The 144179-nt window shown below is 47.4% G+C and overlaps 1 protein-coding gene across 1 annotated transcript; it reads right to left on the reverse strand.

Annotated features, from left to right (window-relative positions):
• Nucleotides 1-14143: 14143 nt before the first annotated feature.
• AP3D1 (adaptor related protein complex 3 subunit delta 1) lies at nt 14144-98668 on the reverse strand. The gene is made up of 33 exons (XM_066604648.1): nt 98485-98668; nt 84466-84561; nt 68102-68182; nt 67931-68011; nt 65776-65883; nt 62199-62328; nt 61977-62116; nt 60054-60127; nt 55282-55331; nt 51180-51229; nt 48058-48106; nt 47831-47976; nt 47592-47740; nt 45153-45383; nt 43608-43839; nt 42573-42718; nt 39045-39186; nt 38790-38861; nt 35149-35224; nt 33296-33495; nt 32323-32396; nt 31472-31634; nt 30243-30362; nt 27016-27063; nt 22479-22571; nt 22176-22358; nt 22008-22055; nt 20817-21006; nt 18909-18997; nt 17973-18058; nt 15389-15510; nt 15224-15303; nt 14144-14895 (listed from the first exon to the last, which is right to left on the reverse strand). Exons 1-33 carry the CDS (start codon nt 98578-98580, stop codon nt 14800-14802), a joined length of 3741 nt encoding a protein of 1246 aa, XP_066460745.1. The 5' UTR covers nt 98581-98668; the 3' UTR covers nt 14144-14799.
• Between the last annotated feature and the right edge of the window lie 45511 nt (nt 98669-144179).

Here is a 144179-nt window from a genome sequence, read left to right on the forward strand (position 1 = left end):
GCCCAAGGCCTATTTTTTGAAGTGTGGCCTCTAAGAAGCCCCGATCTACCCGGTCAAATGCCTTTTCGGCATCGACCAGCCGAGAGAAGGCATGGGGCGTCCCTTTCTGCTGTGACAGGGTTCGTATGGTGTTATCCCTTGCCTCACGGCCCGGGACAAACCCCACTTGATCTCTGTGTATCAGCCCTGGCAAGAGAGGCTGCAGTCGTGTGGCTATTATTCTGGCGAAGATTTTCATGTCCACATTTTTTGAAATATGTTTTTATTAGTCAACTCGGGACATTCAATAGGTACAACAGAGATTGTATAGGTTTTTCCATCACAGTTACATGAATGTTCCCGACTTGCATTTTTCATAACTTTTTCTCAAAATTAAAGAAAATAAACAAACAACATAAGTGGGATTGGAGTAGCGAAAACGTGGGAGGGAAAGAGGGGGGTGTAGCAGATATAAGAAGGAAGGGAAAGAGAGAGAGAGAAAGAAAAAAAAAAAGAGGCATAGTGATTTTGGGGGGCGGGGGGGGGGGGCGACAAATACTTTAAACCTTACTCTTGACCTGTCTTAACAGCTGATGTATTGGTTCTTTGACCATGGAATTGGAGATCTTCAAATAACTTCTTGCTTTTGGGAGGCCCCGCACGTCCACGGCACGACCAGTGTCTCACCCTAAACCGGCGTCGTATCCACATTTAAGAGGGAGATAGGCATATAGTTCCCACACTGGAGTGGGTCTTTGCCGGGTTTTGGGATCACTGTTATGGTTGCCTGCAGTGCTTGAGATGGAAATGGGGAGGACCTGGAGACCGCGTTAAAGGACTGGCAAATTATGGGGGCGAGTAGGTCCCCGTAAGTCTTATAAAATCTAGGCATGAAGCCATCTGGCCCTGGGCTTTTGCCAATTTTGAGTTTCTGGATTCCCTCTAATATTTCCTGCTCCGTTATGTCACCCTCTAGTGTCCTCGACTCCTCGCTGGGGATGGGATCCGGAGCATATTCGTCCAAGTATGCTGTCATTCCCGCATCTCCAGATTCCCCCTGTGCCGCATCGGCGTCACCTATGTTGTAGAGGTCCTTATGGTATCTGTGGAAGCATTCAATTATTTCTGCGCTGGCATGTATTTTCTTTCCTTCCGGAGAAATGAGTGCAAAGATATATGAGGGTGATTCTTGTGGGTTAAGCGCTCTCGCTAGCCAGGAGCTGCATTTGTTTCCATATTCATAATATCCCCCTCTCAGTTTATCTCTGGCACAGAGGGAGGCCTGATCCATCAATGCCAGGATCTGATGGCGTAGCGAAGAGATTTCTGTACTTAGGGGTGTTGTTACTTTTGTTTTATTGGACTGCTCTGCGGTGTCTAGCTTTGTCAGCAGGTCTGTTAATTTACCCGCTCTCTCTCTCTTTTAAGTCTGGCGCCGTGCGAGATAAAGATCCCTCGAATGACACATTTCAGGGCCTCCCATTTAATGGGTGGCGCTGTTTCAACTTTTGTGGGTTTCTGTGAAATTTTTGATAGCCCAGCGTATCTCTTCCAGGCAACAGGAATCTCCCAGAAGGTTGTCGTTTAAGCGCCAGTGGCGTTGCCCGTTCCTTGTGTCTCCATTCACTAGGGCCCCTATATACCGGTGCGTGGTCCGACCATACTATCCTGCCAATCGAGCTTGTGGGTGCTAGGTCTAGTAGGGCGTGTGAAATAAATATAGTCCAGCCTGCTATAGCTGTTGTGTGCGGAGGAATAGTGGCTAAAGTCCTTGACCTCTGGGTGCAGAGTCCTCCAGAGATCAATGATTTTAAGGGCAATCATTTGCCTCCGTAGTCTACGTATAGCTGCCAGGGAAACGCCAGACTTACCTGATGACGAGTCAAGGCGCGGGTCCATGCACACGTTTATATCTCCTCCAAGGATAATCGCGTCTCCTGAGGCGAATCGAGCCAGCTCTCCCAGTACTCGGATCCCGAACAATTTTGGCCTAAGTTGGGGAAATAAACGTTAGCAATTGTAAGCACTTTAACTCCCAGTTCTACTTTTAGAAAGAGGTACCTGCCCTCCGGGTCTGCTTCGGACGCAAGGAGATTAAAGGGAAGGCTTTTGTGTATCGCTATGGAAACTCCACATTTTTTTGTCGGGGTCGATACTATGATACCACTGGGAATAAAACCTGTTGTTACATTTCGGGACATTACCACTTTTGAAGTGGGTTTCTTGAAGCATGGCTATGAGTATACGCTTTTTGTGCAAATGAGCAAGGATCTGTCCCCTCTTGGAGGGGCAATTTAGTCCTCTAGCGTTGTATGTGCAGAAAGATGTGTTCATCATATTGGCAAACTTTTAGTTTTGGCCGCCGCTGGGTGGAGCGGGGGGATTGAGAGGAAGAGTAGGAAAATAGGTATAGCAGAGGTAGTAGGGTGACAGAATCTGTCCGTCCAGGGGTAGAGTCCCAGACTCTTGGAAGTAGGTGCTCGCCTAGTGTGAACCAGAGATTAGACAGCACGTAGTGGCATCTAGCCTACTGAGGGAAGTGGGTAGAGACTCGTCCACGTCATCCACCATGTAACTGAACTTGATAGAAAAGCCCTCGTGGGGCAACTTTGTAGAACCTGCAACTCTTTACTAAAACAACAATTCAAACTGCAAACAGCCTTCTCATGACTTGGATAGTTTCAAGAGCTTTTCTCAACTCGTTTGGTATCGCTCTGATGTGGGTACTGGGCAGAGTGAAGGCTTTTAGGTGAGGAGGAATGGTGGGACAATGGAGATAGGGGGAGAAAGGAGGAACAAAAAAAATATATATTTTTTTTCCTCACCTCTCCCTCCCTCCTTCTTTGGGGGGGGGGGGGGAGGGAAAGGACGAGGGGGATGAGGGATACAGGAGTGGGGTGAGCGATTTGTTCGTCAACGCTTCCGTGCTAATGTCTCTGTGATAAGAGTCCACACTATCTTCAGGTGTGTGTGTGTGTGTGTGTGGGGGGGGGGGGGGGTAGCTCCAGGGTGTCCCCTACCCCTTCTCTTTTCAGGCTGGGCCTCGCGCCAAGTCTCCCTGGGTGCTGTAACTGGCAGTGATGGTAAAGTGGGCTAGTCCGGTATCGACACCATGGTGAGCTCCAGAGTCCCCAGGAATCTTGGTAGGTCCGCTGGGTTTTTAAATGTAGCTCAGATATATATTTAGACATTTCAAATTATAATAGAATGGTATGAAGTACTTCAATGAACTAAGGCACATTATACTCAGCTTGGTGTAATCAAGATAGTTCCCTCCTTTATTAGTGCAACAAATATTTCTACCATGTGCAGAAAGATTCTTTATTATATATATTTAAGAACATCTTCTTGGAAAACTGGAGCTGATGACATCAAGGTCGCCAGTCTGGATTTCTTGTCACGAGTTGCCTAATAACCTAGGCTGTTTTCCACCACTTCAGCAAAGCCTAGATAGTATGTCTGGAATGTTCTAGTTATAGAATATATAAAGTGTATGAAATGTCAAACTGCAGGATATAAGATGGATACAAAATGGATACATATTTGCGGCCCTAACAGCCTTTTGTTTGCAGTGATCCCTACACCACTCTGCAATATTTGGGCTATTTTGTGAAAAGCAGTGTTCCCCATATGTGTGGCTTTACTCTCATGCAATTTGCGGGTCTTTGGGTGCATTGGGACCTTCTAGTAGACAAATTAGAGAAACCGATTTTTACTCTCATTGACTTTAATGGGAGTCGAAATTGACAGTCCCAATTTTTGCTTAAAATCAGTCCTATTCTGACAAACCGATCATTCCACTTAATACTCATCATAAATTTACATCAATTCACATCCCTGGACACATCATCATATTTACAGCTGTCTCGGCATGGGTTTGTGTATACATGTCCCCCACAATGTGCCATTTACACTTTGCGGTATCTTACTATTAAAGAACCAAAACTCTAATTGGCTAAAAGAGAACAGATGAAATGTGCTAAAACGATGGAGGAGTTTATTCTATCTGGTCCTTAAATGCTATTTAGGTTACAGTGACATGATTGGGCACAACTGAGCATGTAATGACCATCACATCTGACAAACACATGCTTCAGCAATCAGCACCCATACACATTTAATATCTGCATAAAGCTGCACGACTGTTTAACCCCTTAATGACGCAGCCCTTCTTTTTGCATTTTCATTCTCCCCCTTAAATCGTAACTCCATTATTTATCCATCGGCGTCGCTGTATGAGGGCTTGGTTTTTGCGGGACGAGTTGTATTGTTCAGTGGTGCTATTTAATGTACCATATAATGTACTGAAAAACGTTTTAAAAATTCTAAGGCCTCATGTCCACGGGGAAAATCAGGCCCGCTACGGATTCTACATGTAGAATCCGTAGCGGGTCCCTCCTGACCCACGGACATGAGGGCTGAAAATAAGAATTTAAAAGAATTTACCTATCCGTAGCGGGCGGGGAAGGTCTGCTGTTCCTCACGGCCGGATCTTCTTTTTTGGCCGGCGGATGAATTCGTCACACCGGCGGCACGTCGCCGGCACGTCGTCGACGTGCCGCGCGCATGCGCCGGGCACATCCGCCGAGCCGAAGCAAGAAAGATCGGCCGTGAGGAAGAGAAGACCTTCCCGGTCCGCTCCGGATGGGTAAATACTTTTAAATTCCTATTTTAGGTCTCCCGCGGATCCGGACGGCTTCCATAGGCTTCAATAGAAGCCCGCGGGAGCCGTCCCCGCGGGAGACCCGCACGAAAATGGAGCATGGTCCAGATTTTTTCATGCTCCATTTTTTTTTTAAATCCCTTTTATTGACCATCCGCGGGTATTTATCTACCCGCGGGTGGTCAATGCATCCCTATGGGATGCGGATCCGCATGCGGGAGATCCGCTGCGGATCTTAAATCATATTTTGCCCGTGAACATGAGCCCTAAGTGTAGAGAAATGAAAAAAACTCACAACATTCCACCATCTTATTGTGCGTCTTGTTTCTGCGTTGCACAAACTGCAACAAAAGGACATAACTTCATTCTATGGGTTAGTAGTATGATTATGACAACACCAAGCTTATATAGTTTTTTTGCTGTACTACTTTTATTTTTTACAAAGTCATTACATTTTTTTAAATTATTTTCTGACGCCATCTTCTGCGTGCAATGACTTTATTTTTTCGTCGACATTGTTGTGCGATGTCTCATTTTTTGCTAGATGTCCTACACTTTGCGTTGGCGACATTTTTAAATACATATGACTTTTTGATCGCTTTTTATTGTTTTTTTTTCTGGGAGACAGGGTCACCAAAAACCTGTTCTAACATTCGTATTTTTAAGTATGGTTCCCTACAAGATAAAGCTCGTATCTCGCCAATTCTTCTAGTGGTTGTAATAGCCTTTTCAAAAAGTTACTTTCATAGACAGGTTTTTGAGTGATATTGGCAGTATAGGTTCGAATAGAGGTTCACAGAGACGATACAAGATCACATTAAGGTCCTAAGCAGGAATTGATTTCCTAACAAATGGTTTAAGCCCATCTGCTCCCTGTAAAAACCTGCGTATCCATCTGTTTTCGCTTAGTTGGACATCAAACCTGGAACTAAGAGCAGTCCAAGATAAAAAGCAGGTTGTTGCAGCACTTCCACAATAGGAGAAATAAGTATACTCACTAGAGCTGTGACCGGGCGTTAGATGCAAGGCTGCGTTCGGATGTAGACCTCACATCCAATATACTTGCCTCAAATACATAGTAAACCAGCAGCATCAGGGGTGTCAGTAAGATAAGTAGAAAATCTTCATCTTCATCTTTAATTCATCTTGCATAGTAAAATACAACGTTTCGACTGGTGAAACTCCAGTCTTTATCAAGCCAATCTATATTTGGAACTAAGAGCAGCTACCTGCATCCGCAGGCTTCTAGGGATAAGATCCTTGTCTAGACCTTCTTGTAGAAATTCTAAAATCTTCACTGGGTCATGATTATTTAGATCCAGAACATCTGAACCACACCAGTGGTTGAATTTTTTCCATACCAGAGTACATCATAGATGTAGACTCCTTATGACTCTTTCAGAGTGTGTTTATTACCTTGGATAATAGTTCTCGATCCCTCAGCCTACGCCGCTCAGAAGCCAAGCAGTCAGCTTTATCTGACGGATCTCCTGGCAGAAGACTGGACCCTGAAGCGGAAGGTCCTGCCTGAGGGGTAGCGCAATTGGCATGTGTATTGCCAAGGAGGTCAACAATGGAAACCAGGGTCTTTTGGGCCATGCTGGGGCAATGATAATAATCCTGGCCTTACAGTTCTGGATCTTCTGAAGAACCCGAGAAATTAATGGAAGGTAGGAAAAGGCATAAGCCAGATCCATATCCCATTCCTGAGATAGAACGGCTAACGCCAGAGAATTGTCGTGGGGTTCAGGGAAAAGAAACTGTGGCATTTTGCATTTGTTTTTCCCGCAAATAGATCTATTTGGGGGTATGCCCACTGAGACGTCAGGAAATGGAACATGTCCATGTTCAAAGACCATTCTCTTGGTTCCAGCTTCTCCCGACTCAGATAGTCCACCGCAATATTCTGGGAGCCTTTCAGATGTACCGCTGACTTTATGTTGTCTTCTGCCCAGGAGAATATTCTTTTTGATATCTGCTGTAGATGAGGGTGTCTGGTGCCGTCCTGAAGATGAATGAAAGATACTGCTGTCACATTGTCAGATATTTTCATGTGTTTTCCCCGTAGTGTATCTACAGCCTGAATCAATGTTTCCCACACTGATCTAAACTCTCAATAATTAGATGATTGAGAGCTAACATAGGACAGCCAGGAAACTTGCAGGTTCTCATCTGCTATCTGTGCCCCCCAACCTGAACCACGAATGTCAGTATTTACCACAATGGACAGGGATAGGGACCCCTGTACCCCTTTTTTAAGATTGCGAGGTTATAACCACCAATCTAAAGACTTTTTTACCGAAGCAGACAATTTAATTTTTTTATCCAGTGAGGATTGCCTCCTATCCCAGGAAGACAAAATTTCTTGCTGTAATGAAATTGAGACCAGAGGACCATTGGCAGAGGAGCCATCATTTGTCCAAAGACCTTCATACACTATCTTATAGAGACCCAGTTCTTCCCTTTAAACCTACTAATGGAGATGATTAGATCCTTTTTTCTCTTAGTAGGAGCTAAAAAAAAGGTAACCTTTAGAAGATTCCAAAAGAACTCAAAGAACATTTTTTTAGTATCTGGGTTTAGGTTAGATTTTTTGAAATTTATAAGCCACCCTAGCTCAGTGAAAAGTTTCAGTGCCTCCCCTAGGTGTTGCTCCATAGAGTGCAAATTATTTGAAAGTATTAAAGATTATCTACATAAGGGATTATATTAATTCCTCTACTTCTAAGTAACCCAATTGGCTCAATCAAGACTTTTGAAAAAACCCTCGGAGCGGTTCATATACCAAAAGGCAGACCAATAAATTTGAAATGAAAAATTTTGGAGCCTATCCTAACTGCAAACCCGGGATATTTTTGATACGACTTATGGATGGGAACGTGATAGTAGGCGCCCTTTAGATCTACTGCTCACATGACATATGACTGTTTAAATCAAGGGAATTTTGAATCTAATAGTTTCCATTTTAAACCGATTAGCAATATATGTATTAAGGGGTTTTAAATTAAGTATGGTCCTGAAGGAACCATAGGGTTTCGCCACGTAAAACAAAGACGAATAATAACCAAAACTACGCTCCGTTGTAGGAACTATCATATTAGCTCCCATCTGTAACAAATTTTTACTCCCCCTCCTCCTGCTTGAAGAAGAGGTAAGGTACTATCGAGATTGACCTTTGCCTTAGGTAGGCCGCTACCTCCGCCATGATCTTTGTAAAGATTTGGGGTGCTGATGAAATCCCAAAAGGAATTGACATCTGAACTGGAGGCGACTTGTTCTTCTGCCCATGTTTAGCTCGAATCTCCGGGACTTCTGAGAATCCCTGTAGATCGGTACATGGAAATACGCATCCCTTAGGTCTATGGACGCCACATATGCCCCCTTTGGTATCAGCTTTACTGTGGAGGAAATTGACTCCATCTTGAAATTCCGATACCTGATGTAAGTGTTCAGGGGTTTTAGATTGATGATCATGCTTGACTTGCTGCAGGGTTTTCTTATCAGGAAGAGTCTGGAGTAGTGACCCTGGGTTTCTTTGTTCAGAGGTACAGAAGATACTGCTTTTAAATGTAGTAAGTCCCGAACACCTTGTTGGAGTAGGTGCAATGGTTGTGCAGAGCCCCCTGTAGTTACAAATTTTCTTTTGGGGATGGACACCCGCTCTATTTGGTATCCCTGCTGCAGAACCTTAGGGATTCATGAGCCCTCGCAGATTGAGGCCCATTGATCCACAAAGTTCCCCAGCCTCGCCCCGACTGGGATAGCGTCAGGGTTTTTGCTTGGCCAGATCCGCCTGATGGGGGTTAAAGAGGAAGTTCCTCCCCTTACCCCCGATAGGGCAACTCCATCTGCCCGTCTTGCCCTTGCCCCTATAGGACTCGAAATGCTATGTTGGTGCCCAAAAAAAAGGTCTTCCCTTTGTTTTTCTTCCGGAAAACCCCTCTTCCTGTCGGCTGCCTTCAAGAATCTTGTCAAGGTCTGGGCCAAAAAGGGCAGTGTTGTTCTCTTCACCACCTTGGCCACTGGGACATCGACTCTGGGTATTTCTTCCCAACTTGTGCACACCTCCCCCTCAAACGGGTAGTGCCTCTTAACCCCCTTGGTGGAAAAGGATCCCACATCGGGTTTTTTTCCATTCTTTTTGGATAGGTTACTATAAACCAGAAAGGTATGCCTGCGCGCCCTTCTCCCAATCCACTGAAAATCTCATCTTGGGCACAGCTTCATGGGCTCCTCCATCTTGAGGGTGGCCCTCACGTATCTTATGAGCGCCACTAAATCTCCCTGGTGAAACAGGTATATCTTGTAGTCCTCCTCGTCCAAGGATTCCTCAGGAGCTGGCTCTTTCAGCTCTGACCAGACCAAACTTTTTTTTAGAGTCCTAATATCTTTCCGGGCTATATGGCCTCTTGTGGCGCCTGGACGTGGATGCCCCTGATGGCGGCACTGTCTGTGACGTCAGAGCTGACCGAACCTCCTCCTTAACCAACGTCCTGACGTCCTCTAGGAAACCCCCCGATTCCTCCTTAACTAACCTAGCTACGCATGCCTTGCATAGAGGCCTGTCATTCGTGGCCGGTTGCCTTCTTCCGCACATTTTTTAAACTTTGCCAGGGGAATTTAAAAAAAAATAAAGACACCCCTCCCAGAACAGACAGACAGAGGTATGCAGATAAGTATGCAATATTCCAGGTAAATCACACTGGACCTTTTGCATTATTTTTGCCACATGGGCTACTTACGACCCCCCGCTGTGGCTGACGACTCAGCGATGTCCAGTGGAGTACTCATTAGTAATATGCACTGCAGTCACCCTGGAGCAATTGAGCCAGCTTATAGCAATGGCTTACCTTGTCCTGAAGGTCTTCTCTCAGATTCCTTTTATTTTTTGAATTTTGGCACCCTCTGCACCAGGCCTCACCCCCTCTTCGCGACCTGAGACGCCAATACAATGACGTCCCCACGTCGGTCACGTGACATGGTGCCACAGGGAGCCAGAGAGCGCCGCGCCCGACCCTATGCCAGCAGCATCAACGGTGTAGAGATTGTAAAAAAAGGGTTTTATTGCTCCATAAAATGGCCAATTTTATGGAGCAATAAAACCCTTTTTTTACAATCTCTACACCGTTGATGCTGCCGCCTCCTTGGATACCATTGCATTTACTTGGGGTTGGGTTCATGACCCCACAGGTGGCTTGGCATATACAGACTGGAACCTCTGCACTGAAGTGCATGTGTTAGGTGTGCTGCGGGACTTTCCTAGTTCTACCGACCCTATGCCAGCAGCAGATCCAGGAGACTCGCACCCCCGGAGGGAGGAGAAGCGAGGCCCCCACTTTGAACCCCCCCCAAGGGTCGCCGTGGGAGGAATCTGGCCTGGGGGAACCACACCATGTGGCATCCCAGGAGACGATCCTCAGGAAGAGAGGACACGGTGGACACTACTGCCCTCCAATCCATTACCAGTAAGTTTTTTTTCTTCATGCTGGTGTCTCCACCAGCACCTCTCAGTGATCCTGCCTCCTGGCAGGACAGGAAGAACAGTGAGGAAGGTGGGAGAGAGGGGAGCTTTTAAACCTCTTGGTGTGTTCCTGTCCAACCAGGAGGAGGCCATCTCAGATGGTGCTGTCGTGGAGACGACTGGGGGGGGGGGGGGGAAACTGTCTAAACCAAATTGCAGGCATGCACCAGGATAATTTATTTAACTGCTACAAGATCTCTTCTACCCGCCAATACAACCTCACTCCTTATGGAGTGCTGGACATACAGTACTATACCACTCTCATACAGGGTGCTTCATTACTTATACAGTACATAGAACTGCCACCCCACCTCATCCTATAACTTCACCTTATATACACTACTCCATCTCACACATTTAGCTCATATGATATTCCCATATACCTTTCTGCCAACTCTATAGTACTGTGTATATAATGCTATATAAAGTCCATACAGTACATCCCACCTGCACCTACTAGTGTCAGCCTCTATTACTACCCATGCAAGCTTTTAAAAGCGCTGTATTTCAGTATCCAATAACTAATTGTAAATTAGAACATGTAGAATATTGTTCTACCTTACCAGCTCTACCACCAGTATTCTGTATACATTAGCCCAGCATTATATACACCATCCCTCCCAACGTCAGCCTTACACTATACCCCCATACTAGTAAGTATGATGTGACCCCTCTGTCACCAGCTGATTGTACTATACAGCATCTGGTCTAGTAGCGGCTATCATATTGTACAGTACCTGTTGGAAAGGGCAAGCCCTAACATACTCTAAAAAGAAAAAAAAAACAAAAAAAAAAAAACACACGTTCATCTGAATCTGGTTAACCCTTTCTCTGCTGATATGGTAAATGCAGAGTGACACTAGGAATAGTATATTATAAATGGCATCTTCTCTTTATATAATTAGTCAGAAACGTATAATTACGACAACCCAACATGGACCTTTGAATTGAGGAAATGGTGTAAAGTTCCTGTGATCTTTGCATGGTTGAGAAATCCCCAGTGGATCATATAGAACTTTAGTTTCCCAACTTCAGGAGTGAACGTGAGTCTCTCCCGAATTTATGACAGCCTTTTTCTGTTCACTTCTACTGCCATCTGTTGACCGTTGACGCTGCAGGTAATGTTTAATGTTTCATTTATTTTATAGCACAGTTGACCAAGCTTGATGAGATAGCATTTATTAATCAGTTTCTGGTAGAAACTCAACTCCCAGAAGTTACACATTATACAAGTTTTACTTAAATGGCCTCTGTCAGGACCTTGAGGCACCATAAACTATGGTGCTTAAAAGGTAAGGGAAGCAGTGGAGAAAAAGGGTTTTCTGGCGCACACAGCGTTGGTTTTCAAACGCCTGTGTGCGCACTTTCCAATTCATCTATGTGGAAGAGTGCAGACAACTGTCTGAAAAGAGCCCCCCCTGTAGGGTGATCACAAGACATGGGGGGGGGGGGGGATTTTTCTTCGTCGTATCTTCTAGGAGTTCCTCTAAAAAGTTGCCAATTGGTGTAAAAATTAGGTTGTCAAAGTTTCAGCTCGATCGGACACCATGAAGACCCTCCTCAACCACCTTAAAGGATTCTAACACAGCCATTTTTCTTTAAAAAGAAAAAAAAAAAAGTTGGGATTTTTCGGTTATAAAATTTGCAGTTTATCCTAGGAACGTGTTATTTTTTTCTGGTTTTGTGGAGAATGTTCCTGCCTTTAGTTTTCACTCCCACAACTTGTTTGATAAACGTAGAAAATCGGAAGCTATTTGGCTTTTTTATGGACCAGATCTGGAAAAAAAATCGATTAAAAAGAAAAAAAAAGTGTAAAAATTCGCCGTACACCTGATAGTTACTTTTGTTGTCTGTTGAATACTTTGCCTTTAAAAACACACTAATAATTGAATACAAGGTTTTTTAAAAAAATATTTATTTTTAAATATTATATTTGTTTCCAGAGCTGCAAGTAATGAGGATTTAGAATCTTCAATTTCGTCCTCTACATCTATAAGTGCTGTAAGTTTGAGGCAGAAAGACAAGATTTTTCTGATTGGATATACATCTCATCAAATTCCGGGCAGTAAGCCGCCATCCAATCGTCAAGCTTCACGGAGATTTTTTATTTTTTTTTAACACAATAAATGTCAAGTTAACTAGAAACCAGAGATGCTGCAAGGGTCACAATGCAGGAAGCCAAGATACTGAAACATTTGTGGTTATTAGTACATACTCGGATTGGGTCACCGTTACTAGTGGGGTACCACAGGGGGCGGGCGATATTGGAGGGATTACTAGTGGAGTGCCACAGGGGGCGGTATTGGAGGGACTACAAGTGGGGTCCTACAGGAAGCAGTATTGGGCCCTGTTCTAATATCTTTATTAATGACCTGGTAGAAGGATTTCAAATATTGATATTTTTACTGCACAGAGGACACAAAATGATGTAAAATAATTACACAAGAGGACGGAATGCGGATACAAATGGATCTGGATAAGTTGGAGCAGAAAAGTGGCAAATGAGGTGCAACGCTGATAACTGTAAGGTTCTGCACATGGGCAGGAAATACATGTCACCATTACGCACTAAATGGGGGACCACTGGCCAAAACTGGGTAATAGGCTGAACTGGATGGACGTGTCTTTTCGGCCTCAGATATTATGTTACCAATCTCCCAGATTCTAAAAAAACCCGTGTAACCGTGATTTACCAGTGCAGAGGACAAAAGGAAAAAAAGACAGAAGTCTACAGCACCGATTCTTAACCATTTTCATATTTTATTGTAGATCATCTTGACACAATTACAGCAGCTCTTGCGGTACCTTTTCTCTGCCCTCTTCAAGGGAATGTGAATAGCAAGTTTAACACATACAGATCGAAAACTTCAAGAAATCACCAAACATGAATCTGGATAGTATATAGTCTACATGCGGATATATTCAAGGTCAAGGTTGTGGTCAAAAAACAAGTTAGTTATAGTTGACAGAATTTCTTAAGATATATCTGATATCTGAGACCAGGAAATACGGTGGAGAAGACCTGGACATACAACACACCAAAAAGCAGTGCAAAGGGGAAGGACATGTAACAGAGAATGTCACAAATATATTATGTAGGTACATGAGAGGAGAACCTACAAACTGTAGGCAACAACTACTCTATTCTACAGCAGACGACTATTAATGTCTCTGCTGTATCCATTCAGGAAGCAGAAAAGTTCATTGCTCTTCCTTATGGACGGAGCAATATTTTACAACCGTTGTCCAAGGCTTTCTCCTTGTATGTTTGTGTAAACAATACCAAATGTGGCAGCAGAATATACCAAGAAAGTCTGTTGCAACGTTCCCACCCATCACACTTGGTACAGAGAGCATGTTAGTGTTTCTAATGGTATCACAAGGTTTTCCTCTTCAAATGCATCAAGACTTACATAATTTTGTATATTTATAAGGAAAACGTGTCGCCATTGTCTGAATTGTCACCACTGAAAGTCAGTGTCTTGCGGAATTGGCAACACCAAACTAAAGGTTCCGATCCGCATACAATAAGCAACGGGTCTTCATTTTCTGACCGTATCTAATACAATTCTGTACAGAATAGTGGTACTGTGTCTGCATGCTGCAGTCGTCTCCAGTGGCTGATCATCTTCCCTTCAGGTTATACATATTAAGGCACCACCAGTTATTTTCCAAGGTCTTCACATGATTTATGAGCATCTTCTACCTTCACAAACCTGCAGTATGATATATGGACTTCTAGGAAGGTAAAAGCGGTTCTTGATTTGTATGTGATCAGGTAGACTGTTTAGCGCAGATTTTTGACCATGTGTATAGGAGAACCCCTTAAGAGTCAAAACCAAAAATGAAACAAACCCAACAGGGCAAAAAGGAAACACAAAACACACATATAAGACACTCCAGATAAAGCATGGAATTTCCCGTTTCTAGTTCATAATTTATGCTTCGGAATGTCTTGCTGCCCCCCCCCCTCCCTCCCTCCCAAAGACGACCCAGAAAACAAAACTCCTAATTCCATATAAGATGGTGATGTTTAGCTAGGTCAAATAGGCAAGACTGCGATGTTAGGCTATTGTAACAGGCAGTTCATGCATAACTGCAAACAAGGCATCAGGTTCCCCTCGTGCTTTGCTGGACAGCCGTTCTAAGCAATACTGTTCCCCAGCCACTGCAAACAGTGATCTGCACTGTGCAAGCCACAGCAATGGTTGCAAATAGGTTACTTAGATTTTAACATGTGGATTCATATGTAGAAACCCGATGTTAGAAAATGTAAGTAAAAAGAAAGTGGCCAAAAAGAAGTTCGATTACTATCCACCACTTTGGCAGTATAAGTTAAATTGTGATGTGAATGCGGAATTATAACAGCTGCTCATCAGCTGCACAGGGATCTCAATAGGCAAGGTTTTCATAATGATCATCATAATGGGGGGCAGCATTTGATAAAATTAAGCTATAGGTTAAAAAAAAAAAAAAAGTTTACACTTCAAGATGACTGTAAAATTGGGCCTCCTGCAGAGATGAAGGGCTTGAACACGCAGCAACAGTTTTTCACGTTCGGTTCTGTCTGAGTGCGCCTTGCAGGAGGAGCAGAGAGGAGATGGGAGCAAAACGAGAGGAAAGGCTTCCCTCTTGTTCAAGATTCTGACAGCGTTGCTTTGATCTCACTGAGAAGGCTGCTGAGGAAAGTGGCTTCACTGCATTTTCCATCAATGGATATAGAATTGTCACCCTTTGGAAAGAAAGAAGAAAAAAGGGGATACAGTCAACTCATCTTCTATCTGCCTGGTTTAGTTTAAAGCTTTCTAAATCCAATACATCTGCCCCAAAAGGCAAATGCCTTGAAAAGTTGCAAGTATATGTGCAATTTCCTACTATTTGGGGCTCGGTTTACGACAAAAACGGGTGTTGACCGAGTAATAAACAGCATCTCTTGCAAACTGGGAAGAGCCGAGTCTCAATTGGCAGCACCTCCTTATACAAGTAAGCCCATACATAGACCTGAAGATAGATGTGTTGTGTATGACGAGGTTACCACCTTTAGTAGATTGTACACTTACCTTTTTCACCAGCAGACAAGTGTGGTGTCCCTGGATTGACCGGCTATACATGGATGCACAAGAATCAACTCGCTCAACCACTGGAATGGAAACCATGAGAATTCAAAATCTGCTTCAGACAACACTATTCCGTACATTATATACGGTACATCTGGCATCACTCACCTGTAAAGTGGTGATAAAAGCAAATTTTTGCTAAAAGATGGTGAAAAGACAGACTCGTATTTTCCACTTTCAAGGAACTCATTTTAAGGTCTTCAGATTCCAACAACTTGGCAAACGCATCACTGATGGTACAGAACATTGTATTAGTACAGCCAAAAACACAGCGCCATTAGTCAGAAACTGAAGTGTAGATCTACTGTCAACGAATTCGGGCCGTGGCAAATGTTTGTAACAGATCTGTCCGTACAGGTCAAAAGGTTAATGACAGTACAGTTACCCTTCTGTGACCAACATACTTTACTTATAATTGGCGGCTTTAGAGCTAGAGATTTTGAAGTGCTCTTCCGTGATACACTTGCTATAAGAATGTCAGTACTACAGCTCCGACTAGAATGTTATTCTAATTAAAACGCTCTATACAATTGTAACATTTCTATAAGTGATTACAATATCAGAGCAAAACAATAGTTTGCCAGAAAACTGACCCCTTGAAAGGAGACTAGTGCCCAGTTGTACCGTCTCTAGCTTGGAAACAAGATGTGATACATGCGGGCATGGCGGCCCTTGTACCCTGTTGTACCGACTCTAGCTTGGATACAGGATGTGATATGGGGGCATGGAGGCTCTAGTACCTTGTTGTACCACCTCTAGCTTGGATACAGGTGGTACAGGTGGGCATGGAGGCTCTAGTACCCTGTTGTACTGCCTCTAGCTTGGATACAAGGTGTGATATGAGGGCATGAAGGCTCTAGTACCCTGTTGTACCGACTCTAGCTTGGATACAAGATGTGATACAGCGGACTCTAGTACCCTGTTGTACCACCTCTAGCTTGTATTCAAGATAGGATATGGGTGGGCATGGAGGCTCCAGTACCCTGTTGTACCGCCTCTAGCTTGGATACAAGTTGTGATATGAGGGCATGGAGGCTCTAGTACCCTGTTGTACTACCTCTAGATTTGATACAAGATGTGATACAGGGGGCTCTAGTACCCAGTTGTACCACCTCTAGCTTGGATACAAGCTGTGATAAGGGCGGTCACAGAGGTATACAGGTTCCGTATGGCATAGTGCTGCATATCACTCCACAGTTGCTGTAACAGAGCCTCGAGATCGTGCAGACGCTTGGTGTGCCTTCACACATGGACTGCTCCCAAAACCACCAACAGTCTGGTCAGAACAACCCATTTCATGGGCAATTAGTCAATACAACCCCTCTCAAAATGTTTACTGGGTGAAATCTCTTCTGTGTCGTAGAGGCGTCTAGTGGTCAACAAGCTCCACACAAGCGGGAGAAGAGGTCACTACATACAAGGAGCCTCTGAGAGCCTTTTATAGGCCGAGGGGGAAACCACTTTCCAGGGACTTCGGTGAGAAGACTTTATCTAATCACCACAACTCTAAATCATATCTGTCTGAGATGGAACTGCATGCTGAGTTTTGTAGTAAAATTTCTTCTAGGAGTGGGATATTTTTTTCGACATTGAGTGTATATTGGCCAGCACTGGGGGTGGAGGCACAAACAATTAAGGATTCAAAAGGGTTGGTCACTTTACATTAGTTGCAAAGCAATTTTTAATAATTGTGCTTTTAGTTATTTCCTGCTCTATTCTCCAGCGTTTGTGAAGTTCCACCTCCACTATCACAGCCCCCTCATGCCACTCATGAGATGGCTGACATAGTAAAGGCACTCAGGCAAAGTGGAGCAGGCCAAGTGACATCTCTGGCCACAGGCCTCAATAGTCAGTCATCTTATGACCAGAGCAGCAAGCATGGGACAAGGGGGCAGGTGGGCTTCACAGACTCACAGAACGGAGCACAGGATGGGCCATACATTAGTAAGCCACCCAATCACATGTACAAAGCATTATTATTATTATTATTAAGTTAGCAGATCTTTTAAGCCCTGTAAATTGTGAGCTGGAATCCCCATGGATCCGTCATTGTTCCAAAGATGCTTAGATGGAGATTTAAGGACTTTGTAGGCCAGCTGTTGAACAGTCATCTGTTCCTCAAACCATTCCTGAACAATTTTTGCAGTGTGGCAGGGTCAACCATCCTGCTGAAAGCGGTCCCTGCCATTAGGGAATACGGTCGCCATGAAAAGAAACATTTGGTCTGCAATAACCTTTAGGTAGGTGGTACGTGGCAAAGTATTGTCTACATCAATGTCAGCACGGGCATTGCCTGGTCTGACTCCACAGCCCCATATGCAGCAAGTGGTGATGCCCTGTGTGCTCAGACACCTTCCCATCAGAGTCGCCATTATCGTTTATCAAGTCCCACAGAAGTTATAATGTAGCAGACAGGGTAGTCTTCAATACCCAGAGCTCATTGACGCATGTGGGAAGCGACGATTCGGTTGCATTTTCAATGTTTGACCTTCCTTAGAGAACATTTCCTTAGGTACCAACCACTTCATACTCGGAAAGGGAATATCCGAGAGATTTGGACCGACATCTAGTCATCAAAATGTAGCCCTTGTGAAAGCTGCTCAGTTTTGTACACTTACCTGTAACTAACTTTTTACTGGCTACCTAATCTATCCCACAACTTTAAGCGGGTTAGAAAATGATAAGATGGTACCTGTAGCACGGGGTCATAATTAGGTAAGAGGAGCAGCTGAAGTTGATTTTGAAATCTAATTTTTCATGGGACGATCCTTCATCATCCTGAAATAGAAGAAAAATGGAGAGTGTGAAGCCAATGCTGTGGAGATCATCACTTAGACAATAAAACATTCTGCTTTCTGGCAGTGGGACCGGACGCACCAAGAGTCACAAAAGCAGCACAAATGTCTATTCAATCACTGTCTTCAGCGCGGATACCGCCGAGGCCAGAACTGGAGCGTAGACAGCAATATGAGCATGCCACATAAGACAACGGAGGCCAGAGCTTCCGGGACATTAAGAGTGTTTTAATTCACCCCGAATTGTTATCCCTATTGTACAAGCCCCTTATAGGACCAGGTCAAGCACTTTATGATGCAGTCCCGATTCTAGAGGATAATGTCCAGTCGTTTTTGGAGACCTTCTAGCTTGTCCCTTGCAGAAGACTAGCACAGCTTATTCATGAAGTGCTGCTAGTCTGGCCTCTGGGACTGACAGCTCTCAGTACGCAGTGTAATAGCTAGAAAACGGCCAATCACAGGCCAATCTGCCCCTCATCAATATACGGGACTCTTCAGCGTCCCAATATAATTACTGTGCATTATATTGGGAAGCTGAATGGGCCTCTATGCATCGGCTCCCCCAGTGTTGCTTGGTTCTAGAGTGCTGGCTGAGGCTACAGCTGATGCTGAGCAGACTCACTAGCCACAGGATATATGGTGGAGAGTTTTTTTGCCCCATCTTCAAACTATACTTTGAAAGCCATCTACTTTTAATAGAATAAAAGAAACTCTACATTCTGGTATGAACTATATTAAACAGAGTAGAAAACATAAGGCTAACTCACCGGGGGGGCTTAGGTGGCCCCCTTTACAGTGCAGTAAATGTTATTGTCATATCACATGGGTGTTACCTTTACTATGAACGCCAACGTTCCTTTCAGCTTCTGCGGCATTACAATACTTTGGACTGTAAACTCAAACTGCGCTTCATTCGACACACCTGGATACAAAACACAACACAGTCTGGTCCATAACTTTCTCCATGACTCTCTTGCACACTAGTTTTTCATTGAGTTGTTTTGCATCCCATATTCAAAGTCCCATAACACTTATATTTTCCACCAACTGAGATGCAGGTCATGTATTTTTTGCAGGGCAAGCTGTAGTTTTTATTGGTGCCATTTTCATGTACCCAAAGTTTAGCTTTGTTCTTTCTTTCTGCAGCATTCGCCCCGCGTGGTCAATATCGGTTTTGTAGTTTGTGTCATTATGAATGCAACAAATTCCAAATGCGTATTCTTGTTTGCCATAGGGTACAGAGGGCATCCCCTAACTCTGAAACCACAGGATGCCACAGTCGCTATTGACCACATCTAAAACGTAAATTGCTAGGACGGGAGGTGTCTCCGATTCCAGGAGTTAGAGGAGTCTGCCAGCCTTAGACTAGTCTGATGCCTGTTTACAGCGATCTAAGGGCTCTTCCACACTGGCGACAGATTTTTCTGCAATGTGGAGCGAGTACGCATGATTCTCAATGCTTTCATTCTCATTTGCGATGTTTTCACTCACTCCACGTTGCAATAAAAAAATCTACAATAAACCGCTTATTATTTTCATCACAACGTGGACTGAAAACATTGATTGGAAATCAATCAGAAAAGAACGTGAAAAAGCTTCGGAATCCCCCATAGTGAGGAGAGAGGGGGCAGAGCTACAGGGGGTATAATGATAATCATCTTTATGTATATAAGGTCAACATATTCCGCAGCGCATACAATACAGGGAAAATAACACAAGGCAACAGTTACATAAAGTAATCAATTGAATAAAACAATAGGGGTGAGGGTCCTGCTCCAACGAGCTTACATACTACAAGTAATGGGGGGATACAGAAGGGAAAGAGGCTGGAGATGTGCACTGTATGGTGAGGTAGAGAATGAGGGATGCTAAACACAGACAATGGTCAGGCCGTATAGTGGCGGAATCGGGATGACTGCAGTTGCCGGTTGATTACGGCTAGCAGGGATTGCAGTCAGTAGGTCAGGGAGCATGTTATCAGGTGGAGTACCAAAGGGTTTGGTTTAGGGGATGTGGTATGCCTCCCTGAAGAGGTGTGTTTTTAGAGCACGCCTGAAGTTCAGTGTGCCAGTGTCCGGATATTTTTTGGTAGCACGTTCCAGAGGACAGGTGCTGCTCTGGAGAAGTCTTAGAGGCAGGAATGAGAGGTTGTGTATCTCCCCGTGGGTGGGGCTAAAGAGGGTTCTCAGTGATTTTTCTCAAACCAAGAGATGGAGCATGGCTAGAGGGATCCTCTAGCCCCACCCCCTCACTTTCAGTGAAGCCCTGGGAAAGTCCTCTAGCACCGCCCCTCATCTCTCCAAATATGGGGAGATATGCAAGATTCCCTGTAGCTCCGTCCCCTCTCTATGGGGGATTCCAAAGCTCTTTTGTGATCTTCGCCCATTGATTTCAATGGGGCTTGTACTGCTGCTGCCGGCACCACTGAAAACAATGGGCGATATGGCAAATTTTTTTTATTGCAACTTGGAGTGCAAACATTGCAAATGAGAACGAAACCATTGAAATTTGTTGGTTTAAAAAAAATCATGCATTTTCACTCACTCTTGCATCGCAGGAAACTATCGCCAGTGGGTAAGAGCCCAAAGGTCCCTTTAGTGACTGCAATAAAAATACATATGGGTCTTTGCAAAGGAGTTGAGAGAATACTGTGGCAGAACCCCACTTTAATTCAAACACACACAGAAGGCGTCTAGAGGGCCAGTTCTTTAAGCAAACATTGTCACAGGGTGCAAACTGACCTGGAGGCAACTGGAAAGGAATGGGTATTCCATCATGTACAGAGGATCCTTCGGGCCTTTGCATTTTGGTATTTAAGGAGTCTAGAACATTAAGCTCCATATTTTTAAGGAAGCTTTGACCCTGGTTTTCTAAGATGATGGAGACTGTGACCCGACTCTCCTTTTGCAAATCTCCTTGAATGTCATACATCTGTAAGACAAAAATAGAATCGCAAAACATTGCAAAGGAAACATGTGCGACCGTCTTCCCACATAGATGTATGGCAAGTGTTCTGCAGCAGTTCAGAGGAGTTTCCTGTTTTTTATTGGTCATTGTTTTTTTTTTTTTAAGTTTCACTATTAAACACGTTCTGTCACATTATTACCAGTTTTCTGTGAAATAGGGGCCTTATTGCTTACAAGTAAGGGCTCATGCACTCTTGCCCTTTTTTTCACGCGATTGTCAATGGGACTTTCTAATGTTAAAAACGCATCGCACAAAAAAAATAAAAAAAATCACAAAGCACCAACTTGTGATGTGTTTTTAAAATTAGAAAGTCCCATTGATAATCGCACAGAAAAAACGTGCAAGAAAAACACAAGTGTGCAGGAGCCCTAAGGCTGGCTGTCCATGGGCGATTTGTCATAGCGTGATCTGTGGTGACAAATCACACGTGGAACACACGACACGCTTTCAAGAGCGGAACTATTTTTTTGAGATTTTCCACCAGCATCTAAAATTCGCGGAATGCCTCGATGAACCAATCATTAATATAGGGTCAGCACGGAAAAGGACAGTGACATTAGTGCTCCCCCACAGCAGAATATCGTTCGCGATAATCTGTCCCGCCCGTGGACACTCAGCCTAAGGCTCCTGGACTCCTAAGTACTGCTTGGTATATGTAAGGTGGCACAGTGACCTGGGTAGGAATCCAACAAGCAAAGACAATATCTCGAGTTTTTCTCTCCTGCATTTGCAAGCTTTCCTTTATGTAATCTAGGTCTATAGGACATCCAGTAGTGCAACATCATCCTCCACTTCTAGAAGGTGAACATAGACAAGACTGCAACCTTACTTCGCAGACCTTCTTCGTGGATCATTATATAATGTATGGTTCACCTCCTTCCAGATGGGTCAGGCAAGCGAAGTTTTATCACACAACCATTACTATCACCTTAATGCAAGATTCCTCGGGTTCAGTTTTTACTTACCATCTTGATAAATTTGTTTTCAGCCAAAAGCTGGTATCCGGACATGGGCTATGAAAGAGGAACAAAACATTTAAAATACATTACTAAAAGCAGCACTACTCCAACAGTTACCCTTCAAGAACTAGAATATCTCAAAGTTATTGTGCATATTTCTTCACACGTTCTTACTGGAAGCGGCTCCTCTTCATCTAACATCCCGTTATGAACTGATTCAGAATGAGCATCCACATGAGATTCGTGGTGGTGGTGGTGATGGTGATGATGATGATGATGATGTTTCTTTCGAGATTTCTTATCTTCCTTTGCCTCATCTTTTTCCTTCTTGTGTTTTTTCTTGTGTCGATGAGATTTCTGTTAAATAAAGAAAAAACACACCATATAACAATCTGATCCCTTCATACCACAAATAACTGACATTTTGACAATCGGTTCTTGAATTCTGTGACCAACAGTCAATGTGGCAGTGATCACCTTCTCCGATTCTTCCTCCTTTCTTTCCTCTTGTACTTCTGTTTTTGTGAGTTCTTCTGGCTCTCTCTCAGGTGAAACTACTTCTGGTAGGCTCTGGGTGCAGAGAAACAAGTCGCTTATATTCTGGAATCACTACAGTATTATACATAAGCCACATCAAGGGATAGAGGATCATTTCAATCTTGTTACTGCCTCTCAAAAACGAAGTTAGGTGTAAATGTAGTAAACCTTAATAGGTCTCACGTCACATGGTGGAAGAGGAGGACAGCTTATAGGCTGCAGCAGCCTGTGCCTACCGCAGCTAGTGACATAGCTTAGCAATCGGACATTAGCTGCAGCAGCCTGTGACAGGAGAGGCCCGGGGGGCTCTCTGAACACAGTGACTTGCTGGGAGAGAAGTATAGGCTTGTTTGTACACATGGCAGCCTGTTACATAAAGATTAAGGCCTCATGTCCACGGGGAAAAGAAGAATTAAAATCCGCAGCGGATTTTAACTCTTCTCCCGCCCGCGGATCCGCACCCCATAGGGATGCATTGACCACCCGCGGGTAGATAAATACCCGCGGATGGTCAATAAAAGGGATTTAAAAAAAAAATGGAGCATGAAAAAATCTGGACCATGCTCCATTTTCGTGCGGGTCTCCCGCGGGGACGGCTCCCGCGGGCTTCTATTGAGGCCTATGGAGGCCGTCCGGATCCGCAGGAGACCTAAAATAGGAATTTAAAAGAATTAACTCATCCGCAGCGGACCGGGAAGGTCTTTTCTTCCTCACGGCCGGATCTTTCTTGCTTCGGCTCGGCGGATGTGCCCGGCGCATGCGCGTGGCCCGTCGGCGACGTGCCACCGGCGTGACGAGTTCATCCGCCGGCCGAAAAAGAAGTTCCGGCCGTGAGGAAGAGAAGACATTCCCGGTCCGCTGCGGGTGAGTTAATTCTTTTAAATTCTTATTTTCAGCGCTCATGTCCGCGGGGCAGGAGGGACCCGCTGCAGATTCTCCATGGAGAATCCGGAGCGGGCCTGATTTTCCCTGTGGACATGAGGCCTAAAAGATGTGAAGGAGGTTTCTGTATTCACTTTTTCCTCCCCAGGCAGTCTTACCAGATCTACTCCTGGCTTCTGCACACCCCCCCCCTCCCCTCCCCCCCTCCCACTTCTAATAGCAAGGTTCTTAAATGTATTAATTAGCTGTATATTTTTACCTGGCATATTTTTCCCTTCCCATATTGTTCTAACATCACTTCCGCAATCAAGACAGACTTGCCTACAACTTCCAGCAAGCATAGAGCGCGTTTACCAGCCAGTGCTATAGCTCCACCCACAGCTCATGGGTCCTGCAACTTACTAGCAGCAACCTCCCTCTCATCAGTGCCGGAGGAAGAACCTGCTGAAGCCAGCAAATGGGAGCTTCCAGGACTCTGAACTGCTCAATAGCAATACAGCGCAGCGCTTCACTCCTGTCCTCCCATCATGCACTGCTCAAAGTTTGAGGTTATGGACAGTTTTCTAGATCCCCAACCAGTGCAACGAGCCAGAGGTAGGTTGAGTGGGTGGTGTTAGTTTACACTTGATCACAGTGGCAGCTACTCTGACAAATATGGTGACTCGCGCAGCAGGCAGTTGGTAAGAGTCTCGGCGTAGTTTAGCTACTGACTGCTGATATGTGTATGTGACGCCAATGCCTTAATGAGAAAAACCTTACTAGTGGTGGTGAAAGAACGAGTCCAGTCAACTTGGATGCCAGTAAACTGAAGGCATAACCTGACATTCTAGTAAACATGCCGTCAGTTTACTGGCATCCAAGTTGACTGGACTCGTTCTTTCACCACCACTAGTAAGGTTTTTCTCATTAAGGCATTGGCGTCACATACAGATATCAGCAGTCAGCAGCCAAACTACGCCGAGACTCTTACCAACTGCCTGCTGTGCGAGTCACCATACTTGTCAGAGTAGCTGCCACTCTTGTAGATTTGGGAGCAATGACAACAGTTTCACTTGTCGTCTTACTTCTCGCTGGGTGAAGGTTATTTGAATACAATAAAGATTTCTTTTCCATTTTCCGGGGCCGTCGGTGACAGGCTGGAGGGGCTCGCGCGGGGTAGATTATATTCCACTAGTTAAAGGGGTTGTCCCGCGCCGAAACGGGTTTTTTTTTTTTTTTCAACAGCCCCCCCGTTCGGCGTGAGACAACCCCGATGCAGGGGTTAAACAAGAACACCGGACAGCGCTTACCTGAATCCCTGCGCTCCGGTGACTTCTTACTTACCTGCTGAAGATGGCCGCCGGGATCTTCTCTCTCGGTGGACCGCAGGGCTTCTGTGCGGTCCATTGCCGATTCCAGCCTCCTGATTGGCTGGAATCGGCACGTGACGGGGCGGAGCTACACGGAGTCGCTCTCCGGCACGAGCGGCCCCATTGAGAAAAGAAGAAGACCCGGACTGCGCAAGCGCGTCTAATCTGGCGATTAGACGCTGAAAATTAGACGGCACCATGGAAACGAGGACGCCAGCAACGGAGCAGGTAAGTGAATAACTTCTTATAACTTCTGTATGGCTCATAATTAATGCACAATGTACATTACAAAGTGCATTAATATGGCCATACAGAAGTGTATAGACCCACTTGCTTTCGCGGGACAACCCCTTTAACTGCGCGAGGGAAGGTAACACTCAGTAATGTGATGGCCTCTCTGACTGGCTCAGACTCCCTTTTTCAGGATGGAAGAGAAACTCAGGTACTCTCCGTGCTTCCTCCCTCTATCTCTTCTGATAACACACTCGCTGTCTCACCGCACTATATTCCTCTTCTGCTTTTAAACTCCAACTGACAACACACACACACACCCTTAAAATTGTTATCCCATGTGAACTCTGGTGTTGCTAAGCAACCAAAGCACCAATCACTAAGCTGTTGCTGGGGTAGATATCCCAGCAACAGCAGTGTCTGTCAGGTGGGGCACCTCCTATGTCCCCTAGAGGTTCATAGTGAGGTCCCAGGAACTTATTAAAGGGGTTGTCCCGCAGCAGCAAGTGGGTCTATACACTTCTGTATGGCCATATTAATGCACTTTGTAATGTACATTGTGCATTAATTATGAGCCATACAGAAGTTATCAGAAGTTATTCACTTACCTGTTCCGTTGCTAGCGTCCTCGTCTCCATGGTTGCCGTCTAATTTTCGCCGTCTAATGGCCAAATTAGACGCGCTTGCGCAGTCCGGGTCTTCTCCTTTTCTCAATGGGGCTCCGTGTAGCTCCGCCCCGTCACATGCCGATTCCAGCCAATCAGGAGGCTGGAATCGGCAATGGACCGCACAGAAGCCCTGCGGTCCACCGAGGGAGAAGATGCCGGCGGCCATCTTCAGCAGGTAAGTAAGAAGTCACCGGAGCGCGGGGATTCAGGTAAGCGCTGTCCGGTGTTCTTTTTTAACCCCTGCATCGGGGTTGTCTCGCGCCGAACGGGGGTTTTGGAAAAAAAAAAACCCGTTTCGGCGCGGGACAACCCCTTTAACTCTTTTTGATTACTCTGCAGGCCCTCCGGGGCACTACACCAGTTGTAGATTATTTCCCCTCAGTATATTTTCCGATTATGTGCTTTACATTGTAGAGTAGAGATAGGCAGCTCACATTTACGAACTGCATCTTGCATAGAAACAATTTTTTTTATTCCATTTCATTAATAGGTCTCTGCTCAGGCTGTTTGATTCAGACAAACGTTCAATAACTTTCTGAAAATTTGCATCTTATAAATCCGAGAGGGAAGCCATTACTGCTTTTAGGCACAGCTAGACAAACATTGTGTCGAGTAGGTTCATCTTGTGCATCATTATGCATATCCCCACCACTGGCTTGTGCTGAAATAGCCTGCATAATATTCGCAGAGGCAGAAAAAAAAACAGGGCCATGCTTCACTCCAATGTGCTATCAGCATTTGTTACTGGGGTTGCAAGCAAACTCCACCATCCTGCGTGCCACGTGGCGGTATTTCCCAGTAAAACGATCAGGGTGGTCAAAGTGTTGTGTGCCTTCCGCATGATCACCCCAATCTATATTCGATATTGCTTCCAATGTTGCACGGGCAGCTTCATAGTGCACAGTATTCGCAGTAGGGTTCACAGATACCTGCACATGAGCGCCATAATGCACAAGGGCACCGCTGGCTTCTTTCCTCATCATCCTCAACTGTTAAACGGCATTCAGGCCTCACAACTGTCCAACCTCTGTTATCACTACTCCTCCACTCCCCACAACAGGAACCGTGGTGCAGCAAAAAAAGCCCAGGGACTATCAAGGCAGCCAGCAAGGCAAAGTCAAAAACATCTCAAAAAGAAATCCAAGCTAGGGAGCTAGCAGACCCGGTGGAGCCCTCCTGATGCCCTCCCTCCATCTCAAATCTCACATCACACTCCAGGCCACAACCTACGCTTCGTTCTGCAACAGCCTCAATAGCTCCAACTGAGAACTTCCTGTCCAAGCAGAGTAACATTAAAAACCTGTTTCACCTAGAACAAAAAATATCACTGCCCATACATCCACATACCTGTTCTTGTGATGGCGTCTGAGAGCCAGCCAGCCAGAAATCCATGTCCTGGAAGGGAAAAGAGAAATTATGGGGGAGATTTAGGAAGCCTTTGTTGGCATTAAAGTACAAAAAAAAAAAAAAAAAAAATGGTACAAGGCCTGCGCGAGCAGAGACTAAGCGACTGACGTGTACGCTGCGCGCTCACGAAAAAGGAAAACAGACGCAAAATGAAGTCAGACTAGAAATTAATGCCAGCTTTAAGTTGGCATAGAAATCATTGTAGGCACACGGGTCAGCTGAAGTGTGCCTAATATATGAAAAGACACGCACCTCTTCATAGACTAGGTGCATCAGGCACCGATGGGGATAATAAGACCGATGGATGAAAGTGCAAGACTTCTGCAGTATGTTGTTCGCCTCTGACCTAGAAGCTGAGCGGGAAAAATAAGCAGATAACAGACCAGAATAGTAGCGGAAAGCCCCTGCCGTACGGGCCTCGCTCCAATGGTTTGTTTACAGGCTGTAGTCCCACTTGTTTTCCCTGCTGCAGCTAATGACAGTTCAGTGCTCGATCGCTGAGCTCCGTCGTAGGCTGCAGCAGCCTGTAAAGGTGACATCACAAGGGGAGATCCAAAGCAGCGGCACGGGACACAGCAGAGGTAGAGGAGTATATGCTTATGTGTTGTTTTATGGCAGGCAGGGGAAGCTTTACTATACAAAAATAAGATCTGGGAACACCCCTCTGCAACCCCCCGCCACCCCCCCCCCCCGAATCTTCAGGGACGAGCCAGCAGGTACTCCGTAAGGCGATGCTCTCTCGAGTATATCGCCTTACCGAGTATGCTCGCTCATCTCTAATCTCTGTATTGACCCCTGATATATCTGTACATAGTTATTAGAGCACCCCTTTGTTACAGTCCTGGGTATAATAGATGATGGGAGAGATCTCTGTACTGACCCCTGATATATCTATACATAGTTATTAGAGCGCCTCCTTGTTACAGTCCTATGTATAATAGATGATGGGAGAGATCTCTGTATTGACCCCTGATATATCTATACATAGTTATTAGAGCGCCCCCTTGTTACAGTCCTGGGTATAATCGATGATGGGAGAGATCTCTGTACTGACCCCTGATATATCTATACATAGTTATTAGAGCGCCCCCTTGTTACAGTCCTGGGTATAATAGATGATGGGAGAGATCTCTGTATTGACCCCTGATATATCTATACATAGTTATTAGAGCGCCTCCTTGTTACAGTCCTATGTATAATAGATGATGGGAGAGATCTCTGTATTGACCCCTGATATATCTATACATAGTTATTAGAGCGCCCCCTTGTTACAGTCCTGGGTATAAAAGATGATGGGATAGATCTCTGTACTGACCCCTGATATATCTATACATAGTTATTAGAGCGCCCCCTTGTTACAGTCCTGGGTATAATAGATGATGGGAGAGATCTCTGTATTGACCCCTGATATATCTATACATAGTTATTAGAGCGCCCCCTTGTTACAGTCCTGGGTATAATAGATGATGGGAGAGATCTCTGTACTGACCCCTGATCTATCTATACATAGCTATTAGAGCTCACCCTTGTTACAGTCCTGGGTATAATAGATGATGGGAGAGATCTCTGCACTTACCACTGATATATCTATACATAGTTATTAGAGCGCCCCCTTGTTACAGTCCTGGGTATAAATAGATGATGGGAGAGATCTCTGCACTTACCACTGATATATCTATACATAGTTATTAGAGTGCCCCTTGTTACAGTCCTGGGTATAATAGATGATGGGAGAGATCTCTGTATTGACCCCTGATCTATCTATACATAGTTATTAGATCACTCATCAGCCATCTAATAGCTATACTAAACAATCCCAACTTTGATAAACCTCTCCGGGTATTGTAGTCCACCCATTCCGTTTATTACTTTAGTTGCCAGCTTTTGTACCCGCTCTGATATGTCCTTCTTGAGTACTGGTGCCCAAAATTGTCCACAATGGAGAAAATATATTAAGACTGGCATTTCAAATGCAGTTCTTATTTATGCCATTGCACAATATGCCTAATATATAGGGAGGCGCATATCTGGCTTTGCCAGTACTTATGCCCAAAACTTTTAAAACCCAATATTCCTAATATGTGTGGTCTGACCAGTGACTTGTAAAGAGGAAGCAAAATGTTCTCGGCATGCGCCCCTAGACCTTTTTTAATGCAACCCATGGTCCCATTTGCCTTGGCAGCAGCTGTCTGACACTGGTTGTCCTCAGTATAGGTCATCAATAGTTGATCGGCTGGGGTCCTTCGCTCAGGACCCCAACGGATCAGCTGAGTGGACACGTGCTGTCAGCGTCGCAAATACAGAGAGATTGGAGCAGAAGCCTCTGCCGACCTCTGTAGTGGCTAATGCTTGTAATTGCAGGCATGGCTCTCATTGAAATCAATGGGTGGCGTGCCTACAGTTACAAGTGCCAGCCACTATACGGAGGTCGGCACAGAGGCTTCTGCTCCCATCTCTGTATTTGGAGCGGAAGTCTCTGTGCCAACCTCCGTTTAGTGGCTGGCGCTAGTAACTGCAGGCACGGTTCCCACTGATTTATATGAGCGTCGTATCAGCCGTTACAAGCGCTAGCCACTGTATTGAGGGCGGTGCTGAGGCTCGCTCCGCTGAATGTTCGGAGTCCCAAGCGACGGACCCCAGGTCAATCAACTGTTGAGGACCTATCCTCATGATCGGTTATCAATAGTATTTCCCTGAAAAACCCCTTTAAGCTTACAGTTAACTAAAACCCCCAAAGTCCTTTCCAGTGGTTCCCATTTAGTGTGTAATGGTGACATGTAAGGTTCTGCACATGGCCAGAGAAATACATGTATCAGGGTTAAACCTCATTTGCCACCAAGATCCCAACTTCTCTAGATCCATTTCCAGCTGCATTCTGTCCTCTGTTATGGACTTTACATAGTTATGTATCTGCAAATGTTGATATTTTACTGTGCAAGTAGAATGTAGGCAGTCGGCAGCACACACGAACCATGCAAGATTCTTGAAGGTTTGTTACAAAGCTCCAGAGGTCTATTCAGTTTGTATACAACATTTCAGGCCCAAGAGCCTTTATCAAACCAGGAGTGCAAAGATCCTGGACCAATAGATCAGCCGCCAACAAGCCAAAGTAAACTACTACAAAAGCCTTACAGGCAAGCTTGAATAGACAAGCCTTATGTACTCACTTCTGCAGGAGTCTTTTCTTGTGGTTTTGCCTCTTCATCCTTCACCTCGGCTTCGCTTTCCCTGGCCTCCTTGGTTGTGGATTTCTTGCGTTTTGTTTTCTCTTCTTTCTCTTTACTTTTCTGTCACAAAGAATAGAAGAGGAAATAGAATACACTTAAAAGTGTGCTTTGTGGGTCAAAATAAGTGAAAAGCTGGTAACTGAACTCCGCCGCCAGGCTAAGGTGTGACATTGCGACGTGGACCCCATTCATTTCAATGGGAGACATGTATGCATTCCAAGTGTATGGAGTGATCATAAGTTCTGCTTGCCAATTTGGATCTGTGGAACATCCAATGTAAGAAGGGGACAGCCAGATCAGGCAAAGAAAAAGGGGTCAGTCATGTTGGATTTTAACATTCATTAAACCCGTAAGGATAAACTCTGCTAGAAGCATTCAGTAGCAGCTTATCCCCTTTCTCACAACTTAAAAGTGCATTAACACTACATCTGCAGTGGACTTTGGGCATATACACTTAAAGCTCCCAGCCATATACACTATCCTACCAAAAATAATTGAAAATCCAAGCAAGACACAGAAGTATTTCCCACAACTCATCCTGCAAATAACTGGCAAGTTCTCTTAAAGATGGACACTGTTTAGGTTTCCTGACCGCTCCAGTTCAAACACCAAAAATTTCAAAATGATCCTAGGAAAAATCATGGCCAATATCAAATGTAGAAAAAGCAAATACCCAGAGGGATTAAAAGTAAAAAGATTGCTCAGTTGGTGCCTAGTGCGTTTCTCATTCTAATTCTGCAATAAGGCTTATTTTTACCGGTTAAGGATTTAATATATGGGCCTTTTTGCGCTCTGGGAATGTGCTACATTGCAGTTCTTGCCGAAGATGTTGAATAGGGCTCAGGTTGGTACTCTGTGCAGCCAATCAAATCGTAGAAGAATTATATTCGCAAACCAATGGAAAACCGCGTTGATTTGTGACAAGGTGTGTTGCCTTGCTGGAAGTAGTACAAGCAGCACATTGTGCTGGTACACCTCCATGTTCATGGTTCTTTCTTGCCATTTATGCCATACAAGATATTCCCAGACCATACGGGAACCTCCCACATACCAACCATTGCCACAATCCTCCTAACATACCCCTCCTATGTACGCTGTATAAGCCCATAGTCTCTACATGTATGGGGCATGAGGAGAGAAGGGGCACGCAGGTTGGTATGGCTAACTACCTTCTTTTCTTTCTTCTTCACCCTCTCAGATTCTGCCTGCTTCTTCTCCTTCTTGCTCGGCTTTTTAATTTTTTCATCCAATGTGGAGGAATCGTTTTCAGGAGATTTTAATTCTGTATTTCGGTGTCTTTGAACTGGAAGTTTCTCTGTGTCTGCTAAAGGTCTAAAAGAAAAAAAACATTGTATTACTGGCACAGATATCAGTTTTATTATCTAAACTGAAATAGTCTCAATCTGTAGTAAGCCACCATTACCGGCATGTTGGTCGTATAACACGTCAGGACTCCAAGGATAAGCCTGCTTGAATTTACCAGCCTTCAGAATCGCTGTTAAATCCATTCAAGATTTTCCTAACTTTTCCACTTTTTGCCATTATCCCAAACATTTGTCTAAATCATCCAGCTGAATTCAGTAAGTTTTTTGCTGACGTGTGCCACGGCTGTTCTCTAGCCATCTTCAAATCTCCACATTGTTATTTCAAATGGCGGCACAATGCCCCAGTGCCAGTGACTGACGAGTGCGTGCTCACGACTGTACAAACTACATGGTCACTACAGAATCTGAAGGTACGGGCATGTCTGACTAGTAACACAGTGGAGCATACGGGTCATTGACACTGGATAACAATGAGAACTAAGCAGGAGGGCGAGACTGGAGGTAACAGAATCGCTCCACAGCTTTGTAACCAAAGTTATTACAGTACATGTTCTGCCTTATGAAGCATATAACTCAGTTCGATCCACCAAATACCCCTTTAAGTGTCATCCCCCCTAGGTCCTGGTCATATTTATTTGGGAATACAGCTTTTGACTAAGTACAAGCAAAAACAAAAAGGTCAGAAGACTACATACTTGTCCAAATCTATATCCAGTGCTCTATATGGATCATTTGGATCTTTGTCGTCATCGTCACTGGGAAGAGCATTCTAAAACAAAGATACTTTGAGAATTAACAAATGACAAGTCTATACTGGATACAATGCCTTTCAAAGGTTTGTCTAACGAACATTTTGTTCCAATGATAAAACTCTAACTTAAAAATAGTTTTCAGCACGAGGGCTCATGGCCACGACCGTATGCCTAAAACACTCTGCCGGGAGAGAGCCAGCGGAGACAGCGTACGGCACTGTACATGCCCACGTATCACATGCACGTACGAAGTGCAATTATTTTTTTTTTTTTAATCCTAGCTCTGTTTCAGAGCAGGGTTGTGTATGGAAACGCTGCCCATATGCAATGTATTGTGTATGGACAGCGTATCATACGCAGCCCGTACAAGTGCATAGGGCTCACGCTGCGCAAGTACACAGTGTCCACACGCCGATCTGCATGGATCAATGAAAGTCCACTGGCTCCAATCACTGCGTATCACGTGACTGTGCAACGCACGCGAGATACGCAGTGAAACCACGGTCATGCGCTCTTACAGTTAGTAAAAAAATAGTCACAATGTGATGGCAGTATATCGTTATGGTAACTGCAATAGGTCGCATGCCAAAGAAAAAGAAAAAAAAAAATCTAATTGTGGTTTATTGCACCCTGGTGGCCAATCCAGTAAACTACACACTCTGAATGTGTCATATGTCAACAGACCAATAAGAAACTGTCAAATTCCCTCTCTTTCTGTAGGACGAATCAAGAAAGGCTAGGGGACAAAAATAAGAAGTTTTTTTTGTCTCCTGTAAAGTTTGATAGATTTCAGATGCAACCGGTTGCAGTTAGCACGACGATATACTACTTTTGGACAGCAGTAGTAAAGTACAGCTGTAGTATCCCTTTACATAGCGTTCCTCATGGTTTGTACAGATTGATAAAACTAACCAACCTCCGGCATCTCCTCAGTAATGATGTCCACATGATGAGCAGGGGCAATGTCCTCATCACTCTCCGTGTGAACAGATTTGTGGCGGCGAGTCCTCCCGCTTTTCTTCTCTTTTTCTTTCTTCCTCTTCTTATCCTTCTCCTGCCGCTGTTTGGTCCTTCGTTCCTCCTCCAGCTTCACGTATTGGTCAGAATTGGGTAATCCTTTTATTAAAACAAAAAACACATCATTTATACAAAAGTTAAAAAGAAACATTGAAAACAGTAAATATGTCGTAGTTCAAGTACTTAGACCTGAAGAGTTACAAAGAATCACTTAGATCAGTTTCTTAACCCTTTCCAGTCCACTGTCTGACATCTAAAGACATTATGATTTAAGGCTGTACAGCTCCTATGTTGGAAGACGTCCGCCGGGGTTCTCTTACTGTATATGGCCAGACTCTCCGCTTTTGGAGCCTATCCAATGTGTCACCTCATGCAGTACTGGCTTTAGCCAGCAGATGGCGCAGTTGTATAACAGCAGAAAAAGAGTAAGCCCCCTAGGAAAACTAGGTTACAAATTAGATTGGAAAGGGTTAAAGGTCAAACAGACGTTCAGCATCGTGTTAGCAGTAGATCACGCTAGATGGAGACCAAAGTAGTCTCGAAAGCTTGCTGTATCATTATTAGCCATGAAGAGATATCTACAAGATTATTTCCTTTCTATGAGAGCAGAAATATTTAAAAAAAAAAGACAATGCGATTGGCTTGAATATCCGTAAAGCATTAAAAATCTCTTGCCAAAATTCACATGCAAGGTGGGAGTACTGACGTGACGGAAAGTGTATGTACATTGAGAGAAAATGGCAAGCACATAGGCACTAGTGTCAGCTAAGCTTTAGTTAGCCTGACGATCGTTCATCCCACAAAAGAGGTTTGTCGGCAGCACATCCCCCGCTCACAGAGAGAGGCACTGCCAAAAGGAGGTATAAAAGATGCAGTCACCCAAACATCCGATGGTTCTTTGGGTGACTGGAGACACTTTTACACAGTCCGAAGTTCGAGCCCTGTAAAAAGGTTCTTCACGCCTACAACCATCTATCCTCAATCCACCAAGTATACATAGCAGTGGGGAAAAGCCTATGCTAAGATATATCTGTTGATGTAGGTTAGAGGTGCCTGGCAGAGTCTTTTTTTTTTTTTGTAACAAGGAAATCTTTGAGACCACCTAAAGCTCAGACGCTAGGCATGCTCCTCTCAAAGACCATGGTTAGTATTCATAGTACATGATGAAATCAAAAAGGAGTAAAAGGCCCATTTACACCAGCAAATGATCGCTCAAAGATCTCTCAAACAGTTTACAGCTTTAAGCGATCATTTTGCATAAACTATTGAATAGCTACTCAGCTACCCAATAGCAATTAAGTGTGCAAATGAAGCCTTAGCTGAAGGCAGTTAATAGCCCAATAGTTAATAGTTAAAAGGCTATTATCTGCGCTCAGATCACTTGTTCTCCATGGGGAAAAAATGCTATCAGCATTCCCGTGGAGAACTACTGATAAGAGTGAAGGATGATTTTTAGGTTGGACTGAATTTAACGATCACCTAGCAGTGCCCGACAAGTACACGATGGCCACACATTATCGCTAAAACGATCACCAATGAGCAACTTTTTAGCGATCATCGGCTGGTGTAAATGGGACTTAAGAGGAGATCGTCTCAAGTCAGAAACCTGCTCAGTCTCAGAATCACTTGTTTTCTAGAGCGCTTTAAGAGGCTGGTCCCTGGCAAAATCAGGTTAGGTCATGAAACTGAACATATCTTCTGCCCAAATTTTTATTACACATGCAAAAGGAGAATAAAAAGTGTGATTAATACCTGGAACTTTGAGAGGAACAGAAAGATCAATCTGCACAACAGGTATATGGTCAACGCCAGGCGAGTCCTGGTACAGCTGTGGAAAGAAAACATACTGAGAAATGTGTGTCGGAGCATACAAAACACAAAGGCAAGAGCTACAAATACATGGAAGTGAACAGAGCTGAAATGCAATACCAGGTGGACAGATAAAGCAATTGGGGGGGGTAAGGCAGGTTCTTCACACCTCACCGGTTTTGTTTTATTTCGTTTTGCCAATTTGTCACACTTACAAAACCCGTCACATAAAAACACAATCCATTCTCCAAGGATAGAGCTGAATAAAATACAGGTTATTCTGCATCTTTTCCCTCAGGACTATATAGCACTCTGCTCAGCACGTCCCGCTCTATACCCTACTGCCTGCGTGTTCCAGCTGACGGGTTCCCTTTAAATGTTTCAAGTACAAGATAAACCCCACACAAGAACACAGAACGCAGCTTTTATATTATTGTTCCATTTACCGAAGATACTTATTTATTCAGGAGTCTTCATCGTACCCATATGAAAGAGGAACCGCCCACCTAATCCTAACAACTGGTTACGCCAACCCTGGCTGTAACCACAACTGAACATTTGCCCATCTTGCCATGACCCTTACATTGGTGTTGAGGGATTTTGGCCAGCTCTTTGCATTGTTTCGGCTACATAGGAGGGGTTTTGAGCATGAAATACCCGTTTCAAGGTCTTGAAACAACATTTCAAATAGGATTCAAGTGAGGACTGACACCGCCACTCCAAAACCTTAATTTTATGCCGTTTGAGCCATTCAGAGGTTGACTTGCTTGTGTGCATGAGGTTTAGGTTACAAGCCAATAGGCAGATATTCTCCATTTTCTTGATAGAACCATGGATTCTGCTCTCTATCAATTATGACAAGACATGTCGGTCCGGCAGAAGCACAACAACCCCCAACCATCACACTACTACCACATCCGACTGTTGGTAGGATGTTCTTATTGTGGAATGTGAGGTTAGCTTTACTCCAGCTATAACAGGACCCGGCTCTTACAAAAAGTTCCACCTTTGACTCATCATTACACAAATTATCCCAAAAGTCTTGGTGTCGTCTAGATGGTATTGGCAGATGCAAGACAAGCCTGTGTATTTTTGGTCAGCCGTGGTTTGCACCCTTCAACTCTCTCATGAATGCTTTTTTTGCCGAGAGTCTTATTATGGAATCATGGACCTTAACTGAGGAAGAGGAGGCCTGCAGTTCTGTAGAGGTTCTCCTACCGTAGTTTCTTCTGTGACCTCTTGGATGAATCGTTGATGCTCTTCCGTGAACTTCTGATAGATCAGCCTTGCCTGGGAAGGTAACACTGCTCCAATAGTTCTCCTTTGGTGGATACTGGCTCTCACCGCGGTTCTCTGGCGTTCCAGAGCCTTAGCGATGGCTTTGTGACACTTTCCAGTTTGACAGATTTCAATGACCGTTTCGTACCTGCATTTGAGTCCCTTTAGAATGTGGCATCATGTGCTGCTTTTTTGAGACCTTCTGGCCTGTTTCACATCGCCAGACAAGCTCTATTTTAGTGATGTTAAGACTCCACAGATGCGACAGTAATCCCACCTGGGCAGGTTCATTGAAATTAAATCCCAATGAAAATTCAATTTGGTAGCTAAGCCACGGTCACATGCGTTAGCAAAAAGCTGCGTTATGAAATCGCAGCTTTTGTCGTGATTTCAAGCTGCGTTTTCAAACACATACAGCGTACAACGCGTATAACGCATCCCATCATTATGATGGGTGATGGGGTGCATTAAGCAGCGCTAAAAACGCACGAAAATAGAGCAGAGCTAGGAAATTGCTGCAGTCGAAACGCTAGTCTGTGGGGCCCCATTGAAACCCATAGGAGCGTTTCACAGTGTTTAGTGCGGAGTTTCAAAAAAAATTGGGCTGTGAGAAAGCAACCTAAGGGGTTGTTACCTTCACTCTTAAAGCCAAATAGGGCTCAAACAGCAAGTTGTATTTACTTGGGTTAACTTTGTCCAATATTAAAATTAGTTGGATGATCTGAAACATTGAAGAGTAATAAATATGCAAAAATAGAAGAAATTGAAGAATGGGCAAATACTTTTTTAAAGCACTGTATGAAGGTCTGAAGAAATTTGGCAGCATGCTGCAGAATTTAATCTAATGCCATTTCAATTTCTGCAAGCATTCAGGTACTACCCTTGCCCATTAGTGCTTGCTATAGATCAAAGAATACACCTAAGTGTTTATGAAATTGAACAGCTGTCTTAATGCGGCCATAATTAGACATCTCCGCCAACCATCTAATGCTCATGAGTCTGTCACTACTCTCCGCTGGCGGGGAAAAGAAAAATAAACACGCCAGATTTCAATATGCCTTGTGATCCCTCTGTTCCCTGGAAGATAAACCACCAGAGGACCCTTCACACTGCAGTAATGGCCTTTAACATGTTATAATCCTTGCACTGCACAAAAGTGGCTTTAAAGGGGTTGTCCCGCGCCGAAACGGGGTTTTTTTTTTTTTTCAATAGCCCCCCCGTTCGGCGCGAGACAAACCCGATGCAGGGGTTAAAAAAGAAAACCGGAGAGTGCTTACCTGAATCCCCGCGCTCCGGTGACTTCTTACTTACCTAGTGAAGATGGCCGCCGGGATCTTCACCCTCGGTGGACCGCAGGGCTTCTGTGCGGTCCATTGCCGATTCCAGCTTCCTGATTGGCTGGAATCGGCACGTGATGGGGCGGAGCTACAAGGAGCCGCTCTCCGGCACGAGCGTCCCCATTCAGAAAAGAAGAAGACCGGACTGCGCAAGCGCGTCTAATCCGGCGATTAGACGCTGAAAATTAGACGGCACCATGGAGACGAGGACGCCAGCAACGGAACAGGTAAGTGAATAACTTCTGTATGGCTCATAATTAATGCACGATGTACATTACAAAGTGCATTAATATGGCCATACAGAAGTGTATAGACCCACTTGCTTTCGCGGGACAACCCCTTTAAATTCTGACCCTAATTCCTTTGTGTCCTCCATCACATTTGTCTAATTAGTTTCAACATAAATATGAAAGTCTTCGAAACTAAAGCCCCATTTACACTGGACGAATGTCGGGCAAACAATGCCTGACACTCATCCCCGCACATATCGCTGACTCGCTCAGAAGGCGCACCAGGGCGGCTGGAGATTTCACTTCTCGCTCTCCCCCGCCCCTCTCCATTCCATTAACACAGCAGCCGTTCAGTACTGAAAGCTCATCGCTCATTATTTATGCAGCTTAAAATCCTGAACGATGAACATTCAGTGTAAATAGCAGCCGTTCAGTACTGAACAGCTGCTATGTTAAGTGAATGGAGAGGGGCGGGGGAGAGTGAGGAGAGAAATCTCCTCCAGCCTCCCCGCCGGCCGCACTGTGAGTGAGCCAGCGATACTCGCTCCTGTATAACATGCGGGGACGGGTGTTGGGCATTGTTTGCCCAACATTCGTCCTGTGTGTAAATGGGCCTTAACTCAAGTTAATTAAAACTGGTGGAGCAACTCTCACAACTCCCAAAACAAAAAAAAACAAACAAAACCCCCAGAAGCTTCCATCCTTTCACCCAATAAATCTGATAACAATTTGTAGATACCTTCTGCGGTGAAGGAGAACTTTTAATGTAGAATGGGTTATTGGCTTGTTCTTCTTTCCGTGCAGCAAGTCTCTGTGGAATAAAACAAGCAGCAAGGTAGATTAATTAGGTGATCAGAAATCAATTACTAATGTTTCCAGTAGAGGACGTTACTAAAGTTTCTATATTTAATCATGTCATTGGGTGTAACTTACTCATAAGACTGTATTGTAATGTAGAACTGTTATAGGAATACATCTACTAAGATATACCAACCCTTGCCATCTCTTCTTCATCCATCTCCGGACGGGAGGACTTCCCATGCACCTGCTTTTCATCATGAAAGATCGCTTTAGGCTTTTCATCTTCTGATTCGCTATCTGATGGAGGCTCATTGATCCAGGCATCCAGGTCTAAACTGAAAAGAAACGTTGGAAGTATTAATCCTTCAGCTGTGATAGGCACAATCGAAATTGGGAATTTCTCAGCAGAGTTCAAAAACACTAAAAGTAGTAAGAGGTAGAATTGGGGGCCTCCAGATGACATTTCAGAGCAAACGTGATTCCACACAGACTCTAGTCAAGCAGCCTTAGCAGACATGGAATCACAAAAGGCTTACAATGCTGTATTATGCTGTCTAAACGTTATAGCAGAATTGGAATGGTGTAAAGCTAATGGGACTGGCGGGTTAGCTCTGCAGCTACAACCTTGCTAACTTTATGCTTGTTTTTTCCTTTCTTCATACTCAGGTCCAGCTCTTGGTGCTCTCAATGTGTCAAGTGGGCAGTCCATAACACTGTCAAAAGGGTGACACTGGACCATCAGTCAAGTCCTATATTGCCCATAAAGTAACATAGTATGTAAGGAAAAAAAAAATTATTTCCCGCCTCCAATCTGGCAATCTGAAGAATCCCCGGATCACCGACCCTTTTGGAATTATTGATAACATGTAGTATTGTATCGCTCAAGACAGACGTCCTGGCCCCTCTTGTACTCTTATTGAATTGGTCATGACCACATCCTTAGGAGAGCGTTCCATAGTCTCACCTCTTACAGTAAAGAACCCCCCTTCTATGTTGTTGTAGAAACTTTCTTTCCTTTAGATATAGAGGGCGCCCTCTTGTTATAGTCACAGTCCCGAGTATAATAGATGGGAGAGTTCTCTGTATTGTTCCCAGATATATCCATACACAGATCGCCCCTCAGCAGTCTTTTCTAAACTAAATAATCACAATTTTGATAGTCACTCTGGGTATTGTAGTCCGCCCATTCAATTAGTTTAATTGCTCACCTTTGTACCCGCTCAAGCTCAGATATATCCTAAAACGGTCCACAATATTACGTGTGTGATCTGGCCAGTGACTTGTAAAGAAGAACAATGTTCTCGCCATGCGCCCCTAGACCTTTTGATGCACCCCAATGATTTTATTTGCCTTGGCAGCAGCTGCCTGACACTGGTTGCTCCAGTTAGGCTTACAGTTATTCCCTGCCCATGTGCAGAAACTTACATTTATCAGTGTAAACCTAATTTGCCACTTTTCTGCCCCCAATTTATATAGATCCTCTCCAAACCACCTTGTGTCCTCTCATGTCAATATCTTTAGTTTTGTATCATCTGCAATTGTTGAAATTTTACTGCACAATTCTACTAGGTGATTAATATGTTAAGCATAGTATCCAAAACCGAACCCTGTGGTACCCCCACTAGTGAAAATGACCCCTCTAATACTGCCCCCTGTGGTACCCAACTAGTAACTGTCACCAAATCAGTGTATGTACTATTTATAACCCCCTCTGCTTTATATCACTGACCATTTACTTACAGGAGGAAAATGGTGAATGATGTTGAGAAGGCTGAACTTTAAATTCCTCTTTTGTATCTGTTTTCTTTCAGAAAGTCGATGGAACATCAACTGATCTTCCCTGTGCTACAGGGGGGAATAAAAGAATGCAGGCTATCTGTAAGGAGAGGGATGGTAAGGGAACACTTAGCCAACTTAAATGAATTCAAGTCTCAAGGTCCAATTCCTGGAGAACAGGAGAAGTTCCAGAAGATTTGGTTGATCAGGGAAATGCGGTGGATATAGTTTATCTTGACCTTAGTAAAGCATTCGACAAAGTATCTCATACCATGCTTATTAAAAAAAATGACCAAATATGGGATTGGCAAGGCAACTGTTAGGTGGATGCAGAACTGGCTGAGTGATCGTACTCAAAGAGTGGTCATAAATGGCTGCACATCCAAGTGGAAGAATGTATCAAGTGGGGACCACAAGGCTCTGTCCTGGGCCCAGTGTTGTTCAACATTTTTATAAATGATCTGGAGGAGAGATTTGATGGGAAACTGATCACATTCGCTGATGACACAAAGCTAGGAGGGATAGCTAACACTAGGGAAGAGAGAGAGAGAGAGTATTCAAAAAGATCTAGATAAGCTTGAACAGTGGGCCGCGACTAACAGAATGGTATTTAACAAGGAGAAATGCAAAGTCCTACATCTGGGGGAAAAAAAAATGAAAAGAGCACATACAGAATGGGAGGAATTGGGATAACGCTTTTCAATTAAACAGGTCTTACGCATAGCATGGATGAAGGCTTCTCCCAGTACCTAGTTCAAATACTCTTCCAACCATCCAGACCTCTTCTCCCAGCACATCGGCACCCTCCCAATTGAGATGCAACCCATCTCTACGGTAGAGTCTATAGCCAACAGCAAAGTCAGTCCAGTTCTCCAGGGACCCAAATCCCTCCTTCATACACCAACTCTGGAGCCACTTGTTTACCTCCCTAATCTCCAGCTGCCTTGCTGGTGTGGCACAGGTAGTATTTCAGAAACTACTACTTTGGAGGTCCTTGCTCTAAGCTTACATCCTAGTACCCTGAAATCATTTTTAAAGGACTTTCCACCTACCTCTAACTTAGTCATTGGTACCAATGTGTACCATGACTACTGTGCCCTCACCAGCCCCTCCTGTCAACCCGATCCGCACTGTGTCGAACTCGAACACCAGAAAGACAACGCGCTGTTCAACGATCCCGATCTTTGTGGCGGATTGCCCTGTCTGTCCCCCTAATAGAGTCCCTCCCCCCCCCCCCCCACCAGGACCTGTCTAGCCTGCCCTGCGCACCTATTCCTGTTCTTTCTGGAGCAGACATCCCCACGGCGGTGGATTTTAATACAAATGACGAATCCAAAGTCCCCCTTATGACACAGTAGTTATGTCAGGCACACACACTCAATCAGCTAATAGGCTCACTTAGGTTTGGGTTGATTACAAGTCTTCCCTGAAGTGCTTCTGAAGTTCCTCCTCTGTTTGGAGTGGACAGTTTCATAGGTGCAATTTATAAGAACCTGGCTGAGTCACCCCGCCCCTAATTAATCAAATCAATGGAGACTGCAAACCACAAGACGACTGTGCGCGTTTTTAAATGTTACAATGCTTATTATCACCCACCAATATACCCCGTTAGCACAAAGTATTTAACCTGAAGCGCTTCTGTTCGCTATCTGTTTGGAATGGCACATTGACATTACTGAGAGCAGTATCTAAAGGAGATTCAGGCAAGCGGAGGTGGTGCGGAGGAGCAGAGCAGCCACAACTACTGACTTTACACCAGAACAGGGTTTCTTTAAAATAAAAAAAGAAAAACACCGGAATGCCACAGATCAGACCAGCTGGATTTTGAAACAAAACCGAAATCCAATCAGAATATATGTGGAATGAAAAATAAGAAATTCTGCTATGCTGGGAAGAAAAACAAAACCAGCAGCAAGTCTACTGAGCAGAGACGTCCACGACATACCCGTCCGGAACAGGAACTTTCTTCTGAGCCTTTGGAGCAACAGGGTTTAATTCTCCAGCAAACAAGGCCATGACTTCCTCAGATACAGGAACCTTCTTTGCCTGCAGCTTCTGTATATATTTCACAAGCTGTAATATACAGGAAGCCTACAAAGAAAAGAAACAATACTTAAAGCGATGCCAACTGATAGGCAACAATCCAAACAAACACAACATTCTGATGGTTTGTGGGTGGGAGAAAAAACAAAATTTCATATATTTGCAAATATGTTCATCCCGTTTTCTTAGAAAGGTCCTTCAAAAAAGCAGCAGATCAGTGTGTCGCCTCCTGCTGGAGGAGCATCACAGCGAGTGGTCAGATCCTCTGTGGAAGCATTGCAAATGAACATCATATAGTGCCGACATGGATATGGTAGCTCTGGAATCCTCATCATTAGTAAATGCACATCTGTTCAGGCCTCTTGGGTGCATCAATTACCAGCTTCCTCTACATGCAGACAGCTAGGAGCACATCAGGAGCCTCCACCTACACTGAAGAGCCTGAGCAAACGTAGCTAACCCCCCGAACCTCTCACAAGGGAACCAGTCACCACATTTGAGCCCAATACTACATTATGGGGAGCAGTGCTCATACTCACCAGGCACTATACTCCAGCGCAGTGTGGCCATTCGCACACAGAGCGGCTCTGCGGCTGGCCGTGTATGCGCACTCCCCATGAAGAGCATGCGCACATAGCTGGCTGAAAGGAGTCACGTTGCGTGTGTACCGCAACTTTGTTGGGGATACAGCGCTGGAACAGAGAGCCCAGCAACTATGCAATGCTGCTATCTGGACACCATTGCCTCACTTTTGAGCCCTGTAATGTAGTTTATGGGTTACAGGTGCCCTTTAAAGTGAATATTCAGGGCAGGCCATCAGTTGTACCTGCATTATTCATACAAGAACAGAAAAGTAAAAAAAAAAAAAAGTTCAAAATGATCAAAAGATGGAAAATGAAACGTTATTACCGCTACACGGAAGCCAACTGCTACTTACCCTCTCCTGAACCTCCAAGTCCGCACTTTGTACGAATTGGGGGAGTCTGTCAATCATGAGCTGGGTGATCCCCTGCGCCCCTTCCTGCTCGCCCTCCTGCTCTTTGCATTGCAGCATACAAGAATATAATTTAACCACATTTTGCACATAAACCGCCTGGATGTGCCCCGGCAGAGTGGTGACCTTCGGCCTCAGCATCGCCTCCAATGTTTGCTGTGGTTCTGGGAGGTGTCTTAAGAGATAGGAAAAAAAATAAACAGTTACAAAAAGCACTAAATAATATAAATAATGGGTGCACTAAAAAAATGCAAGTCTACAAAACCTCATTTGTGGAGTTATAACAACCCCTGGTTACTGATCACCCCGAGCTCTTCTCGCTCAAAGCTAAAAGGGGTTGTCCCGCGGCAGCAAGTGGGTCTATACACTTCTGTATGGCCATATTAATGCACTTTGTAATGTACATTGTGCATTAATTATGAGCCATACAGAAGTTATCAAAAGTTTTTCACTTACCTGCTCCGTTGTTGGCGTCCTCGTCTCCATGGTTGTCGTCTAATTTTCGCCGTCTAATGGCCAAATTAGACGCGCTTGCGCAGTCCGGGTCTTCTTATCTTCTCAATGAGGCTCCGTGTAGCTCCGCCCCGTCACGTGCCGATTCCAGCCAATCAGGAGGCTGGAATCGGCAATGGACCGCACAGAAGCCCTGCGGTCCACCGAGGGAGAAGATGCCGGCGGCCATCTTCAGCCGGTAAGTAAGAAGTCACCGGAGCGCGGGGATTCAGGTAAGCGCTGTGCGGATTTTTCTTTAGGTCCCTGCATCGGGGTTGTCTCGCGCCGAACGGAGGGGGGGGGGGGGGGTTGAAAAAAAAAAAAAAAACGTTTCGGCGCGGGACAACCCCGATGCAGGGACCTAAAGAAAAATCCGCACAGCGCTTACCTGAATCCCCGCGCTCCGGTGACTTCTTACTTACCGGCTGAAGATGGCCGCCGGCATCTTCTCCCTCGGTGGACCGCAGGGCTTCTGTGCGGTACATTGCCGATTCCAGCCTCCTGATTGGCTGGAATCGGCACGTGACGGGGCGGAGCTACACGGAGCCTCATTGAGAAGATAAGAAGACCCGGACTGCGCAAGCGCGTCTAATTTGGCCATTAGACGGCGAAAATTACATCCAAATTTTGGACGAAGAGCGCTCGTTCTACTGTAAACAGTTGTAGCCGTCGTTCTATGTTGGCTGCAGGCAAGTTTGTGGATCTTCATACTGAGTGCAAGAACGTGGCTGCAGCCATGATAGCATCTAGCCGTTAGAAGGGATAGTGAGGGTATGAATTTACAGTTATCACATCTATATGTGTGCAGAGCTGGTTTGGGGGGGGGGGGGGGGGGGCATGGATGTGACGGCTTGCTCTTTGGATTGCTTATTTGCTTTGTAGAAGTGACATCTTCATTTAAAACAGTACATTACTTCAGCTGGTGACAATGAACTGATGACAGATTCCATACTAGCAGTCACCCAACTCTCTAATGAATAGTGCATAAGGCCTTACTCTGAAAACTCTCCACAGATCCAAGCAGCTGCATAGAGGACTTCACAGATCCCGTTGCGCTGTGTGTTGCTGGCCAGCAGGTGAGCATTGTCCAGTAATGTGGCCATCTGTGATACCGCAAACTTCCGAATAGCTTTCACTCGTATAGCAACGTCCAGCATCTGAGCAGCTATGAGATGGCCATGGCGTGTCCCTTCTAGACGAGTGAGTTCTACCAGAATACTAATATACCTACAGGGGGGGAAAAAAGGAAAAGATTGACATATATATCTTGCATAGAAGTTTTTAACATGCTGCACAAGCAGAAATACAACCCAAACCAAGTTACAGCTGATCTCACACAAAGGTATTCAGAACCATTTACAGTTTTAGCAGCTTTAACGAGAGCGGAGGGCGGCCGAAGCAGCGGCAGGTTTGTCCATGTGAGGGGCCAGCAGTAGGACAATGGAAGCTAGGCTAGCTATAAAATATATAGATTTAATTATAGAGCTAGCCTAGCTTCCATTGTCCTACGGCTGGCCCCTCATATGGACAAAACTGGCCGCTACTCTACTACTCTACCGCTATGAAATTTGCCACGACCATTCTTTACGTCCTAATAGGAACAGTCAGGCTGGGTTCACACAGGGCGGATTCCCGTCGGAAATCTCGCGGTTTGGCCGCAGCACAAACCGCGAGACCTCCGCCGGGAGAACCGCCGCGGTTTAAGCGGCCCGGCCGCTTGCTTTTCCGTTGTGGCCGGCGCTCCCATAGAGGAGAGCGCGGCCACAAAACAAAAAAGGAAAAAGGTAAATAGACATGCTGCCGCGGTTTCAGCCGGACTTACCGCAGCGGATTGGCCGTCCCGTGTGGACGAGGTTTCTGAGAAATCTCGTCCACATGGCTGGCTAATCCCCAGATTAGCGGCTGCGGGCGGATTTGCCGCGGCAAAGCCGCCCTGTGTGAACCCAGCCTAAAGGGGCTGCAACTTCAATATTCTGCTCTAAGCATGGACAACGGTTAAGTACCGCTATTTTTGTTTTATCAGTTACTAAAAAGGAGCAAGTCGAAAAATGACAGCATTTTTTCCACTGCAACTGGAAAATTTTAACATATCTGACATTTTCGGTGGAAGTTTTTCAAAAAAGTTATTGGAATAATATATAAAGTTTAGCATTCCCAGCTCTTTGTTAAAAAACATCCTAAATACTTTGTGAGTGGTTCATACCTTACAGGAATAGAAGGGTTAGGAATAGGGGAAAAACAATGTGGCTCAAAGATGTAAAGGGGGCAAAACGGCAGCGAAGCAGCACTAGAGGTCAGAGCCAGTATTGCTGGCTATTTAATAATAATTTGCACTAAACGGCAAATTAGTCTTTTAAATACCCAACTCCTCAAGCAATTTCTGTTACAAAAGACTTATATGTGTGTATACCTTCCTCAGTTGCTCAACATACAAGTAAATGAGGTCAACAGTCTGACTGACAGCTTTGAGCGATCATTTTGCATAAACTATTAAGTAGCTACTTAAGTAACAATTAGGTGTGCAAATGAAGCCTCAGCTGAATGCAGTTAATAGCCCAAGGGCTCTTATCTGTGCTCAGATCCTTTGTTCTCCATGGGGAAACAATGCTATCAGCACTCCCCATGGAGAACTTCTGATAAGAGTGAATGACAATTTTTAGGTTGGACTGAATTTAATGATCAGCTAGCAGTACAGATGGGCGCACATTTACATGCACTGATGATCGCTAAAATGATAGCCGATGAGCGATTTTTTAGCAATCGGCTGGTGTAAATGGGCCTTTAGAAGGATTGGTGTGCTTTTAGCCAGAACAATTATTCATAATAAGTGGTTGATAAATCACCTTTTTTTCTCCTTACACTATTTATGTCCCTGTAGGGGACCTGAACCGTAGCAGCTATGATAAAGCATTGCAAGACTTCTGTTTTGCAATGCCTTATCACTTGTAATAGCGATCATAGGCAATGGCAAAGTAGGACTCCTGTAACTGGCGTCCTGTTGCCATGGCATACAGTCAGCCCTCTACGATTACATCACGGGGGTCCGATGACATCTCAGAGGCAGCACTCTCCCTCTGCGAAGCCTTTACATGTTGAAAGCTATATTGAGGCACGCATGGGGGTAGCAGCAGGGATCACGGTCCTCATTAACCCCCACTGTTGCAGCGGTAGGCAAGCTACTGGTAACAGCCAGGTCACTCCTCATCCCACACCATCCACAGGACAAGTTACATCCTGTTGCATTAAGTACCACACTGCCATGATGTACCCTTACTTCCAGTGCCGTTAAGGGGTAAAGAGAGGTTGTGAACATTCCCATTATTTATCCTCTGCTTCCAGGTTATTAAAAAAGTTGATAATTTTTAGCACACTTAAATACCATCAAGTCATGCAAGCAATATTAAGAAAAATTCAAGCATGCACTCAAGTACTGACCACTCGAAGTTGGTGATGTACTGGTAGTTAGACTGGCTACATATATCAATTATTTTGGTCAGTAATTCATCCCTATAGGCAGTTCCTTCTGCTTTGTCAACATGAATCATTAGCTTCTTGACGATCTCCATCAAGTTCTTCTTAGACACCTGTACAGACACAAGACAGTCGAAAACCAACCTTATTAATGCAAGCTTATTGGCCGGTCAATACATTTCAGGGCCCGTGAGCTACCTTACCATTCCATAAAGAAGATCCAGCGCTCGCAGTCTAATGGACTCATCCCTGTCATCCAGACACTGGAGGATCAGATCTTTGTGGGACTGGACGGACTTGGGATGAGTCTTCAAGATCTTGGACATCGCAAGCAATCCTAAATACTTCACTGCCAAAAAGAGTGCATCATTAGCAATACTCTGGGGATGAGAGAAGGACAGTAGTTGGCCCTGAACAGGTCACTACTTACAATTCTGGTCCGAATCTTCAATAAGAATCCTTAGTTTCTGAACACACAGCTACAAAAGGAAATAAAGGTTTAGTACTGTAACAAACATGTAGATGCCGAATACAAGTATGGAGATGGCACACATCATAGCAATAATATACGGATGCATCTTCTAATCTGCTTGGACTCAACGATTACCATGTGAGCTGTTGGCCCATCTTGTTAACGCACACGCTACATACAGGAAGACTTTCAGAAGAGTCATAAGATTATGTTCACACGTGGCAGATTACAGCAATGGGAGCCTGACGATCTAGTCCATACATCAGAAGGGGCGGCACGGCAGCAGGTCGGTGGGTTTCTGTAAGCCTCAGAGGAATGGGCCAGGAACAAAGTTCTGCACTAAGTCTACTGTGTGTGACTATAGACCAATCTGACAGGCCCTCCAAATGGAGACATTGTAAAGGGGTAGTTCTCAGGACAGGTCATTAAATAGTTGATCAGCGGGGTCCCCGCTAATCGCTTGTCTGCTGGTTCCACTGTCGGTGCAGACAGAGCTAGAAGCAAACAGATACCCATAGTGCAGCAGCTGAGATTGGCAATTCCGGCACTGATCCTGTAGCATTCAGCAAGGGCTGCGCCTGCATTACCAACCCGGGAAGCCGCACTACAGACAGAGCCACAAGTAGACCTAGGCCTCCCTCACACAGGGCGTTTTGTACAGCGTTTAGCGCTGCCTTTTCAGCCCAGCGCTAAACGCTGTACAACACTCCCATTCATTTCAATGGGTCTGCTCACACAGCGCTGAAAACGCAGCGCCTTCCAACGCTGCGCTTTGACAGCGATGCAAGTTCTACTTTTGGGCGTTTTCAGCCCTGTGTCGCCCATTAAAATGAATGGGCAGCGGTTTTAGCACTGTAACACTTGGTGCCGCGTTTTTGGCAGCGTTAACCGCTCGCCGATTTTCGGGGTGAGGGCTTGCAAAAGAAGCCCTCACCCGGAAAATCAGTCCCAGCTAGGTAGAGAGAAAAAAAAAGCAATACTCAGCGAGCCGCTGCAGTCCGGGTCGCGGCCACTGGTCTGGGCTTCCTCTGCACTCAAGTCTATTGCCGTAGGCCAGGTTTGAGAACCCTGCCTCCAGCAATAGAGTGCTGTGATTGGTTGTCGGCACTTGCTCGATGCCCAATCACAACCCTTCATTGACTGTCTCAGCCAATCAGAGCTTGCCGGCGCTGATTGGCTGAGACAGTCAATGAAGGGCTGTGATTGTTTAGTTGGTTGAAGCAGCATGTATTTAACTGGCAAAGGTCTTCAGGGACTGCTCCGAGTGAGGACTATTGTTAGTCCACATTTTCAGGTGCAGCTTTAAAGGGAACCTGTCACCTGCCCAAGTCACCATAAACTAACTTATAGTACTGGCAGGAGACAAGGAGCCCAGTGTTGTACATTTCATACTCTACCGGAATTCAGCAATGGGAACCAGGAAATGTATATTACGTCACAGGAAAAAACCCCGGACGGCTGGAGGAGCCAGGAGAGGAGATAATGTGGTAACAAGACTGCTTGAGGAAGCTAAGGCCAGCGGAGACACTTAATTGCTGAGCTCTGATTAGACTGCGGCAGCCTCCAGTATATAGGCTGCTGCAGCCTGTAAGCTTTACATCGCAGGAGAGACCAGAAGCTGTGGTGCTGGGCGCAGCGGGGAGTCGGGAGAGGCGAGTGCACAATCTGTTATTTTTACACTTCAGCAGCGTAAAAATTAAAAAAAGGCCACACAACTCGGACACCCCCTTTAACCCTTTATTAGTAAATTTTCCTTGCCCATATCTAGAACTTCAGTGAGAGCTTTGAGCAGTTCTACACACTGTAGCTCAGCAGTGAATGACAGTTCACGTGACAGACTATCCACATGCATAGGAAGATGCTAAGTTATGCCTTCCAGAAAGCCCATAAGCACAGAAAGATTCAGGAGGATCACAATGTGTGTGCAGCAAACCACCCCAAGACAGTACAAGACAGATGAGTATTTTATGCAATCATATTGGAAAATCCTAAACAGAATTTTGTTGACAGGAGCTGCTTAAAGTATTGAAAACTTGACTCCTCTAGAAAGAATAATTCAATCTTTTTGGTAGAATCCCACTTAAGGGGTCTCCGGGCACAAAATTGAAATCTGCTGAAATCTAGGAGGTGCAGGTTTTTCAAAGTAGCAAAAACCTGTACCTTTTTATCTGATCTGCCACTGTGTTTGCATGCATCACTAACACAGTAGCATGCATAAAAGTTTGCTTCCTGGCCAGTGCTTTGGCTCCACCCACTTACTGGCAGCAGCGCCAAAGAAAGCCTGCTGAAGCTGGCAGACAGGAGCTTCAGCACTCTTAACTGCACATGAGCAATACAGCGCAGCACTTCACTTCTTCCTGCCATCATGCACTGCTCACAGCAGGAAGTTGCAGGCTGTAGTTCACTTTGCTGGTCGAGAATGCTCAGTCCCAGCACCCTAGGCAGGAGTAACTGGAAACTAATGAGAGGTTCAGCAGTGACAAAGCACAAACCAGCTGCACAACCTGCTCTTCAGTTACCAAGAGGCCAGACCAAATGGAACCTGCAGTCTGCTGCTGAAGCTAAACCGACTCTTGCTGCCCCCAGCACATAGGAATAAAGGTTTAGCAGTTAATAGTCATGTTGCACTATTGCTTTGCACATAACTCTGCAGGCTTCATCCAAGTTTCTCATTGGCTTGTAAGAATACCCCTTTAAAGGGCTTTTCCAATTGTCAAAAAATAAATAATTGTCCGAGTACAGCTGCTGTGTGTGAAACAATAGAAGCTCGGGCAATCCAGCGCTGCAGCTCCACAGGCTCCTGGGCCATGAGTAGCTACTACCCGACATCATAGCTCCCAGCATCTGAGTGGTGATGCCGGGCGAATGGCATGTGACCACTGCAGCCTACGATTGGCTGCAGCAGTCAGGTGGTAGCTGATCCTACACAAGTCAGGCAGGACCGTTACCTCTTTAAATATAGGAATCCAAAATACATCAGGGGTGATTACATTACTGGGCAGCACACAGAAACATCTCCACCCCCCACGTCACATGGGCAGAAGTAGAGCGTTCAATATGAAAGTGTACAATTCACTTACCTGAATGCTTGCACTGTGGTTGGGCATCCCTGATGACAGCGATATTAAGACTGTGAAACAAATTACAAATACCTTTAATTCATTGGGAGATAGAATTTTTTTTTAGTTAATTCTGCTTAATAGATCTAAGACTCGCTGTATAATGGTAGCCAGAGACTCCGGTAGGACAACTTCTAGATAGGATTCTTACATGCAACTAAGACAGTTACAACGGTTTGGCCAAGAATAGTGACAGTATCAGAAAAGCCTCACCAATAATAGATCGAGAATATAAAAAAATAAGAGATCCATTTGTATGTGATCTTAAAGAGGCATTCCAGTTGTCAAGCAAATTGTCAAAAAAATCCAGCAATAAAAAAGGTGTTAGCGCCATGTTGATGCACAGCTGGTAATGGGTATAAATCCCACAGCCATTACCTTCTTATGTTCTTCAATTCTGCCTCCCCACATCACCATTTTCCAATGTGGCCGCCACATCCCTGATCTGCAACTTGAAATTACATTTTGTACCAATTCCCTGCACATCCCCGCTAAGCACTGCTCTGTTATTGGTCAGAAATCCGGTCCCGACAGCTGACGTGAAGAGGGAAAAAAAGCCATCTCTGGTCGTTCCTACTGAGCAAGCCCGACCTGCAGCGCCGGAATGTCCGCAGGACGTAACCAGGGCAACCTGTAAACAAACACTTCGGAAGTGCCAGGAGACTGATGGGTTTTAGAGCTACAGACAAAATCCAAAGCAGAACTACATTACAAGTTTTGATCATCCATTTGATAGCAGCTTTGCGTAACTGGAATACCCCTTTAAGTTTACTACAGAACTTTCCCCAGGATGCCTTTATAAATAAGTGCCCTTGCACAAAACTGCTATTACCCACTGATTGGCATCTCTTTCTTTCATTATCGAATGCTAACCCCCCAAAAAAAAAAAAAAAAAGTTAGACAACATTCAGCATTTATAACTGTCAGGAGGGATATGAGAAAGCATGGGCTACCTGCCCTAAAGCAGCACTCCGACAAATGTTATTATGGACACATAGCATTCTGTGTAACTTGTTTCTTCTAGAAACCCTTGCACCATCTGATCCCCAGTCTAGTGCTGCTCTCCTGTGCAGGCGAGTCATTCCCCCATATGTGAACTGCAGGACTCTCAGACACCTCTGCACACCCCTCCCTGAATGTATGCCGTGCTGCTGAGCCCAATCTCTGCCCTACCTAATGTAGCAGGACAGCAGCGATCTAGCGGACGCGCCTCTACAAGGATTAGCACCACATTTACAGAACTCGCCTGACTTCTACTGCCTGTATACACAGTCCGCTGTGTGCAGACCCTCCAGTACATTTCTACGATGCATCGTCACACTGCTTTCCCTGCCTCCTGCCTGTAAGAGCCAACGGTGAAAAACAAGCAGGAAGCATGGGAGACAGGCTGCAGCAGCATCTCCTAGAAACACACTCAGAATGGGCGTTAGGTGGGTTTGATCACTAAAAGGACAGAGAAAACGAGTTTTAGGCTCAGAAACGCAGGGCGATTACCCTTTCCGGACGCTGCATTTCCAGAGGCTTAATTGCAAATATGTGTAGCTGCAGTGCTGCATTTGAGCCGTGTCAGAGGGTAAAAAGGAGCCAAAATATGGCACATCAACTAAACCGGGGTAGACGAGAGATTTTAAGTTATTCTAGAACAGAAAGATCCCGTGTGCGCCATGTGGCTGGAGAGCTTCCTTCATTGCTTAGAGCCATTTCACCCTCTGTAGAGTCCTACAATGTACAGTTTAGCAGCTGCTCATTATTGACCAATTGTACGCTACATTACTTGGCATCAGTGCTTGGAATAGACAGAAGCAACAGAGATCCAATTGGTGAGCTTACAAGAGACGGGTGACAGAAAAACAATAGTAAAAAAATTACATGTAAGATTTGTTTCTAAAAAGTTAAGGAGGCACAAAAATATTACACATCGGATCCCGATGAACGAAAGATTCAAACTGAAAATCTTTATGGATACAAGTTGGGAACAAAAAGACAGACAATGAAAGGCAAAAATCAACAGCCAACTGAGGGCTGGATTCCAAATCACCTAGAAAATCAATTTGCAAGATTTTCATCACAGTAAGGCCCAAAATCCACGGGCGGATCTGAATTGTGGAATCTGCGTGTGAAGAACCACAAATCAAACCGCCCATAGGGAAGCATGGCCATCCACACATGAATTAAAGCATGCGGATTTGTTTCGCAGACCTTTTAGTTGAAGTCAATGGAAGCCATCCAATCCGCGGCCTGTCCGCAATTGAATTGCGGACTGGCTGCGAATGCCACAGGAAGCAGGAGTTTAAGACAAAAAACCTCTACTACCCATGGGCAATGGCACGCCAGCCAGCACTTCTGCACATATTCGCAGTGAAGAAAATAGAAGACCCGGACAGGCACACAGAAGACCCGCGGTGTCCTCTGCTATGGGCAGGGTCGAACTCCACCGTGGGCTACTGCATGTGGAATCAGATCCACCTGTGGACATGAGGCGTAACTCATAATATGACTCAGTATTGTGTATGGCTGTCCACATGTCAGTATGCACCCCCGACAATGTCTGAGCATGCTAAAGACTAGATGGCAGAGAGGGCCTTGTGGGAGTGAAAGCTCCTCCAAGATCAGATACACCAAGTAAACTGAACAGTTTGTGGTGCTACTTGGCAGAGTCAGAAACACCAATAAGGAATGTCTCAGAGGTTCATAACTGAATTCAGGTCTGGAGAAGATGAGGGTCAGACAATAGCATCAAGGCCTTCACCATACAGGAATTGCCTGCACACACTGGCCACATGAGGCTGAGCATTGTTCAGCACTAGTAGGAATCCAAGATCCATTGCACCCACATACGGTCTGATAATGACCGAGTACCTCATCCTGGTACCATTGGTTATCACGTGAAGGTTATGGGACCCTCCAAGAATATGCCTCCCCAGGCCATCACTGACCCCACGCTGGATGAGGTTGCAGGCAGCATCATGTGCATCACAGCATCTCCAAACTATCACATGTGCTCAGCATGAACTTGCTCTCATCTGTGAAGACAACAGGGCGCTAATGGTGGACTGGGCAATTCTAGTGTGCTCTGGCAAATGCCAATCATGTTGCACAGTGCTAGGATGTGAGCACAGGTCCCAGCACAAGACGTCAGGCTCTCATGCCCCCACGTTTGGTCAGAAATGTGCAGACCAGTAGACCACTGGAGGAGATTGTGAGGCTGTATCCGCACGGGCTACAAAATCTCACTACAATGTGAAGCCCATGGCTTCCAATGGGTTCTTTCACATGAGCCATGTTTTGTAGCCCATGCGGATACAGCCTTATAGTGTTCCTCCTTACACATAAGAACACATAGCCATCCAAATGCTGAGTTTATGGCCACCTCCGGTCCTGTACAACTTGCCTCATATCTGCTCCATGCTCTTGAGCCTGTACTGGAAGGCACCACAAACCTTTGACAGGACATATGACAGTGGCATCCTGGAGGAGCAGGACTACCTGTGCAACCCGACTGGGCTGTAGGTACCGCTTAATGCTACCAGTAATGACACAGACCCTAGCACAACACAAAACTAGGGGAAAATCAGGAAGGAGGAGGAAATAGAGTTGTGGCCACCACATGTAAGACACCATTTTTGGGGTACCAGCTGTCAGTTACATTTGGATCAAAATAGGAGAAGTCATTCATAATTGCTTATGCTTCCTAAACGGACAGATTGGCATCCTTGAGGTTGAAGACCGGGTTCCCTCGTGGCATCTGAATGGCAGTTTTACCACATTCGTATGGATTTTTCTAAGCATATTTTGATGTGCAAAAAACTGTCAAAAAAGTATTGTGAAACTGCCGTGTTTTGTGGTAAAAAGCATGCGTTTTTCTGACCGTTTATGTGCAGCAATAGAACCCAAGTTTCCAATGCCACGTGTTACTTCAATACCAATGCTCGTGTAACAGCGCCGATTACAGGGACAGCAGGGCGACTCTTGGGAAAGTGTGACAGTAGTGCAGCCTCCAGTAATCAAAATTAAGGGCACTATTAAATTATAATGTACAAATGATGGTTCAAATGCCACTTACCAGCTATTACAGTATTGACACATTCGTAGAGGAGGGACATTGCAGATGTGCTGTATGGAGGACAAAGAACCAATTAGAAGTGACAAGTGAACAAAACAGGGTTTATACTCTGTGCAAAGCATTTCTGTAAGTCCACATTCATTCAATTCACCTCACCCCCAAATAAGCTCAGTCATTGCTATGGGTACACTTGCGGCGGGGTATGAAGAGAGGTTGCGTGGCAACCTCTCTTCATACAGTGCGGGCGTCAGCTGTTTATAACAGCTGACACCCGCGGGCAATACCCGCTATTGGCCATTCGGCCAATTGCGGCTATTAACCATTTGAATGCCGCTGTCAATTATGACAGCGGCATTTAAATCCCTGAACGATGTTCGGTGGTGCCGCACGGTCCCCCCGCGGTGAGATCGGGGGAGCCGTGCAGGTGTCATGGCAGCCGGGGGCCTAATGAAAGGCCCCAGGGCTGCCTTACCAGACTGCCTACCAAGCCATCCCGTGGGGTGGCTTGATAGACTGCCTGTTTAATTGCAGTATGACGTAATGCTATAGCAGTACGTCATACTGCAGGAGCGATCAAAGCATCGCATGTTAAAGTCCCCCAAGGGGACTTCAAAGTAAAAAAAAAAAAAAGAGTTATAAAAGTTATAATCACCCCCCTTTTGCCATATCTATTATTTAAAAAATCTAAATTATAAAATAAAAATATGTACTTGGTATCGCCGCGTCCGTAAAAGTCGAATCTATCAAAGTAGCGCATTATTTTTCCCGTACGGTGAAAGTCGTCCGAAAAAAAAAAAAAAAACGCCAGAAATGCACTTTTTTAGTTACCCTGTCTCCCAGAAAAAACCGCAATAAAAAGCGATCAAAAAGTCGTATGTATTCCAAATTATACTATCGGAAACTACAGGACATCCCGCAAAAAATGAGCCCTTGCTCAACTACGTTGACGGAAAAATAAAAAATAGTTGTTGTGCGCACAAAATGACCGCAGAAAATTGAAAAAAATTAAATGTAGTATAGTAAGAAAAAACCTATACAAGTTTGGTATCGTAGTAATCGTACTGACCTATAGAATAAAGCTATCATGTCGTGTTTGTTGCCCTTTGTGCGCCGTAGAAACAAGACGCACTAAAAGATGGCGAAATGTCGTTTTTGTTTTTGTCATTTTACTCCACTTAGAATTTTCTTTAAAGATTTATTCTAGTACATTATACGGTACTTTAAATAGCACCATTGAAAAATACAACTCGCCCCGCAAACAAGCCCTCATACAGCGACGTCGATGGATAAATAAAGGAGTTACGATTTTTTTGAAGGGGGGGGAAACGAAAATGGAAAAAGAAAAAGGGGCCGCGTCATGAAGGGGTTAAAGTCTTAATTACCGACGAATACAATTTGCTACACAAAAACTGTTCCTGTCTTATTGGCTACATTGAGTCAGCATCCACAGGGCAGGATTAAGGCCATTTTCCCACCTTATTTCATTCAAGTTTTTTCTCCGCACCGTGCGGACAAGATTTCTTAAATCTCATCAACATGGCTTGGGTGTTCTTGTATCTTGTCACCACCAGGCTGATGGGTGGAGACTGCTAGGGTGAAGGGAACGCCCAGAGCTTCTTACTGGCAGCCACATATAACCCCTCTCTGCTGTGCCCAGAGCTCTGTGCTAGCTGCTGATTGGCTGCTTTTATACACGCCTTCAGGGAACTGCAGATAGCAGCAAGAAAGGCTTCACAGAGGGAGGGAGCTCCCTCTGTCGTTGGGGCGTCATGGCCAATTTTTAAACTTTTTTTTTTTAAACCCTCTTACTCTTTTCGCCCCTATTTTCATGAAGCACATTAAACATTTCAGCTGAACCCCACATATGGGACACTGCCGCTGGTCCCCTTTGGGGCGGGATTTCTGTAGCGATTCCCACAGTGGCATGATGCGGCAGCGCATTTACCTTGCAAAACAAAAAATTGCGGCATGATGTATTTTACAGCGTTTTTCTGCCACGTGAGGTCTCCATTAATAATAAAGGAGACCTCCCGAACACCGCAGAACACACACACGGGTTTTTCCACAATCTCTAGCAGGGACTTTAGTTATCTCCGTGGGATTCCTGCAGCTTTAAACCACGGGTGTATCCCGCTCTGTGTGTGGGCAGGAGCCCTTAGCGGAGTCCCACACTACCCTCTGGAGATCAAATGATGCAGCTGCCGGAGGGTGGTGACACGTAATCATGTGATACTTCCACTGGGCTCACAGCGGAAGTATTGCGTGACGGACGGCTTCCATTGACTACAATAGAAGCCGGGCGTGCGTTTTTCCACGGTACTTCTGTTCTGCTCACAAGCTCCCATGGCTTGTACTGTAAATGCTGCAGATGTTCCATGTGGGAAATCCTCAGCATTTAGGCTTCATGTGAACATACCCTAAAGTTTCTTGGATGTATTATCAGATTGCTGCAAACGGGCATCTATCAATCCCACCAAACGTGTTCAGTAGCTGCAAACAGAATTTACTCAATGTTGGAGAAATTTTGGACCATTTCCCATCTGCAAATGTGTTTGTTCATCAATATTCCTGGGATGCCTTGCATGCACAGACTTCTGCAGGGCCGGTCACAGCATGTGTCTAGTATGAAGGTCAGGACTAACTTCCAAAATACAAATCTTTCTTAACCGTTCTTTGGTGGATTTACTTGTTGACAGCAGCTTTCTTCATGGGACCCTTCCATCATCACCATTGTTCAGCGTTTTGCCAATAGAGGACACATGAGTAGAGATTTTTGCATTTTGTAGCATCTTCTGTAGGCCTTTCACTGTTGAGGTGTATTTACACTACAAAGATGATCGCTCAAGAGATGGCTTTTGAGCGATCATTTCACATCAACTACTACTTAGTACTAATGCCTATTAATACCAAGTAGTAGCATGTGAGCCGCAATCAGGGAACAGACCTCCCGATGTTCCTTGATTACATTCCTTTGATCTGCCCATGGGGCTGACAGCTGAGAACAGCTGATACAATGTTATCAACTGCAATTAACACTCCCCAGGCAGAGCACAGCGTGCAGTCCTGCTTATCAGCTGTTCTGCTGAACAATAGTTTTTAGGCAGAACTGAAAACAGTCATTCAGCAGAAAACTGAAAGACGGGCACATTTAGACAATGATCATCTCTCAAAAGTCGGCTTTTGAGCGATAATCATGTCTAAATGGGCCTTTACTCTCGGGTTCTTTCATCTTTTCAGCATTGTACTCTTTAAGTCATCTTAATAGGACACACAGTCCTAGGGAGAGTAGCAATAGCCCTGAGTTTCCCCATTTGGAATGCTGTCTAATGCTGGATTGATGAACCCCCGAGTCTTTAGCTCTAGTTTTGTAGCCCCTAAACAGTTTAATACGTCTCATTTACAAAGTTAAGAGTCAGATCTACATCTAATTTTTCAGACGTTGGTCTGACATGTAATCCACTAAAGAAATCTAAGGCTGCATTTTGGAGTTTTGCTGTGATGAGCGCAGGTCCACACACTGCCTATTTGCCCCATTTGGTTTCTGCATCAAGAATTAACAAATCAAGTTTTTTTTCATGAGGCAAATTTCAAAATCTGCACAAAAAAAATGTCCAGTATGAACTACAATGCAGATTGCCAATGCATGCAACATAAAGCTACAATGGTGAGAATTCTGATGCAGATTTCTGTAAGCAGGTTGTGTGCGCCTTTATTTAAACCAGGAGAAGGACATTCTGCAGCCAAATCCACACCAGAATCGCCGCCCCTAGAAGTTGTCGTAATCATATAAAACTAATTGTAGCGCTGACATAAGTAAGTGATTACAATATCAGAGCAAAAGGATCACTTACTGTGGAGAACTGACCCCTTGAGGGAGGCTCTAGTACCCTGTTGTACCGCCGCTCGCTTGGCTACAAGATGTGATATGGGCGGGCATGGAGGCTCTAGTGCCCTTCAGTACCGCCTCTAGCTTGGATACAAGATGCGATACGGGTGGGCATGTAGGCTCTTGTACCCTGTTGTACCGCCTCTAGCTTGGCTACAAGATGTAATATAGGCGGGCATGGAGGCTCTAGTGCCCTTCAGTACCGCCTCTAGCTTGGATACAAGATGTGATACAGGCGGGCATGGAGGCTCTGGTATCCTGCAGTACCTTCTCTAGATTGGATACAAGATATGGCACTGGGGGACCGACTGTCGTATGCGGTGGCCCCCCAGACCATCACACCAGCAGGGGGCAGTATGCCGCTCCACAGCAAAGGCAGGATTGAGGCGCTCACACTCAGTACCCAAACTAAATCTGAATTTGTCGCTGAAGACAACCCGGCTCCACTCCTGGGCGCCAAGAGACCAAATGTCCTTCAGCCAGGCACCTGTAAATGGTTCCAACTGACACAGGGGTACAGATTTGGCAGCAAAATGTGAACTCTGCTTAAATCCCATACTTGTAATCTCATCTTAAATTAAATACCTTTCCCAAATGACTTCTAAGTTACAGCAGAAAGTTCCCCTTTTCCCCACTGCATTGTGGATATTTACTCAATGTGCTCAAAAAGTCCAAACAACTATTAGCGTAGGCTACAAACTGCCTAAACTTGTGCATTAAATCCCATTTTATGAGTAATTCAGATATCCACGGAATTCCTAATGTTCACTTTTTTGTTCCCACACGTATGAAGCCTCCTAATGAAAGTATATGCGATGCCTAAATATAAGTCTTCCAAGCAAAAAATGTGGGAGAACGACGACAACACAGTCATGGATCATCCTACCTGTGTATAAGGTTTGTCAGAGGTTCAATCAGCTTTTTTCCCAACCTTGGTTCCAATGGAGTGAGCGCCCCAAACTGTAGTTTATGCAGAAAAGCAAAAGGATACATGAGACAACCTATAGTGCAAACATAATTTACTGAGCTGCTCCTACTGGTGCGGTAACACACGCTTGAAGGGACCCCGTCACCTGCCTACAACACAAAGGTATGGTGCCGTTAGGGCAGGTGACAGGGAGCCAGGTGCTGTATTTTTCATGCTTACTCGTTTCCTGGTTTCCGCCTGTAAAGTCCGAATGCCAGCCTAAAATATGACTTTTCAGATTCCCATTTACACACTCGGATGATTTTTAGCCGGCCCACGGACTTTACAGGTGGGAACCCTGGAAGAGGGGCGAGCATGAACAATCCAGCACCTGGCTCCCCGTCACCTGTCCTAATTGCACCACAAGCTTATGATGCTTTAGTCAGGTGACAGGTTCCCTTTAGAAAAAGTCACTCTGCGGCCTAGAAAAGAAACAAAAACTACCACACCATCTTACCTGATGTCCTGATGTGCATTAGTATTCATCAATAGTCTAATTGTCCTCTGACACAATATGATCATTCAGATTCCTGCGCTCCCGTGTAAATGCATGCAGAGAAATGAAGGATGTGCGATTCAGGGTAACCCGCAGTCACTCACTTTTGAGAATGTCCCCCCCACCGCCATTTTGGCAGTGCTGTGAGCGATGCCAGCGGTACTCGCTCTTATGCAACACCACAGGAGTGAACATCACTGGGAGCAGTTGCCCAACAGCTCATCCCATGTATAAGGACCATGAGACACTATATACCTGTCTTGATTAAGCAAGTGCGCAGTGCTCGCCAATCACTCCAGCATGTAGTGTCTTAGGCCGACTTCACACAGCTGAGAAAATTGTGCAGAGATGCACAAACCCCATTCTTACACAAGAGCGATACAATGTGGGAAACAAATCGCAGCATGTTCTACCTGGCTGCGTGAAGTCGCATCGCAGCCCCATTGACTTCAATAGGGATGGCGGAATGAAAATCGATGGGGAGAAACTCAGTGATCCTCCGGCGCAGCTGTGACAGCCACGGCAGCGGGCGCATGCATCGCCAAAATGATGTGAGGCTGTTTTGCCATGAAAATGCCTCGCGTCCCTTGGTATTTTACATGGTGGGGAGCGCGATATGGGGATGGAAAGGCCCATTTACACGGGTCGATTATCATTCAGAGTTTTTCAGATACCCGTGTTCCTGCAGGAGTTTGAACGATAGTCGCCCCGTGTAAATGCATGCACAGACTGAACGGCTGATTGATAGTTGTTCAGTCCCTGCATGCAGAAACCCCAAGGACTAGCCGTTCAGTGTATACAGCAGTTCAGTTCTTATCCACGTCTGCTTACAGTGCATGGAGGCGACGGGAGGAGAACGCTCCTCAGCCGCACTCTCAGCGATGCTCGCTCCTGTGCTGTCACTGGGACGAGTGAGGCATCGTTTCCCTGACAGCTCGGCGCCGTGTATACGGGGCTTTAGACTGCGGATGCATACCAATGCACAATGTAGGTCAGGTAGTTGACAAATATCTTCGTTTGTCAAGGTTTGTGGCTGTTCATTTCATTTACAAAGTGTTATTCAGTGTCTGTAAGTCTAAACCTTCCAGCTTCCCCTGAAGATCTTCCATGTTTTCACTTTATCTTTCACGATGTCTACGAACAATTGTGAAGTAAAGCCTTTGCCTGATTAAGAAGAAAACGTGTCTAGTTGGGAACAAGCGTTAAGTCTGTTAACTCTAAGTGAATCTCACACAAGGATTTCATCCAACACTTCCTTGCCTTTCTCGATAGGAGGTGCAAGTTTTTAATGCTGTTTTAAGAAGTTGTTAATTAGATGGGAAGAGAAAGACACACGATGTGCTTACCAATTTGATAATTTTAATTAGGACCCAGTTGTTAGTAGAAGAGGTCATGAGCTTGAAGAAGAGCGGAGCCAATGACAGGTAGTTTTTAGGGTTTCTACGAGCTAGTTCACAAATAACATTGACGGCCGCCGACTGAACCCCTGGGAGTGGAAACAAACAGGTCACTTACAGGCAGTTGGAGCAATAAGCTTGGATGATAATGAAGTACTGGGAAGTGCCTACCTGGATCAGGGTCCTCCAGCTTCTCCTTCAGTCTTGGGAATGCTGGGCGTAGAGACTCCGGATACTTGAGAAACACCTTATACATAATCAGAACGGCCTTCTTCCTTATGTATGGCTTTGTGTGGGACATCTACAAGGAATGTGAAGGATGTTACTTGCATTACATGGCTCGGCCACACTGCTAGGGAGTTAGAGGCTCTGTTCACACTGCTGGGGAGTTAGAGGCTCTGTTCACACTGCTGGGGAGTTAGAGGCTCTGTTCACACTGCTGGGGAGTTAGAGGCTCTGTTCACACTGCTGGGGAGTTAGAGGCTCTGTTCACACTGCTGGGGAGTTAGAGGCTCTGTTCACACTGCTGGGGAGTTAGAGGCTCTGTTCACACTGCTGGGGAGTTAGAGGCTCTGTTCACACTGCTGGGGAGTTAGAGGCTCTGTTCACACTGCTGGGGAGTTAGAGGCTCTGTTCACACTGCTGGGGAGTTAGAGGCTCTGTTCACACTGCTGGGGAGTTAGAGGCTCTGTTCACATCAGAATCTACTTCATGCTGCCACCTCATAGCGATATGCAGTACTGACAGGCACACAGATTTACTAATACAGTCTACTTGTTACAGTGTAAACTTCTTAAAATAAGCAAGATTTAAAAAAATCACTCATGCTGCTGGATAAGGGAGGGATTTTTGGACTGTCTAGTCCAACTTTATACCACCTAATAGTTGGCTTACTTTACGTAACATTCTGGGCCAAAATTTAGACAAATTCTGTGCAATTTTTGGCACACAAGGTGAATTAAGACAACATTCATTTTCAATTAATCCACATCCCTTTTGTCCAATAGCAGGAAGGAAAGGAGGTGTCTAAAGCCGTCTCACACTAATGTGCAAAGTGGGCAGACAAGCTTCAACTGCAAATTTTTAATGTTAAACTTGCCCCACTGACTTGGATGTATGAATATGCTGCAGTTACATTGTATTCGTTGCTGTACCCTGTGGGGGTCAGGAGTCCGGTATACTCATGAGCACTCCCTGCTGCTTACATATCTCTTCCATGGAGGGCGTGAAGCAGACCCTGGCTCATATCTAAAGGCCCTGAAAGATGATCGCTCAAAAAAAATCGCTCAAATGACAGTTTGCGTGACAGTTTTGAACGACCATCTTTGCATAAACTTTTAAGTAGCTACTCAAAGTTAAAAACAGGCGGAGTGGGACACAGCTGAAAGCTCCGAAAACAGCAGCTGCTTTGTGTATGCAAATAGCTGCTTTCTTCTCGGAGCTGTCAGCTAGTATCCCGCTGGGCTGATAGCGTCGAGATCAGCAGAAGCTGCTTTGTTCTCTGAGCCATTGCTGAGAGCTCCATGCGGGATACCAACTGAAAGAATGCCATCAGCTGGTATACCGCTGAGAACTCCGTGCAGGGCGATGATAGGGCTCATCGCTGACGTTTGACTTGCTAAAAAAAGTCAACGATGAACGAATAGTGCACGATGGCGGCGCATTTAGACAACGATTATCGCTCAGAAGCCATCTTGAACTTTCAGCGATAATAGTTGTGTCTAAATGGGCCTTTAGTCGCTGCAGGCTTGGCCAGAATAAATCCAAGCCAAACTGCTCAAGTCTTGTGGAGCTCAGACCGCATGAAGGGGCAGGTTCCTTCAGAGACTTCACTGTTCAAAGGGGATCTCAAGGAAATGGTGAAGAAACACACTGCACACAGTACTATAAAATTCCTACGTATCTTCAATTATTCCTACTTGCTCGTTTTGTCTAGGGGTCAATCATTGGGGGAATTAAAATAGCCATGGTCACAAATTAAAGAAAAAAAAAAAGTCCATCTTGCAACAGGACAGAACTGAAGACCTTTCTAATCCGTTCCTCCTCTGACTGCACACGCTTCTACAAGGGAGGATTAAACAGTCGGGTATCGAAGAACAGAGGATATTAGACAGTTGGGAGTGGAAATAGTCTAAGATAAGGAATACGAGCAACAGCACTGGATACACCCCACGTCTCCCCCCCTCCACCCCTAAAGCCCTGTTCAGCCCCAGCAGCGGAGGGGAGTATATCCTGACATCCATCCAGAAGCAGAAATAAAAATAGCTAATTTTATAAGAAGATTTTTTTTTTTTTTTTTTTTTTAAATAGTAAAACTTAAATAGATGTCAAAAATGACAAAAACTAAGAACAAAGGGAAAACTAATCACTTTAAAAGGACACTTTTAATTAGGGGTTATCTTTTGCGGGACGAGTTCTATTTTTTTATGGTATTAAAGGGGTTGTCCCGCGCCGAAACGGGTTTTTTTTTTTTTTAAACCCCCCCCCCCCCCCCCCGTTCGGCGCGAGACAACCCCGATGCAGGGGTTAAAAAAACAACCCCCACAGCGCTTACCTGAATCCCGGCGGTTGCGTCTTCATACTCACCTGCTGAAGATGGCCGCCGGGATCCTCTGTCTTCATGGACCGCAGGGCTTCTGTGCGGTCCATTGCCGATTCCAGCCTCCTGATTGGCTGGAATCGGCACGTGACGGGGCGGAGCTACACGGAGCTACACGGAGCCCCATAGAGAAGAGGAGAAGACCCGGACTGCGCAAGCGCGGCTAATTTGGCCATCGGAGGGCGAAAATTAGTCGGCACCATGGAGACGAGGACGCCAGCAACGGAGCAGGTAAGTATAAAACTTTTTATAACTTCTGTATGGCTCATAATTAATGCACAATGTACATTACAAAGTGCATTATTATGGCCATACAGAAGTGTATAGACCCACTTGCTGCCGCGGGACAACCCCTTTAATGTACCATAAAATCCTTTTACGCCCTTAGTGACCACCCCAATACCATTTTACATCCTGCTTTGCTGGGCTTGAATCCCAAGGAACTTAAAAACCCTGCAGGCTCTGGACGTGATCGCTCCCTGCTGTCGGTTACCGGAGGTAGCTGACATCCTGGAGCTGTCATGGGGGTCCGATGCGAAGGGGTAAATTAGACATTAGAAAGCTTTTCACCCCAAAGGATGTTCATATATGTTCTCCATATGCGGGTCTGCATTAAGAATATGTGGTAGGTGTTGGCTGTCTTAACAGCCACAATTTACACACACACACATGCTGTTCGTCAAACGCTAATGAGAATTGGTAAATTGATCAGCATCCACCAACAGTAGCGGTCAAAAGATGGTGACATTTTTTTTTCCTAAAAGGGGGATGTTCTCTACTTTTACAATGAAGGAATCACTTTAAGATTGCTGGAGCTTTGACCTATGGGACCCTCGTTGAACCAGTGAGTGAATGGGCCAGCACTGCATTCCCTTCATTGTTTTCTCTGCACACTGGAGCCGCAAAGAGCCGAGTGCAAGGAACTGCAATACCTTCACATTCAAGGAGTAGCTGCAAGGGTAATGTAGCATCTCATGGCACTTGTTCCGATGAATGGCCGCCCATGTACTCCAAGGAGGGTTCGAGTACACCAGAATGCTACCCACCATGTCATCCATATTCCCAAAAAGGACACAATGGCAGGGAATGTCATTAAGAGGTAACCTCTTAAAAGTAACAGATTTATTTTTTATTTCTAACTGTGCTTACCAGCGTCATGATGTCATTAGCCAAATCCCTGGCCAAGTCTGGAGTGACGAAACAAGACAGCCCGGTCAGGGCTACGCCAGTATCATACTGATTGGGACTGCTTAAATCCTGGAAAGAAAGCAGGAGTTGGTCACATGTTCTCAGAACGGTTCCCTCCTCTTTAAATAAATCATAAAAAAAAAAAAAAAAAACATTGCATGGTGCTAATTTGAATGATAATCGTTCAATATAAACACGGACAGCGATTGAACAACGTCCCAGTGATAAACAAGCAGTGAATGGAGTTGGAACGGGATGGGGATTGTAGCCGCCCACCTGCCTCCATTCACAGTAAGGCCCAATATCCACGGGCAAATGTGAATTGTGGAATGCAGGAGTCCCATGTGGACGATCTGCAGGTCAAGCTGTCCTTAGGAAGACATGGGCATCCGCGGCTGAATAGGCGTCCGCAGATTAAGGACACGGCCTATTTTGGGCTTCGGAGCGCAACAATTTTTGGCGGATTTTCATCTCCATTTTTCAAAAGCCATAACCTTTATTTTTCCATCGATGCAGACGTAGAAGGGCTTCTTTTTGCGTTGGGAGCTGCAGTTTTCATTGTTGCCATTATTGGGTACATAGACTATATTGTAAGACGTTTACTCATTTTTTTTATGGTAGCAGGGAGAGAAGACACAAATTCTGCCATAGATTTTTTTTTTTTTTTTTTTTTACAGCGCTAATCATGCAGCATAAATGACACATTTTTTATGTGGGTCAGTATAATTACAATGATACAAAATTATATTTTTTTTTAGGTTTTTCCACAATAAAAAAAACCTTTTTTGGAAAGTGTGTTATTTTTCTCTAAAATCACTGCATTCAAAGTTCTATTACTTTTATTTTTCCATGGACGGAGCTCTGGGAGGGCTTTTTTTTTTGTGTGACAAGCTGTAGTTTTTATTGGTACCATTTTGGTGCACATACGAGTCTTCTGATCACTTATTGCGTTTTTTTGGGAAGCTAAATGAAAAAAAAAAATAAGCCTTTTGCCTTAGTTTGTTTTTTTAGGGTCTTTTTGCCGTGCAGGTTAAAAAGCCTTTTCAATTTATTGTACGCGTCGTTACGTATACGATAATACCAAATATGTGGGGCTTTTTTATGCTAATAAAGGTTTTTTTTTTTTTTTTTTTAAACACTTTATGTCCCTGTAGGGGACTTGTACAAATCACACCTATGATCACTATGATATGGCATTGCAAGACTTCTGTCCTACAATGCCTTATCGCTTGTTATGGCGATCATAGTAATATCTTGCATCCTGTTGCCATGACAACCCGCCAGGCTCTCCGCGATTTCATCGCGCGAGTCGGATATCGTTACAGAGGGAGCGCACTCCCTCTGTGAATCCTTTACATGCTGCGATCTACATAGATCGTGAAAGGGAAGGGGTTAACAGTGGGGTTTGCTGTCCCAATCACCCCCGCTGCTGCAGTAGGAGGCCGGGCTATCAGTGACAGTCTGATCTCGCGCTATCCACGGGACATAAGTGCACTTCCTGTTGCATTAAGTACCCCCCTGCCAGGACATACATTTACGTTCTGTGGCGGGAAGGGGTTAAAGCACGCAGATTTGTTTTGTGGACATTTTGGGCTGTAAAACAAATTGCAGCATGCTCCATTTTGTTGTGGTTCCCGCATGGACAACTTCCATTCAAGTCAATGGAAGCAGTCCGATCCGTCCGCAACTGAATTGCGGATAAGTCATGGATTCCGCGGGAAAGCAGATTTTTTAAAAAGGGAGAAAAAAAAAAAAAAAAAATCTACTGCGCCAGCCAGCACTTCCGCACTGAAGACCCAGACAGGTAAGCACTGTCCTCGGGCACGGGCAGGTCGGATACTGCTGCGGGCTCCCACATGTGGAATCAGATCCGCCCGTGAACATGAGGCCTAGGCTGGCAGTCGTTCATAAGTGATACCGCCCGATTACACAGAGCATTCGGTTGTTTCGTTTTCTGCAGACGAGGAGCAAACGAATTGTCGTCCGGTCGGTGCGTGCATTCACACTGAACGAGTGGTTCAGAATCTCGCTGGGTAGTGGAAATCCCCAACCTGTGTAGAAGGTCCTTAGGTCATCTCTATGGTATCACTTAGGTCATCTCTATGGTATCGCTTACCTTCCTTATCTGATTTGTGGTCAGCATAATGACATCGGTGCCCTCATGAAAGCATTGTGACGCAGCCAGGTATCCGATCCTCTGGACAAAAACAGGAAGACAACCACAGTCCTTGCATGCATAGAACAGCCACGTAGAAGAATGCAGAGTCATGGTGGTTCAAAGTCTTACCTTGAAAGTAAACTTTGAGGCGCTCATCACCTCGATAATATTGAACGCCGCCCAGCTGATGTCATAGCCCAGCATTTGCAACTGTTAAGAGATGGTAAAATCAGAAAGATGCACATAAAATCTAACAGCAAAGTCCATTGGATGAGATGTAATGCTGGCGACTCCGAGCGTCCGCCCTGGCGGCAGCTGCTGTCTTTACAGGAGACATTACATGCCGCTAATGGAGGATTTCAACTCCAAACGTCAAATTCCCTTCTACATGATTGACCAGATGTTACAGTAACACCTGCATTTTGGTAATTAGGTTTTATTCTTGCTTCTCCCCCTATTTTTGGTACAAGTTGGGTGTTGTCACTTTAGAATTCGCTTCTCAGAACATGATGATCAGTTGTCCCTTTAACATAAGTCAATAAAACAGCAGTTTCTGAAAAACTAATTCATAAGTGTCCAATCGTTTTGCATAAAGTGTTAATGGACACTAATGTCCATTAACACTTTATCAGCTTCATTTGCATGTAAAAAGACCTCCAGGAACTGTTTGCAGAGCAAAGCATGTGGTCTTACACACAGCTCCTTTGTTCTCGCCCTGACTGTCCGCAGAATACAATGTAATCTGATTCCCGTTGAGAACAGTGTGCGCGATCCCAGGTATCTCTCTCCGGCTGAAGGATGGATTTTAAGCGCACTTTAAAATCACCGTTCAGCCAAAGAGTGAATGATGGTAGCATTTACATGCAAGGATTATTGTTTGTTTGCCATCGTTTGAATGAGTTTTAAATTGTAATCGTTGCGTGTAAATAGGCATTTAGTTGCATTTTTCAGTGGTGTCACTGAAAACGCAAAAAAAAACAAAGAAAATGGAAAAATGCAATTGTGCCTTTTTTGGAAGCTCACGCGAGCACCAAAATGCTCGGGTGCTCGTTACTCGAGTCGAACTTTTCGCGATGCTCGAGGGTTCGTTTTGAGTAACGAACCCCATTGACGTCAATGGGCGACCCAAGCATTTTTGGATATCGTCGATGCTCGCTAAGGTTTTCAATTGTGAAAATCTGCAAGACCCAAGAAAGTGCTGGAAACGACACAGAAACGAATAGGGCAGGCGAGGGGCTACATGTTGGGCTGCATTTCAGGTTCCCAGGTCCCACTATTCAGCCACAATAGCGGCAAGAGTGCCCGCCCCCCCCCCCCCCCCTACCAATTTTTACTCCGAACAAACCCTCATTAGCAAGGCACACCTTAGCTAAGCACCACACTACCTCCAACAAAGCACAAGCACTGCCTGCGGGACACACCCCTGCCTCTTCTCCTGGGTTACATGCTGCCCAACCCCCCCCCCCCCCCCCCATACACAACCCAGCGTCCACAGCGCACACCAAAGTGTCCCTGCGCAGCCTTCAGCTGCCCTCATGCCACACGCTGGCCTCACAGCCACACCACCCTTATGTCTATTTATAAGTGTGTCTGCCATGAGGAGGAACCGCAGGCACACACTGCAGAGGGTTGGCAGGGCCAGGCAGCTACCCTCTTTAAAAGGGGCAGGGCGATAGCCACAATGCTGTACAGAAGCAATGAGCACTCCAATCCCGTGCCACCTCTGTCAGGAGCTGCAAATGTGGGCATAGCAATGGGGAATCCATGTGCCACACAGTATTCATTCTGTCAAGGTGTCGCATAGCTCAATCCACACTGCAAGGGGAAAGCTGTCAGCGCTCTGCCCCCTACCCAAGTCAGTCAGTGTCTTTGTGCCAGACAGGTCAGACACCGCGATGGGAGCTAAGTTTGCACCAACAGCATAGGTGGGTCCTAGGAAACCAAAGACATGAACAAAAAAATTGATCTGAGAGGCCAAACATGGCAGACTTGCACCGCGCCCATGACATAGGCCTCAGCCCCCAGCTTCAGCCATCCTAGGCAGGAAGCAGACTTTCACTGCACCAAGGACATAGGCCTCTTCACAAACCCTCAGCACTCGCGGGCCTTCAGCGGACTCCAATGCTAGCGTAGCTGTGCACGTCTCATTAGCGCTGTATTGCTCCTGTAGTTTGTCCCAATGCAGTGCCCCGGATTGTAGAGCTAACGTCAGATTAAATACAGGTGGGCTTCGGCCCACACTGCATGCCCCAGTCAGACCGCATTTTTTTATAAATAGTCACAGGCAGGTACAACTCCGCAATGGGAATTCCGTTTGCACCCACAGCATGGGTGGCTCCCTGGAACCCACCGGCGGTACATAAATATATCCCATTGCAGTGCCCATCACAGCTGAGGTAACGTCAGATTAAATGCAGGTGGGCTTCGGCCCACACTGCATGCCCCAGTCAGACTGGGGTTCTTTATAAGTAGACACATGCAGTTACAACTCCGTGTGGACCGACAGCATAGGTGGGTCCCAGGAAGCCACCGGCGGTACATAAATATATCCCATTGCAGTGCCCTGGACAGCAAAGCTAACGTCAGATTAAATGCAGGTGGGCTTCGCCCCACACTGCATGCCCCAGTCTGACCAGGGTTTTTAATACATAGACACTGGCAGGTACAAATCCCTACTGTGAAGTCCCTGTGGACCCACAGCATGGGTGGCTCCCTGGAACCCACCGGCGGTACATAAATAAATCCCATTGCAGTGCCCTGCTCAGCAGAGCTAACGTCACATACAATACAGGTGTGCTTCGGCCCACAGTGCATGCCCCAGTCAGACTGGTAATATGTACCTTAACAGTAACCGCGTTGGTGGGAATGTGGTGGCGACTGCGGACCTAGTAGCGCGGTTTTATTTAGTTGGTTTTCGGAATGTGGCCAGGATTAAGTGGGCCGAGGCGGGGGGCTCTCTTGTTGTGTCGGTAAAGGTGAAATTCTTGGACTGCCACCAGAGGGACCAATGCAAAGGTAATTGCAAAGAATGTTTTCATTGTTGGAGGAGGAGGGGGATGTTTTTGAGGCACTACGTGTCCTCTCCACGTGTCCGTGGTTATATGCACCTTAACAGTAACCGCGTTGGTGGGAAATGGCCTCGCCACCATCATGTCTTTGGGAAGCCTCCGTTTCCACACCCCAGTGACATACCATTAGCAGCGGTATAGGCAGAGCCCAGAATTAGTAACATTTCAGCGGTAGCATTAGGGACAGGCCCCAGTAACATATCACTAGCAGCATTATAGGGGGAGCACAGTATTAGTTCCATTTCAGTAATAGTAGCAGTCAAGACAGGCCACAGTAACAATTCCGAAGCAGCAGTATAGGGGGAGCACAGTATTAGTTCCATTTCAGTAGTAGTAGCAGTCAAGACAGGCCACAGTAACATTTCCGTTGCAGCAGTTTAGGGAGATAACAGTCTCTTTCAAATTTCAGTAGTTGCAGTATAGACAAGGCCCCGGTTACATTTATGTAGCAAAAGTGTAGGCCAACCCCACACACCTTGCTGTACCATGAGTGCAGGCGAAGCCCATAAAAATGACTAGGAATACACTGTAGGCGAGGGCCCAAAAAAATTGGTGTACCAACAGTACTAATGTACCTCAGAAAAATTGCCCATGCCCAACCAAGAGGGCATGTGAAACCCATTAATGGCTTTGGTTACTGTGGCTTAATTTGTAACTAGGCCTGGAGGCAGCACAGTTAAAATAAAAATTGGTTCAGGTGCAAGTTTCAAAGCTTTAATGAGAATTGAAACGTATAAACATTGTTTACAAAAGTCATATGACTGAGCCTTGTGGGCCTAAGAAAAATTGCCCGCTCGGCGTGATCACGTGAGGTTTCAGGAGAAGGAGGATGAATATAATACACAGATTGATGAAGCTAAAAGGTCCCCGTTTTTTATGGTGACAGAGAACGATGCTTCCATCCGCGGGTGCAGCCTACGTATTGCTTACGTATCGCTGCTGTCCGCTGGTGGAGAAGAGAAGGCTGGGGAAATCCAGGCTTTGTTCATCTTTATGAGTGTAAGCCTGTCGGCACTGTCAGTTGACAGGTGGGTACGCTTATCCGTGATGATTCCCCCAGCCGCACTAAACACCCTCTCTGACAAGACGCTAGCCGCAGGGCAAGCAAGCACCTCCAGGGCATACAGCGCGAGTTCAGGCCACGTGTCCAGCTTCAACACCCAGTAGTTGTAGGGGGCAGAGGCGTCACGGAGGACGGTCGTGCGATCGGCTACATACTCCCTCACCATCCTTTTACAGTGCTCCCGCCGACTCAGCCTTGACTGGGGAGCGGTGACACAGTCTTGCTGGGGAGCCATAAAGCTGGCAAAGGCCTTGGAGAGTGTTCCCCTGCCTGCGCTGTACATGCTGCCTGATCTCCGCGTCTCCCCTGCTACCTGGCCCTCGGAACTGCGCCTTCTGCCACTAGCACTGTCGGATGGGAATTTTACCATCAGTTTGTCCACCAGGGTCCTGTGGTATAGCATCACTCTCGAACCCCTTTCCTCTTCGGGTATGAGAGTGGAAAGGTTCTCCTTATACCGTGGGTCGAGCAGTGTGTACACCCAGTAATCCGTAGTGGCCAGAATGTGTGTAACGCGAGGGTCACGAGAAAGGCATCCTAACATGAAGTCAGCCATGAGTGCCAGGGTACCTGTACGCAACACATGGCTGTCCTCACTAGGAAGATCACTTTCAGGATCCTCCTCCTCCTCCTCAGGCCATACACGCTGAAAGGATGACAGGCAAGCAGCATGGGTACCCTCAGCAGTGGGCCAAGCTGTCTCTTCCCCCTCCTCAACACGCTGAGATATAGACAGGAGGGTGCTCTGACTATCCAGCGACATACTGTCTTCCCCCGCCTCCGTTTTCGAGCGCAAAGTGTCTGCCTTTATGCTTTGCAGGGAACTTCCCAAGAGGCATAGCAGAGGAATGGTGACGCTAATGATTGCAGCATCCCCGCTCACCATCTGGGTAGACTCCTCAAAGTTTCCAAGGACCTGGCAGATGTCTGCCAACCAGGCCCACTCTTCTGTAAAGAATTGAGGAGGCTGACTCCCACTGCGCCGCCCATGTTGGAGTTGGTATTCCACTATAGCTCTACGCTGCTCATAGAGCCTGGCCAACATGTGGAGCGTAGAGTTCCACCGTGTGGGCACGTCGCACAGCAGTCGGTGCACTGGCAGATTAAACCGATGTTGCAGGGTCCACAGGGTGGCAGCGTCCGTGTTGGACTTGCGGAAATGTGCGCTGAGCCGGCGCACCTTTCCGAGCAGGTCTGACAAGCGTGGGTAGCTTTTCAGAAACCGCTGAACCACCAAATTAAAGATGTGGGCCAGGCATGGCACGTGCGTGAGGCTGCCGAGCTGCAGAGCTGCCACCAGGTTACGGCCGTTGTCACACGACCATGCCCGGTTGGAGACTCAGCGGCGAAAGCCAGCGGTCGGTCGGCTCTGTCAGACCCTGCAGCAGTTCGTGGGCCGTGTGCCTCTTCTCTCCTAAGCTAAGTAGTTTCAGCACGGTCTGCTGGTGCTTGCCCACCGCTGTGCTGCCACCCCGCGCGACACCGATTGGTGGCGACGTGCTGCTGCTGACACATCTTGATTGCAAGAGAGGTTGCGTAGGAGAAGGAGGAGGAGAAGGAGGAGGAGAAGGAGGAGGAGAAGGAGGAGGAGAAGGAGGAGGAGAAGAAGGAGGAGGGTGGTTTAGTGGAGGAAGCATACACCGCCGCAGATACCAGCACCGAGCTGGGGCCTGCAATTCTGGGGGTGGGTAGGACGTGAGCGGTCCCAGGCTCTGACTCGGTCCCAGCCTGCACTAAATCTGCCGTCAGGGAGATATAGTGGCTCTGCCCGCCTGTGCTTGTCCACGTGTCCGTTGTTAAGTGGACCTTGGCAGTAACCGCGTTGGTGAGGGCGCGTACAATGTTGCGCGAGACGTGGTCGTGCAGGGTTGGGACGGCACATCGGGAAAAGTAGTGGTGACTGGGAACAGAGTAGCGCGGGGCCGCCGCCACCATCATCTTTTTGAAAGCCTCCGTTTCCACAAGCCTATATGGCAGCATCTCCAGGCTGATCAATTTGGCTATGTGCACGTTTAACGCTTGAGCGTGCGGGTGCGTCGCGGCGTACTTGCGCTCAAACAGTTGCGCTAGCGACGGCTGGACGCTGCGCTGAGAGACATTGCTGGATGGGGCCGAGGACAGCGGATTTGAGCGTGTGGGTGCAGGCCGGGAGACGGTCGTGCCTGTGTCCTGAGAGGGGGGTTGGATCTCAGTGGCAGGTTGGAGCACAGGGGGAGAGGCAGTGGTGCAAACTGGAGGCGGTGAACGGCCTTCGTCCCACCTTGTGGGGTGCTTGGCCATCATATGCCTACGCATGCTGCTGGTGGTGAGGCTGGTGGTGGTGGCTCACCGGCTGATCTTGGCGCGACAAACCTTGCACACCACAGTTGGTCGGTCGTCTGCACAATGTGGCTTTAAGAAGGACCGTTGGGGTTCTTGAAGACTAAAATAACACCTAACACTCTCCCTATAGCAGCAGCAGCAGCATCAGCAGCGCTGTCCATGATCTATGTCAGCATGTATCTCTGGCGAGCCGCGGGCAGGGCAGATTTAAATACTCGGGTGTCATCTGATCTCCCCAGCCACTCACTGCAGGGGTGTGGTGTAGGGCTGGAACGTCACAGGAGGAAGTTGTAATGCCTTCCCTGTCTTTCTATTGGCCAGAAAAGCGCGCAAATGTCTCAGAGATGAAAGTGAAAGTAACTCGAACATCGCGTGATGCTCATCTCGAGTAACGAGCATCTCGAACACCCTAATACTCGAACGAGCATCAAGCTCGGACGCGTATGCTCGCTCATCCCTAATACTGAAGCAAAATTGACATAACTAGTCTGAGACAGTAATACTGCGACACCAAATCTACTGTCTTTTTTAAATCTAACGGGGGAAGAAAATAAAAAAAAAAATAGATTATACCTACCCGATAATCAGGTTTCCAGGAGTCTCCACGACAGCACCAATTGACATTGCCTCCTCCTGATAGGACAGGAACACACAGAGGTTAAAAGCTCCCCCCCTTCCCCACTTTCCTCAGTGGATTCTAACGAATTGCCGGGGTAGGAGCTCAACTTAAATTTTTTCCCTTAACCGGGTTTTTTTTTTTTTTTTTTTAATAAAAATTATATAAAATTATATTAAATTATATTATATTATATTAAATGTTTTTTTTTATATTATATAGTTTCTTTTCTATCAATTTAGGGGGGGGAAGGTACAGGTGCTGTTGTGGAGACTCCTGGAAACCTGATTATCGGGTAGGTATAATCTATTTTTTCCCCAGTCGTCTCTACGACAGCACCAATAGAGACGTACCAACTAAAGTTTCCCTAGGGTGGGATTGCTGCCGAGAGGACTTTGCGGCCGAAGGCCATGTCCTCGTCCTGCTGCACTTTTACCCCATAGTGTTTAACAAACGTGTGGGGTTTCTTCCAGACTGTGGCTTTGCATATCTGCTCGACCGAAGCTGAGCTATGTTCGGCCCATGAGGATGCTAGTGCCCTTGTAGAATGGGCTTTAAGAGCACAAGGGATTTCCTTCCCGAGGGCCTTAGAGGCCTCTATGATGGCTAGGCGGATCCACCTGGCTATGGAGCTTTTCGCTGCTTTGTTCCCTTTATTTGGGCCACTGAACTGGACGAACAAGTTGTCGTCCCGCCTCCAGGTGGCTTGTCGCCTCTATGTAGCCTAGGACTGCTCTCCTAACGTCCAGGCAGCTTAGGGTTTATTCTTCCTTGTTTTTAGGTTTACTAAAAAATTAGGGGATTATTATGTCTTGGGACCTATGAAAATGTGATACTACTTTTGGCATAAACGCCGGGTCCGTTTTAAATACTAATTTGGTGTCCAAGATTTTCAGGAACGGGTGGCGAATGGACAAGGCCTGCAGCTCGCTAACCCGTCTTGCGGAGGTGATGGCTACTAAGAAAATGGTCTTGATAGTAAGCATTTTTATCGGTAGTGCTTCATTCGGCTCGAATGGTACCGTTGTCATGGCCCTTAGGGCCCAATTAAGGTTCCAGTCTGGAAAAAGATTTATGGGCCTAGGGCGTAATCTAGTTGCTGCTGCTAGGAACCTGTTGACCCATCTGTTGTCTGCGAACTTTGTGTCACATATGGCGCTAAGGGCTGCGACCTGGACCTTCAGGGTGCTTGGAGAGAGGCCCATCTCTAGGCCCTGCTGCAAGAACTCTAAGATTAGAGGGATGTCCGGGATAGAATCCCCGCGATCCCTTCCCTGTCTCCATGAGGAAAACCTTCTCCAACTTTCTGGTAGATAAGGTGGGTAGTCTTTTTTCTGCTGGACATTAACGTTTCTACTACTCTCTCTGAGAATCCCTTCTCTTTTAGTGAGGATTCCTCAAGAGCCATGCTGTTAAGTGGAGCTTGTCTAGGCTCGGATGGTTCTCGGATCTTCTACCCCTGCGATAGAAGATCTGTCCAGGTAGGGAAGGTGACTGGTTCCTGGACGCTCAATGTTGCTAGAAGACCGAACCAGCTTCTTTTGGGCCAGAAGGGGGTCACCAGGATAAGTGTGCATACCTGGGTTCTGAAATGTTGTAAGACTCTGGAGATCAACGGTATAGGAGGAAAGGCGTACACCAGCCCCTCTCCCCAGTCTTGGCCTAGGGCGTCTACTGCTGTCGGACGATCTCCTGGCCGGAGGGAGAAGAAATTGCATACTTTGGCATTTTCCCTGGTTGCGAACAGGTCCAATTGTGGGGTCCCCCACTGGTTGATCAGGATTCTGAATGCTTTCAGGGAGAGAGACCATTCTCCTGGGTCTATTTGCCTCCTGCTGAGAAAGCCCGCTTTTTGGTTTAGCGTCCCCTTCAAATGGGTTGCCGTGATCGAGAGGATCCGACCCTCTGCCCAGTGGAAAATTTTCTGTGCGAGGTTTTGCAGAGCGGGAGATCTTGTGCCCCCTTGGTGTGGTATATGGGCGACCGCGATGATATTGTCTGACAGTATCTTTATATGCTGGTCCCGTAGCGAGTTCCCTAACTGCTGTAGGACCTGCCGTACGGCCTGTAGTTCCCTGTAATTTGAGGACTGTTCTTTTGTCCTTTGAGACCATGGGCCCTGAAAGAACTGGTTCCCCACATGCGCTCCCCATCCCCAGGCTCTTGCATCCGTTGTGATGTGAGTGGCTGGGTTTTGTAGCCAATGAACCCCTTCCTGCAGGTTCTCCGGGGATGTGCACCAACGCAGCCATGTTTTCACCGCACTTGGGATGTACCTTCTTGTCCCTAGAGAGGACTGCCTTTTGTGCCACGTGGATAGGACTGAGGCTTGCAGGGCTCTGGTGTGAGCCTGGGCCCATGCCACTCCTGGAATGCATGACGTCAAGCTTCCCAGGAGAGACATGGCTTCCCGAATTGTGCATAATCATCTCCGTAAAAAGGTTTTGACTAGCCGTCGGATTTTTTGTATTTTCTCCTCGGGTAGGCAGGACCATTGTGATTCTGAGTCGAGCGTTGTACCCAGAAACGTTTTCTGCTTGTCGGGATCTAGGCTGGATTTTTCCCAGTTTATGATCCATCCTAAGGATTGGAGAGGTTCTAGCACTATCCTCAGGTGTTTCGTTAGGAGTTCTCTGGACTCTGCTATTATTAAAATATCGTCCAGGTAGGGTACTATTAGGACCGACTTCTTCCTCAGGTAGGCGGCTACCTCTGCCATAATTTTGGTGAAGATTCTGGGTGCTGAGGAGATCCCGAAGGGCAGGCATCTGAATTGATGGTGCTCTATTCCTTTGCCCATATCCACTGCGAACCTTAGGTATTTCCGGGACCCCTCGTGGATCGGTACATGGAAATAAGCATCCTTTAAATCGATGAATGCCATGTAGGCTCCTTTGGGAATCAACTTTATCGTTGAGGAGATGGACTCCATTTTGAATTTTCTGTATCTGATGCAGGTGTTCAGAGGTTTCAGGTTCACTATCATCCGCTGTTTCCCACAGGGTTTCCTTACTAGGAAGATCCTGGAATAATGGCCCTGGGTTTCCTCGTTTTGCGGTACGGGGGATATTGCATTTAGTTGTTGCAGGTTCCGAACGCTTTGCCTTAGTAGGTGTAACTGTTGTTTGGAGCCTCCCGTGATAATGAATTTTCTTCTGAGGAGGGACACCAGCTCTATCCGGTATCCCTGCTGTAAGATCTTTGGGATCCATGCGCTTTCGGAAATCGCGGCCCATTGATCCACAAAGCTCCCCAGCCTTGCCCCTACGGGGATGGCGTCAGGGTCTCTGCTTTGGCTCCCCCTGGTGGGGGTTAAAGAGGATGTTCCTTCCTCTGCCCCCCTTGGGGTAACTCCAGCGGCCTGTCTTGCCCTTGACTCGGTAGGCCTCTGGCTGTTGCACTGGGGCCCGGAAGAAGGTCTTCCCTCTGTGGCTTTTCTTCCGGGAATCCCTTTTTGTCGGCCGCCTTCTCTAGAATCTTGTCAAGGTCCGGTCCGAACAAAAACTGGCCGTAGAACGGGAGGGCGCATAGTTTATTTTTTGAGGCTAGGTCGCCTGACCACGATTTCAGCCATAACACTCTTCTGGCTGAGTTAGACCGGGCTGTAGCTTTCGCCGAGAGTTTGACAGTTTCGGCCGCGGCGTCTGCTAGGAAATTTGTTGCCATACGCAGGATCGGAAGGGAATTTAGGATCTGTTCCCTCGGCGTCTTATTGGTTAGGTGTAGCTCCAGCTGTTCTAGCCATACCCCCAAAGTTCGCGCCACACAAGTGGCTGCGATCCCTGGCATAAGTATGTTTGCCGCTGCCTCCCATGATTTCTTTAGAAGGCCCTCAGCTTTGCGATCCATGGGATCTTTTAACTGTGCGGCGTCCTCAAAGGGCAGGGTCGTTTTCTTGGCTACTTTGGCCACTGGGACGTCTACCTTAGGTACCTCCTCCCAGCTTGCGCAAACTTCCTCCTCGAATGGGTACCTTCTTTTTACCCCTCTAGTGGAGAAGGAGCTTGCGTCTGGTTTCCTCCACTCTTTCTGGATTATTTTGGTGATATTCTTGTGGACAGGGAAGGTATGCTTGCGCCTCTCCCCTAGTCCACCAAATATCTCATCTTGTAGGGTACGTGGTTCACTGGGCTCTTCCATTTTTAGTGTAGCCCTGACTGACTTAATCAATTCCGTTAAGTCGCCCTGATGGAATAAAGTATTTTTTGTAGTCCTCCTCATCTGAGGACTCCTCGGCCGCCTGTTGTTCTTGTTCCGACCCGATAGAACTCTCGGAGTCGGAAGGCTCGTCGGGAACATACGCCCTTTTCTGGCGTTTCGCTGGCGGCGCCAGCTGTGACGTTAGGGCTGATCTACCTCTTCTTTCACCAGCTTCCTAACGTCCTCCCGATTCCTCTTTAACTAGCCTAGCTAAGCATGCCTTGCATAGAGGCCTCTGGTACGTAGCTGGCAGTTTTATCCCGCATTCCACGCATTTTCTGAGTTTTGTTCTGGGGCGGGATGTCTTTTTTATCCCCCTGACAAACAAAGCATTTCTGCGGGTAAATATGCAATTTTTCCATACACAATACACTGGATATTTGCATTGTATTTTTTGCCGCACTGGCTACTTACGGCCGCTGAGGCTGAGGTTTCAGCTGTCTCTGGGCCTGGAGCACTCATTACTATACCGGTGCTGCAGACACCCTGTGACCTGTAGTGCTGGTTTGTTCTGGCTTCTCTCAGGTTCCTATTTTTTTTTTTTTAATTTTCGCGCTCCTGCGCTAAGCCCCACCCCCTCCACTCCTGATGCAGGCGCGATGACGTCAGGGAGGACGAGGGGAACTGAGGCTCCCGCTTTGTACCCCCCATGGGCCGCCGCGGGAGGAACCTGGCCCGGGGGTTACCACCCCATGTGGCGTCCCGGGAGCCGTCTGACTTGGAAGGGAGGACAGGCTGACCCACTGCCCTCCGATCCGCCTGTAAGTAATCCTGGCTGGCTTCTCCACCAGCTCCTCTCAGAGATCCTGCCTCCTGGCAGGACAGGAAGACACTGAGGAAAGTGGGGAAGGGGGGGGGGAGCTTTTAACCTCTCAGTGTGTTCCTGTCCTATCAGGAGGAGGCAATCTCAATTGGTGCTGTCGTGGAGACGACTGGGGAAAACTTCATTTTCTGCCGTCGTCCTAGGATGGTAGGACATACCTTATTTTTCTGGTAGCGCAGCTGTGTGAAGGCTTGTTTTTTGCAGGATGACCTGTGGTCTTTGTTGGCACCACTAAAGGTTACATACGATTTTTTTGGTCATTTGTGTTTTTTTTCTTGAAGACTGGGTCCGATTCACGCTACGCAGATCGCTAAGAAAGTGATCATATTGCCCATATCCTGTTGCAATACACATGCTGTGAAGCAGCGGTATGGAGTTACGAGCTCGTCCCAGTGGCCGCCTCTAGGGCAGCTGACTGCAGTCCATCCGTTGGGGACTCTATCCTTGTAAATGCTGGTAAAACAATAACAGCCTGACATGTTTTCCTACAATGCTGAGCCCATAAGGGTACGTTCCCATGAAGTACAAATGCTGCAGATTTTCCACAGCAGGAAACCCGCTGCAAAATCCACAGCATTTCAGCATCAAAATCTGCATTATTGGTCTGGATTTTGACCCAATTCAGTGGCAGATCGGCAGCTGGTTTAAGCCCACACATAAGGCCGCCAACTCACACCATTACCAGGCACGCGGTATTGACCAAGGTCCTCTTTCTCCGGTGGCAAGCAGGGCTCAGTACTCGGAGGTGAGAGGAACATTATATGCAGGCTGAAGTCACTAGCGGATCTGTAAGTGAATTCCACCAATTGGCAGTCCGGGGTGCAATCCTTGATGCAGAAATGCAGGTTTTTCAACTGCAGGGAAAAAAAAAAACAAAAACAGCATTTCCTGTTAGGTGTGAACACATCCAAAGGGACATGACGGGGTTTCTTTAAGTACCTACATTTCCCCCAGACTCTGCCTTTCCTACTAAGCTGCCAGAAGAACAGCAGCTCAGCCTTGACTGACCGTTGTGTTATGGGGCCCTCGTATATAGGCAAGTGAGAAGAGCAGCAATCACCTAAGTAGTATACGGGTATGGCGGACATAGAGCATAGGCAGTGGTAAAACAGCAAGAAGCCACAAACTCCTTATTACTAGCTAAGGATAGGTACAGAGCACTCATAGATTAACCCTTTAACGCTCTAGAACGTACAGTTATGTCCGCAGATTTGGGGTGTGTATGGAGGGAGATCATAGTCATCCCACTCCAGACAATCCAGGCGCCGTCTTTCTTACAGCCAACATCCACTCGCAACAGCGCTAATAAGCCGCGTTGCTCATCAGAGGAATTAACACTTTAAATTCTGCAAATTGACAGCGGCATTTAAATAATCGATGTTCGGGGGTTACGCACTGATTTCTGTGATAAGACTGTTTGCCATGGTAGCCAGGAAAAGAAAACGCTGTAAAAATTACTTTAAAAGTTTTAATTAAAAGTAAAAAAAGGTAAAACACAATAAATGAATCTAAATAAAAAATAAACAAAAACAACATTTGGTATTGCTGCTCCCGTAACAGTCCAATATATCAAATTAAGGCCTCCTTCCCACGAACGGATTTCCGCCGCGTAATTCGCGGCGAAAATCCGCTGCGTTGCCCGCAGCTATTAGGTTCTATTGAACCTAATAGCACAATGCTCACGATGCGTAATTCCACCGCGGAATTACGCACCGCGATTTCTCCCGTCCTCACCCGCAGCATGCTCTATTTTCTGCGGGTGAGGACGGGCTGTACGCACTGACGGCTTCCATTGCAGTCAATGGAAGCCGTCCGTTCACGCTATCTCCCGCTGTAACCAGCGGGAGATAGCGTGAAAAAACGCTTTCCCGCCCACCGCCGCGCGTCATCTGACGCCAAATGACGCGGCCGGCCGCGTCACGTGACGCGGCCGGCCGCGTCACGTGACACGCTCGGTGACGCGGCGGTGGTGGGCGGTGACGCGCGGCGGTGGGCGGGGAAGCGATTTCACGCTATCTCCCGCAGGTAAGTATAGGGGCTCTGGGGGGCGCCGTGACGGGCTTCACTGCGTAATATTACGCTGCGGAGCCCGTCACGCTCGTGGGAAGGAGGCCTAACACATTTACCCTGAACTGTAAACATCAGGAAAAAAAAAAAGAACACAAAAACGCCAGAATTGCGTCTAAGAAAAAAAAATGTAATAAAAAGCAACCAAAAAGTCTTATGTACTTCAAAAAGGAACCAATAAAAACTATAGGACAGCCCACTGGCAAATATAAAAGTAGTACAGGGGGAAAAAGATTATATAAATTTGGTATCTTAGTAATCGTACGTTTCCATAGAATAAAATGTTATTTTGTTTGGGGGGGGGGGGGGGGGGGGGGGGAGACGAAAGTGAATAAAAAGGACTGCATGCTTAAGGGGTTAAAAGGGTATTCTGTGCATTTAACCCCTTTAAGTACATTGGGAGACTCATTCCTACCCTCAGGGCCACTGATGTGAAGGAGTGTCAGTAGGAGATGAGACTTTATATTACAAGCCGCAGCCATAACTCGTGATCAGATCTCTTCTGCAAGTGATTGCTGCTAACGAGCACAAGTTATAATTAGGAGTCTCGTGACCAAATCTCTTTCGGAACGGTTCTACTTCTGTCCGAGATGCTGCTAGCAGGCGGCTTTCATAGGTTATCGCACATCAGGAAACGCGATTTGTTAAAGGGGTTGTCCCGCGCCGAAACGGGGTTTTTTTTTTTTCAACAGCCCCCCCCGTTCGGCGCGAGACAACCCCGATGCAGGGGTTAAACAAGAACACCGGACAGCGCTTACCTGAATCCCCGCGCTCCGGTGACTTCTTACTTACCTGCTGAAGATGGCCGCCGGGATCTTCTCCCTCGGTGGACCGCAGGGCTTCTGTGCGGTCCATTGCCGATTCCAGCCTCCTGATTGGCTGGAATCGGCACGTGACGGGGCGGAGCTACACGGAGCCCCATTGAGAAAAGAAGAAGACCCGGACTGCGCAAGCGCGTCTAATTTGGCGATTAGACGCTGAAAATTAGACGGCTCCATGGAAACGAGGACGCTAGCAACGGAACAGGTAAGTGAAAAACTTCTGATAACTTCTGTATGGCTCATAATTAATGCACGATGTACATTACAAAGTGCATTAATATGGCCATACAGAAGTGTATAGACTCACTTTGTTTCGCGGGACAACCCCTTTAACTGCGGTTAACAAACAGCGGTGAGAACAGACGCTGCTCAACTGCGCCGCCGCTACAGTTTACGATGGCCAGTGCCAGGGCTTCAGACTTTGTGGCAATAGTAGGTCAGAAATTCCTTCTTGGAAGCAAGATTGTTTTTGTCTCCATCAGACAAGGGGTTCATACTGAATCTGTGGCTACGGCTCCTTCTGCACATAAGGACAAGCGCCCAGTTCTCAGCATGAGCGGGCGCTCTGGTGACGTCATCGGCAGCTCGTTCGCGCAGTTTGTTTAGACTAAACGATTCTTGTTGATTCCTGCAACTATTGTTCAGCGTTCCACATTCGTATGCGAAAACCTGAACGATCCGTGTTTAAATGGCGATGATTTTTATGCCAGCTGAACGTATGCAGATCAGTTTTGCGCATTTGAACCATTTTCTAACCAATAGTCCTTGCCTCTAGGAGGCAGTAACAGCAGCTTACAGCATGGGGTCTACTACAAACAGACCTGTAAAGATCACACGGTCAATAACGGTATCGCAAATCTGGGAAAGATTGTGACAAAACACCTGCCATTTTTGCCACATACGGCCGTGTGATAAAACCGCGGATTCCAGCTGCGGCCCTGCGTACGACCACACACACTCCCGCAGTCAGTCATGCGCAGCACACAATTTTTCTTTTGATTGTCTGTATTTCCCATACAGCCGCTTAGCGATGACACAGGGACCTGCAGCCCATACATGATGTAATTGCGTACGGGCTGCGGGTATATCCGCGACCACAGAGCACGATGGGTTCTACGTTGGGGACTCCACGGCAAAATAGAACCTGCTGCGTTGTATTTTCCAGGAGCAGATTACGCAATTCAACCCGCTAAGGTGAGCGGAATTGTGTAATCCAATGCATCTCATTAATCTGGATATTACAAGCTGATTAAACACTCGTGGAACCCGCAATTCCTATCTGGTCGTGTGCGAACGGCCCAGAGTTGGCCAATGACGGACTCTCTCCTTGTTAAACATGGGCTGCAGTTTTTTCTATTTTTTTTTTTACAAAATCCTAGTAGGAAAACCCTCGCTATGCGGCCACTGCAGGGCGGGCGATGAACAAAGCTGACAGAATAGATTACATCATAGAGAAATAATTAAAACCAAATCCCAGAACACAAACGGCCCAATGATCGGGAGGGTCACTCACATAGGTCAGCTTGCAGACGGCGTTGGCCTTCACAGCAATGTTGTCCTGCTTCAACTCTTGCTTGATCTCATCGATGCAGTGAGAGATGTACTTCGCCTGCCGGGAGGAAAGACAACATGAAGCAACGAAAGAGGAACCAACAAGTAAACAGCATTATATCCTCGTGGCCCACTCATCTGGATAGACATCCGTGTGCGGCGGCTCACATGCAGCTTCCATGTCAGGGTGAAGAGGACACATAGCAGGACAACAGGAACAGGCATGTACTAAGGGTGCCCTGTGTAGTCATGTCCGGGTCCCCTATATATTAGGACAAGTACTAAGGGTGCCCTGTGTAGTCATGTCTAGTCCCTATATATTAGGACAAGTACTAAGGGTGCCCTGTGTAGTCATGTCTAGTCCCTATATATTAGGACAAGTACTAAGGGTGCCCTGTGTAGTCATGTCTGGGTCCCCTATATATTAGGACAAGTACTAAGGGTGCCCTGTGTAGTCATGTCTAGTCCCTATATATTAGGACAAGTACTAAGGGTGCCCTGTGTAGTCATGTCTAGTCCCTATATATTAGGACAAGTACTAAGGGTGCCCTGTGTAGTCATGTCTGGGTCCCCTATATATATTAGGACAAGTACTAAGGGTGTCCTGTGTAGTCATGTCCGGGTCCCCTATATATATTAGGACAAGTACTAAGGGTGTCCTGTGTAGTCATGTCCGGGTCCCCTATATATTAGGACAAGTACTAAGGGTGCCCTGTGTAGTCATGTCTAGTCCCTATATATTAGGACAAGTACTAAGGGTGCCCTGTGTAGTCATGTCTAGTCCCTATATATTAGGACAAGTACTAAGGGTGCCCTGTGTAGTCATGTATGATCTCCTATATATTAGGACAAGTACTAAGGGTGCCCTGTGTAGTCATGTCTGGGTCCCCTATATATTAGGACAAGTACTAAGGGTGCCCTGTGTAGTCATGTCTAGTCTCTATATATTAGGACAAGTACTAAGGGTGCCCTGTGTAGTCATGTCCGGGTCCCCTATATATTAGGACAAGTACTAAGGGTGTCCTGTGTAGTCATGTCTAGTCCCTATATATTAGGACAAGTACTAAGGGTGCCCTGTGTAGTCATGTCCGGGTCCCCTATATATTAGGACAAGTACTAAGGGTGCCAAGGGTGTCCTGTGTAGTCATGTCCGGGTCCCCTATATATTAGGACAAGTACTAAGGGTGCCCTGTGTAGTCATGTCTAGTCCCTATATATTAGTACAAGTTCTAAGGGTGCCCTGTGTAGTCATGTCTAGTCCCTATATATTAGTACAAGTTCTAAGGGTGCCCTGTGTAGTCATGTCTGGGTCCCCTATATATTAGGGCACGTACGAAGGGTGCCCTGTGTAGTCATGTCTGGTCCCTATATATTAGGAGAAGTACCAAGGGTGTCCTGTGTAGTCATGTCTAGTCTCCTAGATATTAGGACAAAATATGTAAACACAGAAGTGTTAGATTCTCCTCAGGCTGCATGTACTGATGTCCCTCTGCAGAATGTGCCACCCTCCTCACTTAGGACCTAAAGAATGCTTGTGCCAAATTTCACGCTTGTACGACACTGAAGTTATATAGGGTGCACTTACTTTTACACTTAGCATTGAATAATCAAGTTGTGACCCCTTTACTTTTCCTATTTAGGACCTAAAGAATGCTCCTGACAAATTTCATGTTTTTACAACACAGGGAAGTTAGAGAATTAGATTGCTGCCATTAAACTTAGCATAAAGTTGTGCAGGACCTCAAATGTTCAGCTTTTATGATCACGTAGTTCAAAATTTAATAGCTAAAAAAAATGCCATTTTATTCATGGTTGTTCGCGCACTTGCAAACACCCCCCTAAACGGGAAGGGGGGTGGGAGTTGAACTTAGGAACCATTAGTTGTAGGAACCTAAAACTTTGGGAAAATCCTTTTGCTACCACAGGCGTGTAATACACAAATGTTACACAAAATCTGAGATATTTCTTGTTTTGGAGCACTTGACATGGAACGACACCGGACCTTGGCCGGCTCTCCGATCTCCCCATGTGGTTACATACAAACCCAGTTAATGCGGTGTGCGAGCCGGAGGAAATAAGATCTGCCTGGGTGATACTGGATAGCATTGGTTCCCTGAACAACGGCAAGCAGTCATGAAATATTTAAGCCCGTGTCCCTCACTGTGCGCAGCGGTAACAAGTGCCGCAGGTAACACGCTGACAGATTCGCACATGCTTGACGGATGTCCCAGATCTAACATTGCAGATTGACATTCATGAATGACGTGTAGCAACAATGCATAAGGAAAGCCCAAACACTACCACAATGGCTAGAAACACATAGCACAAGCGCCAACTAGCGGGGACATCACCCGGTCATAGTCGTAGAGTTGTGTAAATGGGGTACAAGTGTCTCCTCCGTTACGGAGCATGCTGGTCTGTATACTAGGAGTCCCAGCTCTGATGCAAGCCGGGTCCTTCCTCTCACTGGATTGCTCATCAGGATGTATGACGGAGTAGCGGACTTCCAGCCAGTCATTGGCCGGGTGACCCAGGGTGTGATGAATGAGCCGACAAGCGCCTCATTAGCCTTGGTATCCCCCGAGGGCAGCAGAGGCTGGCGGATTATGTTGGCAGGCGGACAGCAGTTTGCTTGGCTGGGTTTTGCCCCCTGCCACGAGTGCTTGTTTTAAGATCCCCCTGATACCGAGGAGGGAGTTTTGTCTTCCATCCGGTTCACAGGATCTTGGAGCAGTTTTCCACCTGCTTATCGGTGCATCATCTGTTGAGTTTCCCCCCTTTTCAAGCAGATTCCTCTACTGATTGTCTCAGCCTGCAATCTGGACCGTTAACCTTTAACAAGTGAATGTATATCCAATAAAGGTTATATTAGGGAACTTAATACCTTCAGCATTTGTTTTCACTTCGTCATTTATGTCCCTCGCCGACCTTCTAAGCCACTGTTTTCAGATCATTTCACACATTGACTAACATAGATACCTGGGGCTTTACTAGCCCCCACCTGCTCAGTGATGGCAGCGCCTCCAGGTACACTTCAGTTATCCTCTCACCCCTTTGTTGACTTTTCCACACATTAAATATAAAGAAACGCCATCATGAGCCCAAGTACTGCGGGAAGCAACAGCTGCGTGTGCCTTTACACTCCAGGCACCAGTTTAGGACCCTGCATGCCCTTCCATGTAATTATTACATAGGAGGATGGCTTTTAAAGGGGTTTCATGAAACTCAAGCCAATGAACCTAAAAATATTAATTATGTAACCCCTGTGGGGATGAACAGAACAGACACAGCGGACCTTATTTCCCAGCTCCCCTCGGGGCAGGATGTTGGAGCCAGTTAAAGGGGTTGTCCCGCGCTGAAACGGGTTTTTTTTTTTTTCAACAGCCCCCCCGTTCGGCGCGAGACAACCCCGATGCAGGGGTTAAACAAGAAAACCAGACAGCGCTTACCTGAATCCCCGCGCTCCGGTGACTTCTTACTTACCCGGTGAAGATGGCCGCCGGGATCTTCTCCCTCGGTGGACCGCAGGGCTTCTGTGCGGTCCATTGCCGATTCCAGCCTCCTGATTGGCTGGAATCGGCATGTGACGGGGCGGAGCTACACAGAGCCCCATTGAGAAAAGAAGACGACCCGGACTGCGCAAGCGCGTCTAATTTGGCGATTAGACGCTGAAAATTAGGCGGCTCCATGGAAACGAGGACGCTAGCAACGGAGCAGGTAAGTGAAAAACTTCTGTATGGCTCATAATTAATGCACAATGTACATTACAAAGTGCATTAATATGGCCATACAGAAGTGTATAGACCCACTTTGTTTCGCGGGACAACCCCTTTAATTGCCACTTCTGCGAGATTTGGGGAGGATCATCAACCAGCAGAGACCCGTCACACGATACGGGGTTACCAGGTCTGACGGTCATCGGCCTGCAATGTAGGGTACCCAGGGGCATCTCTCCGAATCCTGCACTCAAGATGGAGTCCAAGTCGCACCCACGCCCGGTCCAGCACCCCCAACCAACACACCTGGGGTTATGGATTGCCTAAAACATCAAGATAAGCATGGATGGCAGCAGAACAGCTTCGGTGCATAAAAATAATGTTTAATTCCATCTTTAAAACACGATCGGCAGCTGCACTGAAGCGGATCTGCTGCCATCCACACTTATCTTGCACGTGCTTTAAGATTGGAGATTTGGAGTTTATCCTCCGAGTGGCTGTGCAGACCCTGCCTCCCCCTTACAGGGTCATAGTCTGTTTGTGCTGCCGATACAACTTTTTGACTTGAGTAGCATACTACAGTGCCCATCTTGACGCTGTGGCTAGAGGGTCTCCATCATGCGTCCGAGCGGTTCTAGCAGTCCAGGCACTACTGGACAAAAGTTCTGCCGTTGTCCTAGATCACACCATGGTGATCTACACCCCACATTACATACATGGTATCCTGACTCCGGTAAGCCGTAGACATCTGTCTCTTGCCAGACAGATACAATGGAACTCGCAGTGCATTCCTCCTCGAACATCTCAAGCCAAAGGTGCACCACCTTGAATCCAGCCACCTTACTTCCATTAGGTGACGTGGGGGTAGTAAGTACAGGGGACCAGTTGTTTTACAACTCCCTGACTGACGAGCAGGAGGCATTTGACACCGAAAGCCAGCATGACTGTGTGGCCCTCATGGCCCAGGAAATGGCTGGGTTTGCGCATGTCACAGACAAGCCCCTGCAGAACCCCCAGTTTGAAATGTTTGTGGATGGATCCAGATACCTAAATGACGAAGGAAGGTTTGTAAAAGGTTTTGAAGTAGTCACACTGAATGAGGTACTGGTAAGTCAGCCACTGCCCCCACATGTGTCAGCACAGGAAGCGGAACTGCGCACTTTGACTGAAGCCCCCGTTAACAATGCATATTTTGAGTTGTTTTTTTTTTATAGATGGCCCCAGGGTGAGGATGGCCAACTCAAGGACTGGCTAAGGAATCGAATATACTCGTGTGAGCACAGAAAGATGGGCCGTCCGGCATCAGATGCAACTCCAGTAGGGAGTAGATCCCCTTTAGTTTATGGTCTCTCTGGTAAAATTGTGAGGGCGATACTGCGCCATGAAGGAGCCCTAACAACTGACAGCGTTCATGTGTCCTAGGGCTCCTGCCTATGGGCGGATATTTGCTGCGGTATGGACAGCGGGCACCCGCCCCGCAGGTCCACAGCAACTATCCGCCCATACCATGATATGGAAAATCAATTCTTCCTCCACACTTGCGGAAACCAATTACAGTTTATGCGAGCGGAGGTGAGGAAGGGGGGAGGAATGGCAACATGCTCCATTTTTCCGCTGATTTTGCACAGACGGCAATGAACATTGTGGAGTGGTCGCGAATTCTGCAACAGCGTGGGGGAGAAACAAAATGAATATGAAAAAAGAATCTGTACTGCGCACATGCGACGGCATCTATCCGCAGTGCAGACGCCGCTGCGAGGCCAATTCTGCATGTAGAACCCAGCTCTGCAGTGTGTGTGGGGGGTGGGGGGGGGGGCGCTGGATGAGGGGCGTCACCTTGCATTGTACAATGGATAAGTAGCAAAATCTCTCCGCCCTATAAAAGAGCTTCATTGTAGCGTGCTGGATATATACTATGCTGTGTGGTTCCTGCAAACAACCTGAAGTGCTAGTCCTGGTCAGCGCGCCCCTATTCCTTTTCAGGTACTCCTTATGGGGACCACCAGGAGAACAGGGTACACTCCTAGGCCATCTATCGCTACCAGCCGTTGGTCGGCGCGTGCTGCTGAGGATCTGCTTCTTTTAGGGTTGACATTTCGTGTGTCCATACCACGGACTTCTGTTGGCTTATCGGACCGCTCTTGTCCTGCGCCGTCCTGCCGCACGGACTCCGCTTATGTAGATTTGTTTCAATACTTTATTATGTTTTTTTCATAGTTTGATTTGTGGGATAAAACTTTCCTGATAAATATATATGTAATCTCCTCACAATGGCGCCCGACTGCCCCACCATTTGGCCAGTGATGTCACCCAGCCTATCTGCAGCTGTCACCTGGGTAATATAGACTCCAGTGGGCGGAGCCATCGCTGTATATACAGTTATATACAGCTGTCAACCACCATCAGTCTCGTCGGTTCCTGACGCTTTCATACATCATGCCTGCAGTTTGTACAGTCTTCAAGGTGACAAGCGCCCCGTTAAGGGCGGACTCACAAGAGTATGCATGAATGAGTCTTGTGCGCATTTTACGGTACTTCATCCGCTGTCGGGGCATGCAGCCCTATAAGTACCTGATGTGTTCAATTTCCCACAGTGACTTGCACAGTTACGCAGGTATTGGGTGCGCTCCCTTCTGAACGTCCCCCAGAGGAGCAGAACTTATTAGGACGCCGGTGTAAGCTGCGGGTGGCCAGTCGCTACTACAAGCCGTACTGCCCCTGGGGGGCTGCCACCATCTAAAGATAACTTTAAGAAAGTTTTCACCCATCTACTGGGCAAGTGAAAACTAGTAGACCCCTAGGGGTCCGACCGAGGCACCCGTGCTCCCACTTCGCACTGCAGGGTTGCTCCTCCCAATTGCTGTAACGTACGCTACCCGTGTATACAGGGCCACCATGCCATTCGTTTCCATGGGGCTGACAAACCACAGCATGCTTTAGACCCCACTATCACGAGGTGCTTGTATGCGAACACCGCCGCCCCCCCTTACTTCAGAGCTCTCGGGATTGGTGGGGGTCTTGGCAGTCAGATCCCCCTCCATTCTGAAGGTTCTCCTGCAGATGCGGAACGACTTTCAATCATGGCACACCCCTTTAGCAGCGTCAATGCGATGATCACAAATTTTCGGGGCAGGTACGGCTCTATTGAAGAGGTTTTCCAGAACGGAATCTTAAGAAATTCAGACGAGAACTCTGGAGAAACATTAAAACATCCTTAACGCCGCTGGACATAAGCAAACATCTTACACCTGAACTTACCTCCTGCGGATGGGGCTGGCTGGCAAGGGAGCCGCTGCAACAGCGGGGATTGTGGAAAGCACAGATCCCTGCCATAGAAGTAGATGGGCTCACAGAGGAGCAAGCGCCCTCTAGGACATCAGCGCTCTCCTGTGAATCCTGGAGGGCTCATGGACGCCAAGGTGGGGGGGGGGGGGGGGGGAAGCAGCCAGAAAACTTAAAGGGGTTGTCCCGCGAAAGCAAGTGGGTCTATACACTTCTGTATGGCCATATTAATGCACTTTGTAATGTACATTGTGCATTAATTATGAGCCATACAGAAGTTATTCACTTACCTGCTCCGTTGCTGGCGTCCCCGTCTCCATGGTGCCGTCTAATTTTCAGCGTCTAATCGCCGGATTAGACGCACTTGCGCAGTCCGGTCGTCTTCTTTTCTCAATGGGGCCGCTCGTGCCGGAGAACGGCTCCTCGTAGCTCCGCCCCGTGCCGATTCCAGCCAATCAGGAGGCTGGAATCGGCAATGGACCGCACAGAAGACCTGCGGTCCACCGAGGGAGAAGATCCCGGCGGCCATCTTCACCGGGTAAGTAAGAAGTCACCGGAGCGCGGGGATTCAGGGAAGCACTATCCGGTTTTCTTTTTTAACCCCTGCATCGGGTTTGTCTCGCGCCAAACGGGGGGGCTATTGGAAAAAAAAAAAAAACCGTTTCGGCGCGGGACAACCCCTTTAATTTGTTTATTTTGCCTGCTAAAAGTTGCAATAAAAGTGATTTTAAAAAAAGTTGCATGTACCCCAATAAAACCTACAGCTCGCTATGCAAAAAACATGCCGGCAAAGACATCCGTCGATGGAAAAATAAAAAAGGTCACGGGACTCTGAACGCAGCAGCGCAAAAATGTATAATTTCCAAATTTTTACTTTACAAAAATGGAAAATAAAAATATTCGTAATCATCCCACAGGTTGAAAAAAAAAACAGACATAACCGATGCTGCATTATTAAGGCGGATTTGCACTGTGGAATTCGGGCGGCACACAAGCGGAAACCAACTGCGGTTTTCGTTCGTGGAGGGCGGGGGGGGGGGGGGGGTTGGGGAGATTTGCAGCATACTCTTTTTTTGGATGGAGTCCGCATGGACGACTTCCGTTGAAGTCAGTGGAAGCCATTCGACCCGCGGCCCTTTCGCAATTAACATTGTAGGATAGTTTGCGGATTCCACGTCATCCTAGGTGGCGATACAGGAACAGCAGGCATTTAAAGAAAAATAATCTGTACTGCGCAAGTCTGACGGCGAGCCGTGCGCACCATCCGCAGTACAGATGACGAGAAATCAAGAGGCTGGCGCCGCTGCTGCAAGGGCCGGATTATGCATGCGCTAGGGGCCTAACAGTGCAAAAAACAAATGGCAGAATTGATGCATTCTCTCTGCTCTCTAAAACAAAGATTAAACTTTTTACAATGCGTTATATGTACCTAAAAAGATGGAACCAATAAAAACTACAGCCTGCCGCGCAAAAAACAATCCCTCATCGGGCCGCGAGGTCGGAAGATTACAGTTAGGTCTCGTGAGAAGCGGAGATGAAAACTTGTCCAAAGACAAACAAAAAGCCACAAACTAAAGGCCAAACTACGGTAGGCGCATCCTTAAAGGGGTTGTCCCGCGAAACCAAGTGGGTCTATGCACTTCTGTATGGCCATATTAATGCACTTTGTAATGTACATTGTGCATTAATTATGAGCCATACAGAAGTTATTCACTTACCTGTTCCGTTGCTGGCGTCCCCGTCGCCATGGTTCCGTCTAATTTCGGTGTCTTCTTGCTTTTTTAGACGCGCCTGCGCAGATGGGTCTTCTCCCTTCGGCTCTGCTCGGCAGCATCTGCGTTTTGGCTCCGCCCCCTTGTACGTGTCATCGCGTAGCTCCGCCCCGTCACATGCCGATTCCAGCCAATCAGGAGGCTGGAACCGGCACACGTCATGGGGCGGAGCTACGCGATGACGCGTACAAGGGGGCGCCCGCCATTCTGCGCATACACGCGCCCGCCATTCTGCGCATACATTACACATACAGACACACAAGGATCCCACCCTGCAGCTGCTCCTCCTCAGCGTCGCTCTCTGCAGTCTTCTTCCCTCCTCCGCGGTCGTGTCAGTCTGCTATCGGCACTCCTCTATTACTGTCTGCACTAGACAGAACAAGCCGAGAGCAGACTGCCTACGACAGCAGCACGGAGGAGTGAGGGAACTTACTGCACAGCCGGCGGGCCACAGAAAATGAGGCAGCGGGCCGGATTCGGCCCGCGGGCCTTGTGTTTGACACCTGTGCACTAGCACAACAGCGGGGACGTTAGACACATTGCCACAATGACCACTTGGCATACCTTGTGCCAATTAGGGCTCTATAGCATGGGCACAAGATAGATGTCAGTAGGCCTTGGACAAATGACAAGGGGACATCTGGAGTGACAAGTACCATTCCCTGCCGAGTCGTACAAATGGCCGTGCCTGGAAATAACAGCATGAAGCTGTATGCTATGGGTGGCAGTATCCTGGCATGGCCGGGCACTGTTGGTCAGTAGGCCACAATTCTTGAACGGTCAATACTACCTGTTGGCCGATGGTGGGCACCCATATCTTCAGGAGGTCTTCCTCTCCTAAAGGATGACAGTCCGTCACCGAGCTTCTCCACGCTGCCCAGACTGTAACCCCACCGAACAGGATCTGCTGCCACTTATCCGTAAAATGTGCCCCAGTGGGCGGAGCTGCAGCAGCGGGCACGGGGCGACTTAATTATGGAAGGCGTTTCCCAAAGTCTGACAACCACGACTGCCACAAGATGTGGCCCAAGGCATTATTGTGTCACTCTGTGTATACTCACCAGTATACAGCAAGGAGACTAAGGGCTCACGCACACAAGCGTACTCTCTGCACGTATTCCGTCTGTACATGACAGTCTTCATGTGTACAATACATTGCAGCGGGTCCCATTTTCCATTTGCACACCTGTAGTCCCCATAGAAGTCAATGGGGATTTCTGCATGCAAAACAAAGTCAAACTCCAGAAGTGCAGCCGATTCCAAGTGGACTGTGACTCCATTTTGGAGTTTTCCACTCCGTGTAAACAAACCCCCGAGGGCCCAGTCACAGGGAGGCAGTGCGGCGCAGGAGCGTCCGATAATGGCGCATGGCTCAGTGTATGCGGGCTTGTTTGCAGCACGTGTCCTAAGGCTAACTTCAGGCGGACCGATATTGCGCTCGCCAACATGCAATATGGGAGGCGGATTTATATCACTTTGGGGGGACTAGTGAACAGCCGCAGCAGAGGACTGCAGAGTTTCCCCCATTGCACCTAGTATGTGGTGCTGCCGCTGGCCCCGTTGCAATGGCGGGGTGACATCACATATATAGGGCCCCATTCATATTCATGCATCTCAAGTCTCATGTGATTTCATCGGCTGTGTGAGAAGAGCCTGAGGGTGCGGAAACCAACTGCTGCAGATCTCATCCGCGGCGCTGAGGACTGAAGCCAGCGCTCACAATCCGCAGCAAGCATTCCCCTGCCGTAGATCTACAACTCGCAGCGCAGTCACCACAGATGTCTCCAAGCATGGTGGGTATTCCTGAAGGCACCGGCGGCGCCCACCAGCAACCGAGACGGTATGTTTTGGCAGGATACCATGTAGAATATGGAGGCACACAGTGTAGATGGCAGAAATAATGGCACATATGGTTGTGTCCCCCATATAGTCTCCATCAGCTATAGAGCGAGCACCCAGCTTACTGGTCGGCGGCTGTAACCGGCTCATAGCCAGACATGGCCAAGACCTACAATGACATCACGTCTCTAAAACAAAGGGCTTCTATGTGTCACCGTGTCCAGTCTGAGAGTAGAGGGGACATAATTAGAGGCCGACACGAAACCACGAAGTAAGCGATGGGTCCAAGAACACCACTAGTCTACAGGATGGTCCCTGCACACTGTCCTTCAACTACAGGAGGGTCCGCCGCGGTATGTAAGGACCCCCCAGAGGCCATACGGCACATGGAATAACTCACATCCACAGGATGGTCCCTGCACACTGTCCAACTCCAGGAGGGTCCGCCGCGGTATGTAAGGACCCCCCAGAGGCCATACGGCACATGGAATAACTCACATCCACAGGATGGTCCCTGCACACTGTCCTCAGGCTCCCGGAGAGTCCGCCGGGGTAAGGACCCCCCAGAGGCCATACGGCACATGGGATAACTCACATCCACAGGACAGACCCTACAAACTGTCCTCCGGCTCCAGGAGGGTCCGCCGGGTTATGTAAGGACCCCCCAGAGGCCATACGGCACATGGAATAACTCAGATCAACAGGACAGACCCTACACACTGTCCTCCGGCTCCCGGAGGGCCCGCCGGGGTATGTAAGGACCACCCAAAGGCCATACGGCACATGGAATAACTCACATCGACAGGACAGACCCTGCACACTGTCCAACTCCCGGAGGACCCGCCGGGGTATGTAAGGACCACCCAGAGGCCATACGGCACATGGAATAACTCACATCTGCAACATTTAAGAAGGCAGAAATAAAAGTGGCGTGGGAGCGATGATTTGAGTTCCGGCCATCAGCACAGTAACGGCTTCTCAGCGATACCCGCAATACTCTGATACAGAACAGTCCAGCAACAATGCCTATTCCGGCTGCCTACACACTGAAGGTGCGACCTGCCGCCCGATACCGCACTCACCAACATGTGTTTTCACGCGCAATCCTGCCCCCCATCACTTCTGTGAAGGAGCGATCACTTGGCGCGGTTTTCAGGGGCATTAGAGGATCGGCAAGCATTTCCCTTTGTTTACAGCTAGGAGGCATGACGCCCGCGGCACACAGGGCGATGCGCGAGGAACACAAAGAGATGGGACACGCCGCATCCCTGGACACCGCATCCCTGGACACCGCATCCCTGGACACCGCACCGCTCGCGTATAGAGAGGACTCCATATTAGTGCAATATATGCGGGTCTCACAAAACAAGCGCGAGATTCTCAACGCATGAAACCGGCCTAAACGGGATTAGTTGTATCATGTGGGTACAAAGCCCCACGCAGTACGGCCACCTGCAGACAGGCGGGATTTCTCGCGGAATTTCCGCCTTTGGAAGCTGCCATAGGTTTGCGTTAGCAAACGGCCATGATTTGACCTCGCAAAATCTTGCGCGGCAAACAAATCGCGACATGCTCCATTTCTGTGTGGGGCTTACAGAGCCCAGCACAGAAACGTCACTCCCCGGCCGCCGGCACATGAAAGAGCCGGAGCAGGTGAGTGACCCACTGCTCTCTGCAGACGCTCGGGTTGGGTCCCGCTGCGAGTATCCGACCCGGCTGTCGGCAGGCGGCTCAACAGTAGTCACATACCCGCCTCTCACCGAGCTCTGTTATTGGCTGCAGCCCCTCCGATGTCCCATAAACCGGGCTGGAGCTGTAGATACGCAGCAGGGAGGAGAGTATATGCCTACTTCTGATGTTACTGCAGGTGGTGCCTCGCACCCTTCCATCTGGGGGTACCACTTTGTGCCGTCTCTCACCAACAGATTCCACTTCCAGAATCCGCGCCCAGCCTCACTCATCTCTACAGCTGGTTCTATCTCCCTGGTGCGGACCCTCGGTGTGGAGGCGGCCCGACTCCCTGCTCCCTACAGCGGCCAACACCGCGCAAAAGCTGTACAAAGCGCCTGCATTCCATGGGGCTTCGCAGACTAGCGATCAAAAGCAACATTTCTAACATTGTGATTTAGGAGCGCCATCTTCATGCGTTTCGCCGCACCGCATCACCCGTTGCAATGAGGAGGTTTGGTAAACGCTGTACAACGCGCTGAAGGACGCCAAACAGCGCTGAGCCTCCTGAGTAGTCCGTGTACGTCACAGCAGGCGATCGCTACCCCTAATGATGTGCACACCTAAAGTCTTTTCAGAGGCCGGCCTCACTTACGGTTCACTGCTCACAAGTCACAGCTTCTACCCCCTCTCCAGGCTCAGGGCCTTCTACTTCTCCCCTCCAAGCAGTGGCTCCCAGCCTTCCGTCCGACTCCACTACGGGCCCCCGCAGACATCGGAGGTCGGCACCGGGCCCTCGCTGCGGGGCTAAAGCCCTTTATTAAGGGTTATACAAATTGCATATGCAGATTGGATCAGGTTTTTTTCAGAAGGCCCCCGGCTGCCATGACACCCTGCAATCTCATCACGGGGGGCCGTATGGGACCCCCAAACATTGGTCGGGGGGGGATTTAAATGCCGGTCAGAATTGACAGTGGCATTTAAAGGGTTAACAGCCCCGATGAGTCATGCGGGCATCCAGGACAAAAACACAGTGGGCATAAATATCTTCGTGTGAAGCGGCGTCGGCCCTTAAAGTGTTGGTCCAGATTTGAACTATACATGGTCCGCCCTCAGGATGGGTGGGGCTCCACGGCAGATCATCCTTTCCAAGCTGGCTGGTACTGAGCTGATTTCTGCAGGCAGCACACAGCGCCGTTCCCTCTGCAGTGGACAGGCTTGGTACTACAAAGATCTCATTTGCTTCAGTGCGAACATTGGCTGCAATATCAAAGCTGGCCACTGCACTGGGAAGGGCGCTGTCTGCTTACAGGTGGGGGTCCCCGGGGGCAATACCCCGCCGATCATGACCATCCTGAGGACAGACGGACCATCAGTAGTTCATGCTGATCTACCCCATGTTAGAGGCCTGTACTCCGCCGGGGGAGAGGGGGGGACGGGACCCCCAATGCTGACAGCTCACCGCCCCCCAGAGGAGTCTCTCCTCCAAGCCGCCCTCATCAGTGGGAGCAGCAGAGCTTGTAGTGACGGCCGCACGGCACAGGGGGCGCTCTACTACAGGGACGCAGGCTGGCAGTCCGCGGGGGCCGTCTGTAGAGAGCAGCTACTCCTCCAAGTGGCCGGGGGTCCCTGAGGCATCCCTGGGGCCCCTGCTGGTCACTAACCCCGCCGCCACATCACGGGGTCCCCCGCACCGCCGGTCACCTCATCCTCCTTGTGGTTCCGGATGCCCCTCACGAGGTCCTGCAGGTTCTTGTCGAAGATGCGGTCAATGCTACCCTTCACCATCCGGAGCGCCATGTCCGCCGCTGTTCTGCCCGCCGGACTCTCCTGTCATCGGACACACAAAATGGCGGCAGCTCAGCTGATTCTAGGCCCGACCCACGTGACTGAGAGGGCGGGGTTAGATGTAAGGCGCCGCTGTAGTCCCGCCCAGGGCTGGGTGTGGCCGAGGCTGGTGACGTGTGAGGACGCCAGTCAGCTGACTCCACAGTGCAGTCAGGCTGAGGGCCGCCGCGGCATCACGTGACCTCACTCGGCTATACTGCACCTCACCCCTCTATACTGCACCTCACCCGGCTATACTGCCCCTCACTCGTCCGTACTGCCGTGACCCCTCTATACTGCCCGTCACCCCTCTATACTACACCTCACCCCTCTGTACTGCCCGTCACCCCTCTATACTGCACCTCACCCCTCTATACTGCACCCCACCCTTCTGTAGTGCCCGTCACCCCTCTATACTACACCTCACCCCTCTGTACTAACCGTCACCTGTCTGTACTGCCCGTCACCCCTCTATATACTGCACCTCACTCGTCCGTACTGCCTGTCACCCCTCTATATACTGCACCTCACCCGTCCGTACTGCCTGTCACCCCTCTATATACTGCACCTCACTCGTCCGTACTGCCTGTCACCCCCCTATATATTGCACCTCACCCGTCCGTACTGCCTGTCACCCCTCTATATTGTACCTCACCCATCTGTACTACCCGTCACCCCCCCTATATACTGCACCTCACCCGTCCGTACTGCCTGTCACCCCTCTATATACTGCACCTCACCCCTCTGTACTACCCGTCACCCCCCCTATATACTGCACCTCACTCGTCCGTACTGCCTGTCACCCCTCTATATTGCACCTCACCCCTCTGTACTACCCGTCACCCCCCCCTATATACTGCACCTCACCCGTCCGTACTGCCTGTCACCCCTCTATATACTGCACCTCACCCATCTGTACTACCTGTCACCCCCCCTATATACTGCACCTCACTCGTCCGTACTGCCTGTCACCCCTCTATATATTGCACCTCACCCGTCCGTACTGCCTGTCACCCCTCTATATACTGCACCTCACCCGTCCGTACAGCCTGTCACCCCTCTATATACTGCACCTCACCCGTCCGTACTGCCTGTCACCCCTCTATATTGCACCTCACCCGTCCATACTGCCCGTCACCCCTCTATACTGCACCTCACCCCTCTGTACTACCTGTCAGCCGTCCATACTGCCCGTCACCCCTCTATATTGCACCTCACCCGTCCGTACTGCCTGTCACCCCTCTATACTGCACCTCACCCGTCCGTACTGCCTGTCACCCCTCTATATTGCACCTCACCCGTCCATACTGCCCGTCACCCCTCTATACTGCACCTCACCCCTCTGTACTACCTGTCAGCCGTCCATACTGCCCGTCACCCCTCTATATTGCACCTCACCCGTCCGTACTGCCTGTCACCCCTCTATATTGCACCTCACCCGTCCGTACTGCCTGTCACCCCTCTATATTGCACCTCACCCGTCCGTACTGCCCGTCACCCCTCTATATTGCACCTCACCCATCTGTACTACCTGTCACCCCCCCTATATACTGCACCTCACTCGTCCCTACTGCCCGTCACCCCTCTATACTGCACCTCACCCCTCTGTACTACCTGTCAGCCGTCCATACTGCCCGTCACCCCTCTATACTGCACCTCACTCATCTGTACTGCCCGCCACACGTCCATACTGCACCTCACCCTTCTGTACTACCTGTCAGCCGTCCACACTGCCCGTCACCCCTCTATACTGCACCTCACTCATCTGTACTGCCCGCCACCCCTCTATACTGCACCTCACCCTTCTGTACTACCTGTCACCAGTCTGTACTACACCTCACCTGTCTCTACTACCTGTGACCCATCTGTACTACTCGTCGCCCATCAGTACTGCACTCAACCCATCTCTACTACATGACATCCGTCTCTGCTACACATCGCCCGTCTGTACTACACGTCGCCCGTCTGTACTACACGTCGCCCGTCTGTACTACACGTCGCCCGTCTGTACTACACGTCGCCCGTCTGTACTACATGTCGCCCGTCTGTACTACACATCTTCCTGATATGTAGAGAAAGCTTTGCAGCCATCATCTCACTGACATCACAGGCAGGATTACACTTATAAGGTGACACCTATATGTAGATATCACAGAATCCACCATTCACAATAGTCACAGCTCACCTCCTCCCCCCTCCCTGCACACTGACCACTAGCACTGATTGATTGATTATTTGTTCAGTCGCATCCAACCTTCAATCACTCCATGGATCAATGTTCTCCAGGCATTCCTGTCTCTCACGGCTTCTTTCAGTTCTATGATTGACATGTTGGTGGCCCTGATTGTATCTCGCCATCTGGTTCTTTGTCGTCTCGATCTTCTCTTCCCACTGACTTTGCCGAGCATCAGTCCTGTTTCCAGTGAGTTCGCGCATCACTTGTCCAAAAGCAGAGAGCCGCTGTTTGATGATTTTGGCCTCTAGTGATATTTTAGTTTGGTGCGATCTAACACCACCTTGTTCGTTGTCATGGCGGTCCGAGGTATCCGCAGCATTCTCCTCCGGCCCCAGAGTTCAAACGCATCAATTTTCCTTCTGTCTGTTTTTCTGATCGTCCAACTTCCACAACCATAATAAGTATTTATGGAAAGACGATCCATTAACCAGTCTGGTTTTTTTTGCAATACTAATATCCTTGCTTTTCCAGATCTTTCCATTCCTTGCATTGCATTCCCACCAGTGTAATCCGCCTTTTGATCTCGGGTCCAGATTGCTCATTGCAATCGATTTTGGATCCAAGGAAGATTAAAGGGGTTGTCCCGCGCCATAAAAAGTAACAAAGAAGAAGTCAAGTCGGTCCAAGATTTAAAGGGGTTGTCCCGCGGCAGCAAGTGGGTCTATACACTTCTGTATGGCCATATTAATGCACTTTGTAATGTACATTGTGCATTAAATATGAGCCATACAGAAGTTTTTCACTTACCTGTTCCGTTGCTGGCGTCCCCGTTTCCATGGAGCCGTCTAATTTTCAGCATCTAATCGCCGGATTAGACGCGCTTGCACAGTCTGGTCTTCTTGTTTTCTGAATGGGGCCGCTCGTGCCGGAGACCGGCTCCTGGTAGCTCCGCCCCGTCACGTGCCGATTCCAGCCAATCAGGAGGCTGGAATCGGCAATGGACCGCACAGAAGCCCTGCGGTCCACCGAGGGAGAAGATCCCGGCGGCCATCTTCAGCAGGTAAGTAAGAAGTCACCGGAGCGCGGGGATTCAGGTAAGCGCTGTGCAGTGTTCTTTTTTAACCCCTGCATCGGGTTTGTCTCGCGCCGAACGGGGGGGCTGTTGAAAAAAAAAAAAACCCGTTTCGGCGCGGGACAACCCTGTTAATGAAACACATGTAGACGTCCTGATGATACTGTCGGGTCTTCTCCATGATCCAGCACAGGTTCGCGATCTGGTCTCTGGTGCCACGTCCTCTGCAGAAGCCAGCTTGTAGGTCCGGCAGTTCCCATCCAACAATTGTCGCAATGCGTTTTTGTATGATCTTTAAAAGAATTTTGCTTGTGTGGGGTATGAGGGTGCGGTTAATGGATAGTCTGATACTACCTGATCTGAAGAGAAAACCTTGCAGTAGTCATCTCACTAATATCACAGGCGGGATTACACTGAGAGGTGACGCCTATATGTAGATAACACAGGACCCACCATTCATTATAGTCACAGCTCTCCTCCTCCTCCTCCCTGCACACTGATCACTAATCCTAATACTAGGAAAATGCAAGGGGATGCCAACAGCACAACTTGTTGCCAAAATATGGCTGGACAGGTGAAGAATGCAAAGCCCCCTTAACCCCTTCCCGCTCCAGGGCGTACCGGTACGTCCTGGCAGCCTGGTACTTCCCGCAACAGGGCGTACCATTACGTCCTGGAGATAGCGCGGGATCACATAAGATCCAGCGCTGTCCCGCTGCAACAGCGGGGGGGCATCGGAGATGCGCTGCCAGCTGTTAACCCCTTCCCTGCCGCGATCTAAGTAGATCGCAGCAGGGAAAGAGTTCACAGAGGGATCGCGCTCCCTCTGTGTCTCCGGCCGGAACTCGCGATGTCATCGCGAGAGCCCGGCCTGTCGCCATGGCAACAGGACGCCAGACACTGGCGTCCTGTATTGCCTGTGCCCATAATCGCTGTATAAGCGATAAGGCATAGCAGAGCAGTAGCTCTGCCATGCCTTATAACAACGATCATAGGCATAGTGCTGCAAGTCCCTCAGAGGGACTCAAATAGTGTAAAAAAAAAGAAAAGAAAAGTGTAAAAAAAAGAAAAATGTTTAAAAAAAATGTAAAAAAAACCCTTTTTTTATGCTTTTTCTAATATTAGCATAAAAAAGGGAAAAAAATTAAAACCCCCACATATTTGGTATTGACGCGTCCGTAACGAAGTGTACAAACAGTTGAACACACTTTTTATTTTGTACGATAAAAAGCGTAAAAAACAACGCTAAAAAACTCCCAAAAAATGCAATAAAAGTGATCAAAAAAGCCGTACATTCCCCAAAATGGTACCAATAAAAACTACAGCTCGTCTCGTAAAAAATAAGCCCTCATAGAGCTCTGTCCATGGAAAAATAAAAAAGTTACAGGACTTTGAATGCAGCTATAGAGGAAAAAAAAGATTTAAAAAAAAAAGGGGGTTTTATCTCAAAAAAGTGTAAAAACCTAAAAAAAAATATAACAATTTTGGTATCGTTGTTACCGTACCGACCCGCAGAAAAAATTTAGTGCGTCATTTACGCTGCATGATTAACGCTGTAAAAAAAAAGAAAAAGAAATCTATGGCAGAATTGATGCGTTTTCTCTCCCTGTTATCATAAAAAAAAAATTAAAAACTTTTACGATATTGTCTATGTACCCAAAAGTGGCACCGATAAAAACTACAGATCGCCACGCAAAAAACAAGCCCTTATACGGCCGCATTGACGGAAAAATAAAAAAGTTATGGCTTTTGAAAAATGGAGATGGAAAAATACCAAAAAAAGCGCTTGGTCCTCAACGCCAAAATAGGCCGTGTCATTAAGGGGTTAACAGGTCTGATCCAAAAAAAGACCCACTTCATCACATAGAACAATAGAGTAGAGGTGACAGCTTGAAATTTCTCCCATGATCTGTGTATACCCAGGACTGTAACAAGGGGGCGCTGTAATAACTATGTATAATATAACATGATTACAATATAATGTGATGTCAGTAAGATGACCGCTGCAAAGCTTTCTGTTTAGATCAAGAAGTATAAGACTAGTATGAGTGGAGCAATAGAGCAGAGGTGACAGCATGCAGGGTGCTGGTAAAATACTTCCTTTATTCCTCCAAACGTAAAAAAAAACTTACAACGTTTCGACTCAAGTGAGTCTTTTTCCAAGTATAAAATCATGGCACACATAGACACCTTATAGAACAATCAGAGATAACAAATCACAATGCAGTATGTAAACAAGGTGTCCGCACCTTCCATAGTGAGAGCCACCTGGATCAGGAATTGTCATGGCGTCCGTCAGCACCATCACAGCGTCCATACATCGCTAGTGCGCACGCGCGTCATCCCACAATGCATTACGCTAGCGAGTCGTCCTATATGAGATACTGCAATGTAACGACTAAGATCCCCGCCTGCGTATGCGTAGAAGAATGCGGTGCACGATGCGTTCCACTTCAAAGCGACAGCCAATATAAGCTCTCCATTGGAATACTGCGCATGCGCAGAGCCAAAGATTCTCCCCAAATGGGGCTGCTGAACTTGCCATCACTTACAACTATCGATGTAGATACAACTTCATCCGCATAATTACAGATCAGTATCCCATGTTAATGCAATATTGCTATAGCCCTTACATTGTATTATTGCCCCAGTAATGGAGTATTCCACTGTTAGTAATGCTGACAACCGTGTTTTATTGGGTTTTACAAAAATAATGCAATCAATACACATCATAAGGGGGTAAATAAAGAGAGAGACGAGACCACCGACACGACAAGACCAGATTGTTACGTGTGCTGCTGAGACATATTGTACTTTTGTGATTCCAGCAGCACAGCACTCTCAGGGTTAATGATTGAGCTTGCTGGGTGTGGTACTTTCTGCTAGCCAATCCCCTGGATCTGTGCTCACATATAAACCCAGCCCCTGGTCAGTCACTGCATGGCCACTAAGGTGAGCAGTCATGAATGCTTGTCTGGTGAAGTTTGCAGTGTGATCTGGTTTATGTCCGTTTGTACGTTTAAATTCTGTCAGTTTTGTGTTAGTTTGCTGTGTGTCCTGCAATCTGTGTCCTGTCCTGTTGCAGCGTGCGGTGTGAACGGTGTCCGGTTCTGCTGGACTCCTGGTTAGTGTAGGGGCTAGCAGTATAACCAGGAGCTGTGAAGTGGCCTGCTAGCTTTCAACATCTTGTACAAAATATCAACCAATACCTGGTATTTATATTCAGCTTCCAATCTGTTACTAGTGGTTGCATGTTGTATGTAGTGTATTCTGGGTCTGTCATGTGGCATGTGAATTTATCCTGTTCTGGTGCGTGGCTCCTAGGATCAGCTAGGGCCCAGATCCGAAGACCGCTGGGCTGCCCTTATTGGGGCAATGTCCCCGCTCAGGTAGGGCCACTCTCATTCCTCCTTGTAGTACAGGGTCAGTTGACTGCAACCGGTGTGTGTGCATCCACTCCTCTTTGGTCACGATCATGTGGGTCCCGTGCTTTGCCTGCCCACACGATCGTAACATAATGCCCCCCCACTTACAAAAGGTGGGTGCATGCCTTATGTTCAGGTGTGGATTATGTTGGTATGCATTATGTGTTATATGTTGTTCAACATCTATGTTATGTATGTTATGTTATGTTAGCTATGTTGATTGGTATGTTATTATATGTTGTGTGTGAACAGTGACTAGTCCAGTGTATGTGCAGGTGGCCAGACATCAGGTGTGGATAGTCATGTTCTGAGTATGTTGGTGTTCATATGTATGTTAGACACATTGTGTTGTAGTGTCTGTTGCATGCAGTTGTTGGAGCAAGTTTCCCCGTACTTCCCCGCAGATGGTTTAGACACTTGCTGTTCCTTCCCTTCCTGGCGTTCTGGGGTGGTGCACTCAGTTGGTGCGGTACGGTGACCGTGCAAGTGTAGCCACTCGCAGGTTTCTCCTTTCCCTTGGCAGGTGCGGCCTCCGAACATCTGATTTTGTGTGCGTGGTGCGAGCTGGTGACGCCGGCCACGATTTTCCTTATGGGCCAGATAAGTGTGCTGGCAGTCCTTCCCCTTGTACGGTGGCTGTGGTGGCTCCATACAACTTTGGTGGCATGCATGTTGTGTCTGAGTTCCATCTCAGCCTGTATTCCTGTTCCAGTGTCCGTTTTGTGGCGAGGTGCGCCATGCGGACGTAATTTGTTGTAGACCCCTGTGCGGGAGGTACCAGGGTGTACTTCCTTCTCCTGCTGACAGGCTGGCGTCCGCATCAGGCTGTAGTGATAAGTTCTGTTCACGCTATGTCAGTAGGGGGGGTAGCCATCTTTCCCTCTGGATTGTGCATATTCTATGTAGGCTACTGTTCGGTGGCCTTTTGGTATAAGGCGCAGTGGTCCTGCTTAGTTATTCCCTTACTCTCTCCCATTTTGTCATCTTTGCCTTGGTGTCAGGTCCTTTTTAGATAAATCCTGTACACGTGCGCGGTTTGAAGGAGTTGCATAATTTTCTTTCCCCCAGTCGTCTCCACGACAGCACCAATTGAGATTGCCTCCTCCTGATAGGACAGGAACACACTGAGAGGTTAAAAGCTCCCCCCCCTTCCCCACTTTCCTCAGTGTCTTCCTGTCCTGCCAGGAGGCAGGATCTCTGAGAGGGGCTGGTGGAGAAGCCAGCCAAAGTATACTCACGGGCGGATCGGAGGGCAGTGGGTCAGCCTGTCCTCCCTTCCCAGCCAGACGACTCCCGGGACGCCACATGGGGTGGTAACCCCCGGGCCAGGTTCCTCCCGCGGCGGCCCATGGGGGGTACAAAGCGGGAGCCTCAGTCCCCCTCCTCCTCCTTGTATAGTCACAGCGCGGCGCTCCAGGAAGCCCTTTGACGGCGGGGGGGCAGGGCGTCGCGTCACGTGTCCAGCGTGGTGACGTCATCACGCTCGAATCAGGAGCCGCACGGAGGGGGCGGGGCTTAGCGCAGGAGCGCGAAAATTCAAAATAAGGAACCTGAGAGAAGCCAGAAGGTGGACCAGCACTACAGGTCGCAGGGTGTCTGCAGCACCGGTACAGTAATGAGTGCTCAAGCCCCAGAGATAGCTGAAGCCTCAGCGGCCGTAAGTAGCCAGTGCGGCAAAAAATACAAAATGCAAAATCCAATGTATTGTATGGGAAAAATTGTATATTTACCCGCAAAATCCCCCCCCAGAACAAAACCCAAAAAATGCGTGGAGTGTGGGACGAGACTGCCAGCTACGTACCAGAGGCCTCTATGCAAGGCATGCGTAGCTAGGCTAGTCAAAGAGGAATCGGGGGGGATTCATGGATGACGTTAGGAAGCTGGTGAAGGAGGAGGTTCGATCAGCCCTAACGTCACAGCTGGCGCCGCCAGAGAAACGCCAGAAAAAGGTGTATGTTCCCGACGAGCCTTCCGACTCCGAGAGTTCTATCGGATCGGAGCAAGAGGAACAGGCGGCCGAGGAGTCCTTAGACGATGAGGACTACAAAAGATACCTTTTCCATCAGGACGACTTAACAGAATTGATTAAGTCAGTCAGGGCTACATTAAAAATGAAAGAGCCCAGAGAACCACGCACCCTGCAAGATGAGATATTCGTGGGACTAGGGGAGAGGCGTAAACATACCTTCCCTGTCCACAAAAACATCATTAAAATTATCCAAAAGGAGTGGAAGAAACCAGACGCAGGTTCCTTCTCCGCTAGAGGGGTAAAAAGAAGGTACCCATTCGAGGAGGAAGTTTGCGCAAGCTGGGAAGAGATACCCAAGGTAGACGTCCCAGTGGCCAAAGTACCTAGGAGGACGAGCCTGCCCTTTGAGGACGCCGCACAATTAAAAGATCCCATGGATCGCAAAGCCGAAGGCCTTCTAAAAAAATCATAGGTGGCAGCGGCAAACATACTTAGGCCAGGGATCGCAGCCACTTGCGTGGCGCGCACTCTGGGGGTATGGCTAGAGCAGCTGGAGCTACACCTAACCAATAAGACGCCGAGGGAACAGATCCTAAATTCCCTACCTATCCTGCATATGGCAACAAATTTCCTAGCGGATGCCGCGGCCGAAACGGTTAAACTCTCGGCAAAAGCTACAGCCCGATCTAACTCAGCCAGAAGAGTACTATGGCTGAAATCATGGTCAGGCGACCTAGCCTCAAAAAATAAACTATGCGCCCTCCCGTTCTACGGTCAGTTTTTGTTCGGACCAGACCTCGACAAAATCCTGGAGAAGGCGGCCGACAAAAAGAAGGGATTCCCGGAAGAAAAGTCGCAGAGAGGGAAGACCTTCTTCCGAACCCCAGGGCAACAGCCCGAGGCCTATCGAGGCAAGGGCAAGACAGGCCGCTGGAGTTACCCCAAGGGGGGCAGAGGGAGAAATATCCTCTTTAATCCCCACCAGGGGGAGCCCAAGCAGAGACCCTGACGCCAGCTCCATAGGGGCAAGGCGGGGGAACTTTGTGGACCAATGGGCCGCAATTTGCGAAGGCCCATGGATCCCAAAGATCCTACAGCAGGGATACCGGATAGAACTGGTGTCCCTCCCCAGAAGGAAATTCATTATCACAGGAGGCTCAGGACAACAGTTACACTTACTAAGGCAGAGCGTTCGGGACCTGCAACATCTAAACGCAATATCCCCCGTACCGCAAAACGAGGAAACTCAGGGCCATTATTCCAGGCTCTTCCTAGTAAGAAAACCCTGCGGGAAACAGCGGATGATAGTGAGTCTGAAGCCTTTGAACACCTGTGTTAAGTACAGAAAATTCAAAATGGAGTCCATCTCTTCAACGATAAAGTTGATTCCCAAAGGGGCCTACATGGCATCCATCGATCTGAAGGACGCTTATTTCCACGTACCGATCCACGAGGGGTCCCAAAGATACCTAAGGTTCGCAGTGGATATGGGCAAAGGAATAGAGCACCACCAATTCAGATGCCTGCCTTTTGGGATCTCCTCAGCACCCAGAATTTTTACCAAAATTATGGCAGAGGTAGCTGTCTACCTGAGGAAAAAGTCGATCCTAATAATACCCTACCTGGATGATATTTTAATAATAGCAGAGTCCAGGAAACTACTAACGAAGCACCTAGAGATAGTGCTAGAACTCCTCCAGTCTCTAGGATGGATCATAAACTGGGAAAAATCCAGCTTAGACCCCAACAGGAAGAAGACGTTTTTGGGCATAACGCTCAACTCAGAATTACAATGCTCCTGCCTGCCCGAGGAAAAAATCAAAAAAATCCAAAGGCTGGTCAGATCCTTCCTACAGAAACGATCATGCAAAATTCGGGAAGCCATGTCTCTCCTTGGAAGCCTAACGTCATGCATTCCCGGAGTAGCATGGGCCCAGGCTCACACCAGAGCTCTACAGGCCTCCGTCCTATCCACATGGGACAAAAAGCAGTCCTCGCTAGGGACAAAAATGTATATCCCAAACACAGTGAAAACATCCCTGCGTTGGTGGACATCCCCAGCGAACCTGCAGGAAGGGGTTTATTGGCTACAAAACCCAGCCACGCACATCACAAGGGACGCAAGCGCCTGGGGATGGGGAGCGCATGTGGGGAACCAGTTCTTTCAGGGCCCATGGTCCCAAAGGATAAAAGAACAATCCTCCAATTACAGAGAGCTACAGGCCGTATGGCGGGTCCTACAGCAGTTAGGAAACTCGCTACGGAACCAGCATATAAAGATACGGTCGGACAATACCACCACGGTCGCCCATATTCGGCACCAGGGGGGCACAAGGTCTCCTGCCCTGCAAAACATTTCGCAGAAAATCTTCCACTGGGCAGAGGGCCGGATCCTTTCGATCACAGCAACACACTTAAAAGGGACGCTAAACCAAAAAGCGGACTTCCTCAGCAGGAGGCAGATAGACCCAGGAGAATGGTCTCTCTCCCTGGAGGCATTCAGAATCCTGACCAACCGGTGGGGGTCCCCACAATTGGACCTATTTGCAACCAGGGAGAACGCCAAAGTAGGCAATTTCTTCTCCCTCCGGCCAGGAGATCATCCTACAGCAATAGACGCCCTAGGCCAGGACTGGGGAAAGGGGCTATCCTACGCGTTTCCTCCAATACCGCTGATCCCCAGGGTCTTACAACATTTCAGAACACAGGTATGCACGCTAATCCTGGTGACCCCCCCCCCCCCTTCTGGCCCAAGAGAAGTTGGTTCGGTCTTCTGACAACATTGAGTGTCCAGGACCCAGTCACCTTTCCGACCTGGACAGATCTGCTATCACAGGGGCCACTGAACCGCCCGGGCTTAGACAGACTCCACTTAACAGCATGGCTCTTGAGGAATCCTCACTAAGGGGGAAGGGATTCTCACAAAGAGTGGTAGAAACGTTAATGTCCAGCAGAAAAAAGACGACCCACCTTATCTACCAGAAGGTTTGGAGAAGGTTCTCCTCATGGAGACAGGGAAGGGATTGCGGGGATTCTATCCCGAGCATCCCTTTGATCTTAGAATTCTTGCAGGAGGGCCTACAGATGGGCCTCTCTCCAAGTACCCTGAAGGTCCAGGTCGCAGCCCTTAGCGCCATATGCGACACAAAGTTCGTGGACAATAGATGAGTCAACAGGTTCCTGACAGTAGCAGCTAGACTACGACCTAGACCCATAAAACTTGTTCCAGACTGGAACCTTAATTGGGTTCTAAGGGCCATGTCAGCGGAACCATTCGAGCCGATCGAAGCACTACCGATAAAAATGCTTACGATCAAGCCCGTTTTTCTAGTAGCCATCACGTCTGCGAGGAGGGTTAGCGAGCTTCAGGCTTTGTCCATTCGCCACCCATTTCTAAAACTCTCGGACTCCAAATTAGTATTTAAAACGGACCCTGCCTTCATGCCAAAGGTGGTATCACATTTTCATAGGTCCCAGGATGTAATAATTCCCTCATTTTTTAGCAAACCTAAAAACGAGGAAGAAAAATTCCTAAGCTGCCTGGACGTCAGGAGAGCAGTCCTAGGCTACATAGATGCGACAAGCCACTGGAGATGGGACGATAACCTGTTCGTCCAGTTCAGTGGCCCAAATAAAAGGAACAAAGCGGCAAAAAACTCCATAGCCAGGTGGATCCGCCTGGCCATTATAGAGTCCTATAAGGCCCTCGGGAAGGAAATCCCCTTAGCTCTTAAAACCCATTCTACAAGGGCAGTAGCATCCTCATGGTCCGAACATAGCTCAGCTTCGGTCGAGCAGATATGCAGGGCCGCAGTCTGGAAAAAAACCCACACGTTCATTAAACATTATAGGGTAAAAGTGCAGCAGGACGAGGACATGGCCTTCAGCCGCAAAGTCCTCTCGGCAGCAATCCCACCCTAATAAACTTTAGTTGGTACGTCTCAATTGGTGCTGTCGTGGAAACGACTGGGGGAAAAAATGGATTATACCTACCTGATAATCAGGTTTCCAGGAGTCTCCACGACAGCACTCGTACCTCCCCCCTCCCTAAATGGATAGAAAAGAAACTATAGAATATAATATAAAAAATAAATATATAATATAATTTTATAATCAACAAAAAACCCCGGTTAAGGGAAGAAATTTAAGTTGAGCTCCTACCCCGGCAACTCGTTAGAATCCACTGAGGGAAGGGGGGGAGCTTTTAACCTCTCAGTGTGTTCCTGTCCTATCAGGAGGAGGCAATCTCAATTGGTGCTGTCGTGGAGACTCCTGGAAACCTGATTATCAGGTAGGTATAATCCATTTTTTTGGTTATGCTTAAAGGGTCCAGAGTCCCCTTTTTTAAAGGGGAGGTACTGTTACGTGTGCTGCTGAGACATATTATACTATTGTGATTCCAGCAGCACAGCACTCTCAGGGTTAATGATTGAGCTGGCTGGGTGTGGTACTTTCTGCTAGCCAATCCCCTGGATCTGTGCTCACATATAAACCCAGCCCCTGGTCAGTCACTGCATGGCCACTGAGGTGAGCAGTCATGAATGCTTGTCTGGTGAAGTTTGCAGTGTGATCTGGTTTATGTCCGTTTGTACGTTTAAATTCTGTCAGTTTTGTGTTAGCTTGCTGTGTGTCCTGCAATCTGTGTTGTGTCCTGTTGCAGCGTGCGGTGTGAACGGTGTCCGGTTCTGCTGGACTCCTGGTTAGTGTAGGGGCTAGCAGTATAACCAGGAGCTGTGAAGTGGCCTGCTAGCTTTCAACATCTTGTACAAAATATCAACCAATACCTGGTATTTATATTCAGCTTCCAATCTGTTACTAGTGGTTGCATGTTGTATGCAGTTTATTCTGGGTCTGTCATGTGGCATGTGAATGCATCCTGTTCTGGTGCGTGGCTCCTAGGATCAGCTAGGGCCCAGATCCGAAGACCGCTGGGCTGCCCTTATTGGGGCAATGTCCCCGCTCAGGTAGGGCCACTCTCATTCCTCCTTGTAGCACAGGGTCAGTTGACTGCAACCGGTGTGTGTGCATCCACTCCTCTTTGGTCACGATCCTGTGGGTCCCGTGCTTTGCCTGCCCACACGATCGTAACACAGATCCAATCTGTAATAAAACATACAATTCATAAAATAGTATAGAAAGAATGCGTACAGTAATACATCAGATACAGACGATTACAAGGATTGAGAAACATTGTATTCACAATTTAACCCTCTTGGACTTAAGGTGTCAAGTGGAAAAATCCAGCGAAGCTCTTTACTTTTAAGGCCCGAACCCTATCACCTCTGATGTCTGGGGCATTCCATCAATTACGCGAAATTTCAACTGACTGGTGGAGTGACCCCTGTCATGAAAGTGGCGTGGGATCAGCCAATCCAAACTGACATCACATTATATTGTAATCATGTTATATTATACATAGTTATTAGAGTGCCCCTTGTTGCAGTCCTGGGTATAATAGATGATGGGTGAGATCTCTGTACTGACCTCTGATATATTATACATAGTTATTAGTGCGCCCCCTTGTTACAGTCCTGGCTATAATAGATCATGGGAGAGATTTCTGTACTGACCCCTGATAGATTTATAAATAGTTATTACAGCGCCCCCTTGTTACAGTCCTGGGTATAATAGATGATGAGAGATCTCTGTACCGACCCCTGATATATTATATATAGTTATTAGAGCGCCCCCTTGTTACAGTCCTGGGTATAATAGATGATGGGAGAGATCTCTGTACTGACCCCTGATTTATCTATTAGAGATGAGCGAGCACCAAAATGCTCGGGTGCTCGTTGCTCGAGTCGAACTTTCCGCGATGCTCGAGGGTTCATTTCGAGTAACAAACCCCATTGAAGTCAATGGGCTACTCAAGCATTTTTGTATATCACCCATGCTCCGCTAAGGTTTTCATTGGTGAAAATCTGCAAAACCCAAGATAGTGATGGAAACGACACAGAAACAGATAGGGCAGGCAAGGGGCAACATGCTGGGCTGCATTTCAGGTTCCCAGGTCCCACTATTAAGCCACAAAGCAGCAAGAGTGCCCCCCCCCCCCTAACAATTTTTACTTCGGACAAACCCTCATTAGCAAGGCACACCTTACTAAGCACCACACTACCTCCAACTAAGCACAATCACTGCCTGCGGGACACACCGCTGCCTCTTCTCCTGGGTTACATGCTGCACGACCCCCCCCGCACGACCCAGCATCCACAGCGCACACCAAAGTGTCTGCGTGTGTCTGCGATCAGGAGGAACCGGAGGCACACACTGCAGAGGGTTGGCAGGGCCAGGCAGCGACCCTCTTTAAAAGGGGCGGGGCGATAGCCCACAATGCTGTACAGAAGCAATGAGAAATCCAATCCTGTGCCACCTCCGTCAGGAGCTGCAAACGTGGGCATAGCAATGGGGAATCCATGTGCCACACAATATTCATTCTGTCAAGGTGTCGCATAGCTCAATCCACACTGCAAGGGGAAAGCCATATGCACTCTGCCCCCTACCCAAGTCAGTCTTTATGCCAGACAGGTCAAACACCGCGATGGGAACTAAGTGTGCACCAACAGCATAGGTGGGTCCTAGGAAACCCAAGACTTGAACAAAAAATAGATCTGAGCGGCCAAATATGGCAGACTTGCACCGCGCCCACGACATAGGCCTCGGACCACAGCTTCAGCAATGCTAGGCAGGAAGCGGACTTTCACTGCACCCAGGACATAGGCCTCTGCACAAACCCTTAGCAATCACGGGCCTACAGCGGACTCCAATGCTAGGGTAGCTGTGCACGTCTCATTAGCGCTGTATTGCTCCTGTAGTTTGTCCCAATGCAGTGCCCCGGATAGTAGGCCACACTGCATGCCCCAGTTATTATAAGTAGACACAGGCAGGTACAACTCCGTGTGGACCGACAGCATGGGTGGGTCCCAGGAAGCCACCGGTGGTACATAAATAAATCCCATTGCATTGCCCTGCACAGCTGAGGTAACGTCAGATTAAATACAGGTGGGCTTCGACCCACACTGCATGCCCCAGTCAGACTGGGGTTTTTTATAAGTCAACACAGGCAGGTACCACTCCCTAATGTGAAGTCCGTGTGGACAGACAGCATGGGTGGGTCCCAGGAAGCCACCAGCGGTACATAAATATATCCCATTGCAGTGCCCTGGACAGCAGAGCTAACATCAGATAAAATACAGGTGGGCTTCAGCCCACACTGCATGCCCTAGTCAGACTGGGTAATTTTGGGGGGGGGGCCATGCACTTGGAACACCACGATGGGAAAACTTAGTGCACCCATAGTATGCACCGACCCCTGTAATACTCCTGTAGCTAAGGTATACGCACACCCCACTAACAGTTATGTAGACTGTAGAAGAGTGCTTTGTGTTTGGATTCTGTGGAAGAGCAGAAAAGAGAAATACAAAGAGAATTCACTGAATGTGAACGTGCTGAAGAAAAGGTCTGTATGAAAGGGACCGAAGTGTTAGCTTTAACACACACCCTGAAAATGATATCAGAGATGGAAGAGAAACTGTATGAGAACCCGGCATGTGGGGTCACGGTTGAAGAGCAAGACAGTGAAATCCTAGAAGAAGTGGAAGCGCTAGATCAGCTGTTTTGTCTTCAAACTGATGTCTATAATGAACTTGAGAAGTTTACAGTGAGTCTTCAGCAGGAAGTAGAAGACATTAGTCTGGAGCTTGGTTACCAATGTCAGATGGCGTCCAACTGGGAGAAGAAACAAAAGATGTGTGAACATTGGCTTACTGAGGGGAAGTCAGTGTTTCCTAAAGTTGCAAAAGAAAGGCATAACAAGCGGGTGCGCACTGAAATGCAAGACTGGATTAGCGCCAAGACAGATGCTGAAAAGAAAACCCTGATACGGGAAAAGCTAAAAGGTGTGTTCCAACAATCGGTAGAAGGAATGGAGTCCTTGTTGGAGAATATTAAGAAAGAGACTGAAGCGCCCCCTGAAAGTAGTGTCAGAAGAAAGAGCAGAGCTTCAGCAGTTCTCAGAGAAGCTGTGCATGAAGATGAAAGGCTGGAAATCAAGTTGTCAAGCAGCTGAAAGAAGGGTTCAGAGACCAGAGATGTCTAAAACCCAGTTCAGACAGAAAAGAAAAAAGGTGATCTTGTTAAAGAATCTGAAAGAGTTACAAGTAGTAAAGAATGCCAAATTATGTTTACAAAGGGAGACTACTGAAGCTCAGAAGGTCTCACAAGTGGCCGCAGAAGTCTTGGAAGAACTGCAGCAAAAGAATAATGACGTAAAAAAGCAAACCCAGAAAGTGAAGAAACAGTTTGTCCAAGAGGTAGAAGCCTATCACAAGGATACTGGCTCCAAGGACCAACTCATTAGTGAACTGAATACTACCAAGCAAAAGTCAGAGTCGGAGGTAAAGGAACTTCGAAGAATGCTATTGGTTCTAAACTATGACAACATTGTACTAAGAGAAGAAATAGAATTGTTACAAAGTGAGAAAAAGATGATAATTATAAACCTGAGTAAACTGAAAAATGAAGTGGAGGCTGTGATCCATAGCAAGGCCATGCTGGAGCATGGGCTACAAGAGGAACTGGAAGAATACAGAAACAAGGTTCTTGAGCTAGAAGAAACCTTCAAAATGGAGGCTCAGTTAGAAAGTCTCCACAAGCCGTCCTGCACTGAAATAGAGGACTGTGTTAGCTCCAAGGATGATGGTGAAAAGACTGTACCTAAACTAGAAAAGTCTACTAAAGCCTTGGAACAGCAAATAGGAGAAATGAAAGGTCAGGTAGAGAGACTTGACTATAAGTTACAGGCCACAGAGGATACGAAGTTGCACTTGGAAGTCAACTTGCAAGCTGTGAGAGCACGGTCTGACAAAACTCTGCAAAGTTGTGATGAGTCGTGTGAAGACAAAAAGAGAGAACTTGTCAGACAAGTAAAACTAGAAGGAGACCCCCGAGCCTGGAGCTTTGACGCCGGAGGGCCAAGAAGAAAAGGCAAACGTGTGTGTATGGGAGAAGGCCTGGCTCGCATGGAGCGCTTTCTCTTTCTGACAACTGTTTTGCAAAAGTTTATCGTGGAGCCCACTGTAGACAGAGAGACTTGGAGCGTGGGACCAAAGCCCAACACCCAGGCCTTGTCAAGGACGCATTGCAGGACAGCTAAAAGTATCCGATCCCACGGGCTCGAACAGAGGGGGAGGGTATGTGAGACAGTGACTGACAAAGTGATGGAGGGCAGATACGTGCCACCGAGCGGCCTGGGCTCGGTGGAGGAAGCCAGCATTTGTGTGTCAGTAACAGACACGTTGTAGTTTGTAAGTGGCTCCAAGCCGCATAGTCCGGGCCGACTTTTCCTGGAGTGGTCAAAGAGAAGGGTGGGATAGCCATTCCCACGTACCAGGTGAGGCTGGTAACAGGCCTCATAAAAACCTGGGCCTGCAGGTCTTGAGAGGGTGTGTTGGCTGAGAGAGCCAGGGAGACAGCCCAGGGTTTGTGGCTGAAAAGGCCAGAGGTTTACAGGGAGATGCCCCTAACCTCCACACCTAGGAGAGGTGTGTGGTGAGACCTCTGCAGGTCTGAGGACCAGACTGGCTGTGCGCAGCAAGAAGTATTCTGACAAGTGAGTAGTCAGGACCGAGCTATGTGTAGTGAGTGCTCAGACGAGCAGGTGTTTATTTCTGTTTTTACTTTATGTTTGCTGCAATAAACCCAGGCAAAGCCTGGACTAAAGAACTTTATTGCCTGGTGTCACTGTCTCTGGCCGTGGATGCCCCGGCTGCTACCTTATCCTGATGCTAATCCCTCACAATATGTATAGATATATCAGGGGACAATGTAGAGATCTCTCCCATCATATATTTATACCCAAAACTGTAACAAGGGGACGCTCTAATAACTATGTATAATATATCTGGGATCGGTACAGAGATCTCTCCCATCATCTACTTATACCCAGGACTGTAAAAATGAGGCGATTAAAGATGAGCGAGTACCAAAATGCTCGGGTACTCGCTACTCGAGTTGAACTTTTCGTAATGATCGAGAGCTCATTTCGAGTAATGCACCCCATTGAAGTCAGTGGGAGACTCGAGCATTTTTCAAGGTGACCCATGCTCCGCATGGGGGGTTGTGTGAATCACCTAAAAACATCAGAAAGTGATGGAAACACCACAGAAACGGATAGGGAACAGCAGGGGCAGCATGCATGGGTGCACTATTAAGCCAAATTGTGGGCAAGAGCCTGGTGGTCACCCCCCTAACAATTTACTTGGGACAGGCCATAAGCAGCACGGCACATGCGCTGGCACATCTTAGCTAAGCAACACACTAGGTGGAACCAAGGCCAATAACTGCCTGCGGGTGACACCACTGCTTCTACTCCTGTTTTACATGCTGGCATTGCAGTCCAATCCCCCGGACGAGCCTACGTCCACAGCATACTCAAATGTTTCCCTACGCAGGGTTCATCTGCCCTCATGCCACACGCTCGCTTCGTAGCCACACCACCCTCATGTCTATTCATAAGTGCGTATTGGATGAGGAGGAAGTGGAGACACACACTGCAAAGGGTTGGCAGGGCCTGGCAGCGACCCTCTTTGAAAGTGTGGGGGATAGCCCACAATGCTGATAAGAATTGATGATAAATTAACATACAATCATAATTTCAATCCCGTGCCACCTCCGTCACAAAATTGTCAGGAGCCGCAAACGTGGGCATAAAGGGGACTCAGATGCCACTACTTCTACACATCTCCACAATGCAGCAGCGCATACTAACACCAAAGATTGGTTTGAAGCAGGAGGTGTCGCAAAAGTTGACACCACAGGTATACAGTGACCCTGTGATAGTCTCATTAAATCAGTTACGCTTCCTGTGAACACTCCAATCTAGTATCTCAGATAACTGTGGTAAGTTGTAACATGAGAGATAATACATGCCGACCAGCGCTGATCCCCAGACCCCAAGGAGGAGGTAGCATAATAAGCCTGAGAAACCGTGACCGAGGTAGAACCTGCAATACTCTGTGTGTGAAGCACGCGAGCGGACCCAGGGTCAGACTCGGTCCCAGCCTCCACCTGGTTGACCCAATGTGAAGTCAGTTACGGTTCCTTTCATCGCTCCAAAGACTGGATGAACCACGAAGAAGTACCACAGGCCAAACCTGGCACAGTTGCACTCCCTCCCCCCAAGACTTCGGCCTCTGCACACACCCTCAGCAATTGTGGGCATAAAGCGGACTCGGATGCTAGTACTGTTGTGAACGTCACATTAAATCATTTCCGCTTCTTTTGATTGGTCCAAACCAGTGTCTCAAATAACTGTGGTAACACGACAGCAAATACATGCTGACCAGCGCTGACCCAAAAGACCCCAAGGAGGAGGTGGCATAATAAGTCTGAGAAACTGTGACCAAGGTAGGACCTGCAATACTCTGTGTAGGAAGCATAGGAGCGGGCCCAGGGTCAGACTCGGTCCCAGCCGGTGCCTTGTGTGACCCAATGTGCCATCAGTTACATAGCTATGGGAAACCCATGTGTACCCACACATTTCATTCTGTGTATGTGTCAGATAGCTGAACACTGCAATGGGAAAGCCTTCTGTACCCTACCCAAGTCATTCAGTGTATTTGTGTCAGATAGCTGAACACCGCTATGGGAAACCTTTGTGCACCCACAGCATAGGCGAACCCATGAAACCCACTGACAGTATTAAACATGAAAAAATTAGAGTGCCCAAACATGGCAGAGCTTCACCCCGCCCAGGACTTCTTCCTCTGCCCACACTTCTTCCCAATTCATTCTGTGTATGTTTCAGATAGCTGAACAATGCAATGGGAAACCTTTGTGCACCCACAGTATAGGCGAACCCCCGAAACATTTCTGTTGCAAGAGAATAGGCGAAACCCTGAAGTCTTTCTGTAGCAAGTGTATAGGCGAACCCGTGCAACACTTCTGTAGCAAGAGTATAGGCGAACCCCTGAAACATTTCTGTAGCAAGAGTATAGGTGAACCCCTCAAACCTTTCTGTAGAAAGTGTATAGGCGAACCCCTGAAACATTTCTGTAGCTAGTGTATAGGCAGACCCCTGAAACATTTCTGTAGCTAGTGTATAGGTGAACCCCTCAAACCTTTCTGTAGCAAGTGTATAGGCGAACCCCTGAAACATTTCTGTAGCTAGTGTATAGGCCAACCCCTGAAACATTTCTGTAGCCCGTGTTTAGGTGAACACCTGAAATACTTCTGTAGCAAGAGTATAGGTGAACCCCTGAAACATGTCTGTACCAAGAGTATAGGCGAACCCCTGAAACCGTTCTGTAGCATGAGTATAGACGAACCCCTGAAAACTTTCTATAGCAAGAGTATAGGCGAACTCCTGAAACATTTCTGCAGCAAGAGTATAGGCGAACCCCTCAAAACTTTCTGTAGCTATAGTATAGGCGAACACCCTCAAACCTTTCTGTAGCTAGTGTATAGGCGAACCCCTAAAACCTTTCTGTAGCAAGAGTATAGGCGAACCCCTAAAACCTTTCTGTAGCAAGAGTATAGGCGACTCCCGGAAAAAGTGGTGTACCAAGACTATAGGTGAACTGCTAAAAAATTGGTGTACCAAGAGTATAGGTGAACCCCTGAAAAAGTGTTGTACCAAGAGTATAAACGAACACCTGAAAAATTTACTTACTAAGAGTATAGGCGAAGCCCCTAGAAATTGGTTTGCTATGAGTTTGGATGAAGGCCGGTAAAATTGGTTTGCGATGCTCTGCAAAGGGGCAGGAAATCCAGGAAACAAAGGAGGAATCAGCAGCACTCACCCCTTTACCAAAAACTATAGTGAAGCAGAAAAATGATACGGTGCTCGCCTCTAAGGGACTGGATCCAAAGTCCCCAATGGAAATTCAGAGAATAATATAGAAAAGGCAGCACCAGATAATGCTTGCACCATGGGCTGAATAAAGGTGTTTTTCCTTATTTATTTGTGCTTTATTTGATGCTGCCTTTTCTATATTAATACTGTGTATAGATATATCAGGGGTCATTCCAGAGATCTCTTCCATCCGCTATTATACCCAGGACTGTAACAAGGGGGCACTCTAATAATTATGTATAGATATTTGAGATGAGCGAGCGCACTCGTCCGAGCTTGATGCTTGTTCGAGTATTAGTGTGTTCGAGACGCTCGTTACTCGAGACGAGCACCACGCGGCACTCGAGTCAATTACATTTCCTTCCCTGAGAAATTTGCGCCCTTTTCTGGCCAATAGAAACACAGGGAAGGCATTACAACTTCATCCTGTGACGTTCCAACCCCTATTCCACCCCCTTGCAGTGAGTGGCTGGCGAGATCAAGTGACCCCCCCAAGTATTTAAATCAGCCCACCCGCGGCTTGCCACAGACACACGCTAAGAGAGATCAGGGAAAGTGCTGCTGCTGCTTCTATAGGAACAGCGTTAGCGTCTTCAAGAACCACAACGGTCCTTCTTAGGGCCACAGCTCACCTAGTGCATTACTGTTGTGGCTGCTGTGAGCAGTTTTGCACTATTTTATTTTTTTTATGTATATCGGGGGTGCAGGCTATAGCGTTCTCAAGCTGCAGTCTGTACTTGAGTATAGGGGCAGTATTGGTCAGGCAGGGACAGTGGTAGTGTAGAATCCTGTCTACAAGAACCCCAACGGTCCTTCTTAGGGCTACCTGTGACCGTGTGCATTGAACTCCGTGGTTGCTGGGAGTTGTAGTACCTCAGTATTGCACAGCAGAGCCTGCGTGCAGCCTTCATGTAAATATTTTTCTGTTCGCAGTTAGTGTAACGTCAGGGATGTCTGCCTCCAAGTCTATGCCAAGAAACCACAAATGTTTTACACCGCCCTGTGTTATACGCCAGCTGTCTCACAAGTGCACGGTGTGTCTGACACCCATAGATTGAAAGTGCAATACACACTGCATTGCCTCAGCCTGCATTGCATAAAAAAAAGGAAATTTAAAAAAGAAATCCTTTTTACGGCTGACGGTGACCCAGTGCATTTGCCTGTGTGGCCTGTGGGACTTCACGTCCATCCAAACTGCATAGTGCACAGCAAGGCCTAAGTGCAGCCTTCCTTATAATTTATCTCTGGCTTCATTTTGCGTTATATTACCGCTGGCAGCCACCAACTGCGCGGCAATAATTCACAAACATTTTTACACCGCTCTGTCTCTGCTCGATTCTTAATCCACCATGCTGAGGGGTAGGGATAGGGGTAGAGGACGCTGATGCAGGCGAGGACGCGGAGTTCCAAGTGAGGATGTGGGTATAGGCCGAGTTCCTGGTCCAGGCGAATCACAGCCGGCTGCTGCGGGAGTAGGAGAGAGAACAGTTCAAAGATTGGTTTGAAGCAGGAGGTGTCGCAAAAGTTGCCACCACAGGTATACAGTGACCCTGTGATAGTCTCATTAAATCAGTTACGCTTCCTGTGAACACTCCCATCTAGTATCTCAGATAACTGTGGTAAGTTGTAACATGAGAGATAATACATGCCGACCAGCGCTGATCCCCAGACCCCAAGGAGGAGGTAGCATAATAAGCCTGAGAAACCGTGACCGAGGTAGAACCTGCAATACTCTGTGTGTGAAGCACGCGAGTGGACCCAGGGTCAGACTCGGTCCCAGCCTCCACCTGGTTGACCCAATGTGAAGTCAGTTACGGTTCCTTTCATCGCTCCAAAGACTGGATGAACCACGAAGAAGTACCACAGGCCAAACCTGGCACAGTTGCACTCCCTCCCCCCAAGACTTCGGCCTCTGCACACACCCTCAGCAATTGTGGGCATAAAGCGGACTCGGATGCTAGTACTGTTGTGAACGTCTCATTAAATCATTTTCGCTTCTTTTGATTGGTCCAAACCAGTGTCTCAAATAACTGTGGTAACATGACAGCAAATACATGCTGACCAGCGCTGACCCAAAAGACCCCAAGGAGGAGGTGGCATAATAAGTCTGAGAAACTGTGACCAAGGTAGGACCTGCAATACTCTGTGTAGGAAGCATGGGAGCGGGCCCAGGGTCAGACTCGGTCCCAGCCTGCGCCTTGTGTGACCCAATGTGCCGTCGGTTACATAGCTATGGGAAACCCATGTGTACCCACACATTTCATTCTGTGTATGTGTCAGATAGCCGAACACTGCAATGGGAAAGCCTTCTGTACCCTACCCAAGTCATTCAGTGTATTTGTGTCAGATAGCTGAACACCGCTATGGGAAACCTTTGTGCACCCACAGCATAGGCGAACCCATGAAAGCCACTGACAGTATTAAAGGAGATGTCCCGCGCCGAAACGGGTTTTTTTTTTTTTAACCCCCCCCCCCCGTTCGGCGCGAGACAACCCCGATGCAGGGGTTAAAAAAACCACCCGCACAGCGCTTACCTGAATCCCGGCGGTCCGGCGTCTTCATACTCACCTGCTGAAGATGGCCGCCGGGATCCTCCGTCTTCGTGGACCGCAGCTCTTCTGTGCGGTCCACTGCCGATTCCAGCCTCCTGATTGGCTGGAATCGGCACGTGACGGGGCGGAGCTACACGGAGCCGCTCTCTGGCACGAGCGGCTCCATAGAAGACTGCTGAAGACCCGGACTGCGCAAGCGCGGCTAATTTGGCCATCGGAGGCCAAAAATTAGTCGGCACCATGGAGACGAGGACGCTAGCAACGGAGCAGGTAAGTAAAAAACTTTTTATAACTTCTGTATGGCTCATAATTAATGCACAATGTACATTACAAAGTGCATTATTATGGCCATACAGAAGTGTATAGACCCACTTGCTGCCTCGGGACATCTCCTTTAAACATGAAAAAATTAGAGTACCCAAACATTGCAGAGTTTCACCCCGCCCAGGACTTCTTCCTCTGCCCACACTTCTTCCCAATTCATTCTGTGTATGTGTCAGATAGCTGAACAATGCAATGGGAAACCTTTGTGCACCCACAGTATAGGCGAACCCCCGAAACATTTCTGTTGCAAGAGAATAGGCGAAACCCTGAAGTCCTTCTGTAGCAAGTGTATAGGCGAACCCGTGCAACACTTCTGTAGCAAGAGTATAGGCGAACCCCTGAAACATTTCTGTAGCAAGAGTATAGGTGAACCCCTCAAACCTTTTTGTAGCAAGTGTATAGGCGAACCCCTGAAACATTTCTGTAGCTAGTGTATAGGCAGACCCCTGAAACATTTCTGTAGCAAGAGTATAGGTGAACCCCTCAAACCTTTCTGTAGCAAGTGTATAGGCGAACCCCTGAAACATTTCTGTAGCTAGTGTATAGGCCAACCCCTTAAACATTTCTGTAGCAAGTGTATAGGCGAACCCCTGAAACATTTCTGTAGCAAGAGTATAGGTGAACCCCTCAAACCTTTCTGTAGCAAGCATGTAGGCGAGCTCCTGAAAAATTTCTGTACCAAGAGTATAGGCGAACCGCTGAAACCGTTCTGTAGCATGAGTATAGGCGAACCCCTCAAACCTTTCTGTATCTTGAGTATAGGCTAACCGCCGAAATCTTTCTATAGCAAGAGTATACGCGAACCCCTGAAAACTTTCTATAGCAAGAGTATAGGCGAACTCCTGAAACATTTCTGCAGCAAGAGTATAGGCGAACCCCTCAAACCTTTTTGTAGCTATAGTATAGGCGAACCGCTGAAACCTTTCTGTAGCAAGAGTATAGGCAAACCCCTAAAAACTTTCTATAGCAAGAGTATAGGTGAATTCCTGAAACATTTCTACAGCAAGAGTATAGGCGAACCCCTCAAACCTTTCTGTAGCTATAGTATAGGTGAACACCCTCAAACCTTTCTGTAGCTAGTGTATAGGCGAACCCCTGAAACCTTTCTGTAGCAAGAGTATAGGCGACTCCCGGAAAAAGTGGTGTACCAAGAGTATAGGTGAACCCCTAAAAAATTGGTGTACCAAGAGTATAAGTGAACCCCTGAAAAAGTGTTGTACCAAGAGTATAAACGAACACCTGAAAAATTTACTTACTAAGAGTATAGGCGAAGCCCCTAGAAATTGGTTTGCTATGAGTTTGGATGAAGGCCGGTAAAATTGGTTTGCGATGCTCTGCACAGGGGCAGGAAAAATTAACCCGGTGAATAGTGCTGACAACTGCGGCTACTTCACCCCACACAGAGAATGGTAGATGTGAGATACTCTGCACAGGGGCACAAATAATTAACCCGGTGGACAGTGCTGATAACTGCGGCTACTGCACCCCACACAGCGAATGGGAGATGTGAGATGCTCTGCACAGCCCCAGAAAAATAACCGACTATTTAGCGGTCAGAACTACGGCAAATTCACTGCACACAGCAAATGAGAGATGTGAGATGCTCTGCACAGCCCCAGAAAAAATTAACCCACTGTTTAGCGATGAGAATTACGGCTAATTCACCACACACAGCAAATGGGAGATGTGAGATGCTCTGCATAGGCCTAGATGCATGAAGAAAAAAAATTGGTGCACTACTGCTCCCAGCCAGCCAAAAAAAGTAATGCACACAATGAGGAGTAGCCCTAAGAAGCACTGTTGGGTTCTTGAAGACAGGATCCTACTCTAACACTTTCCCTATCTCAGCAGCAGCACTTTCCCTAACCTCTGCCAGCATGCGTCTGAGGCAAACCGCGGGCGGCACCAATTTAAGTACTCGGCTGTCACCTGATCCCACCAGCCACTCACTGCTGTGACGTACACAGGGTTGGCACGTCACAGCAGGAAGTGGTAATGCCTTCCCTGCATGTTTAGTAACTAAAAAATGGCGCTAAACATGCGGGGAGGGGAGATGAAATTTACTTGAGTACCACATGTTGCTTGACTCCAGTAGCCTAATATTCGAACGAGGATCAAGCTCGGACGAGTGTGCTCGCTCATCTCTAGGGGCGATCTAAAAACTGTGTATAATCCAGGAAACAAAGGAGGAAACAGCAGCACTCACCCCTTTACCAAAAACTATAGTGAAGCAGAAAAATGATACGGTGCTCGCCTCTAAGGGACTGGATCCAAAGTCCCCAATGGAAATTCAGAGAATAATATAGAAAAGGAAGCACCAGATAATGCTTGCACCATGGGCTGAATAAAGGTGTTTTTCCTTATTTATTTGCGCTTTATTTGATGCTGCCTTTTCTATATTAATACTGTGTATAGATATATCAGGGGTCAGTCCAGAGATCTCTTCCATCCGCTATTATACCCAGGACTGTAACAAGGGGGCACTCTAATAATTATGTATAGATATTTGAGATGAGCGAGCGCACTCGTCCGAGCTTGATGCTCGTTCGAGTATTAGTGTGTTCGAGACGCTCGTTACTTGAGACGAGCACCACGCGGCACTCAACTCAATTACATTTCCTTCCCTGAGAAATTTGCGCCCTTTTCTGGCCAATAGAAACACAGGGAAGGCATTACAACTTCATCCTGTGACGTTCCAGCTCTATCCCACCCCCTTGCAGTGAGTGGCTGGCGAGATCAAGTGACCCCCAAGTATTTAAATCAGCCCGCCCACAGCTCGCCGCAGACACACTATAAGAGAGATCAGGAAAAGTGCTGCTGCTGCTATAGGAACAGTGTTAGCATCTTCAAGAACCACAACGGTCCTTCTTAGGGCCACAGCTCACCTAGTGCATTACTGTTGTGGCTGCTGTGAGCAGTTTTGCACAATTTTTTTTTTTTTTTATGTATATTGGGCGTGCAGGCTATAGCGTTCTCAAGCTGCAGTCTGTACTTGAGTATAGGGGCAGTATTGGTCAGGCAGGGACTGTGGTAGTGTAGAATCCTGTCTACAAGAACCCCAACGGTCCTTCTTAGGGCTACCTGTGACCGTGTGCATTAAACTCCGTGGTTGCTGGGAGTTGTAGTACCTCAGTATTGCACAGCAGAGCCTGCGTGCAGCCTTCATGTAAATATTTTTCTGTTCGCAGTTAGTGTAACGTCAGCAATGTCTGCCTCCAAGTCTACGCCAAGAAACCACCAATTCTTTACACCGCCCTGTGTTATATGCCAGCTGTCTCACAAGTGCACGGTGTGTCTGACACCCATAGATTGAAAGTGCAATACACACTGCATTGCCTCAGCCTGCATTGCATAAAAAAAAAGGAAATTTAAAAAAGAAATCCTTTTTACGGCTGACGGTGACCCAGTGCATTTGCCGGTGTGGCCTGTGGGACTTCACAGCCATCCAAACTGCACAGTGCACAGCAAGGCCTGCATGCAGCCTTCCTTATAATTTATCTCTGGCCTCATTTTGCGTTATATTACCGCTGGCAGCCACAAACTGCACGGCAATAATTCACAAACATTTTTACACCGCTCTGTCTCTGCTCGATTCTTAATCCACCATGCTGAGGGGTAGGGATAGGGGTAGAGGACGTGGATGCGGGCAAGGACGCGGAGTTCCAAGTGAGGATGTGGGTATAGGCCGAGTTCCTGGTCCAGGCGAATCACAGCTGGCTGCTGCGGGAGTAGGAGAGAGGACAGTTTCTGGGGTCCCCAGCTTCATATCACAATTTTTGGGTCCACGCGGTAGACCTTTATTAAAAACCGAGCAGTGTGAGCAGGTCCTGTCGTGGATGGCAGAAAGTGCATCCAGCAATCTATCGACCACCCTGTCTTCTATGCCGTCCACTGCTGCAACTCTGAATCCTCTGGCTGCTGCTCCTCCTTCCTCCCAGCCTCCTCACTCCATGAAAATGACACATTCTGAGGAGCAGGCAGACTCCTAGGAACTGTTCTCGGGCCCCTGCCCAGATTGGGCAACTATGGTTCCTCTCCCACCGGAGGAGTTTGTCGTGACCGATGCCCAACCTTTGGAAAGTTCCCGGGGTCCGGGGGATGAGGCTGGGGACTTCCGGCAACTGTCTCAAGAGCTTTCAGTAGGTGAGGAGGACGATGACGATGAGACACAGTTGTCTATCAGTGAGGTAGTAGTAAGGGCGGTGAGTCCGAGAGAGGAGCGCAAAGAGGATTCGGAGGAAGGGCCGCTGGACGATGAGGTGACTGACCCCACCTGGTGTGATAAGCCAACTGAGGACACGTCTTCAGAGGGAGAGGCAATTGCAGTCGCAGGACAGGTTGGAAGAGGCAGTGGGGTGGCCAGGGGTAGAGGCAGGGCCAGAGCGAATAATCCACCAGCTGTTTCCCAAAGCACCCCCTCGCGCCAAGCCACCGTGCAGAGGCCAAGGTGCTATAAGGTGTGGCAGTTTTTCACTGAGACCGCGGACGACCGGAGAACAGTGGTGTGCAACCTTTGTCGCGCCAAGATCAGCCGGGGAGCCACCACCAACAGCCTCACCACCACCAGCATGAGCAGGCATATGATGGCCAAGCACCCCACAAGGTGGGACGAAGGACGTTCACCGCCTCCGGCTTGTGCCACTGCCTCTCCCCCTGGGCCCCAAGCTGCCACTGGGATCCAACCCACCTCTCACGACACAGGCACGAGCGTCTCCTGGCCTGGACCCACACCCTCACCTCCACTCTCCTCGGCCCCATCCAGCAATGTCTCTCAGCGCAGCGTCCAGCTGTCGCTAAGAGAATAGTTGGAGCGAAAGCGCAAATACGCCGCCCCGCACGATCAAGCTTTAAATGTCCACATAGCCAAATTGATCAGCCTGGAGATGCTCCTCTACAGGCTTGTGGAAACTGAGGCTTCCAAAAACATGATGGTGGCGGCAGCCCCGCACTACTCTGTCCCCAGTCACCACTATTTTTCACGGTGTGCCATCCCAGCCCTGCACGACCACGTCTCACGCAACACTACGCGCCCTCACTAACTCGGTTACTGGCAAGGTCCACTTAACAACGGACACGTGGACAAGCACAGGCGGGCAGGGCCACTATATCTCCCTGACAGCACATTGGGTGAATTTAGTGGAGGCTGGGACCGAGTCAGAGCCTGGGACCGCTCATGTCCTACTCACTCCCAGAATTGCGGGCCCCAGATCGGTGCTGGTTTCTGCGGCGGTGTATGCCACCTCCACTAAACCACCCTCCTCCTCCTCCCCCAATGCAACCTCTACCTCGCAATTAAGACGTGTCAGCAGCAGCACGTCGCCAGCAGTCGGTGTCGCGCGGCAGCACAGCGGGGGGTAAGCGTCAGCAGACCGTGCTGAAACTACTCAGCTTAGGAGAGAAGAGGCACAAGGCCCACGAACTGTTGCACAGTCTGACAGAGCAGACCGACCGCTGGCTTTCGCCACTGAGCCTGCAACTGGGCATGGTCGTGTGTGACAACGGCCGTAACCTGATGGTGGCTCTGCAGCTCAGCAGCCTCACGCACGTGCCATGCCTGGCCCACGTCTTTAACTTGGTGGTTCAGCGGTTTCTGAAAGGCTACCCACACTTGTCAGACCTCCTTGGCAAGGTGCGCTGGGTCAGCGCACATTTCCGCAAGTCCAACACGGACGCTGCCACCCTGTGGACCCTGCAACATCGGTTTAATCTGCCAGTGCACCGACTGCTTTGCGATGTGCCCACATGGTGGAACTTTACGCTCCATATGTTGTCCAAGCTGTACGTGCAGCGTAGAGCTATAGTGGAATACCAACTCCAACATGGGCGACGTAGTGGGAGTCAGCCTCCTCAATTCTTTACAGAGGAGTGGGCCTGGATGGCAGACATCTGCCAGGTCCTTGGAAACTTTGAGGAGTCTACCCTGATGGTGAGTGGCGATGCTGCAATCATTAGCGTCACCATTCCCCTGCTATGCCTGTTGAGAGGTTCCCTGCAAAGCATAAAGGGTGACGCTTTGCGGTCGGAAACGGAGGCGGGGGAAGACAGTATGTCGCTGGATAGTCAGAGCACCCTCATGTCTATATCTCAGCACGTTGAGCAGGAGGAGGAGGAGGGGGAGGAGCCTGAGGAGGAAGAGACAGCTTGGCCCACTGCAGAGGGTACCCATGCTGCTTGCCTCTCATCCTTTCAGCGTGTATGGCCTGAGGAGGAGGATCCTGAAAGTGATCTTCCTACTGAGGACAGCCATATGTTGCGTACAGGTACCCTGGCACACATGGCTCACTTTATGTTAGCATGCCTTTCTCGTGACCCTCGTGTTAGACGCATTCTGGCCACTACGGATTACTGGGTGTACACACTGCTTGATCCACGGTATAAGGGGTACCTTTCCACTCTCATTCCCGAAGAGGAACGGGGTTTGAGAGTGATGCAATACCACAGGGCCCTGGTGGACAAACTGATGGTAAACTTCCCATCTGACAGCGCTAGTGGCAGAAGGCGCAGTTCCGAGGGCCAAGTAGAAGGGGAGGCGCGGAGATCAGGCAGCATGTTCAGCGCAGGCCGGGGAACACTCTCCAAGGCCTTTGCCAGCTTTATGGCTCCCCAGCAAGACTGTGTCACACCTCCTCAGTCCAGGCTGAGTCGGAGGGAGCACTGTAAGAAGATGGTGAGGAGTAGGTAGCCGATCGTACCACTGTCCTCCGTGACGCCTCTGCTCCGTACAACTACTGGGTGTCAAAGCTGGACACGTGGCCCGAACTCGAGCTGTATTCCCTGGAGGTGTTGGCTTGCCCTGCGGCTAGTGTCTTTTCAAAGAGGGTGTTTAGTGCAGCTAGGGGAATCATCACGGACAAGCGTACCCGCCATTCAACTGACAGTGCCGACAGGCTTACACTCATAAAGATGAACAAAGCCTAGATTTCCCCAGACTTCTCTTCTCCACCAGCGGACAGCAGCGCTACCTAAAGACCTTTGTCAATCTGTGTATGATATTCGTCCTCCTCCTCCTGAAACCTCACGTAATCACCGCGAATGGGTAATTTTTCTGTGGACCAAAAGGCTCCTATAACTTTTCTAAATAATATTTATCTGTTTCAATTGTCATTAAAGCATTGAAACTTCCAACTGAACCAATTTTTATTTTGACTGGGCTGCCTCCAGGCCTAGTTAAAAATTAAGCCACAGTACGCTAAGCGATTAGTCGGTTTCACCTGCCCTCTGGGTATGGCATGGGCAATTTTTTTGTGGGGTACATTTGTACTGTCGGTACACCAATTTTTTGGGCCCTCGCCTACAATGTAATCAAAGTAACTTTTATGGGCTTCGCCTGCACTCATGGTACACCACTGTGTCTGGGGTTGGCCTACACTTTTGCTACAGAAATGTAACTCTGTTCTGCCTACCTATACTTCTGCCACAGTAATGCTACAGGGGTCTGACTATACTTCAGGAACAGAAATGTAACTTCGGTCTGCCGATACTTCTGCTCCTGAAATGTTACCTTGGTTGGTGTATACTGCTACTACTGTAATTTTACTAATATTGGGCTCTGCCCATACTGCTTCAACAGAAATGTTAGTGGGGCATGTCTCTACTGTTATAACAGAAATGTAACTAATAGTGGGCTCTGCCCAAACTGCTTCTACGTAAATGTTACTGGGGCCTGTCTATACCGCTACTACTGAAATGTTACAAATACTTTACTCTCCCTACACTGCTGCCAGGGAAATGTTTTTCTGCTGCTTTGCCCATACTGCTTCTACGTTAATGTTACTGGGGCCTGTCTATACTGCTACTACTGAAGTGTTACAAATGCTGTACTCTCCCTGCACTGCTGCAAGGGAATTGTGAATCTGCTTCTTTGTCCATACTGCTTCTACGTTAATGTTACTGGGGTCTGACTATACTGCTACTACAACTGAAAAGTTACTGCACTCTGTCAATACTGCTGCAAATGAAATGTTACTGGCCTCAGCCTACACTGCTGCAGCGGAAATGTTAAAGGGGTGTGTCTATACTGTTACGACTAATGAAATGTTACTGCTGTCTGTCCGTACTGCTGGAACTGAAATGTTACTGGGGCCTGTCCCTGATGATACTACTGAAATGTTACTGGGGTCTGTTAATACTGCTGTAAATGAAATGTTACTATGGTCTGTCTATACTGTTGCAACTGAAATGTTACTGGGGTCTGTCCCTAATGATACTACTGAAATGTTACAGGGGTCTGTCTGCACTGCTGGAACTGAACTGTTACTGGGGTCTGTCCGCACTGCTGGAACTGAAATGTTATTGGGGCATGTCGCAACTGATACTACTGAAATGTTACTGGTGTTGTCTACACTGCTGGAACTGAACTGTTACTGGGGTCTGTCTGCACTGCTGGAACTGAAATGTTACTGGGGCATGTCACAACTGATACTACTGAAATGTTACTGGGGTTGTCTACACTGCTGGAACTGAAATGTTACTGGGGTCTGTCTAGACTTATACTACTGAACTGTTACTGGGGTCTGTCTAGACTTATACTACTGAACTGTTACTGGGGTCTGTCTATACTGCTGCAAATGAAATGTTAGTGGGGTCTGTCTCTACTGCTGCCAATGAAATGTTACAGGGGTCTGTCCATACTGTTACCACTGAAATGTTACTAATTCTCAGCTCTGCCTATACTGCTGCTACTGCTATGTTACAGGGTTGTGGAAACGGAGGCTTGCCAAAGACATGATGGTGGCGGGGCCGCGCTATTAGGTCCCCAGGCGTGACAATTTTTCAGCGACGCGGTTACTGGTAAGGTGCATATAACCACGGACACGTGGACAGGACACGTACTGCCTCAAAGACATCCCCCTCCTCCTCCTCCAACAATGAAAACATTCTTGGCAAATGCTTTCGCAGTGGTCCGTCTGGCGGCAGTCCAAGAATTTCACCTTAAACGATACAATAAGAGAGCCAACCCACCACGGCCCACTTAATCCTGGCCATATTCCAATAACCAACTAAATAAAACCGCGCTTAAAGGTCCACAGTCGCGACCACTTTCCCACCAACGCGGTTACTGGTAAGGTGCATATAACCACGGACACGGGGACAGGACACGTACTGCTTCAAAGACATCCCCCTCCTCCTCCTCCTCCTCCAACAATGAAAATGTGGGGCATGTTGCAGAAGTCTAGGGAGACCCTATTAACACTTCTGTAGTTACAGTATAGACGGACCCCTGTATCATTTCCGTAGCTGCAGTATAGGCAGAGCACAGTATCAGTTACATTTCAGTAGTAACGGTATCGACACACCCCTGTAACATTTCCGTAGCAGCAGGATAGGCATAGCCCAGTATTAGTGGGATTTCAGTAGTAACAGTATAGACAGATAGACAACAGCTATTTGGAAAAGCTAGTATTTTCTAAGGCAAGAGAGGGGCATTTGATTGCAATGAAAAGGATACTCAAGGTACTGAAAGTCTGCACTCCTTCTCATCTCAAGCTGGAAAATGGAAAGGCTTCATTCCTATGGTTTCCGTTGTCCTTTTCAAAGTGTTAGCAAATAGCAATCCAAGTTTCCGGCTACTACCACGGATCTTTCTTAGGAATTACCAAAGATGATCACAAGTAAAGGCCTCATCATCAGTCAGTCCAAAATCATTCAGGGAGTATGTGGTTCTCAGCTGGCCTGCTTCCATTTAGGGTCGGTACCTGCTGCCACTCAGTCTCTTGCCCTGCAGGGATGGTGTGTTCTATAGTCACCTGTATTCCGACCTCAGCTGTACGCTAATCTATGGACTTAGCAGTACCAACAAGTTTTAAGCCAGCAATGCTCTACCAGTCGGCTGAAAGTTTCAGCTAGGGATAACGGAATACTACCGTGGTTGTATTTAGTTGGTTTTCAGGATGTGGCCAGGATTAAGTGGGCCGTGGTGGGGGGGCATTCTTATTGTGTCGTTTAAGGTGAAATTCTTGGACTGCCGCCAGACGGACCACATCAAAAGCATTTGCCAAGAATATTTTCATTGTTGGAGGAGGGGGATGTCTTTGAAGCAGTACGTGTCCTGTCCCCGTGTCCGTGGTTATATGCACCTTACCAGTAACCGCGTTGGTGGGAAAGTGGTCGCGACTGTGGACCTTTAAGCGCGGTTTTATTTAGTTGGTTTTTGGAATGTGGCCAGGATTAAGTGGGCCGTGGTGGGTTGGCTCTCTTATTGTATCGTTTAAGGTGAAATTCTTGGACTGCCGCCAGACGGACCACTGCGAAAGCATTTGCCAAGAATGTTTTCATTGTTGGAGGAGGAGGAGGGGGAAGTCTTTGAGGCAGTACGTGTCCTGTCCACGTGTCCGTGGTTATATGCACCTTACCAGTAACCGCGTCGCTGAAAAATTGTCACGCCTGGGGACCTAATAGCGCGGCCCCGCCACCATCATGTCTTTGGCAAGCCTCCGTTTCCACAACCCTGTAACATAGCAGTAGCAGCAGTATAGGCAGAGCTGAGAATTAGTAACATTTCAGTGGTAACAGTATGGACAGAGCCCTGTAACATTTCATTGGCAGCAGTAGAGACAGACCCCACTAACATTTCATTTGCAGCAGTATAGACAGACCCCAGTAACAGTTCAGTAGTATAAGTCTAGACAGACCCCAGTAACAGTTCAGTAGTATAAGTCTAGACAGACCCCAGTAACATTTCAGTTCCAGCAGTGTAGACAGCCCCAGTAACATTTCAGTAGTATCAGTTGTGACATGCCCCAGTAACATTTCAGTTCCAGCAGTGCAGACAGACCCCAGTAACAGTTCAGTTCCAGCAGTGTAGACAACCCCAGTAACATTTCAGTAGTATCAGTTGCGACATGCCCCAATAACATTTCAGTTCCAGCAGTGCAGACAGACCCCAGTAACATTTCAGTTCCAGCAGTGCAGTCAGACCCCTGTAACATTTGAGTAGTATCATTAGGGACAGGCCCCAGTAACATTTCAGTTGCAACAGTATAGACAGACCATAGTAACATTTCATTTACAGCAGTATTAACAGACCCCAGTAACATTTCAGTAGTATCATCAGGGACAGGCCCCAGTAACATTTCAGTTCCAGCAGTACGGACAGACCCCAGTAACATTTCATTAGTAGTAACAGTATAGACACACCCCTTTAACATTTCCGCTGCAGCAGTGTAGGCTGAGGCCAGTAACATTTCATTTGCAGCAGTATTGACAGAGTGCAGTAACTTTTCAGTTGTAGTAACAGTATAGACAGACCCCAGTAACATTTACGTTGAAACAGTATGGGCAAAGCTGTAGATTCACATTTCCCTGGCATCAGTGTACGGAGAGCATATATTTCTTTAACATTTCAGTAGTAGCAGTATAGTCAGACCCCAGTAACATTAACGTAGAAGCAGTATGGACAAAGAAGCAGATTCACAATTCCCTTGCAGCAGTGTAGGGAGAGTACAGCATTTGTAACACTTCAGTAGTAGCAGTATAGACAGGCCCCAGTAACATTAACGTAGAAGCAGTATGGGCAAAGCAGCAGAAAAACATTTCCCTGGCAGCAGTGTAGGGAGAGTACAGCATTTGTAACATTTCAGTAGTAGCAGTATAGACAGGCCCCAGTAACATTTACGTAGAAGCAGTATGGGCAAAGCAGCAGAAAAACATTTCCCTGGCAGCAGTGTAGGGAGAGCTTAGTATTTGTAACATTTCAGTAGTAGCAGTATAGACAGGCCCCAGTAACATTTACGTAGAAGCAGTATGGGCAGAGCCCATTATTAGTTACATTTCTGTTATAACAGTAGAGACATGCCCCACTAACATTTCTGTTGAAGCAGTATGGGCAGAGCCCAATATTAGTAAACGTACAGTAGTAGCAGTATACACCAACCAAGGTAACATTTCAGGAGCAGAAGTATCGGCAGACCGAAGTTACATTTCTGTTCCTGAAGTATAGTCAGACCCCTGTAGCATTACTGTGGCAGAAGTATAGGTAGGCAGAACAGAGTTACATTTCTGTAGCAAAAGTGTAGGCCAACCCCAGACACAGTGGTGTAGCATGAGTGCAGGCGAAGCCCATAAAAATTACTTTGATTACATTGTAGGCGAGGGCCCAAAAAATTGGTGTACCGACAGTACAAATGTACCCCACCAAAAATTGCCCATGCCATACCCAGAGGGCAGGTGAAACCGACTAATCGCTTAGCGTACTGTGGCTTAATTTTTAACTAGGCCTGGAGGCAGCCCAGTCAAAATAAAAATTGGTTCAGTTGGAAGTTTCAATGCTTTAATGACAATTGAAACAGATAAATATTATTTAGAAAAGTTATAGGAGCCTTTTGGTCCACAGAAAAATTACCCATTCGCGGTGATTACGTGAGGTTTCAGGATGATGAGCCGGAGGAGGAGGAGGACGAATATCATACACAGATTGACAAAGGTCTTTAGGTAGCGCTGCTGTCCGCTGGTGGAGAAGAGAAGTCTGGGGAAATCTAGGCTTTGTTCATCTTTATGAGTGCAGGCGGCCTGGACGTGTCCACCACCTGGGCTATCTCCAGGAGGGACATTGGTGTGGGTGAAGATTAGGGAGTCCCACGCCGTGCGTACCTCTGCACACTACTAGTATTGTAACATTATACTAGAGCGAGAAGAGAGACTCCTGGTGGTAGTTTTGATCTACACGTGTACATTCACGTCATAGGATAGCCAAGGGGGGTACCTGATGAGTTTTAAAAATTAGAGACCAAGTTAAAACTAGATTCGAGTCAATTTTCCTGATCATTATGGTAAATAAACGTTGACTGGATTAATTATGTTTATTATAATTAGCAGCGGTTTATAAATTATACTAGAGATGCCTTATAGGGACTAGTCGACCAATAGGACCTACCTCGACTATGACTTTTCAAAATAGAATGGCCTTAGATATGATTTTGGCTAAAAAGGGGAGTGTCTGTAAGATGATAGGAGAGACTTGTTGTACCTACATCCCAGACGACACGTGAGCCGCAGGTAAAGACGCAGCTGCCATTAAGAAGCTGACCGCACTAACTAAAAAGAGCTAACCTTTGGGACCAGCACTCGCCATGGATGAGCGGGTGGTAAAGGATCCTGGCACAGACGGGCGTCACTGTTGTATGTGAACTGATGATTACCTTTTCTGTTCTAGTTTGCTGTGTTATACCCTGTGTCAGAGAGACCTGTGAAACTGATGCTAGAAAAGCTACTCCCACAATGAGTTCGCTGGATGCATCCCCAGAAGTAGTGGACAAGTCCTACACCCCCTTGAAGACTCTAAAACGAACCTTCAACGCGCTCCGATTATAGGCTCACACGCAGAGAACTGTGAAAATTTGACGGGAAGAGTTAGAGGATAGACATTTTAAGGGGGGATTGTGATAGGCATGATGATTAGTCAGTGTAAAATGTCTATTGATTTGTATAAACCAAATGTATTATGCTATTGTAATGACTTCAGCCTAATGTGGAACTCTGCTGCATAAGGAAAGAGTTAAATCACAGTGTTATATGTTATTGCTTGTGTTCATCTTGGATGTTTCCCCAGCCCTGCCCCCACACAGAAACTTCTTAAATAACACAGAGACCTCTCAAACAATGACTTGTCACGAACACCGAAATTCCTTCAGCTAGGACAAAGTCCAAGCTACATTGGACTTGAGAGAGGTGTGGGGAGAGGGAGGCGGGGGTTCTATATGATCCGACAAATGAGAATCTTATATGTTACTGATGTAGTCTGTTGCACGCCCATTAAAGGGCGGTTATCATGTGTTATAATAAAAGCCTGAGACTCTACACATTTAGGTAGAGACTCTCCCAGTTTTAGACCAGCACTTGTGTCTGATCTGGTCGATGATGTGTGCACACTATACAATTTGGAAGCTACAGAATACCCTGAAGCCTGCTGGAGGAAAATATGATCCAGCACACCCGGGTCAAGCTCGAGGCCGGATCGGGCCCTGCAGGGGCCCATAAGAGAAGGCCCTGCATGACAGGGTTGTTAGGGAATGGAACGGGCAGGATAGGGTTAATAAATAGTAAAGTAAGCTAGAAGGAGGGGGGGAGGACATAGGTCAGTGGGCTATTTACATTCAATTGGATTGGTCAGGAGTTAAGTAAAGGGAGGGGTTAAGGAACCCATAAAAAGGGAAGTTTGGGCGGGAGCGCCATTTTAGAACTGGTATGAACTGAGTCCCACCCTCCCTCCCTTGATATGGTTTGTATATAGAATTAATTACAGTAATTCAACATTTTCAGGTGCAACGATGAAGTGGCGCAAAAGGATATGTATAACATGTCGTGGCAGCCGTTGGCGGATGGGGGGGTCCTTGGAGGCTGAGTTGGTATGTTGGGTGAAAGGAAGTATTGGTGGGGACGGCCTCACCGGTATTATCACCCTGGTGTTATGGTGTTGGGGCTGGTGTGTGGGAGAAGGCCAGGGAAGGGATCCCGGGTGGCCTTAAGATATTTTGTTTTTCTAGCATCCCAGTGGGAGGGGGCTAGTGGTGTCTCTGAGGCGAGTGACGGCTGGAGGCAAGGTACGGTTTTAATTTATTTAACACCAGGCCCCTTTGGTATTTTTTGGTTTGTCTCCAGGGCCTCCCCTCGTATTGAAAAGGTTAATGAATAATTGTATGTGTTTTGTTTAATAAACTTGGCTGCTGTGGCCAAAAAAATCCAAAGAATTTGGTCTCAGTGGTTTATTGTAGATAAGTAAGGAAGAGAGTGGGTAACAATGGGGGAGTGAGTCTAACATACCCGGGTCATGCTCTCCCTCATTCACAGCAGCTCTGTCCCTCAGCTAATCCAGCCTCCGTGTGAGGCGAGCATCAGGTGACCTGAGTTTTTATGATCCTAGGTCACCTGATCTGGCCAGCCATTCACTGCTATAGACGTGCACAGGGTTGGCACGTCACTGCAGGAGGTACCAAAGCTTTCCCTGCATGTTCATTGGCTAAAAAAGCCGCTAAACATGTGGGGAGGAGAGGGAGAAATTTTCTCGAACACTGTGTGGTGCTCGCTCGAGTACCTTCGAGTATGCTAATGCTCGAACGAGCATCAAGCTTGGCACAATTTTTGGTAACTTTACTGTTTTTCATTGGAGGAGAAAGAGTAAGGCTGCATGTCCACTGGTGATGATTTATCGATGGCGGATCACGCTGTGTGAAGCTTTCCATAGCGTTGCTATGGAAAGCGCAGCCGCGGCATCCACGAGCGGAGAGTCATAGCAATTCTCCACTTGAGGGATCTAAATCGCGACATGCCGCAATTCTCCGTGGTGAGCCTAGGAGTCCTAAGTGGGACCTCTTTTGTTTTCAGTGAGACCCATGTGACACAAATGACCAATTTGCGGCTGTACAGTGTAACCCAGGCGTGTGGTGATTTTTCCATGCACTTTAGGGGGCTTTAGCTGCATTGGAGATCTTCTGGAGGGCAAATTAGTGAACCGGATTTTTACTCCCATTGACTTTAATAGCAGTCAAAATCGACCCCTCAATTCACGATGATTTTGGTGGAAGCGGCCCCATCGGCACATAAACCGATTATTCCACCAATCGCCAATGACTGTTGTTCACATCAGCATTTCACCTTTGTTAAAGATTTCTATTTCTCTGTTCTGAGTTTGGAGCAGAGAAATGGAACTAAAATGGAATTAAACGTTTCAGGTTTTTTGCCGATTGCTTTTAATGGGTTTTTAAAAAAATGGAAAGGTTTCTCCTTACATAAGTTCCATCTGGTTTCTGTCTTTTAAACAGAGCAATTTGCGCAGTCTGCAGTGGCTCTACTTTGGCTAATAGAGGGAAGATACTGAGCAAGCGGCTACCCTTTCCATTGCCTATGTGCCCCCCGCCCCCCGTAGTGCAAACTCCTAACCAGTGGTGGTGCCACTCATCACTGAATGATGGCATCACTGTCACAGCTCGAGACAAAGTCTTAAACTCAGTAAGAAAATCCTTCTACATCCCGTGGATTCATGCTTGAGTAAACAACATGCAGACATTGTTGTTGGTCATTCCTCTCATCTACAAATAATCACACCGAACACCCAATCCCAACTAATAACATCTTCATTGTCACTGGTTACAAGGGGAATTCACCGTGTCAGAAGAGGTACAGTAGTCAGTATATGGAGATGGCATGTGGTCGCTGACCTCTCTGCTATTTACTAATCCTACTTGAGGGGGAACGATTGTAACTAATATTGACCACAGTTAGTCACAATTTCCCGTTCGGGAATGGGGCAGTGCACTTGCATATGACCATCGTTTTCCGAAAACTCTGATGTACTCCACTGCCGCACACTTCTTCCTCCCTCTATTTACAAGGGCTTCACACCAACTCTCTGCTTGCACTTTCTTTCATTATCCAGGTTAACAACACATGGCCATTGACCTGTTACTTCAATCAACAGGCTTTCTCTGAAACCATTCTCCACCCTCTGTCTCTGCACTCCTCTCTATAACTCCCAGTGTCAGATAACAGTTTGCATGCCATCCCACTCCCCATGCATGCACCAAATAACCAATAATGAGTAAATAATAGTATAACCAACATCAATCAATTAACAGTAGCAGCAAATACTTTCACGTTTTCCTAACCTCTTCCACAGTTTATTGCCTTAATAGACATGAATGTTGGCCACTAGATAAATTGACGTGTTTAAGTGTTACCCGGAAGGAAGCCTAGGACTTGTGGGGAATCCCCCCATCCCCCTCACAAACACTTTGCAGGGAAAAATGTGTGTCTCATAAAGCGAATAATATGGTAATTAGGGAGCGTTTAACTTGTCAGAGTCTCATGCATAGGCTTACCGGCAGGGGGTGCCGGGAAGCAACAGCGACCCGGCCCCTGCGCTTGAGGGGCCCAGAGGCCACCCTTCACCATACACTTTCACTTCGCACTGCACTGTCGGCAGCCGCGTGCTTAGTGCAAGATCTAGAGACGACAGTAGGAGAAAGGAGGAGGAAGGACTTGGAGAGACGACAGAGCAAGAGGAGGAGGGATGGGGGAAGAAGCAGAGAGGACAGAGATACAGACTCACCGGCACAGCATCTAGTGGACCAGGGATGATGATGTCATCTCCCTGCTGCTTCCCTCCTGCTGACACAGCTGCTCTCCTCACCAGAGAAGTAGTCCGGCCACTGGGATATGTATCTATCTATCCATCTGCTTGTCTGCCTGTCTGTATGTCTTTCTATGTGTCTGTCCATCTATCATGCCTGGTCTCATATCTATCTATCTATCTCTATCATATCTAATCTATCTATCTATCTATGAATCTCTCTCATATCTATGTATCTATCCATCTATGTATCTATTTATCTCTCTCTCTTAGTCCTCATGCCCACTTGCTGAATTCCGCAGTGAAATCCGTACATGCCCGCAGACATGGAGAGGGAAAATACATTATACTCACCTCTCTGGACGCTGCGGGGCTCCCCTCTGTGCAGGCGGGATCTTCTTTCTTCCGGTCGGCGGACGTGCTCGGCACACCGGCAGCGTGCCGCGTGCATGCGCACCAATATTTAAAAAAAACTCCTGTTCTCCCTCGTATCTGCGGCGCAGCACAAAAACAGCTGCAGCTGTGCCGCGGATACGAACGGCTTCCATAGGCTGCAAGAAAATGGAGCATGCTGCGATTTCTTCCTGTGCGTGTGACCCGCACGCCGGAAGGGAATCCCATCTGCATGCTTTTAGCTGCCCTACTGATGCTAATGCATCCCTATGGGCAGCAAGACGCACGGATCTCTCGTGTGGGGGCCACGCGCGGATTTTATATATAAAATCCGCACGTGGACATTGGCCCTCAGGCATAGGTACGGGGCGAGGGGGGAAAAGGGGCTGGGGGGGGGGGGGCCCGAGCTGAACTTTTGCACCCGGGCCCCTGAGCCTTTAGGTACGCCCCTGGTCCCATGCACCTCCTGAATGTATACTGGTTACTTCACATCTGCTCTAGCTCGTGTAGCCTGATCCTATGGATTTGGGAATATGTAAATTATTACTTCTGTAACTTCTTCTCAACAACAACAGTGCACAAGATTAATCTGCCACGACTCTTCAGTCAAGTCATAGCAGCATTGCCTCACTGGGGAGGGTAAGAGGGATGGGGGTTAGAAAAAGGGGGAAAGGGGAAATCAAGGGAAAAAGGGGAGGGGGAAAGAGGAAACCCTGCTCACTTAATTCTAAGAACCCTTAAGAGTCCAGTCTACCTGTTTCCAGCCAATTTTTAAAGGAGGCTAAAGCTCTCATAGTAATCCATGGTCCCCATAGTTCGTGAGACCTGGTCCGCTCCTCCTCCCCCTCCAGCCCCTCCACCTCATATCTCATGATAAGAACAAGAACTTGTTATTGAAATTTATTCTCTGTGGTACCTGACTCTGGTTATTTCAACTTTTTGACATATTTGGTGTTTTTGATTATTTCTCCATAGTGTACAGAAGTTGATGTGCACATGTGTTCTGGAAGTTTCTGGATGGTCTATGTATTTTGTGTTTCTTTGTTTTTCCACTGTCTTCTATGTGTATGAATATGATGTGTATTGCACCTTTGCAGCACTGAATGGGTTACTGTCTGGGAAAGTATCTATTTGCATATCAGGTGACCTCGGTATATATATATGTGGGTGCAAGGTGTGTGAGAGAGGTCTGGCTTTTCTTTGATTATTGGCTGTTTCCTTGGACAGAGAAAGAGAGCCTGGCCCATACTCAGATACCTTCAATCTGAGTACGAGAAGAGATGGAAGAGGCTGAGCGGATAGCCCATTAATGCCGCAAACCCCTTCTTCTTCTTCCCCCTCTTTTGATGGAGTACTAGTGGAGTTGACCCGCCGTGCGGTGTGAGGTGAAAGGGTTGCAAAGATCTATGAGAGTGGACTGGTGGAGTGTTGGTGGAGTTTCTCAAGAGTCGATGTCTGGGACAAGGGAACCACAGTTAGCTAGGCCTGTGTAAGTCCCCCTGTTTCTCCTGTGTTTCCTCCCTGTCGCTTCACGTGTTCTGAACCCCCACTATTTGTGCCGCTGGATGTAAAGATTACTGTTGTCAATTGTTATTTCAAGTTACTCAGTAAATGGCTTCACCGACCGTTCCAGGTTTGGCCTGTTGAATTCTACCTCATGTGTGGACTCTTAGCCTGGGTTCACACAGGGCGGATTTGCTGCAGTTTTGCCACGTTTTTTCCGTTGCGGTTTTGCCGCAGAAGAAATGCTTCTGTGGCAAAACCGCTTCAAAGGTTAATTTTGGCTTGCGGATTTTCCTGCAGATTTTCTTGCGGAAAAATCCACAAGCGTTTTTTTCCGCAGCGCTTTTTTACTTTTTGCCACGTATTTTGGTACGTATTTTGCTGCGTCCATAGAGGTCTATGGACAAAAAAACGCTGCGGTAAAGACAGATGAATGAACATGCTGCATCTTTGAAAACCGTGCCGCAGTTGCATCTCCGCACTGCAACTGTGCGGAAAAAATCTGCACTGTGAGAACAGCTTTTTGGCAAAACTCATTTGTGCTGCATTGCACTGCAAACGCAGCGGTTTTGCCGCAGTGAGGATATGCAACAGCAAATCGCGGCAAATCCGCCCTGTGTGACCCTAGCCTTATTTATTCCCCGGAGAGATCATCGCGGAGGAAGGAACGGTGGCGTCATGAGTGACAAGAAGGACTAAGGTATCTTTATTCCTTAGTAAAACATTGCGATAAAGATCCAGGATTAGATCGAAACGTCGCAATGTTTTACTGAGGAATAAAGATGCCTTTGTGTTAAAGAAAACCCAAGAGCGCTGATCCATCTCTTCTTCAGTTGTGGACCTATTTCTGTGGATCCCTGGGTCCGGATCCCCTTTTTGGATCGTGCACCTGTGGCCGGGCTGTGCCTAGTGAAATAACTGGATGTCCTATTATCCACCCATTTTCTTTTCAAGAAGGACTCAGGTAATCCCCTCCTGGGTTTCCCTATTTAATATAGTCTGCCCGCGCCCTTGGACGTGTTCCTGGTTACCCTCCAGGTAGGAGACGGTAGACCCACAGTGACAAGTGAACTACTCTACCCCTGCTGTCTCCTAGGCTGGCGCACGCTCCTTGGACTCTGCATCTTCACTTATGAAAATTTGTTACTAAGAATAAAGTTTTAAAGGGACCTTTTGTTTTTGCTGGAGTATTTGCAGACCAAAATGACTACAATACTCAGGCATACTTCACAGAGAAAAGATGCCTGATACCCCAAGGGATCATAGGTGACTGAGAGACGAACATATTACTTGAGGTGTGGTGGCATTTAAGAACTCGGCTGGGAGCATGTGCATGAATTGGACATTCCATCCGTGTGCTGGCTGATGTACGGGACCCCATACATGTATATGTGCTGTTTTCATCCGAGAATCAGACAAGAATAGGACAGGCTGCATCTTTTTAAAATCAGAATATCCGTTTGAGCCCCCCAAAAAGCCCATGGGGAACACCTATTCAAATGAATGGGGGCCATTTCGCTCCAATTTTTGGACTGATTTGTCTGTCTGAAAATCAGACGGAAATATTGTCTGTGTGCAAGTAGCCTGAGTGGAAACCGAACGAACCCAATTAGTCCATGGGGCCGTTCGGCGTTGTTTGGTTCCGCTATATATATATATATATATATATATATATATACAGTAGAACCTCAACTAACGTCATTAATTTTGACCGGAAGCAATGGACTTTAGTAGAAATCAATGTTAGTTGAGGACATTATTTCCATAGGAATTAATGTAAATCCAATTAATTGGTTCTAGACGTTCCAAAAAACACACCATGTATCACTGTGTTATCTTTGCTTTGACATAGGACTGCAGGGACATCATTAGAGCAGTACGTATCACTGTGTTATCTGTGCTTTGACATAGGACTGCAGTATTTATTTGCAAATGTTTCTCTACTTACTGTACTCATCTGTACAGTACTTACATTTTGCAGTACAGTGGGGATTCAGGAGGCAGGCAGCGTTCAGCCGGCACTTTGGGGATTCAGCTGCTGTACTGTGTCAGGAGGCAGGCAGACACAGCAACGTTCAGTCGGCACTGTGGAGAGGAGTAGATGCGCGCTGATGTAGGAGAAGCAGGAAGTGACGGGCATCAGCTGCGCATCGGCTCATTGAGCACGCCCAGGGTAATGGAGCGGTCGGCGCCCTTATCTTAGGAATACAACTTTATTTGAGAGACCGCCGCTGCCCTGACAC

This window comes from Eleutherodactylus coqui, chromosome 5 (genome assembly GCF_035609145.1).
Source record: "Eleutherodactylus coqui strain aEleCoq1 chromosome 5, aEleCoq1.hap1, whole genome shotgun sequence".
NCBI lineage: Eukaryota > Metazoa > Chordata > Amphibia > Anura > Eleutherodactylidae > Eleutherodactylus > Eleutherodactylus coqui.

Excerpts from the sequence above, each read along its gene's own strand:
- AP3D1 (XM_066604648.1), bottom strand. The coding sequence starts at position 98,580 with ATGGCGCTCCGGATGGTGAAGGGTAGCATTGACCGCATCTTCGACAAG. Across the intron at positions 47,741-47,830 it reads TGGATCTTCTTTATGGAATG|GTGTCTAAGAAGAACTTGAT; the intron begins GTAAGGTAGCTC and ends GTGTCTGTACAG. Across the intron at positions 32,397-33,295 it reads TTACTGAGGAGATGCCGGAG|AATGCTCTTCCCAGTGACGA; the intron begins GTTGGTTAGTTT and ends TCTTTGTTTTAG.